Raw genomic sequence first — 113,128 nt, forward strand, 5'->3', positions numbered from 1 at the left:
TTTCATAACCTCTGAGATGGTGATACAGAAGGCCACACTTCTGCAACAGCTTTCTGCTGCAGAACTCAGTACTGGTCATGTAATTCATTTCATTTTTCCTCATCAAGTCTTGGTAGCATCCAGAATGGATCATTTCCATCTTTGTTTTGAAGCAGACCTGAAGCAGGGCCTTGAGTGGCTGAGGTGACCAGACAGTACTGGGGCTAGGGCACAAACCTCTTGAGTACTGACCTCGTGAGGACATTTATGGAAAGCTTACAAGAAGGCCAGGCACTGCTAAGCTTTACATGCATTGACTCATTCAATCACAGCAATATCCCTATGGGAAACCTACCATTTTTCTTTTTTATGGATGAGGGGCCCCAAGTACAGAGAATGTAAGGACATACAGTTAGTTCCATTTTGTCCCTCCTTCGTATACATGGTGTCTTTCACATCGTTCAAATATGAATGAATAAGGCGTGATGTGCACGGTTGGACACTTGGAGGATAAAGTATTTTGAAGTCAGTTGACCCTTGTTTAAATCTTGACTCTAATGCTTCTCAGTTTCTTCATTTATAAAATGAGGCCCTCTATAGACTCAGGGTCTCTGCACTGGACAGTATGAAACAATAGAATACAATCTAAATGGGGGCACTTAGAACCACGTAATTTGATGTTCCTGTCAAGACTTCAGCAACTCCAAATTATTTATAAATTGTCTGCCTTTTTTCCTCCAGAGAGAGCACGATATCGGGAGGGTGGGGGAGGGAAGGGTGATGCACTTTGATTATTCTTAGGTTTGAGTCATGATTCATCCACATACTGGCTGTCTGACCTTGAGAAAGTCACAACCCCTTGAGTTTTCATATCACAGTCTGGAATTGGGAATAAACTTTTTCATCTGGAATAATTGTTATAAAGATTTTGTTACCTGGAAGTGGAGTACCATAACAGAAACCTAAACTGTGAGAAGAGCTTTGGAACAAAGCAGTGGGTGGAAACTGGAAAAGCTGTAAGTGTTCTGAGGAGGGTGTTTGTGAAACATTAAGGACCCTTGAATACACTGTTCACATAACTTTGGACTTTGAGGAAACTGCTAGGGGAAGACTTAAAGGACACTGAGGAAAAACTTACTGGAAACTAGATGAAAGGAGATCCTTGTTATGAAGTGGCAGAAGGTTTAGCAACACCATCACCTGCAGCTATAGGAGAAAGTAGAAAATAAATATATCCAATGAACTCGGTGATTCAGCTGATGATATTTCCAGCCAGAGTGTTCAAGTGGTACCTGCTTTCTTCTTGCTGTTTATAGGAAATAAGGCTATCACATGAAAAACTGTTGAATTGAACATGCCAGGAAACCATTAAAACCACTAAAAAACAGTGGTTTTGAACATTTTCAGCCCTTCCAAGTGACAAACAATGATTAATTTTAGAAAGGGCTTTCAAGCAGAGATCAAATACAGGACACTTCCAGGAAAACATTGTCCCTCAGAGTACTATTCATTTAGATTAAGGCCCCGTAAAGATTTTAGGAGTTTTACTCATGTTCGAACAGCGAGACTTTTAAGATGTTTAGGGACATTGTCACTTAGTAGAAGCTTAAGCCTTTAGGAGGGCCTCTCTCAGAGATTTACGGGTTTTTATCTAATGGAGTAAACCCCAAGAGGATTCACAGAAAGCCCATAAATTTTTTTTAAAGAATTATTTCAGCTTTGACTGAAAATTACAGAGCAAAGGATAAAATGAAAAGAGGCCATTGGGTCCCAAACACTCTACTGACATGAAGCAGGTTGAGAAAAATACTCAGCGGCAAACACATGCTAATTTTCATGAAAGAGTAAGGATGGCCCAGGGGACAGAAGCAGGAGTCCAGAAGACAGAACCGAGAGTGATGTAGAATAACTCCTAGTCAGGAGTGTGACCAAGTCCTAATCAAGGAGCTTCCATGTTGGCCCAACTGGGGTTCAGAACGGCTTAAGGATTCCTCTGTGCCTCTTAATTTCCCCATTTTTGAGCAGAAATTTCTATGGTGGTTATCCCACGCCTACCTAAACATTGCTTGTTGAGTGTGAGTGTCTTTTGGTCCACAGGTCTACAGAGGGAGAGGAGCCATACTCAAGGTAACTACACCTGACAAGCCTCATCTGCACCTAGACCTAATTCAGATGACAATATTCTAGACTTTGAGCTGATGGTCAAATGGGATGAGATCTGGGGGACTTTGAGAAAGGGATGAGTGTATTTTGCTTGTGGAAGGGAGATGAATCATTAGGACCCAGAGAATGGACTGCTGCAGCCAGCTTCCAAGATGGCACCCTATCATTCACACCCATGTATTACCCTTCTACATTGCACCAGGATTTTTCTGTGTAATAGAATATGGTAGAAGTGGTGTTGTATCACTTCTGAGATTCGTTTATAAAGGACACTGTGGCCTCTGTCTTGTCCTCTCTCTCTTGGATCCCTCACTCTGGGGAAAGCCAACTGCCCTGTTGTGGGCAGCTCTGTGGAGACGCCCACATGGTAAAAAACTGAAACCTCCAGCCAAGAGCCGTGAGAACGAGCTTGGGATTGGATTCTCTAGCCCAGTCAAGTTCTCAAAGACAACTAAAGCCCCAGCCAACATCATGATGGAAACCTCATGAGAAATTGTGAGCCAGAATTACCCAGCTTAGTTGCTCCTGGATTCCTGAACCTCAGAAAATGTGTGAATAATAATATTATTTTAAGCTGTTTTAGAGTAATTTGTTATGCAGCAATAGATAACAAATATAGATAGCTAACACAGAAAAACTTCTTTAAAGTGTTGCATTAATGTGGTTAAAAACAACAAAGGTCGGAAACAACCTAAAAATCCATCAACAGATGAATGGATACAGAAGATGTGGAATGGAATGGATGTACAATGGAATACTACTCAGCCATAAAAAAGAACAATGTAATGCCATCTGCAGCGACACAGATGGACCTAGAGATTATAATACTAAATGAAGTAAGTCAGACAGAGAAAGACAAATATTATATAATAGTGCTTACATGTGGAACCTGAAGTATGACACAAATGAACTTATCTACAAAACATAAACAGAAAACATAAACAGACTCACAGACATAGAGAACAGACTTATGGTTGCCAAGGGGAAGGGGGGTGGGGGAGGAATGGATTGGGAGTTTGGGATTAGCAGATGCAAACTATTATATACAGGATGGATAAACAACAAGGTCCTTAGCACAGGGAACTATTTCAGTAACCTGTGATAAACCATAATGGAAAAGAATATGAAAAAGAATATATATATATGTATAACTGAATCACTTTGCTGTACTGCAGAAATTAATGCAACATTGTAAGTTAACTATACCTCAATAAAATAATTTTTTTAAAAAATGTCTGTGTGGTTAAAAAGATTTATTACCTAAAGATGCATTTTACTAAAAGACATGGAATATAATCATTAAGACCCATTTGCTACATGTCACTCTGTGTATGTAAAGAACATGAACATAAAGAAATGCTTTCTGGAGTCAAGGTGTCATCTCTGGAGAAAGGAGCACAGACCTATAACCTATGAGTCTTCAGGTTGGTAAAAATCCTTGGCTTTTACCAATGTGCCAAGAATGTCTTCTGAATAAACTCCTATTGATATACTTTTGGCGCCAGAATGTCTCGATAATTGAAAAAAAAATGTTAGTGTTTACTAATTTGCGTGCTCCCCACCTGGGGGTATGAGGGGGACTGGATTTTAATCCACTTAAAAGGGCTCAAGAAGACATAGGCTTGGGTGTGAACAGGGGCTGGGCATTCTAATTACCACAGCACAAACTCTGGATCCCTACCCACTCTCAGGAAAGGGTTTTCAAATCCAGTGTGACAGACAGTCAGGGTGGAGCCTGCAAGGAGAGACATGGGGCTGGAAGAGCCTAAAAAGAGTAAATTCTGTGAACCAGAAGTTTCCATCCTATTGAGGATAACGGAGGCATCTCCCTAGCGCCTGACTGTGACACAACAAGCTGGAACTGGCTGTCACTAAATAAAGCAACAGGAAAGGGAGGACATTCTTGTCAGCCGTCCCCAGTTTCAGCGGGATGTTTTGACTACAGAGTAGCACTTGTCACAGCGAACTGACAGCAGCTAACCTTCTACATGTCAAAATACATCTCCTTGGGTTCTTTTCTTTCAGAAACCTCCATCTCCTGCCTTCTTCTGACCACATGAAAACCTGGGATCGTAGGACCAAATTTGTTTTTGAACCTATCCATGGAGCCCTTTAGATGCCTTTCTCTTTCATTACTCTCTTTCTCTCTTTCTTTTCCATGTGAGTTGAGTGCCAGTGAGAGAAACCAGATGGAAACTAAAGCTCTCTGTTGATGACTGAACAGGTACACCACAAACAGCAGTGTAAATGTTCCAGCCCGCCGTCTCCCACACACCCAGACTGCCCCAAACCCCACCTGGAAGGACCAGTTTCGAGCAGAGGGATGATGGTTCCATTTCTATGCTTATTGAGCCTGGTAATATTTGCTTAAGAACAACATTTGAATAGAGGCCCCTCAGAAAACTCACATTTCCACATTTACTGGGGGATTTTTGTTTATTACAAATGAGGTTCAGAAACCATTCTGTATACTTGCTAAGTGAAAATATGCAGCCTACAAAGGAGCAGGCCAGGAATCATAATATTAATAACCCTTCGTGAGCATTTACTATACATCAGGACCTGTGGCGGGCACATCAGGTCCGTATAGACGAATGTATGTGAGATGAGTTCAACATGCCCATTTCACAGATGAGAGACTGAGGTGCAAAAAAAGGCGAAGGAAGCGATCCGACTGAAGATGACTACCTCTGGGGAGGAGGGTAGAGGTGCGGTGGAAGAAATCTTGTACTCCTGTCTACTCTTAGAAATTATTTACCATTTTTTATCATTTGATGCATTTTAAGTGACAAGAAAATAATTTCATTTTTTTATAAAAAGCATTTGCTGAAACTCACAGAGCTGGTAAGCGACCCAGGAACTCCAGAGCCAGTTTATCAGCTCCCCAGCACACAGGTTCTTTATTGCTCTGCCATGTGACCCTACGGTTGCAAAAAGGAATCTGTAGACCACCGTATGCACGTTATTGCCCTCTGGGAGGGAGCCGTAGGACAGAGTGATCACATAAACTATTGTTCCAAAGAAATACTTGAGAGTGAAAGGAGGTGCTAGCAGGACTGGGTCTGTCCTGGGGGCACTGGTAGGTATGGTCTAACTGGGGGCGATTACAGTTTTCATTATGATCCACACGTACCAAACATTCTGTCTTGAGCCTGGATCATTTTAATAAGTAGAGGGAAAGTGTTGTGCACCAGTTTTCTAAACAAAGACACTTCTAGTTCTGACTCTTGTGGATATACATTTTTTTCTTTCAAAGCACAAAACTCACATAATTCAGATTATTCACCACCATAATCCCAGAGCAACGGGATCAGCTATCACAGCCATCAGTGTGGCAATCATTATGATTGAAAGGCTAATATTTAATGAAAGGGCTTGGGAACGTCTCCGGAAGGCAACCCTCACCAGCAACAGGGCAGCGACCCTGGGATAATGGCTTCCACAGTACAGGTGGCCAAGCCAGAGGTTCTGAAGCACCTCCCAGAGGTTGCCGTGCAAGTTAGTCAGCCCCTGCCCCACCCAGCACCGACTTCCGCTGTGCCTCTGAGCTGGAAGACAGTTTCCAGTTCTCTGCGGCTATTCATAACTTTCTCCAAAGAAATAAAAGCCAGCTTTGGAAGAACATATGTGTTACCTTGGCCACATCATGCACCAATACACAAACACCCTTTCCATCTAGCCAAGACTATCAGTAAATAATGTCATTTGACTCAAAACAGGGCATGAACGTTTCTCAGTAGGGGCAGCCTCGTCTGGACCAGTTCAGATGACTAAGGAACCTCAGGAAGTGGAACCATGAATCAGAAAGCGACCTCCTTTCCTCTGACTCAATGCTGAGCTCATGAGCCCAGGTGGTGCTGGCGGTACTGTGCTCCTGGAGGTGCTAACTCCTTGCAAACATCCGAAAACCAAGGAAAAACTTATGATCTTCACTGCTGCTCCCTAAACTAGGCTCTAAGATCACACTGTACTAAGTGCGGGACATGTATTATTTAATCTCATAACAGTATATGGTCCCTGTTATCTTCCCGTTTTAAAGATGAAGAAACAGTTTCCGAGAGCTTGCCAAAGGCTTCCAACCAAGTTCGTGCCTTACCAGTGGTCTTTCTGTTCTATGACACTGCCTCACGATAAGAAGCAAGAATTAAAATGGTGTAAAACATTCTGCGAGCCTCTTACTCGTAACTTTGACTGTGATCTTCGTCACTTCAATTTTGATAAGCTCTATCAGTAGTAACATAGTTTAAATACTTACGTCATTTCTTCCATTCTATTCACAAACTTGGGAAAGTACTACTTAACTTTGCGTGCGGTTATGATAATTAGAGCATTACCTATTTTTCTCTCATATACCAAGAGGTCTAACATGTATTAATAAATTCTTAAGAAGGAACTAAGCAGTGAACTTTTCCAGGAGGTATTAGCACCAGCCTCAAAGGCAGTGCATGAGTTGTCCACACCTTTGGGGGGTCCACTGAACCCCCCTAGGAATGACAGAGCCACAACTGACCTCACGTGGGCCCTGTGGTTACAGAGCCTGGGTTTTGTGTGGCTAACCCCTCAAAAGCAGTTTGAAGCCTCTCAACGTGTGCACAATGCTTGCAATTCAGATTTTTTCCCACTAGGTGGATGGTAGTGCTTTGTATACTTAATAATGGTTTTGCTGAATAACTAGTAAGCTTTCCCCAGGACCTGATAAACATTTAAGTTTATAAAATCAGTTATACCAGCTTTAATTAAGACAGTGAGCTCCACTGAAAAACAAGATTTTATCATTTAAAAGGGGCGAGAGAACAATAACACCATGTGGTATAAAAAAAACTCATCTATAATACCAAATCCCACTTAATTATGCTATTTTGTAAAAATAACCTTTTTTAAATAAGCATAAGAACTAATTAACCTGATTTGGGACAAAGAGAAGTCTTCACATTGCTATAATTTGGTGCTTATCTCACTAAAATTCAATTACTGCTAATTATTACTGAATCTAATTTTGGTTTTACTTTTTCTAATTTTTAAAATAAATTTATTTATTTTTATTTTTGGCTGCATTGGGTCTTTGTTGCTCCACGCAGGCTTTCTCTGGTTGCTGCGCGCGGGCTTCTCATTGTGGTGGCTTCTCTTGTTGCGGAGCACGGGCTCTAGGCGCGCGGGCTTCAGTAGTTGTGGCGAGTGGGCTCAGTAGTTGTGGCTCGCAGGCTCTAGAGTGCAGGCTCAGTAGTTGTGGTGCATGGGCTTAGTTGCTCTGCGGCATGTGGGATCTTCCCAGACCAGGGCTCGAATCTGTGTCCCCTGCATTGGCAGGCGGATTCTTAACCACTGTGCCACCAGAGAAGTCCTCTCTATTTTTTTTTTAAATGAATGCCTCACCACCACACCTTTTTTTTAAAAAATATTTATTTATTTATTTATATTTATTTGGCTGCACCCAGTCTTAGTTGCAGCACATGGGATCTTCATTGCCTAGTTCATGTGGGATCTAGTTCCCTGACCAGTGATCAAACCCAGGCCTCCTGCATTGGGAGCACAGAGTCTTAAATACTGGACCATCAGGGAAGTCTCTACTTTTTCTATTTTTAATAAGACAACTTTAACTTTTCTTCCCCCATATGTGGAACCTCAGTTGTCAGGAGAGTCTCAGGCTGCAAATACAACTGAGGTTAGAAGCTACTACAGCTTCTCGTGTTGCAGCTAATCCACATCGTAAAAACTCCTCGAAAGATTTTACTTCCCAGGCCCTCCTCAGTCTAGTTTTCACACAAGACTTAAGGAAGACGTAAGTGGCTCTTTGATTTGTTCCACTTCCTGGTGACTATCCCCATGACTGTCCTTTATAGGAAAGATTTAACTTCTCCAAGAAACTCCTTTCCATTTTAATTCCTAGATCTTTGAATCCTAGAGTCAGCATTAAACTATAATAGTGATACTAATAATAAATATAATAGTTAATGTTTAGGTTGTGCTTAAAATAGACCAGTCACTATATAAGCATTTTATACATTTTAACTCATTTTAAGCTATGACACATGAAATATTAAAGATTATCTATAAAACACTCCTAAAGAGCTCCATACCTCCTTTTTAAATGTTTATGCCAAATGTCTATTGAATTATGCCATTTTTAAACAGAGATAAACAGAGTTTATATGTTCATATAAATCTTATACCTTCATATACATAGATACATAATCACATATATGCACCTCTTCTCACCGCTTCCTGTAGCTTACTTTCCCAGGTGGTTTGTGGATCTCTGAAAGGTAATCTTCCCTTCTGACCCCACCTGTCATTCCTCCACTATACCTTTCTATTCAAGAGCATGGCTCTCTGATCAGCTACATCTACATTTACTAGGAGCTTGTGAGAAAAACAGAACCTCAGGCTCAATCTCAATTTACTGAATCAGAATGTGCATTTTTAAAAGCTTCCCAGGTGGACTGTAAAGCAGAATCTGCACTTTTTTTTTTTTTTTTTAGTTTTTATTTTATATTGGAGTACAGTTGTTGTGTGAGTTTCAGGTGCACAGCAAAGTGACTCCGCTATACATATATCTATTCTTTTTCAGGTTCTTTTCCCATATAGGTTATTACAGAATATTGAGTAGAGTTCCCTGTGCTGTACAGTAGGTCCTTACTGAGAATCTGCATTTTTTTTCTTTTTTTTTTTTGCGGTACGCGGGCCTCTCACTGTTGTGGCCTCTCCCGTTACGGAGCACAGGCTCCGGACGCGCAGGCTCAGCGGCCATGGCTCACGGGCCCAGCCGCTCCGCGGCATGTGGGATCTTCCCGGACCGGGGCACGAACCCGTGTCCCCTGCATCGGCAGGCAGACTCTCAACCACTGCGCCACCAGGGAAGCGCTCTGCATTTTCATAAGATGCCCAGGTGAACTGAAAACACATGGCCGTTCAGAAGCACTGCCCTTCACGATACATCTGAATAGGAAGATGATCACACAGTGAAGGAGTTATAAGCATTAGGAGGGACGGCAGGGACAAGGCCAGAAGTTAATAAGTGATGCAGGGGCTTCCCTGGTGGCGCAGTGGTTGAGAGTCCGCCTGCCGATGCAGGGGGACGCGGGTTCCTGCCCCGGTCCGGGAAGATCCCACATGCCGCGGAGCGGCTGGGCCCGTGAGCCATGGCCGCTGAGCCTGTGCGTCCGGAGCCTGTGCTCCGCAACGGGAGAGGCCACAGCAGTGTAGAGGCCCACGTACCGCAAAAAAATAAATTAAAAAAAAAAAAAAAGTGATGCAGGAGTACCAACTTAGCAGTCTAAAATGTTCCTAGTGCACTAAAAAGGAATCATACTTCACAGAGAATAGTAAATAGTGCAGGTAAGGCCTTTTTTTTTTTTTTTTTTTTTTTTTGGTCTTGGGGGTAAAGCAAATCTCCTTGTCCCAATGCAAATGAAAGCATAAAATTAATAGCCGAAAAACAAGTATTTTCCTCAAATATTTGATCCTATGGACAAAATATTACATGTTAGCAATTTACCTCTTTTCAAAGATGTCTAATCAAAGTTATTCAATCATCTCCCCTCTTCTGATCCATTCATAACTACATGAAGCAGGAACCATCCATAAGTAATCATGTCTCATGAGTGGCATTTGCTTCTGTGAAGGCCCCCATGGGCACCCTGTGCTTAAATCTGAAAATGTGGAACATGGGGCTGGGCACAGGAGAGGGTCACTCGGGTTTTGGGCTCTGTCTCATTGGCAACCTCAGCAAACTGCTTCAATATTTGAGAGTTAATTAAAACTGAGGAGCACGCAAAAGCATTCTTTAGATGCCGAGGAGTGATGAGTGTTTCTAGCAGCTGTGGAACTATGTGTTTGTGAAATTAAGACTTGGAAGAGGGGGTGAAGCGAAAGGGAATGTGCAGCTAGTTCCAGCCCCACCTTAGGTTAAGAATAGCAGCCCGCGGGTCTCCAATACTTTGTTGAGGGAATATGTCTCTGGAATTCCTGTTTGATGTTCTGTCTTAAAATAATTAAACATATATAAGAAAGTTAATGACAGGAATTAAATACATGTTTTTGATACTCTCAATTCTTGTTCAAGGAAGGAGAAGAAATTAAGTGGGTGAGAGACATCTGCAACAAATACCTTTGCCTTCTTGACTTTGTGTATGTGTGTGATTGGATTTTAAACAATAAGCTTGCATTGTTATTATTTTGAATTTTTTAAAGAATTTTTTTGGCGGCGTCGTGAGACAGGCTTTCACTCGGCAGTGAAAGCGCCGAGTCCTAACTGCTGAACCGCCAGGGAATTCCCTAAAGAATGTTTTTTTAAATCAAGTCCTTGAGGTTGCTACCAAGGACTCAACTTTTTTTTTTTTTTTTGCGATACGCGGGCCTCTCACTGTTGTGGCCTCTCCCGTTGCGGAGAACAGCCTCCGGACGCGCAGGCTCAGCGGCCATGGCTCACGGGCCCAGCCGCTCCGCGGCATGTGGGATCTTCCCGGACCGGGGCACGAACCGGTGTTCCCTGCATCAGCAGGCGGACTCTCAACCACTGCTCCACCAGGGAAGCCCAGGACTCAGCTTTTGAAGGAGCAAACTATCTTCCAAGCTATGATCCTTTGTCTCTTCTTCTTGGCCAGCTAACCTGCAGATCCACTGCCCCCAGTTCTCCAGAAATTGAGAGGTGTCCATACAACATGGTTAGTGCCGTCTGATATCCTAGTTCCACTGCTTTTTAACCACTGAGCACTGAGTAAACCAGAGTTCTCCCTGGGGTTAGAACTGCCCCCTGCGGGGCATTTTGGAAATTGGCATGGCATTTTGGTGGTTATATTTCCTACCTTTAGTGCACAGTATTTCCAGTGTTATATATTCTGCAATAAATGGAACAGTCCTATGCAATGAATTATCCAGCATTCCATGCAACGTTCGTGTGGCCCAAAGACATTCAGAAAATTCTGTTTATAATTTTTCTTACCTAGAACCCAAGTCCATTTTATATACAGGCATCAACTGTTTTTTTCCATAGTATGACTATATGCTGAATTTTCCAGAAATACAACTACTGTGTAAATCAAGAGCTGCTTGTCTTGATTTTTGAATTTTGCCAAGAGATGTTTACTATTGTGGAAATCCACATCACCCCTGGCAAGGCCACAGCAGGTACTTGAATCACTGGTACAGCACAGCTTTATCAGTCTGCATTTGTAGCCGTCACGCGCACAGTGATTCCTTGTAGGTACAAGTATCTGCGTACTTCATTGTCTCTTTTAGTATAACTGTGCCCAAACATGTACATATTGGTAAACATATTATCTATTTATAATTTTCCTTTTATTTCTCCTTTCACCATCAGAGCGTCATGTTGATTTGTAACAAAGTGTGTAGGGAGGCTACATTATTTATAAACTACATCTCAAAGTAGAAGAGGGAACATTATAAAATACAATAAAAAGAAAGTGTTGAGTCTAATAGGCTTGAGGCACTAGTATAAGCAATTTTCTTGGAACCTAAGGTCCAAAAGGAGGGCAAAAGACCAAAGAGATGTCCAGCAGAAATGCAAGGAGGACTTGAAAATTAGGAGGTGTTTCTGTTTTATGGACTGATGGCTCTTGACTTCTCAGATTCTCCTTCAGTGCCCTCTTCTCCTGCCTGCTTCTTGAACCTAGGTGTTCCCTCTGTTGCCCTGTTTTCTCACTCTGATCCTCATCCTTGGAACATGTGTCCACTCATAAAGCTTCAGTCACAGCTGATTCCAAATCTACACACCAGGTCAGCCAGATCTGAGCATCTAACACAGGCATCAATTTTGTTTTGGGATGAGACATATCCATGTTGTGTTATATCCCAAATTCATGTAGCAAATCACATGCATCATCTTTTCCCCAAAACTTAGTCTCCCACTGATGTTTCCACTATTGGCTCTAACAACATCCTTATTCTCCAAGTCACCCAGAGTTACAACTTTTGATAAGAAACTTCAGAAACATCTTTAACAATTTTTCAACCCCACACCTGCCTCAACCAATCATCAAGGCCTGTCATTTCTACCCAGATGTCTCTCTGAAATCTTTCTCAGTGCTGTGCTAGTAAAATGACATCAAAAAAAGTGAGGGAATTCTCTAGCGTTCCAGTGGTTAAGACCCAGCCCTTCCACTGCCATGGGCCCGGGTTCAACCCCTGGTTGGGGAACTAAGATCCTGCAAGCCTCATGGCGTGGCCAAAAAATAATAATAATAGAGGCTTCAGGGAAGACAGCGGAAGAGTAAGACGCGGAGATCACCTTCCTCCCCACAGATACACCAGAAATACATCTACACGTGGAACAACTCCTACAGAACACCTACTGAACGCTGGCAGAAGACCTCAGACCTCCCAAAAGGCAAGAAACTCCCCACGTACCTGGGTAGGGCAAAAGAAAAAACAGAGACAAAAGGGAGGGAGCTATGAAGAAGGAAAGGTTTCCACACACTAGGAAGCCCCTTCGTGGGCGGAGACTGCGGGTGGCGGAGGAGGAAAGCTTCGGAGCCACGGAGGAGGGCGCAGCAACAGGGGTGCGGAGGGCAAAGCGGAGAGATTCCCGCACAGAGGATCGGTGCCGACTGGCACTCACCAGCCCGAGAGGCTTGTCTGCTCACCAGCCGGGGCGGGCGGGGCTGGGAGCTGAGGCTCGGGCTTCGGTCGGAGCGCAGGGAGAGGACAGGGGTTGGCGGCGTGAACACAGCCTGAAGGGGGCTAGTGCGCCACAGCTATCCGGGAGGAAGTCCAGGGAAAAGTCTGGACCTGCCGAAGACGCAAGAGACTTTTTCTTACCTCTTTGTTTCCTGGTGCGCGAGGAGAGGGGATTAAGAGCGCTGCTTAAAGGAGCTCCGGAGACAGGCGCGAGCCGCGGATAAAAGCGCGGACCCCAGAGACGGGCATGAGACGCTAAGGCGGCTGCTGCAGCCACCAAGAAGCCTGTGTGCAAGCACAGGTCACTATCCACACCCCGCTTCCGGGGAGCCCGTGCAGCCCGCCACTGCCAGGTTCCCAGGATCCGGGGACAACTACCCCGGGAGAACACACGGCGCGCCTCAGGCTGTTTCAACATCACGTCGGCCTCTGCAGCCGCAGGCTCGCTCCGCACTCTGTGCCCCTCCCTCCCCCCGGCCTGAGTCAGCCAGAGCCCCCGAATCAGCAGCTCCTGGAACCCCGTCCTGTCTGAGCGAAGAACAGACGCCCTCCGGGGACCTACACACAGAGGCGGGGCCAAATCCAAAGCTGAGTCCCTGGGAGCTGTGAGAACACAGAAGAGAAAGGGAAATCTCTCCCAGCAGCCTCAGAAGCAGCGGATTAAAGCTCCACAATCAACTTGATGTACCTGTATCTGTGGAACACCTAAATAGACAACGAATCATCCCAAATTGAGGAGGTGGACTTTGAGAGCAAGATTTATAATTTTTTTCCCCTTTTCCTCTTTTGGTGAGTGTGTATGTGTATGCTTCTCTGTGAGATTTTGTCTGTATAGCTTTGTTTCCACTATTTGTCCTAGGGTTCTATCCGTCTGTTTTTGTTGTTGTTGTTTTTTTAATTTTTTTTCTTTTTTCTCTTAATAATTATTTTTTTATTTTAATAGCTTTATTATATTTTATCTTACTTTATTTTATTTTACTTTATCTCCTTTTTTCCTTCCTTCCCTCCTTCCTTCCTTCCTCCCTCCCTCCCTCCTTTCTTTCTTTCTTTCTTTCTTTCTTTCTTTCTTTCTTTCTTTCTTTCTTTCTCTCTTTCTACTTCTACTAATACTTTCTTTCTACTTTTTCTCCCTTTTATTCTGCACCGTGTGGCTGAAAGGCTCTTGGTGCAGCAGCCAGGAGTCAGTTCTGTGCCACTGAGGAGGCAGAGCCAACTTCAGGACACTGGTCCACAATAGACCTCCCAGCTCCACATAATATCAAACGGTGAAAATCTCCCAGAGACCTCCATCTCAACACCAGCACCCAGCTTCACTCAACGACCAGCAAGCTACAGTGCTGGACATCCTATGCCAAACAACTAGCAAGACAGGAACACAACCCCACCCATTAGCAGAGAGGCTGCCTAAAATCATAATAAGTCCACAGACACTCCAAAACACACCACCAGACGTGGACCAGCCCACCAGAAAGACAAGATCCAGCCTCATCCACCAGAACACAGGCACTAGTCCCCTCCATCATAAAGCCTACACAACCCACTGAACCAACCTTAGCCACTGGGGGCAGACACCAACAACGACGGGAACTATGAACCTGCAGCCTGCAAAAAGGAGACCCCAAACACAGTAAGAGAAGCAAAATGAGAAGACAGAAAAACACACAGCAGACGAAGGAGCAAGATAAAAACCCACCAGACCTAACAAATGAAGAGGAAATAGGCAGTCTACCTGAAAAAGAATTCAGAATATGATAGTAAAGATGATCCAAAACTTTGGAAACAGAATACACAAAATGCAAGAAACATTTAACAAGGACCTAGAAGAACTAAAGATGAAACAAACAACGATGAACAACACAATAAATGAAATTAAAAATACTCTAGATGAGATCAATAGCAGAATAACTAAGGCAGAAGAACGGATAGGTGACCTGGAAGATAAAATAGTGGAAATAACTACTGCAGAGCAGAATAAAGAAAAAGGAATGAAAAGAACTGAGGACAGTCTCAGAGACTTCTGGGACAACATCAAATGCACCAACATTCGAATTATAGGGGTTCCAGAAGAAGAAGAGAAAAAGAAAGGGACGGAGAAAATTTTTCAAGATCTTATAGTTGAAAACTTCCCTAATATGGGAAAGGAAATAGTTAATCAAGTCCAGGAAGCACAGAGAGTCCCATACAGGATAAATCCAAGGAGAAATACGCCTACGCCAAGACTCATATTAATCAAACTGTCAAAAATTAAATACAAAGAAAACATACTAAAAGCAGCAAGGGAAACACAACAAATAACACCCAAGGGAATCCCGATAAGGTTAACAGCTGATCTTTCAGCAGAAACTCTGCAAGCCAGAAGGGACTGGCAGGACATATTGAGAGTGATGAAGGAGAAAATCCTGCAACCAAGATTACTGTATCCAGCAAGGATTTCTTTCAGATTTTATGGAGAAATTAAAACCTTTACAGAAAAGCAAAAGCTGAAAGAGTTCAGCACCACCAAACCAGCTTTACAACTGCTAAAGGAACTTCTCTAGGAAAGAAACACAAGAGAAGGAAAAGACCTACAATAACGAACCCAAAACAATTAAGAAAATGGGAACAGGAACATACATATTGATAATTACCTTAAATGTAAATGGACTAAATGCTCCCACCAAAAGACACAGATTGGCTGAATGGATACAAAAACAAGACCCATATATTTGCTGTCTACAAGAGACCCACCTCAGACCTAGAGACACATACAGACTGACACTGAGGGTATGGAAAAAGATATTTCATGCAAATGGAAACCAAAAGAAAGCTGGAGTAGCAATTCTCATATCAGACAAAATAGACTTTAAAATAAAGACTATTAGAAGAGACAAAGAAGGACACTACATAATGATCAAGGGATCGATCCAAGAAGAAGATATAACAATTGTAAATATTTATGCACCCAACATAGGAGCACCTCAATACATAAGGCAAATACTAACAGCCATAAAAGGAGAAATCAACAGTAACACATTCATAGTAGGGGACTTTAACACCCCACTTTCACCAATGGACAGATCATCCAAAATGAAAATAAATAAGGAGACACAAGCTATAAATGATACCTTAAACAAGATGGAATTAATTGATATTTATAGGACATTCCATTGAAAAACAACAGAATACACATTCTTCTCAAGTGCTCATGGAAGATTCTCCAGGATAGATCATATCTTGGGTCACAAATCAAGCCTTGGTAAATTTAAGAAAATTGAAATTGTATCAAGTACCTTTTCCAACCACAATGCTATGAGACTAGATATCAATTACAGGAAAAGATCTGTAAAAAGTACAAACACATGGAGGCTAAACAATACACTACTTAATAACGAAGTGTTCACTGAAGAAATCAAAGAAGAAATTAAAAATACCTAGAAACAAATGACAATGGAGACACAACGACCCAAAATCTATGGGATGCAGCAAAAGCAGTTCTAAGAGGGAAGTTTATAGCAATTCAATCCTACCTTAAGAAACAGGAAACATCTCGAATAAACAACCTAACCTTGCACCTAATGCAATTAGAGAAAGAAGAACAAAAAAACCCCAAAGTTAGCAGAAGGAAAGAAATCATAAAAATCAGATCAGAAATAAATGAAAAAGAAATGAAGGAAACACTAGCAAAGATCAATAAAACTAAAAGCTGGTTCTTTGAGAAGATAAACAAAATTGATAAAACATTAGCCAGACTCATCAAGGAAAAAAGGGAGAAGAATCAAATCAATAGAATTAGAAATGAAAAAGGAGAAGTAACAACTGACACTGCAGAAGTATAAAAGATCATGAGAGATTACTACAAGCAACTCTATGCCAATAAAATTGACAACCTGGGAGAAATGGACAAATTCTTAGAAATGCACAACCTGCCAAGACTGAATCAGGAAGAAATAGAAAATACGAACAGACGAATCACAAGCACTGAAATTGAAACTGTGATTAAAACTCTTCCAACAAACAAAAGCCCAGGACCAGATGGCTTCACAGGCGAATTCTATCAAACATTTAGAGAAGAGCTAACACCTATCCTTCTCAAAATCTTCCAAAATATAGCACAGGGAGGAACACTCCCAAACTCATTCTATGAGGCCACCATCACCCTGATACCAAAACCAGACAAGGATGTCACAAAGAAAGAAAACTACAGGCCAATATCACTGATGAACATAGATGCAAAAATCCTCAACAAAATACTAGCAAACAGAATCCAACAGCACATTAAATGGATCATACACCATGATCAAGTGGGGTTTATTCCAGGAATGCAAGGATTCTTCAATATACGCCAATCAACCAACATGATACACCATATTAACAAATTGAAGGAGAAAAACCATATGATCATCTCAATAGATGCAGAAAAAGCTTTTGACAAAATTCAACACCCATTTATGATTAAAAACCCTGCAGAATGTAGGCATAGAGGGAACTTTCCTCAACATAATAAAGGCCATATATGACAAACCCACAGCCAACATCGTCCTCAATGGTGAATAACTGAAAGCATTTCCACTAAGATCAGGAACAAGACAAGGTTGCCCACTCTCACCACTCTTATTCAACATAGTTTTGGAAGTTTTAGCTACAGCAATCAGAGAAGAAAAGGAAATAAAAGGAGTCCAAATCGGAAAAGAAGATGTAAAGCTGTTACTGTTTGCAGATGACATGATACTATACATAGAGAATCCTAAAGATGCTACCAGAAAACTACTAGAGTTAATCAAAGAATTTGGTAAAGTAGCAGGATACAAAATTAATGCACAGAAATCTCCGGCTTTCCTATACACTAATGATGAAAAATTTGAAAGTGAAATCAAGAAAACACTCCCATTTACCATTGCAACAAAAAGAATAAAATATCTAGGGATGAACCTACCTAAGGAGACAAAAGATCTGTATTCAGAAAATTATAAGACACCGATGAAAGAAATTAAAGATGATACAAATAGATGGAGAGATATACCATGTTCTTGGATGGGAAGAATCAACATTGTGAAAATGGCTCTACTTCCCAAAGCAATCTACAGATTCAATGCAATCCCTATCAAACTACCACTGGCATTTTTCACAGAACTAGAACAAAAACGTTCACAATTTGTATGGAAACACAAAAGACCCCGAATACCAAAAGCAATCTTGCGAACGAAAAACAGAGCTGGAGGAATCAGGCTCCCTGACTTCAGACTATACTACAAAGCTACATTAATCAAGACAGTATGGTACTGGCACAAAAACAGAAAGATAGATCAATGGAACAGGATAGAAAGCCCAGAGATAAACCCAAGCACATATGGTCACCTTATCTTTGATAAAGGAGGCAGGAATGTACAGTGGAGAAAGGACAGCCTCTTCAATAAGTGGTGCTGGGAAAACTGGACAGGTACATGTAAAAGTATGAGATTAGATCACTCCCTAACACCATACACAAAAATAAGCTCAAAATGGATTAAAGACCTAAGTGTAAGGCCAGAAACTATCAGACTCTTAGAGGAAAACATAGGCAGAACACTCTATGACATAAATCACAGCAAGATCCTTTTTAACCCACCTCCTAGAGAAATGGAAATAAAAAAAAAATAAACAAATGGGACGTAATGAAACTTCAAAGCTTTTGCACAGCAAAGGAAACCATAAACAAGACCAAAAGACAACCCTCAGAATGGGGGAAAATATTTGTAAATGAAGCAACTGACAAAGGATTAATCTCCAAAATTTATAAGCAGCTCATGCAGCTCAGTAACAAAAAACCAAACAACCCAATCCAAAAATGGGCAGAAGACCTAAATAGACATTTCTCCAAAGAAGATATACAGACTGCCAACAAACACATGAAAGGATGCTCAACATCATTAATCATTAGAGAAATGCAAATCAAAACTACAATGAGATATCATCTCACACCAGTCAGAATGGCCATCATCAAAAAATCTAGAAACAATAAATGCTGGAGGGGGTGTGGAGGAAAGGGAACCCTCTTGCACTGCTGGTGGGAATGTAAATTGATACATTCCCTGTGGAGAACAATATGGAGGTTCCTTAAAAAACTACAAATAGAACTACCATATGACCCAGCAATCTCACTACTGGGCATATACCCTGAGGCAACCATAATTCCAAAAGAGTCATGTACCAAAATGTTCATTGCAGCTCTATTTACAATAGCCTGGAGATGGAAACAACCTAAGTGTCCATTATTGGATGAATGGATAAAGAAGACGTGTTACATATATACAATGGAATATTACTCAGCCATAAAAAGAAACGAAATTGAGCTCTTTGTAATGAGGTGGATAGACCTAGAGTCTGTCATACAGAGTGAAGTAAGTCAGAAAGAGAAAGGCAAATACCGTATGCTAACACATATATATGGAATTTTAGGGAAAAAAATGTCATGAAGAACCTAGGGGTAAGACAGGAATAAAGACACAGACCTACTAGAGAATGGACTTGAGGATATGGGGAGGGGGAAGGATAAGCTGTGACAAAGCAAGAGAGAGGCATGGACATATATACACTACCAAACGTAAGGTAGATAGCTAGTGGGAAGCAGCCGCATAGCACAGGGAGATCAGCTCCGTGCTTTGTGACTGCCTGGAGGCGTGGGATAGGGAGGGTGGGAGGGTGGGAGACGCAGGAGGGAAGAGATATGGGGACATATGTGTATGTATAACTGATTCACTCTGTTATAAAGCAGAAACTAACACACCATTGTAAAGCAATTATACTCCAATAAAGATGTAAAAATAAAAATAATAATAAAGTGAGATTTTTTTTAAAGCCCTAATTTGTAGTGTTTGCCAGTTTCTGTGGTGTGAATATAGCCACTATGACCAATATAAAATTACCAAAACTTTAACATCTGGCTCATAAAATTCCTGAAATTTACAGTTAAGTCTTGAGAGCTGGTGCTCTTTTCTATTTCTGCCACCCTGGTTCAGTTATGTGTTATTTATTTTCTGAACTGTTTAGAAGCTTATAAGTTAGTCTGCCTACCTCTCACTCCAATTACATGTGTGCATAAAGTACCTTTATATTTTTTCATTGCATATAAAATAAATGTCAAGAACCCTAGCCTTGTGTGCAAAGTCTTCCATAGTATGGCCCTAGTCTACCTTTTCCATTTCATTTCCACTAGTCCTCCCACCTACCATCACATCCTACATACTCACTCACATACACACACACACAGCTCTTATGTTCCAGTCCCATAGGGGCACTTAGTATTCTCTGAAAAACAAGGCACAGTGCAGTTCAGCTCATTAGACATTTACTAAATGTCTACTATGTGCCAAATACTGTGCTAAGCTGAATAAGACATGGTCTCTGACACTCCAGCAGCATAGAATCCTATGTATTTCAATTCTCTTGTGGTTATGCTTGTACTGTTGCTTTAGTCAGAAACTCTTATCTCTGTCTTTATTCAAAAAGCATTTACTGAGTACCTAATAAGTGCCAGACTGTGCTATCTTCTAGAAATATAAAAATGAAAAAGATGGAGTGCCTACCTTCTAAGTCAGATAAGCATAGTGTGATGTGCAGGTATAGGGGTGAGACATCAATTTTCTTGCCCTGTTGGGTTCAAGGAAGTCTTTGCTGAGAAGATAATGGTAGAACTGAGGATGAGCATAGGAAATATGGCTCAAGAAAGAGACAGAAGTCAGATTGCTAAGGGCTGGGTATGCCATGTTTCCTAGTTGGGACTCCTTATACGTGTCAGAATCTACCTTGCTCAAGCAAAGAAGAATTGATTCTGAGGATATAGATGTCTTTCATGGAATCCAATGAAAAACTGGACAGCCAGCCCTCAGAAAGGGCTGGAACTTAGACAGCTCCAAGACCTCAGCTGCAGAAGATGACAAACCCTTATTTCAAAGCTCTGAAATTGATGTGATTCAGCTCCCAACACCCTTTTCTTGTGTCTCTCAGTTTAAATGCTAAAGAAAATCTGACTGGCACAGTTTTGGTCAAGAGTTCACTCCATGTCCAACCAACTATGACCAGAGCCAAAGTCACAAACCAAAATTCTCAGTCAGAGAACAGAGATCTCAGCCTTCACGGATATCTTCAAAATTGCCTACTTTAGTCAAAAACATAATTACTTAGGGCTGAGGGCAGAAAAATCATGGCCAGTTGTATTAGTTAGGAATGCTGTGGGCTGCAAGTAACAAAAAACAGGGTACAGTGGCTTAAACAAATGAAAATGAATTATTCTGACATCCCAAGAAGTTCAGCTATAGGCATCACTAGCCTTAAGACTGGTACTCTATGATTCTTTTGGCCTCCCTTCGTGGCCCTGTGCTGTTGTAGTTCCAGTTATCATAGACTCATTTGAAAGTTAAAAGGAGAAAGAGTGGTACCATCTGTAACCGTTCCTGTTTATTAGGGGAGCCCAAAAGATTTCCCTGGACCTCCCAGGAGACAGTTGCTTAGTTGCCACTGCCACACCTGATGCATATGACTACTCTTCACAGGAAGAGAGGTCAGAAAATCAGGAAAGAGTATCACAGTTAGCTTAGATCAACTATGATCTAGAACTAGCCACACAGAGACCCCAAAACAAAATTGAGGTCAAGTATGAGAAACAGACTCCAGAGTGACCCCCACTTTCTGGTTTTCACACTCTTGTTCAATTCATTTTCCTTCAGTGTGGGAGGGACCTGTGACTTGCTTCTAGCCAACAGCATATGGCAAAAATGATGGAATGCCACTTCCATGATTATGTAATATTATATACAATGCTGTTTTGCTAAGACTCATTCTAGAGACTCTCTCTCCCTAGCTGGCTTTGAAGAAAGACATGGCCGTGTTGAGGGGCCCGCATGACAAGGAGCTGCAGATGGCCTCTAAGAGCTGAGCTAGCAAGAAGCCAGGAGTCTCAGTCCTATAACCATAAGGACATGAATTCTGCTATCAACTTGAGTGACCTTAGAAGTGGGTTCTTCCCCAGTCAAGTCTCCAGATAAGAATGCAGCTCAGATAACACTTTGACTGCAGCTTTGTGAGACCCTAAATGAAAGATTCAGCTAAGTCATACCCAGACTCCTGATCTACAAAAATTGTTGGATAATAAAAGTGTACTGCTTTAAGCTACAACGTTTATGGAAATTTGTTATACAGCAATAGATAACTAACATATCAAGGGAGAATTGGGAAATGTATATGGTGAGGTAACCAAGGGTTTCTCCCATATCAGTCAAGTTATGCTTGATTTCATTGTTTTTGTATATAAACCTTTTTTTTTTTTTGCCTTCTTCCATGTTTTATTATCATCCTTAGGTCTAATCTGTAGGCCTGAAACTTAAATCAACAGAGATCACAAATTCCATTTTCTTCGACACCACTCCCCTCAGAAATTCCTTTCTTGACCTTGATATTTCACTGTCTTTGTTTCTTTCAACTTCTCCTCTAACTGTGGGTGTCCCTGAGGTTCACCCCTTGACCTGAGGCTCTTCTCTCTAGCTACATTTACCCAGTTCTTTTTGATCTTCTGTAGTTACTCTAACTCAAAATGGCTGAAACCCACTATTCTTTCTCTCCCTGCCCCACAAACCAGCTTCCCTCCCAAGCCCTCTGTCTCTGTTAGTCGCACTAGAGTACTTTTAATCTTTCAGAATCAAAATCTTGAAATAGTTCCCCCTACTTTCACCCCTCACCAAATCCTGGAGATCTTCTCCCATATTGTCTCTAAAAAGCTTCCTTTTCCACTGCTACCAACCTGTTTCAGGACTTCAGAACCTCCTGTGTATTTTACCACAATTGCCTGCTAATTGTTCTTCCTGTCTCTACTTCCTTATACCTTAATCAATTACACATACCAGTACCTTGGGAAAATCAAAAATAATTGTATCATCTCCAAATAACATCTCCCTTCCTTAACTACTTCACACTAACTGCCGGTGTAGGGTAGTGGGCATTTGTAGTTATCACTCACATTCTAGTTCCTTTTCCTTCTCCCAAAAGCTCCTTGCTGTCCCAGTCCCCTAGCAACACACACACACACACACACACACACACACACACACACACACACACACAGATACATCTGTATATCCTTTCTCTCATGCGGGAATCCAAGAAAGCTGATTTCAGCTCTGGCCCCAGGGGGAGAGCAGTGACCTTTGCTATAGCAATCAGCTCATTCCATACTCCTCAATTCCCCCAAACACAATGTCAGTTCAGTGTTACCTAAGCCAGTTCAATCAGAATGAATCTCAGAACTAACACAGGAAATGCTGTAACAAAGATGATCTTTTCCTCACTGGATGTGCCATCTTGAAACCGCAAAAGCAGACAGCCTCGTGAGGACACTGAGGAAACCTCATACATGGTGATATAGTTAAACTGCTGGATCAAAACTTGACTAAAGTCTGTGCTATCCTTAGATTTCTCATTTATCTTCTATCTAATGATTTCCTTAATTGTTTAGGCCAGTTCATTTTGAGTTTTCTCTTACTCGCAGTCCAAAACATCCTGGTAAATTCAGCCAGCACCCAAGTAACATACTGTTCTAGGCTCTACTGCACTCATTTCTGGGTCAATGTATAATGTGACTATATGAACACCCTCTTTTCTCTAATTGCATTAATGTCCACATCTATCCCTGAACTAGACTTCAAGTTCCTGTTAGGACAAAGTTTTTATTTATTTTGTATTCCAATGGCAGCCATGCTAGTATTTGCTTAATAAATATCTGTTGATTAAGAATTTACCAAGTTCGGGCTTCCCTGGTGGCCCAGTGGTTAAAAATCCACCTGCTAATGCAGGGGACACGGGTTCGAGCCCTGGCCCGGGAAGATCCCACATGCCGCGGAGCAACTAAGCCCGTGCGCCACAACTACAGAGCCTGTGCTCTAGAGCCCACGAGCCACAACTACTGAGCCTGCATGCCTAGAGCCCATGCTCTGTAACAAGAGAAGCAACTGCAATGAGAACACCATGCACTGCAATGAAGAGTAGTCCCCGCTTGCCACAACTAGAGAAAGACTGAACGCAACAAAGACCCAACACAGCCAAAAATACATTTAAAAATAAAAGAATTTACCAAGTTCGACTTAGCACAAAATATGCTAGAATTTAGGACACTGACAGCTTTAAAACAATTAAGTGTCTAAGGGAAAAAGAGCCAATTTCTTCACCACACTGGCAGAATTCAGTTCCTTGTGGTTGTAGGACTGAGATTCTCATTTCCTCGTTGGGTGTTAGCAGGGGTTCACTTTCAGCTCCTAGAGGCTTCCTGCCTTCCTTACCACAGGGCTACCTGTATCTTCAAGCCAGCAATGGCACACTGAATCTTTCTCATGCTTCTAATCTCTAGCTTTCTCCATTTCTGACCTCTAGACTTGGATTTAAAGGGCTTTTGTGATTAGGTCAGGCATACACAGAAAATCTCCCTATCTTAAAAGTTAATTAATTTGGGACTTCCCTGGTGGCACAGTGGTTAAGAATCCGCTTCCCAATGCAGGGGACACAGGTTCGATCCCTGGTCAGGGAACTAGATCCCACATGCATGCTGCAACTAAGAGTTTGCATGCCACAATTAAGGAGCCCGTGAGCTGCAACTAAGGAGCACACATGCTGCAACTAAAGGAGCCCGCCTGCAGCAACTAAGACCTGGCGCAACCAAACTAAATAAATAAAATAAAATAAAAAGAAAGTCACCCATACCATTTTAAAAAAAGTTAATTTGGGATATAGCATAATCACAGGAGTGCTCTCTCTTCATATCTGCAAGTCCATATTCAAGGGGAGGAGATTATACAAGGGTAAAGAGCACAGGGATATCTTAGAGCTCTGTTTACCACAGACCCCTACCATTTAGCTTTACAGATGGATCCCCAAATACATACTACATCTCCCAGGCTCCCTTACAGTTAGGTACAGCCATGTCCCTAGTGCTGGCCAAAGAAATGTTGTATAGCAGCTTCCCAGGAACGTCCTTAAGATACTGCTGGTGCCAGTATTTGTCCCCTTGTTTTTGGATTCCCTCTTGCCACCTGGAATATGTAATTCAACGTCTGGAACTTTTTCAGCAATTGTGGACATGAATGACCATAAGAATGGGAATCACATACAAGGATGATGGAGCAGTAGGATAGAAAAAGCCTGGGTCCCTAATTCTGTAGAGAGTTATACCCAGAGGTGTGCTGTTAAATGTTAAACAACAGGCTCTTTGGAAGGCAAAACCCTGACTTGTAGCGTTTGCCAATTTCTGTGACATGACTACTCCACCATGGCCAATTTTGAGTTACCAATGTGACATCAGTGAACATAGAGTTGGGAAGAGATGTTAACAACTGGTTCTCACAAGCTGGAACAAGCCAGCCCAGCACACCATGGGCTGTACCAGCTCCACGCTGCCTGACTCCAGGCTTCTGTTCCATCAGAGAAAATTAACTTCTCTTGTATTTAAGGTATGTTACTTTAGGGTTTCCGTTCCATGCAAATACACCTAGTCCTACGGTAATTTTCTCTAGTTCTCTCTCAACATTGAAATTTTCTTCACTTGGAATTTTGTCTATATTGATGTGTCCAGCTCAAAGCAGGAGAGTGTATGGGCCCAGGGTTTACTCTACACAGCATTCACAGGAGCTGTCGTTTCATCCAGCCTCCTCCTAGTAAGATTGACCCCACTATTTACACAGTAGAGCTTGAATAACTACAAAGCTCAGAAGGAAACAGGAGGGTGATGATTGTGTCAGAGAGGCAATCATCATGCTTGACAGAGACCCCTGGGCAGGCACCATGATGGGAAACATTCTGAAGCCATGCAACAAGTCCACGAGTATGTGACATCGAAACGCCACTTTACAAAGCTGCCTTTGAAGATTGTGATTTTCAAGACCCACAACAGAGCAGAAAAGACTTCAGAACAAATAAACATCAGCACTACTAGAAAACACCTATTCACCTCTTGGAAAACAGAGCTGGGAAAAGACACAGACATGCCTTTTCTTTAGGTTTTAGTGGCACAGAATCACTGTGCATGAGTCTGCCCCAGCGCAGAGGCTGGCCATTTACCACCAGCCCAGAGGTGATAGCTAGCATCTCCTCTCCGCAACAGGAGTTTGTACCAGGGGTGCTGGCTACTCTGTTGCAGGACATCTTGGTGTCCCTAGCTGAACCCTCACTCAGCAATGGCACCAACAATCCCGGGAAACACAGGGTGGTCTCTTTTATTCCAGTTCCCTTCATTCCAGCACATCTTCCAAATAAGTGTGGATGTGGACTTCCTCCCCTACTTCTTTGGTATAAGCTGCTTTTGAGGAATGGATTTCCTTATTCAATTTCCACAATAATCCCATAGAGTGGATACTACTGTTACCCTTCTTTACAGATAAAGCAACTGAGGTCCAGGGAGATACAGTAAACTGACCAAGGCTATACAGCTAGAAAGTGGCAGGACTGGGAAGCAAACTCAGCCAGTCTTGCTCTGTAGCCCATGCTTTTAACCCTCCTGCTTGCAGCCAGGCAGCCACAGAGGGTCACATAACGTGTGCCTTGCAGAACTGCAAGAGCCACCTTTGCCTTGCAAAAGTGCATGAACAAAACAGTCAGACTGGGTTCTCGGAGGAGGCAAAGAAATAAGGTGGGAATTGTATCCCCAAACCCCTCCTGCCACATAGAGGCAACCATTTCCACTAAAGCAGCATTCCCTGGGATGTAGTCTGGAAGGGCAGAACCCTACTGCCTCAGGTTGTCCCAAAGCTGAGGAAGAGATTGGAGCCATCAAGCTGAGGGTGAAGGGTGGTGACAGAAATCACAAAGGTGGGCTCCAAGTTCAAGGAGCTGGGCTCCATTAGATCTGGGCCACTGGCCCACAGAGTTGCCAGAGATCAGATGTACCAGCATCTAACTGGGTTTTTAAAGGGTTTCGTTGCCAAGGAAATGTTTATGGCCTGCAGACAGGGGCCTGGGATTCCACAGTGCCTATAGAGGGTCTCAGGCTTCCTCGCCACAGCTCCCATAACCCTGCCAACAGGAACGTGGCCGCCACCTGGGCACACCCATTCACGCACGGCCATGGAACACCCTGCTGCAGAGCAGAATCACGGGCTTCCAGATTGCCCAGAAACCCACTCCACCACCAGGGCCCTTGCCAGCCGCTACCTGCAGGAAGATGTATGCCATCTGGACAAGTGACTGTTGCAGGCCATTTCCCTTCTGCCTTTTCCCAAATGGCAACTTGTGACCTGCAGTGCCTCCGTTTCCTCAGCTGTAAAGGGGGGTAATATTCATATTTACCACATGGGATTGCTGTGAGGATTAAATAAGTTAAATAGAAAAGTGCCTAGATTTCCTGTCACAGAGTAAGTGCTCCGTTAGCGTGGGGTGTGTCCGAAATAGTTAACTTCTTCAGTAGTTTATAGACTGCCAGAAATGGGTGGTCACCCATGGGCTTCGGAGGGATGGATAATCCCTGACAACCCTGGACTTGGGACTCAGTGAGCTGTGAGGTCACCTTTGGATACAGTAGCTGGATCTGATTTTTGATTGTTTCCCTTGGGGAAAAGATGAGTGTGTCTTTGATTTTTAATGGGGTAGTAGTAGTAGTTTAAGTTGGGTCATTCTTAAAATTGTATGTATAAGAAGGGCATGTGCATGCACACGTGTTCCCACAGGCGGGGCAATCAAAGGATAGAAGATGGGCATCAGCGACTTCCCTGGCGGTCCAGTGGTTAGCACTCTGCGTTTCCACTACAGGGGTCCTGGGTTCAATCCCTGGTCAGGGAACTAAGATACTGCTAGCCGTGGGGAGCGGCCAAAAAAAAAAAAAAAAAAGAAGATGGACATCCGTAGGCCATCATCTAGTAACTGAACCCCATTTTGTTTTCTGTTTTGCTTTGTTTTTATAAATTTACGTATTTATTTATTATATATTGGATGCGTTGGGTCTTTGTTGCTGCACGTGGGCTTTCTCTAGTTGTGGTGAGCGGGGGCTACTCTTGGTTGTGGTGCGCGGGCTTCTCATTGCGGTGGCTTCTCTTGTTGTGGAGCATGGGCTCTAGGCGGGCGGGCTTCAGTAGTTGCGGCACGTGGGCTCAGTAGTTGTGGCGCACGGGCTTCGTTGCTCTGCGGCATGTGGGATCTTCCCGGACTGAGGCTCGAACCCGTGTCCCCTGCCTTGGCAGGTGGATTCTTAACCACTGTGCCACCAGGGAAGCCCCTGAACCCCATTTTGTGACACTGACCCCCAGCTTCTCTCAGCCTCGCAGACAGCACCATAACTAACACAATAGAAAAGGAGTTGTGTGTTGCAGTTTTCCTGGAGGGGTGCTTACAACAGTGGGAAGTGGTAGAAAACATAGATTGTGGAGGGACACAGCTGCTAAACGGTGAGATTTAGACTTTGTTCTTTTATTCAGAATTATAAGGACTCAGAGACCCTCCTCCCCGATCCGTCTTCTCCCAACACTAGCAGCTCTCGTGACACGCCCCACGTGACTCCTCCTCCAGCCAAATGCCACCTCTCTAACTGGTTCACGTGTTCGTCTGGCCTTCCAGGCAGTCAGGAGCTCCCACCGCATGGGCCTGTCTCACGCATTGTCTGCCTCCTCCCAGCCCTGAGTCCACAGCTCATACTTCAAGGACAACATACACTGATTCAGGACTATTTTATTTGAAGAGATTTTCTTCTGTAGTTCTAAACACAAAGGAATGCTCTTTGAATAAGTGCTTCATAGGCGTCATTGTACTGAAATGAATCATGTGATGTGTTTACATTTTAAGCCACACTTTAAATTGAAGACTCAATACAACCTCTTAAACAAAGAATTAGTCATAACAAAACATAACTATTCATTCTATGGATTATCATTTTGCCTAAAATGACCACTAGATATGAAAACCTTGCAGAGACATCTAAAGAGCCCCCATTAAGTATTTTTTTAGAAAAATGACACAAGAATGCAAATGACATTATCTTTCTCTTTACTAGTAAGAGACTGTGACATCCATTTGACAGAGCACCAGCCAACTCTATCAAGGTCATTACAGCACCCTTTGCAACTCAGAATTGACCGTCTTTTACATTTAATCTGTCTCCTACAGGAATGGATAAAAATGGTTACTTCAAGGGCAGAAGTCAGCCTGTGTCAACCGGTGTGTATTTTGTATCGTGTTCCTAAATTAACACCAGAAAATGAAAAATAAATACTCTCATGTGAATGAAACATACCCTTTGACAGTTATCACAAAGGCAAAAACTCAACTGACTTTCAGTCAGGACTAGTGTCTCAATGTCCATTTCTTTATTAATACTTTTTATGGAAGTGTGTTAAAGGCATAGGTACAAACGCACATGTGAATAGCTTGCTTCTCTCCCAATACCTGCTTCCCTGGCTTTGCTCCTCCTTTTCATGGGATCAAGCTGCTGAGCTCTCAGCTCCATAAGCTGTGGAGCCTGGTAAGTATTTTAAATAAAGCAGATCTCATATCATTCTTTTCTGAAAAATGAAGTACAGAGAAGACTACGGAAAGTAGTGAGAAAAGAGCATACTGTGAAAAACAGAAACCATAGGATGCAATGTTCAAATCTAGAGAAAAGCTGGTTCATGATGATTGCTAGTCAACCATAAAGTAGGGGACAGACTGGAACCAGGACTGAAGAGGCAGGAAGGCCAGGGAGCCCCAGTGTGTCTGACAAAAGTGGGCATCTTCCAGACGAACAGTCTAGTTACGACCATCACGACAAACATTTTCACAAGGCTGTAAGCTCTTCAAGGCCGGGGATGGTGGCTTACTTATGTCTGTATCCCCACTTCTTAGCACTTTCTCTCACATGATAGATATTTAATACATATTTCTGGGAACCAGGGAACTGAGCTGAATCAGCTCACTGCTTTCAAAGCCATTTTGGGTGGTGTCTACTCACGTAATTCATTCACTCCTCTGCCTAAGGCAGGGATGACAAATAGACTTCATCTCACTCTGATGCACTGGTAGTGGATGCCTGGAAGCATCAATGACACAGATTTTAAGACCAATTCCTGTCTGGGAGGAGAGGAGTGCCGCTCATTCACAATGCCTCCTTGAAAGAATGGTGGCACAGATGTTCTGTATTCCCACCCCTGGTGCAGGAGAAAGGCATCTAACAACTCACCCATATTCCCTTTCTGTTGCTATGCTGTCTCTCGAGTGCTCTGCACTAAGCCACTGCTTATTAAATGCTGGTCGACCAGGAAGGCCAAAGCCTTTCCACTTGATTTACCTGTGCAGCCAAACAGGTAGAGTCATGAATTTACCTGGAAATCTGAAAACACGGCATCCACACTGCTCAGTAATGGTTTATTGAAAGAGAACAGGCATTTACTTGATTACTCTCTCTGTAGAGAAAGAGCTTTGTCCATCTCAGTACAACTTTAATTGATATCTAAGGCATTTGGAACGACTTGGGATTTTGGTTCAAAAAAAATGGCAGAGTGAAATTCTCTTTGGTATTCATGCTTAATCTACATCTACTTGCTTCCTACTAGTATCCATAACCTTCTCAGTACTTCTTTGTTAAGATTTAACACATACGGTTGAAATAGTCAACTCCTACACATTCATCAGAAAAACAAAGGGAGAGGCCTCTGAAACTAAGGGTGCAGAAGAGAAAGCCAGAAAGTATGACAGGAAGAATCAACAACCTTCCTCTAACAATTCACACTCAGGACTCATTCTGCCATTCAGACCCTTCTCAGTGAAATAGGCCGCCTCTGGCAGGGTGGCCACCACTGGGGTCCTCCCAGTAACTCCCCTCCCTACAGAGAAGTCAGCACCCCTCAGAAGCATCTCTGAAAAGAAGGAGAACGTGTATAGAGAAAGAGAGGAAACAAAGGGAGACTTTCAAAGCAACATTGCCTTCATCACAGGTACAGCCTTTAGTGTAACATTGGCACCAGTGAGAGAACAGGGCTAAATTAAAATTACCCTCAAAATGCCAACACAGCTGATGTGTACAGCAGGAAGGATAATGTCCTAAATCCACAGATCTGTCCTACTGCACTTTCCACTTTGCCTACGTACCACTGGCAGCCCCAAGAAACAGTCTTGTTAGGAGTCTGCGTATCTTAGAGAGAGCTTAATATGCCAGATGTGTGCACACACACACAGAGATGCACATACACACACATCAAACCTGGTTTATAAAAAGAGCTTTTTGGATCAGAGTATGCCTTCACTTGGTCCAAGCATCTAGTTGTCAGCATTCGGAAAATGGACCCAAAGAATGTAATGAGGAAGAGAACTGGTTGGCAGGAATAATACTGTATTTTTTACAATGTGGGTATTTACGAGCTAATCTCCAATTGTTTGTCCAGAATTAATTCAACTGGCTAGAATCTTATGAATATATAAGGATAAGCCTTAAAGATGTTAAGATCTATAGTACCAAAAGTTAATGCTATCTAAAATAAATTAGATTTTTAAATATATGTAATGAAATTCTTGGTCACTGGAAATTCATTTCTATAATGAATATAAATTAATATAACTCTATTATTAAGTACCATTTCCAGGAAGATTTCAGTTCAGAGTTGTTGTTTTTTTAAAAAAAGAAAAAAAAGGCTAAGTATTTGAGAACAAATGGATCTGGCTTAGAAACCCTTAAATAGCGTTGAAAGGAGAGTGCTGATAAGATTTGGTGACAAGATGCAAAGATCTGTCTCCAGGTCCGCAATAAAGGCACCTCATTTTACCTAACGGAAGTATTCCTGAAAAGTTATGCAACTAGAATTTTTACAAGTAGACCCTAATTTTAAATATACCATAATATATGTACAGGACGCCACCGCTGCCCGGAAACCCTGGGGTGACTCCTTGGGTAAAGTGAAGGCTGTCAAGGTTACCGCCTCCTCTGTGACAGCTGCATGGTGAATGCATACTAGAGGCACTCAGCACATGTGCTGAGTACATGAATTTGCTGCAACAGTTTTTCTTTTTCTACGGGAGTTTCTTAAAGCGGGGCATGCTGAAACTGGAATGTTAGGACAGAAAGATAGGGTCCAGCTCACAGTTGAAACTTACTCCATCACAGAAAATCAGGGAATCTCAGAAAGTGTTTCTCAATGAAAATAAAATTTCTTTACGTGCGTGTATACAGGTATATCTTGTTTCATTGTGCTTCACTTGATTGCACTTCGAAGATAACGCGTTTTTGATAAATTGAAGATCTGTGGCAACCCCAGCTTGTCAGGTATAAGGGTTGGCATTTTTTAGCAATAGAGCATTTTTAAAGTAAGGTATGTACATTGTTTTTCTAGACATAGTACTATTGCACACTTAACAGACTACAGTATAGTGTATATATAACCGTTATACATGCTGGGAAACCCAAAAATTCTTGCAACTTGCTTTATTTGCTTTATTGCAGTGGTCTGGAACTGAACTATCTCTGCGATACGCCTGTATATTTTTAAAGAAATGCTGATCTGTAACTGGCAGAAGATTGTATTCATTTGTTAACTGACTTACTGTAAACAACTGCTTGAGCTGGGTTCCACCTGATTTACCAACCAAGGCAAGCAGAGCACCTTACCAGATTCCAGAAATCCTACCAGATCCATTCCATCTCTGTAGGGGCTTCTTCCCCTCTCTCCAGCACAAACGTTTCAAAGCTACCCTCACTTTACCCCACAAAAGCAAAGCATGAGTTAAAAAGCCGAGATTAAATTACAAAGGTGCCTGACCGAAATATAAAGTTACTGTTTCAAACTTTAAAAAAAGAACTAGGGCTTCCCTGGTGGCGCAGTGGTTGAAGAGTCCGCCTGCCGATGCAGGGGACGCGGGTTCGTGCCCCGGTCTGGGAGGATCCCGCGTGCCGCGGAGCGGCTGGGCCCGTGAGCCATGGCCGCTGAGCCTGCGCGTCCGGAGCCTGTCCTCCGCAACGGGAGAGGCCACAGCGGTGAGAGGCCCGCGTAACGCATAAAAAAAAAAGAACTAAGTCAAATACAGTCAATAAGATAACTCTCAAAGGCATTTTTTTCCCGTTATTTGGTGCTTCCTTTCCTTCCCACTTAAATTTAAGACTCGATTTTAAAAACACAGAGATCTGTCCTTTTAAAAGAACAGAATGAAACAATATATCCTCTCTTTTAAGAAATACAGGACGCCTAGCAATACAACCCATCTGACCACATAAATCTGCAATCTGCTACATAAATGAAATAAGAGGTTATACCTTCCTATTTACTCAGCATTCATAACTGTAAAAAAAAGACTGGAAAAATAGCTGAGAATGTTTTTATGCAGGTTTTGGGGAGGACTGGGTACTGGTTCCACTGGTGTAAGTTTCCTGGGAAGTCGTGTGCAGATAAAATATACGAACATAGAACCTATTTTAAATACACTGCAATACATGCGGGTGTGACCGGGGGAGAAAGACAGTGTTAATATGTTTGTCAAGTAAATTAAAAACCAAAAAAATAATCTCTCACTTAAGGTATCAATGATATTTTAAGTGACCTAAATAAAACTGATTTTAAAATCATCTTTACCATTCATGCCAATTATTGACTTTGGCCCTTTACCAAACAGGCACAATGAATCTTCTTTTTGAGGATCAGTTTCAGTCACCGGCCGAAGGGTATCACATTTGTATGAAAACATTATCATGGATTTGCTCCCATAATTTAAAAATCAATAATTAAAAAAATAATAAAGTTGGTCTCTTTTTTCCACAAGTTTTCAAGTAATTAGTTCAAGTAGGCGTATTTACAGCTTTTGTATAAACGACCTAAAACCCACATTTTCCCTTTAAAAATCAGTCTCTCTCGAAATTGGACACGGTTCTTTTGGTTTTTTGGTCTTGAACCAGGTTTCTTTTAAATACTAAGTCGATTCAGTCATGTCTCTGCTTTATTGGGCAGATAAAGTGAAGAGACCAGCAAGTTGTGTCCAAAGGCTGGGAAACGCCTGAAGGCTTCCCAGCTATCCGAAAAGATGTTGTACTTGAGGAAGACTCGGTGTTCCAAGCTGGTGGACAGGGTCACGTCCCTGCTCATGATGTAGATGCCATCATTGTGAAGCGCGCACGTCAGGTTGAGGCCCGACTTGGACGTGTTCTCCTTGAGGTAGAGCCACTGGCGGGTGACAGTGTTGTAGGACTGCACGGTGAGCATGTCCTCGCTCTGGCTGCCCCTCCGGGTGGGCCCCAGCTCGTGGAGACAGCCCCCCACGATGTAGATGGTCTCCTCCACGGACACCATCTGCTGCTTGCGGATGTGGACGTCGCACGTTTCAAAGAGCGTCCAGGTGTCAGCGGAGGGGCAGTACTGCAAGATGTTCAGGTTCCGGTCTGAAAGGCAGGAAGAAGCCGCATGATGACACAGCGACCGGGAGCAAGGACGGCTGCCTGGGCTGGACACACACGCCTACCTCCACCTGAGTGATTGGCTAACACAGAGGCAAAACTATTTCAGGAAAGCCGAGGTTGGGGAAATAGTTTTCGAAATGGCTGGGAGGAGATCCGTGCAGAATCATCCCCACTGGCCTGCCGGGTACGTCCCCTGCCTGGGAGGCTGTCAGAGTGGATCAGGCCAGGCCAGGCAGATGAGCCGCTGTGACAGAGCACCCCCTCCTCCCTGGGACCCTTGCAACTTTGAGAACCACCAGGCCAACGTACAAAGAATCCGAGCCTCAGAACCCTCGTCAGTATCTACTGAATGACTGACTGCTTAACGCAGACGACTGGTGGAGCCCCGAGAGGATCTATCCTTGGCAACAGATCCTACAAAACAAGCCAAGCGAGCCGAGCAGGATCTCTGGAGCTGTCTAAAGGAAAGGACGCAGAGCTGCATGGCAGGAGAGATGCAAGCAAATCTCACCTCTGACCTTCAAGCCACAGAATCATTGGCAATTCTGTTTCCCAACTGTAGCACCAGAGACACACTGGCAAAGGCCATTCCCCCTTCCCCACCCCTGTTTCACAAGAGATGGTTAATTATTGTGTGGATAAAATCGGATGGTAGATGAAAGACTACCGTGACATCATTTTGAAGAGCTTTTTCAAGGAAAATTATTGCCTACTCTCTTTTTGAAAAATGCTTGTGAAATTTAAAATATCTAGTTTCGTTTTTCTTTTTTTTTTATCGTTCTTTTTTTATTCTCCTTTTCTCCTCAAGGAAAGAATAAATGGAATATTTTAGACTGAGAAAAAAAAAAAACTAAAAATGCTCTGAATTAGCCAAAATAATGAACTTTCTGTTTGTTGTTGTTTTTTAAACAACAAAATCAGTGTAAGAGACAGTCCAGCTTGGGAACTGATGTCCAAGTAAAGCGCACAGCCTTTTGATGGCTGCAGAAGCTGGGAGGAGTACTTGATCCTGAGACAGAAGGACCCACTCACAGTGGGCAGTAATTAGAGCTCCACTGTGCTCTCTGCTACTAAGTCAAGTGTCTCCTAAGAGGGCACAGAGGGAAGGGAAAGGAGTCCAGATCCTGTGTGTGCACCCGTCCGGAGCCTGCAGAAATGTCAAAATTGTTACAACTTCTGTTTTCCACCAAGACTATGACCTCCCCTCTTTCTTTTCTTTGTAGCGATTGTGATACAGCTCATCCTAGGAGTCAGCCCTTCGGAGTTTGGTTACTAATCTATCCAACTATTGCCCCTTAGTAACCCCTCCCCACCCCACGAATAAAAGGCTTATTCTAGCAAAGCTTCAATGTATTTATTTCTCAGGTCCAGGTCTGAAGGTCCTTCCAGGTCTTCTGTAAATGTTTTCTCTCCTCACCCAACAAGGGCTCAGACCATGATGAGGTCGTTTGAGTTGGCGGACGTAAAATGTAAAACTTTCTGCCTTTACATTTAGAGTTGATTCTGACATTTAACAAATCACCTTTCTTCCCTTTAGTGGTTACTACTACTTTCTATCGAATTTCATTTCTTCAGTGCCGGCCAAAGAATTAAAACAATCAAAGATTTATCATAAAAATCACAAACTCTTCCTTACTAAAATTTAAAAGTCTCACCTAACGTAAGAAGTCGGCAGGCTACGAAGCCAACCTTAAGTCCTGATTTTTTTTTTTTTCATGACAATTATGACTTCTTGTTTTCAAAACAAGGAACTATTAGGAAGTGCTGGGAAGAGCCCAAGCAGAGGACGAGGGGGGCTTCAGAGGACGAGGAACTGTCCTGCCCTCCCATCGTAAAAAACTCGTTTTCAGTCCTTACACAAACAGTCATCCGTCCACGTCACCTAACCATCCCATCGTGGGGATTTGGCTCGGGGAAGCCGGGACAGGAATCACAGTGGGTGGCCCAAGTCAAGAAGGCACTTTAGTAGCGTCTTGTGAAACTAGAAAACACACAAGCAAGGGTTTTCCAGGTCAACTCTAAAGAACATTTGCTCAGCCAGGGTCATGGAAAAACTAGGAAATCTACCAGGGGCATAGCCTTCAGGCTACAGTGCTTCCCGTCAGCGCTTCCCAGCTCCTGGTTAGAAGAGAAGCCAAGGGATATGTGTGCATTGGGTCAGCTCACAGGGCGCATTCTGTGTCACAAAATCTAGGGAGGAACCAGAATTCTTAGAAATGTGCAAAAGTAAATAACTGTACTTACTTTCCTAGGAGAGAAGACACACAGATACACATAGAGGTACATATGCGTGCACAGGAATTCACCCGGGTCTGTGGTTTAGTCAAGTCTATAAAGTTGACCACTGTAACCTGAACACCAACGTTGACGGTGAAAGAAATGACTGCTAGGTCTCATTTTCTTTCAAGTATCCGTAAAGGAAAAACTGGCAATTATCTTATCACCAGTGGAGAGTCACTAGGGACAAGTAATGAAAACTTGGAGTGAAAAAGACTGTTCTCCTCTTCCCATGTCACCACTGCAACTTCTTAAACGCATAAATAAACACACCACCTGCAGAAAGCTGAATGGTGACCCCTTGAAACATATGTTCATCTTCTAACCCCCAGAACCTTTGAATGTGACTTTTTATTGGAAAAAGGGTCTTTGCAGATGTAATTTAGTTAAGAATCTCAAGACGAGGTCATCCTGGATTACCCAGCTGGGCTCTAAATCCAATGAGATGCGTGTCTTTATAAGAGACAGAAGAGGAAGACATGGATACACACAGAGGAGACAGAGGCAGGGATTGGAATCATGCAGCCTTTAGCCAAGGAACACCTGGCGCCACCAGAGCCGGGAAGAGGCAAGGAAGGTTTCTGCCCTAGAGCCTTCAGGGGGAGCAGATGTAATCCTCCTGACACCTTGTCTTCAGACTCCTGGTCTCCAGAACTGTGAGAGAATACATTTCTGTTGCTTTAGGCCACCAAGTTTGTGGTCATTTGTTAAGTCAGCCACAGGAAACTAAAACATCGCCTACCACCCTCCCCACCAATCAACTGTTTAGAGGTACTCTAAGAAGTGTTCATCAAAATCTTTTGCTGTCACCAAAAAAAAAAAAAAAAAAGTAAATCAGATGCTCATAAAATACCTTACATTTAACTTCTTCCTCAAACATATATCCCCAAAACAAGACACATCTGGTTATGTTGAAAGAATTTTTGCCACCTACTTCATATTATTATTATGTGGATTTCTGTTCTTTGCAAAGTTATAAATGGTCACATGCAGCTTCCTGGGGCCATCAGCACACGCCTGTTATCAGCCAGGGCTGGAGAGCTCTGTCCTGCCCATATCACACCATACAGGGGTGATAGGTTATTTCACTACGTCAAATATGATGGTAACTCTACTACTTCAATGTGGCTAAGAGTCCAGTTATGCCTTTTCTAAAAGTTCTGGGCATTATACAGCCAGACAGACCAAAAGAAGAAATAAACTGCCTTGGCCATGAGATAACTTGGAAACAACTGCTTTACAGGAAGGAAAGAGATAACGGGAAAGACACACCTCTTCCTGGTGGTCCACCATTGCCTTTCTTACTGTTAATAATAGAAAACCAAGTAACAGAAAACCAAGCTGTGAGATGCTTCCTACCAAGACCAGCAGTATAAAACCTCTGGAAAACTTTTTATTTCCACAACATTAACTACAAAATGCCCACCCACAAAAGTGAAGAACACATATGTACGGTTTAATAAACAGCACAACCCCTTCCCAACACTGGTCAGGAAAGAATTCTCTTCATGTACTCGCTCCTTCTATGATATGGGAAAACCGCCTGCAGCTGAATTTCTGGAACCTGTATCTGATATGCTTGTGCCCAAACACAAGGGAGAAAGTGAAAACAAAGATCTGCGAGAATGCTGTGGCACTAAATTCCATAGTGTTGGACGGGGCGGATTCAGTGTGCATTTGGGAGAAGGATGGGAGTTACCCAGCCAAGTCACAGGATGGCTGACCACAAGGTGGGGTTTCCAAAGCAGGAAGAAAATACATTTTGTTCACAGCTCCCCCTCCCCCTTTCAATTTTCATGCTCACACAAAGGCATCAAAGGCCCCTCCTCCCAAACTGCCCGTCATACAGGATGCTCTTTTTTCCAGATATGTAAATATATACTATGTAATACATAAGATCACACTAGAGGGTTTCCTCCAGCCCCTGCTGCCCTTTCCCAGGCTGCCAAAGCTCACGTGTAGGAGGACCACTTACTAGGCCCCTTTACTTACCTCTCGTAGTATATCCTCCAATGACATAAACTTTCCCCTTACACTCACACGCAGAAAACTCAGCCAGAGGGTTTGGTAAGGGTGCCACGAAATTCCAGGCATCCTGCTCAGGGCTGTAACATTCAACGTTAGAAACGGCCTGCCCACCAATGGCATAGAGTTTTGAATTAACAGCCACGAGTTTGAAGTTAGACCTGAAAGAGAGACACAAAGGCCCACAAAGTCAGTTCTTTTGATCATTCAGAAGACAGGGACTTCCCTGGTGGTCCAGTGGTAAAGAATCCACTTTACAATGCGGGGGATGCAGGTTCGATCCCTGGTCAGGGAACTAAGATCCCACATGCCTCGGGGCAACTAAGCCCACGCGCCACAACTACTGAGTTCACACGCCTCAACGAGAGAGCCCACATGCCGCAAACTACAGAGCCCATGCGCCCTGGAACCCGCGCGCCACAACTAGAGAGAGGAAACCCACACGCCATGACTAGAGAGAAGCCCACGCACCACAACGAAGAGTCCGCGTGCCGCAACTAAGACCCGACGCAGCCAAAAACGTAAAATAAATAAATAAATGATAATTTAAAAAAAGAAGAAGTAAGACAAAACGGACTTTCCCGGTCCAGTGGTTAAGACTCCGCACTTCCAATGGAGTGGGCACGGGTTTGATCCCTGATTGGGGAACTAAGATCCCGCAGCTCCCGCAAGCTGCACGGCGCAGCCAAAAATAAAATGTACAGCTTTTGAAAGCAAAAAATTAAGACCGTATAAACAAGAAAAAAGAAGTAAGACAATGGCATGATCTGCTAAAGCAGCGTGAGAAATCTGCTGGATATTTGAAGGAAATGAGCTCTCCAATTTGGGTGCTATTCTGCCTGGGGACAAAGGAATGACTGAACGGCATCTCAAATTTCACTCTTGTCCCCAAGAATCCACAAGTTTGGTGCATTCTCCAAACTTTTGCTATTGAAGATAAGCAATTTTCAATATAACAAGGACTAATCTTGCTTTGCTTAAACCAAGAACCACTTTGTATATGCTAAACTCAATACCTCTATACTTCAAGAAAAATAAATGTAAAAATATACTTCAATAAAAAATAGAAAAAACCCACATTGTAAATCAACTATACTTCAAAAATAAATAAATAAAATAAACTCAATACCTCTTCCAAGAGTGGGAGCAAGTACCCACCCCATTCCCTTGCCTCTCTCTATTCCCAGTGGGTAGGCTCCATCCTAGGTACACACCAGTGCTTGCCTACACAGACAAGCACATGCAAAGGTTGTTTGCTACAGGGCGGTCCAGACACCCCTTTACCATGAGTTCACCTAAGCAGATCACTCACCCATCCTCCTCGATATGAGGGCGTCTTCTATACTGCTTCACAACATATAAGGTAGGGGGAGGTAAGCAGTGAACTAATTAAAACGATTTTGATCTGACATTCTTAGGGTATTCACACATGTTAACAAATACCTCTATCAACAAATGATCACCTATAACAAGAGTAAATAATTTTTGGAAGAGAAATGCATTGGTTTTAAGGCCCATATTCAGTAATACAACTAAACTCTGCTTATCGGCTTCAGATACTAAATAAAAGCCTCATGACGTTTGAATTGAAAAGAAAAAAATTAATTTCTGTCAGTGTAGTACATAAAGATTAATGGACTCTTTGAAGGCCAGGAAGGATATAAGCATTTGCAAGTGCTGGGTCAGCCGACTGTGATACGTGGAACCATCTCAAGTTTACAGTAATACGAGCAGCTTCGTATTACTGTAGGAGCAGGAGACCTGCTTCTAGACCCGCTCTGCTGATAACCAGCTATCTGACCTTTGTCTCTAGCGTGGGGACCATACCCATCACAGGGTGGTCGAGACAATTACACCACACAGCTTATCAGAAAGTACTACACAGAGAAAAGATACCATCGCTAAAATTTCTCAGTTTTCTAGTGTTTGAAATAAAGAAGCTAGACCCGGTGAATTTAGAGGCCTCATCTAATGCCAACACAATGAGCTCTTCAAAAGTAACAACATCCTAAGAAAGAATGGGGGGTAGAGGCTCCAAATGGAAAAAGCATGTAAGAGGGTAGATTAAAAAGCAGCAGTGAACAAGTAGCCATGCCTGATCTCCTGACAGATGTTTAATAAACAATGGTGCATTATGATCTAGAGCATATGTTAGTAATAGTCACCTATTAAAAAATTAAGATTTTTTTCAAAGGTCCCTGTAATGTTTACATTACATTAAAAATGAGTTTTAGCTTAGTTTTGTTTTTCAAATCAGAGAGTAAATAGGGTACTCTTCATCAAGAACCTCACATTGTCCACTAAACTCAGCCAGCCACGCGGTTTTTCACGCCAATAGACTTCACCGGGGTGGCAGTTATTGGGGGGTCCTTGGTTCATTTTGCTTACCTTTCCTGCTGCCAATGGTCCTTAAAATCTGACCATGATGCCCTCTCTGTGTGTGCAAATTTGGGGATCCGAAGGAAATAAAGCTTAAAATTTTACCAGTCCACAATCTGTGTTTGCTTCCCAAAGGTACACAGATAGTAAATTTTGTAAGATCAAAACAGTTTTTGATATTCCTCCAGCATAATCATTTGTCCTAAGCAATATGTAAGGGGCTTCTTTCTGAGGCTGAACGAATAGGCAGTTAAAAGTAAACAACTCTGTCTCTCCAGACCCCAACATGCTCAAATTCACTTGAAAAGAGAAACACTTTTCCAATATTGAATTTGTTTTATGATGCAATTGCCTCCCCAAAACAGGCCACTTGATGAGGAGGCAGACTGCCAAGGATTATGAACCCAGGCTTGCACAGGGAAGTCTCAGCTCCCCTACTCAACAGCTCTGTGAGCTTGAACAAGTCATTAAATCTCAGTTGATCTGAGTCTCAGTAGGGAAAAGAAAAGCACGTCGTAAGAGTTGAAAAGGGTAACTTGCAGAAAGGGGTCACTAGAGGGAATGCTTGCCTGCATGTCACTGCCTATGTTTCTTAACCTCAGGAGGATGGGTTTCTCATTTGTCAACTGCAATAGTCACTGGCTATAATGGACAAAGTGCTGGACTTCTGTACAAAGTGCTTTCGTTTCCATAAATTCTTGCCTTTTCCCATTTTCTGAAAATAACTTTTCTACTCTTCGCATTCTGAAGGGTAAAGGTGTGAATCCAAGCTATCACTTATTTTTAAAAAGTATCACCTCTACAGTGTTTTCTTTCTTTTTTTTTTTTTTTATAAATTTATTTATTTATTTTTGGCTGCGTTGGGTCTTCGTTACTACACGTGGGCTTTCTCTAGTTGCGGTGAGCGGGGGCTACTCTTCTCATTGCAGTGGCTTCTCTAGCTGTGGAGCACAGGCTCTAGGCGCACGGGCTTCAGCAGTTGTGGCACACAGGCTCAGTAGTTGTGGCTCATGATCTCTAGAGTGCAGCCTCAGTAGTTGTGGCACACAGGCTTAGTTGCTCCACGGCATGTGGGATCTTCCCGGACCAGGGCTCGAACCCATGTCCCCTGCATTGGCAGGCGGATTCCTAACCACTGCGCCACCAGGGAACTCCCTACAGTGTTTTCTTAATATTGATCCCTGACATACTCCATTCAGGAGGCAAAAAGAATTTTAAATCAAATAACAATTTGTTGTAGCTACAAACTTGACTTACAGTAAATAGAAATGAAAGCGAGAAAACTGAGATGACGATCTAATTTCTACTTCACTTAGAAGAAATAAAAAGCTTTGAAATCCTTAAAAGCTGAGTAACACGAACCAAGCCAACCACCAGCACACAGGTATCAAAGACTAACAAGAGCTATTGTAACCATCGGAAGGGCAGGATGATTCGAGGTCTGAGTGGCTTAGAGTGCGGGCCCCGTGATATGCGCAAGTTAATGAAACTCACTGAGCCTCAGTCTCCCCTTTGGGAAAATGGGGCCAATAATAATGCCCGTCTCAGAGAGCAGGACATGGGGAGGACATCTAAAGTAGTGACCACGACATGCAGCCCTGAGTGACAGCTCAAGACATGTAAACCACTGTTAGGATTTGTTGCTTAGAAAAGTTGTTACCATTAGGGTAAGACTTAGAATAAAAGACAAGCTCCTTTCCCTAGCCCTTTCTCCGGCTCTCCGGGGAGGACTGTGCAGCCTGTGGACCATCAGGGCCTTTTGTCTCCTCTTTCCCCTCTGCCACTTCCCCCAAGCATTACCCTCCCCTAGGGACCAGGGAGGGGAGAAGGGAAGGTTAGGAGACAGAAAAAGTCATGGTTGGGCTTCCCTGGTGGCGCAGTGGTTGAGAGTCCGCCTGCCGATGAAGGGGACACGGGTTCATGCCCCGGTCCGGGAAGATTCCCACATGCCACGGAGCGGCTGGGGCCGTGAGCCACGGCCGCTGAGCCTGCGCGTCCCGAGCCTGTGCTCCGCAACGGGAGAGGCCGCGACAGTGAGAGGCCCGCGTCCCGCAACAAAAAAAGTCATGGTTGCTCCCAACTACCTACCACCTCTGAGCAAACCTAATGCACAAAGCAGTTTAAACTGCTGGCCAAAATTATACTGGGGGGAGGTGAACAGACATATAGTTTACTTCATACTATCCTTGTGCTCCACTGCAATTAACCACAGAGGACAAAATCTCTCGAAGGTTTCATGCCTCTAGAAATGCTCTAAAATACTAAACTTTGGCTCAGAGGAAAGGGGACAGTCAAAGCTGACAACTGTAATTCCTTCTCTGCCGGGAGACTTGTTTGTTAGGTTTCTCTCCCAACGTTGCTGTGTTCACACACAGAACAGGATGGCACAACACGACTCCGATTTCAGAGCAAGGGTGCAAGGCAACAGAAGATACTAGAGATAACTCTAGAAATACAGAAAATAATGAACTGATGGCTGCAACAGTGCCAGTTCCTGCAAGTTATTGCTAAGTAAAGTGAGGAAGGGAAGCAAGCAACTCCACGGGCACACAAGCCTTTACACGTAAAAAGTTATGTCCTGACAACGCCTGAGATCAAATTCACGTTCAGACCACCGGGCAGTGTTGTGTACTTGGACTTCAAAGCAGCCTCTCCAACAGTGCTGTGTACTCACACTGCTGTTTTCAAGTAGTGAGCACAGCACTAAACGTTTCTTTGTGTTTTTTGTTTGTTTTTGCACCATTTTCTCCAGGGTGCAAAGGGCTTTATAAAATCTCCCAGTCCCAGAGTTCCCGCCTATCTCTTGTTATTTAAGATTCTGGGATCACTGCACTGTTCAGTCCCTGGGGAAAGCGGGTTGCTCTGCCTTTGACCCCTTTGTCAACCATTCGAATACATCGCAAAGGCAGTGAATCCATCGCAAAGGCAGTGAATCGAGGTAGATGTGAAATGCTGTGTAACCAGAGGCCTAAAGGTGCCCTTTGTACTCAAGGTTCTAAGTTTCCTCCACTGTTTTCGGAACCTGTGTTGAACGCATTATCCAGGCATAATCCCACTCTAGATTTCATTTTTATTTGTCTCATCATCCAAACTCAACTATAAACTCCTTCTGGGCAGGAGCCATATCATCTTTGTTGTTTATTCAACAGTGACTAGAATAATGCTGGCACAGAGGCTGAGGTGAGGCTGAGGCACACATAATGAAATTCTGAAAAGCAATGCAGTAGCATGAAATATCTGTGCTCCACTCCTTGGAAGAGAATCATTTTTAAAAGGAAAAGTTAAAGGTCTGCATGAAGATGGTCACTGTCAGTCATTAAGCCAAAACTTATAAACTCTCTAAACGATTATATCTAGTCAACGGATATTTACATTTCGGTTACTCTACTTTTTACACACCTTGAACAATTTACTTTCTGTGCCTCGGTCTCTGCCTCTGTAAAATGGGAACCTGCCTAATATAATCCTTGTGAAGAATAAGTGAGAGGATACATGCAAAGCAGTAGGAACAGTACCTAGTACAGAGTAAATGCTTAATTAAATGTTACTATTATTTTTCAGCTATTCTAAATAACTATAATGACTGTTACAAGATAAAAATATTCACTGTATTGTTACATTTTAAAAGAACAAAACGTATATATATATATATATATATATATACGTGTTCACTTTTATTACAATAATGTAAAATATATTCCACGATTCAAAAAAGCCAAGTATTTTTAAGCATCCATTATTTATTGGACACCATGTTAGCAGTATGAATATACATAAGCATTGAATAAACAATAGGCCCCAGTTGGAAGGGAGAGAAACAAACATAAACAGAAGATTTCAATTCAAGGTGAGGAGTGTGCTAGAAAAGCATGAAGTTTGATCCTTTAGCCCAACTGAGGGTTCAGGAAGGGACTCCTGGTTGAGACCATGTCAGATCTGAGTCAAAGTATGAAGGAGATAAAGAGGGTACAAATTCCGATATGGAACCCAATTTAAAAAAATATAATGAAAAAAAAGTGGAAGGATAAAAAAAGAACAATAACTAGAAAACAGCTAAGAATAATTCTAACAAAAAGTACACAGACCATGCAAAGGTAATAAAAGAAACCTTTTCTGAAGGACCAAAAGACCCAAATAAATACATGGAAAAACAAGCCATTTTTCCAGCTACAAAGTATCAGAAATCTGTGAATCCTCCTCCAGATTAACCTATGATACAATGTAATTCCAGTCAAAATTCCACCAGGACTTGACAAGGCGATTCTAAAGTATATCTGAAGGAGAAAATGTATGAAGAATAACCAAGAGAATTAAGATAAAACAGAACAGAACAAATGGGTGTCTGTTCTACCAGACAAGATTCCCAAGCTATAAAAATTTTTAAATGTGTCATAGGTAGAGGAATGGCCAATCTACCAGTTTGAAAACAGGAAAATTAGCACAGGATAATTGATTTGGCAAATCACAGTGAAGAATTAAGGCTATTGGGACATTCAGAGAACATGTTATAACCTTATAGTATGCCTTATATGGAAATAAATCCCAAGCAGATTCAGATGTCAAGGTAAAGTAGCAAAACTATAAAAGTAATAGAGCACGAGACAGATGAGTATTTAGTGTTGGCTTGTAGAAGCCTTTCGTATGCAAGATAAAAAGCTCACAGGACCCACGTGACCAATCTGACTACAAAATATTTAACATCTCTTCCTATTAGAATACCCTATAAACCTGAAGTCCAAAACTGGACGCTCACAAGGCCAGTTGTGGCCTACACTTTGTTTTGTCTACAAGGTTTGTGTTGTTGTTGACTTGTTTGCTTTTTAAATGGAGTAAGTTGCCAACATTTAAAAATCAGGATATCCAGGGGTTTCCCTGGTGGCGCAGTGGTTGAGAATCTGCCTGCTAATGCAGGGGACACGGGTTCGAGCCCTGGTCTGGGAGGATCCCACATGCTGCGGAGCAACTAGGCCCGTGAGCCACAACTACTGAGCCTGCGCGTCTGGAGCCTGTGCGTCTGGAGCCTGTGCTCCGCAATAAGAGAGGCCGCAATAGTGAGAGGCCCGCGCACCGCGATGAAGAGTGGCCCCCGCTTGCCACAACTAGAGAAAACCCTCGCACAGAAACGAAGACGCAACACAGCAAAATTAAATAAATTAATTAATAAACTCCTACCCCCAACATCTAAAAAAAAAAAAAAAATCAGGATATCTGGATGTCTGGCAGCACCATTCCTCACGCCTTTGCGGCAGTAACCAGCTGTGGCCAAGAGGTGGAGCCCTCTTGTGGTGAGTCAGTAGCTCTCTGGTTCATCATAACTGTCACCCACCCCTCTACTCACTGACTTTACCTGCCTGGTCACTTAAGGCATTTCACTTTTGAGCCTTCTGATAAAGTAACAGCAGGGGAAAAACATGTGCAACATTACCTAAGAGGCGAGAGACTAATATCTATATATGTGAAGAGAACTTCTAAAATGAATACGAAAAAGATAAGCCAATTTTTTAAAAACTGGCAAAGGCCATTTATAAAAGATATACAAATGGCAAATAAACATATGAAACAAACAATCTCTCTTCCAAGCAGAGACATTCACACCAGTGTTTTTGCCTACTAGATTGGTAAAAATTTTTAAATGATGATAATGTCTTATCTTGGCAAGAGTATAGGGAACTGGCAAGCTCAAACACTGCTGACAGGAGAGGAAACTAGAACAATTCTTTGATGGACGATTTGGCAGGAGCTACCAAAATTTTAAATGCATGTAAGCTTTGCCCCACCTATCCAGGGATTCTAGGCATTTGCCATATAGAACTAACTCACATATGCCTACTAAGCTAGGCACACGTATACCAAGATGTTCAACATGGAACTGTTTATTAATGGCAAATGGAAACGACCTAAATGCTCATGAATAAGGGAAGAACTAACTACAGTTCTGTGCATCCATAGGCTGGAACACTGCACAGCCATTAACAAGAGTGAGGTGGATCTACATTTGCTGATATAGACAAGACTCTCAGAGTGGAAATATCAAGGGCCATAATAATCAGCATAAGCTAATCAATTTTAGAGTAAAAATATGTATAAGATGCACAGACACCCCAACATGTATATACATATATGTATACATTTTTCCCTGTTAACCACTATCACCATATTTATAAATATACCTTTATAATGTATAAATATAAATGTTTATATACTTACATAACTATAACATGTCTACAGATACACATATTTTTTTACTCCGTGTTTTTTCATGTCATTTACAATTTTTCTAAGCATGTATTCATGCATTACTCAAATACTTTTTTTTTCCCCCTGAAGAGGACAGTAAGGGCATTCCTGGGGGCGGGGGGAAAGGACTACCAAGGATTTGTGGAGAAAAGAGAATCCCATGAGGTGCCGTATTAGAGTTCTGGAGCTAGGGGTGGCGTGTTGAGCACCAAATGTACAGCAGGAGACACATGTGTAGAGGTGACAACCTGCTGGGCCTTGTACCCCTAATCTGAGCACCGCCCATCACCACTGCATGTTCCTTTGTTGCTTCAACTAAAGCTCTTAGAATCTGTTTAAAAATAACACTCTGATATCAAATTTTGAATACGTCATCACAATGGTGTAAATAATGCACTAAAGGGCTGGAAGAGGCTTCCCTGGTGATGCAGTGGTTGAGAGTCCGCCTGCCGATGCAGGGAACGCGGGTTCGTGCCCCGGTCCGGGAAGATCCCACATGCCGCAGAGCGGCTGGGCCCGTGAGCCATGGCCGTTGAGCCTGCGCGTCCGGAGCCTGTGCTCCGCAACGGGAGAGGCCACAACAGTGACAGGCTCGCGTACCGCAAAAAAAAAAAAAAAAAAAAGAAGGGCTGGAAGAAAATACGCCAACCTGTAGATGGTTATCAGAGGGAGTGGGAGTGATAGTCTTTTTGCTTCTTCGACATTTTCCCAGTTTTCTAGCATAACTATGTATTTTTTATCATCAGAAAAAAAACTTTCCAAATTGAATTTTATATTATAGTAGAAATAACACCAGTGGACCCCTCCCCCCCTTAGGCTGGTGGCGGGGAACCTTGAGTCAAGTAAATATGTGTAATGACCTTCCCATTCCTGTTAAGAGTTTTTTGGGTTTGTTTTTTTTGCCTGGCTGTGAGTCCCCCAACTCCTCGTTCCACACTTCAGAGGAGGAACCATGGCGGGGCTTGAGATGGGTACAAGTGGACAAGAAGAAAAGGTATTCCTGTCCTTTCTTGGGTTACATTGATTCTTCTTCCCACTTCTGAATGGCTCTGGGCCATCTTGGGCCCTACCATCTTTTTTTCCCCTACCACTTCTTCCTATAATGCTCTTTGCTCTTATTTTCCAGTACGTTTCCTGGCTCTGTTCCCTCCTCCTCCCCGCAATCTCCTCCTTTTCTCTGCCTTTCTTCAAGTCACCCAAGTGCATGTTGGGAGGGATTTGCAGAATGGGAAGGGAGAAGGCTGGCGTGGATGGTAATGTTCTAATTCTGCAGGTGACCAATGCCAGGCTCAAGTCTTGGGTCCATAATGAAGACTGTCTGGGAAGAAAAGTGATATGCAAAAGAGAGGACAAAAAGTAAGAAAGGTAATCCTGTATAGCTAATATTAACACAAGTCCAATGATTATTTTCCGATCATAGCCTGGTGCCTCAGCGCGGAAAGCTTCTAAGTCATTAACAACAAGATCCTCCAAAGTCAGTGTTACAGGTTACTGCCCGTGTGTCATTATAATCACGATTAGTTCCTAAAAAACAAAAAAAGGTAAAAATACAAGCAAAATTAAAGAGAGCTTTCTTTGAAAGTATCCTTCTAGGAAACCACAGACATCTTTTTTTTTCACTGAGACGCCAAAAAGAGGCAATTTGTCTAACGGCGCAATACCTGCAAGGAAACTACTCAGCTAGTTGACCTCACTAGGGCCTCTGCTTCCTATCAAGTTCTTAGTCCATCGGGAACTTTGCCAGAGTCAAGGCCAGCAACACTCCCGAGGATGTCATTCCCACCCCAGCACAACCTCCTGTGACTGCCCAGTAAACACGCGGGAACGGAGTCCCGAACAGGTGGATGCATGGGAAAGCAGCAGAGCGGCTGGGTGCTTACCTCTTCTGGTTCATGGAGGCCACCTGGAGCCACTCGTTGGTGCTGGGGTTATAGGAATGCGCCGCGGAGATCTCCTGGCTGGTGATCCTGTAGCCGCCCACGATAAAGAGGTAGTTGTCCAGGATGGCGGACCCGTAGCCCCTGACATTCACCAGGTCAGGAGGAAGGTTGTTGGCCAGCGGGAACCAGCGCTCAGTCATCTCCTCGTACCTGAGCATGGACGGGGGCTCCCCTTGGTAGGGGTGAGGGGCCAGGGGTCCTCCCAGGAAATCCCCCAACGCCACGAGGACAGCAGTCCCTGTCATCCGGGCCTCTCTCAGCCTCTGCTTCAGGCTGACATCCCCGGGGGCTTGAGGAGAAGAGCCCAGGAGGTGGAACTGGGGCTTGCACAGCACTTCGTGAAAGTGGACGGCCATGAAGCGCAGGCAGGCCTCCTGCAGGTCGGGCAGCCCGTACACCTGCGCCAGGCGGTACAGCTCCAGGCAGTTGGTGAGCCGCACCTGGGACAGCAGCAGCTGCAGCAGGGACGTGACCTGCAGGAACGAGGCGGCCTCCACCAGCTCGGACAGCAGGCTCACCTCGTCCATGTCCTCCTCCTCCTCTCCGACACCGCCCGGCTCCCCGCGCCGGCCCAGGAGCCAGCCTTCGCGGGCGCCGCCGGCGTTGATAAAGTCCAGCACCAGGCGCAGGCCTGGGGCGCTGAGGCCGCGCAGCTGCTGCACCTCGGGGCCGCCGGCCTCCGGCCTCCGGGCCTCGCGCATGCCGGAGCGGTAGAGGGCGCGGAAGTAGTCGCTCTGCTCGATGAGCTTCCTCTTGCTCACCGGGTAGCAGCGGTCCTCCAGGCGGATCTGCACCATCTCCTCCGCCGACATGGCCGGGGGCCCGGGGGCGGCCGGGGCTCCAGCCAGCTCTGAGCGCCCGCCTCCCGCCCCCGCTCGCTCGCCGGGTTCCGGGGCGGCCGCCGAGCGCGGGCGCCGGGAGGAGGCGGCAGAGGCGGAGGCGGCTGCGGCGCAGGGCCGCCCGCGCCCGCCCGCGCCCGCCCAGCCTCTCCGGGCCGAGGCGGCCCCTCCTCCCGGTCCCGGGGGCGGTGGCTCGGCCTCGCCCCCCGGGACCGGCGGCCCAGCCCCTCTGGCCTCCGTCCGCGCCAAAAAAGGCCCGGGCGGCGATAGCTCCCCGCTCGGGTCGTCCCGGGCCGTCGGCCGGGAGGGGATCCCAGCCCCCCAGCAGGCAGCCTCCTCCCACGCCTGCCTTCTCACTTCCGCCCGCAAGACCCCCGCCGCCCGGCTCTGGCTTTCGCGGAGGGTAGCAGGTGGCAGGCCTCGGCGGCGGGCCTCGGGAAGGCGCGTCCCCGCGGCCGCCCCCGCGCGCCGGGCGCCGATACCCTACCGCCCGCCGGATCTGCGGCTAGGCTCCGGGCGCGCGGGAGGCGGGATGAAGCCGGTTGCCTTTTCTTCCAAGGCGCCTTACCAGCGGGAAGGGATAAGGAAAAGAAACGGGCGTGGAAGGAAGGGGATGAAATAAGTCGGGGTCCGGGAGTCAAAAAGACATCATATCGGGGATCGCCAGTCCTGTCGAGTCCGGCATCGTGTCCCGGGGGGGCAGAGGCACACGGGCCGTCTCTGAGCGTGTAGGTGGCACCTCGAGCTGATTCTTCGGAATGGTCATCGCGTAGGAGCCATCTTGCAGGAAGAAGGGCCAGCCAGATGGTAGCAGGTTCTGCAGGTCTCGGCGCACGGGGTGGCCCCGATAGAAAGGGCTGGGAAGCAGAGGAGCTTGTATTTGCCGCTGGGGCCTGTTCTCTTTATGCTATTAAAAGAAAGAAGTACAACTCTAACTAAATAAAGTTAGATCATGTGCCTTTTAAATATTTTCTAACAGCCATTGCATTCCCAATTTCAGTTTGGTTGGACTAGCCATCACGGAATGTTACCTCTGAGCAAAAGGTCTGGCCGCTTTTACGCATATTTGCCTGCAGAGGTGGCTTTTCTCGCCACCCTCTTACCCCTCCCTTACCCCTGCCCCTGCAGTCTGAGGACTTCATAAGGAAGGATACTTCTTCCCCATCTTCTTACACCGAACACTGCAAATAGAAACCTCACCCCAAATAATAAGGATCTTGTGCTGCTCATGAGCTATGAATTAATCCTCAAAAGGGAGAGTAGGCGGTAATAGGTTACCTTTGAGTAGAAGAAGGATAGTATTGGGAGGGAGCACTGTGTGTGTGTGTTCACACTTATCTTAACCAAAAGCCGCTTGGAAACTTTCTCAGACCAGAGACTGAGAACCAAATAGTGATCCTCTACTTGGGGAGAGAATATGTATTGGGACTTTTTTTTTTTTTTTTAACAAGTTTTAGCTTTCTTCATGAATGACAAGTTGTTAAATAGTAACTTCTTCATTAAGTACATTGCCCGGTATTTCAAACAAAAGATATCTCCTACAAAGCTAATTAACATTTTATGTTAGGAAGGGGAAGGGTTAAAAAACAGAGAAGAAAGTCATGTCGTAAAACATGAAATTCTTTCAACACATTGTTCGGTTACATTTGCACTTCTTTCTGTGTAACTAACAGCTTCACAGTGAGGTGTTGTCATCCCTTATTTTCTTTATAATACACCATGAACAAGTAACTAAAAATTTGAAGACACAGAAAAAAATTCTAGTAGATTCTGGCCTCCCTGGGAAAAGTGAAGGAAACAAAGATGGACCTATGACTTGCCTCTTTCAAGATATTTTCTTGGATCCTGGGAAAAACGTCTAGCTTTCACCTTGTTTCACCTGGCCTTTAAATCCTTACTGATAAAATTCAGTTCTCACCTGGCCCTTTCACACTTTTGTTCTCAATGAGCATGTAGTGGAGACATCTAAGGTTCTTTGGGGGTAGGTGGTCATGAATTTAGCATCCTCTAATGTTCCATGTCCAGCATTAGGCATTTAGCTGGGGAAATTTTGCTGGAAGTTGCCCCCTGTGTCAGAGTCTTGGACCTGGGATTTATTTGTCTCTCCATCAGCAACAGTGCCAGATTCAGTGGGGCAGCGAAGAACAGGCTCTTAGTCTCTCCTCGGTCTCTTTAGAATCTTTCACCAGTGGATGCTTTTGTTTCCCAGCCATCATAGATATGCCTCAGACTGGTATTTTCTTGCTATTTAAAAACAGACCAAAAAAAAAAAAAAAATCATGTGCATTAGAAAGGCAATTCACGGACAGTAATATTATCGGAGCAGATCTTGGGCAGGTAATCTGGGGTGTCAGCTTGACAGTACCGGGCGCTGATCCTGTAAGCTTTTTGGCCCCTGACATAAGGTCATTTAGAATTGAAAGCCTCTTAAAGATCAAGTCATTTTAATAACTCACAAAGTAAGTTTTCTGTTAAGCTAGAAATGCAACGTCAAAGCAAGATAAACTTTATTTACAAAAGACCTAAAATTATTTTTAAGCTGCATGAAAATGTTGCTTGTCTATAGCTGGAGGTATACTTTTATAGTTATCCACTGATTAATGAATAATAAAGAGTGGCCTTTGTGGCACCATGATTCACTTCAAACACATCATGATCTGTTTTACAAAAGCCTAAAGTAATGGTCAAACACAGAGTTAGGCTATTTCTGCAAGAATTTTTATGGAAGGTATACCTTTTGACCTAGAATGGAAAAAAATCAAAGTACAAGATGTTTGTCACAGTGTTGCTTTGAATAATAAAAAAATTGAAAAACAATGTATAACGTTAGGAGTGGCTAATGTTTATTGAAAGTTTATTACATGTTGTAAATGCTCTCCGTAGATTATAATCTGTTTTAATACTCTTTTACAGCTAAGGCTCAGAGTAAATTTTGGTACATGGGTAGAATGAAATACCATAGAGCTATTACAATTTTAGATGTAGAGCTTTCTTGAGAGACACTGAACATGTAATTTTACACTGAATTTTTAAAAAACAGTTTCTGAAACAGTGTGAATCCATTTTTGTAAAATTGTATATAAGTATCTATTTTTTGAAGGGAGATGTCTGGAAGGATGTTTACCAAAATGTTAACACTGTAAGATCTTGGATGGTATTATATCTTATTGTACCGTTCGGTATGGTTTGGGTTTTTTAAGTGAATGCATGTCAATTTAATAATTAATGATATATTCCAATTTCTCAGGCCCCATTTTACAAAATGATTTCCACCAATTTTATGAACTGATGACATGAAAATGTTAAGTAAATACTACAATTAGCATCTTTAAAACAAGGATGACATATTGACTTTTTTTTAATCTTTTGAATTTAGGAAACCTATGCTATTACTTCACTACCACTTAAAAATTGTTTATCTCTATTTTTTAGTACCTCCAATACTTCTAAATCAACTTTGTTTCTTTTTTGTTTTTTTAATAAGCAAAACTGAAATATCTTGCTTTCATTAAAGCATAGGGGGCAGTTTAAATGAGTTTAAAGTAGCACAGTTCTTAAAATGATTCTCTTTAATTCAGGCTGAGCATTTCACGTAGGCAAAACTTTCACTTATTTCAGTCACCTATTTCAGTGTTTTCCAAACATCTTAGGAAATCACCTGAGACACTTTTCATAAAAATAAGAATTCTGGTTCCCACACCAGAGCTACTGAATCAGGCTCATGCGGGGATGTTTCTGCTCCACATCTCAGTTGGTTGAAGTTTCCTCCCTCTGTCCCTGCTGTTCAGTTTTTAATCTCTCCTTTTCAAAATACCCAGCTCCAAGAAGTCACCTGTTTCCAGACTCAATGTTTATCAATCACCCCAAAATTTATTTAAAAAATTTTAGAGCCTGCTTTTACATTGGAACTTGTAGATTCTTTAAAATGCAACTTTGGTCTCCCCTTGAACATCATCTGACAGCAAAAGGATTAAACAACTGTGGATTGTTCCATTATCCCTGCAGGGAACATGAGAACTTCAAGGAATTATATATCACAGGAAAGAAACCACATTTAATGCGACTGAAAGATGTGGAGGTTAGAAGGTTAGAAAGTTGACTTTCCGGTTTATGTCCCCAGGGCATGAACTAATCAAAATAGCTATGGAACCTCACGGTAAAACAGGGAGTACTCTTTTGTTCCTCATCTGTCTCCTGTTTTGCCTTTAGGAAACCTCTCTTCCCTCTTTCCTCCGAACAGATGAAACAGTCAGATTGCTTGCAGGTAAGCAACTGAAACTTGCTTTCTAAGAGAAGTTCATTAGAATAAAATATTTTTAATTTTTAGTACATTTTATGTGGCTTATGGAAGGTTAGGTGTTAGTCCATGATACAATTTTTGCTCAAAAGAAAGTGAAATTTTTTTAAAGTTATTCTGTCTTTTGACTGTCATCCTCTTTATTATCAATTAATACTATGCTTCTAAAAATCAAAAGATATGATTATTAAACTTATTAGTAGACAGGTGAAGAGATGAAAGTTCAAAGAATGTTAACATTATTGTGTCAAGTGAGTGTGCAAAAAAGTATAAGAGAAACAGATCACAAGAGAGAAAAAGTTTCTTTTTTTTTTTTTAAAAGAGCAGTATGGTACCTTATGCCCCAAACTAATTACCACTAATGCTTTGTATAAAAATGGATACAAAAAAGCAACAGTTCCATGCTTTGAACTAATTTCATCTTGGAATGTATGGGATATGGAACACACAGTCTTCACAAAGGAAGCCATTTTCTTTAATATTTTTTTCAAATGTTTTGGCATTGCAGTGGAAGTAACTTTATTAATATGTAGAAATTTTAAACTATTTCCCTAATGCACATTTCTTGTAACTACATCTGCTTCAGAGATGCCTTTATGTTTGTGCTTCCCAAAGACTTCTTTGTAACTTGAAAACATAAATATCAGAAAACAGATTAGGCAACCCCCAGTTTGAACTGCATCACAATTTTCAATTATGCTTTTTAATCTTGATTGAACAAAATACACTTTAATGGGTGTTGTGCTCCATCTACATTATAAGGATATTCTTTTGGCTGGATCTTTAATCTTCTTTTTAAAAAGCTTGCGGCTGGCCTTTGCAAAAAAATGCCTGGCACCAAGAAGTGACCAGGATTCATATTCAGTGTTTTCAAAATCACTGCAAAATTTAAATTTTTAATTTCATTTTCAGTTTTCATTTACTTTTGATTTTTTTTTTTTTTTTTTTTTTTTGGTGAAAACAAAGAATTTAAACCCATGCTCAAACTAGTTTTCTAGTGAACCTGAATTAGAACTTCAAATCAAAGAAAATAAGATAATTGAAAAAAAAAACCCTGCAGTCACAAGTTTCTTAAAAAACTTTATAGAAGTGTCCTGACAAAATGATGTCTTGTTTCTGGTGAAATGGATCCTTCCTTTATCTGACATCAAGTGACTAAACTATTGTTTTCCTCAGAAACACTCTTGGCTAGGACTTCAACTTGCCTTTATATTTACTTAGTAAAAGGTGTCTGTGACTTCACTTTCACAGAAAGAATAAAAGCAGAGGAAAGAATCTACGTCTTCCAAAGGCTAAAGGACAGAGTATTGAAATGGCCTGGAAAGTGTTCAGCATTAACAGCAGCAAGTCAAATGTTCACCTGGGGTGCAACTGGGAAGAAACAAAAGAAAAATCAACGTGCAGTCAAAGAGCCGCTTCATTTTTCTAGAAAGTGACCCTTCACAGAGTTCCAAGGGAGCCTTCTCCCTTAACAACAGCCCTGAAGTTCCAGAAACCATTCTAAACCCTGATGGTCAGCTTCAGTGTCTGTCTGGTCATCAGACATTGCCGAGTCTTCATCCCAGGGAAATGCATGTGGTGGTCGTGGCAGCAGGCGTGATTTTGCTCTTAAGCATGGGGTGGACCTCAGACTCTCTCTGCTCACCCACTGTGTTTTACAGAGACTGCTGGATCCGACGCTTCCCAGGTCTCCTAATTGACCTGGAGGAGTCTCAGAAGCTGGGGGCCCAGTTCTTGAAGTATTATTCCGAAAGCACTGGTCAGAAGTGCAGTCGGAGCTGCTGTCTTAGGAAGGATGGTAAGTGTCGATGATAGACCTGAGCAAAAATCAGGGGAAACATCCAAAATGAGGACCTAAGAAAGGACCCTTAGGCAGAGGGTGCAGTGAACAGTTGATGGGGACTAGAGAAGATGCCCTGGGATGAGGCAGTGGGCAGAGGGGGAGAGACACTGAGACTGATTTTGTAGCTGGGGCCAGTGCAGGCTCCATTTACAAATCTAGTAATGACCCGGGAGGCTATGAACCTACAGGTAACAGAGAACCTCTTCTCTTCACTAAAGTGCTCAATGAAAATATTGCCTTGAGGGCTGGCTAACAATATTTCTATGGCCCAGAACATAGCATATATGATTTCAAAAATATTTCCTTTTCAAGGTTCTTTTGGTGATATTGGTATCGTATCACACTTTTGAAATGTGCTTGCTTGGGTTGACCAAGTGTGGGGATGTATTGAACAGGAATTTAGATTGTGATTCATGTTTTGAAAGAAACAGGGAAATATATGTCAACTAGAAAAAGAGGAAAGGAGGGAGAGAGAGAGAGAGCGCGAAAGAGAGAGAGAGAATGAGAGAGAGAGAAAGTTAGTTTTCAAAATATCCTAACAGAATTTTTTTTTTTTTGGTCTGAAATCTGGATTCAGGGTTAAATATCATTCATATAATATAATCAAGGCCTATAACTAGGAAAACATTTCATTGTTGCAGAATTTCAAGTTACATTTGATTAAAGACTTCATTTATTTTTCATTTCTCCAAGATTTGAAAGCGACTTGGAAAGAAACAACAAAAGCAACACAGCACTTTAAAATAATTCTCTTGTTGTTCCACATTTTCTTCCCGTGATTTCTTACCGACATTAATTGCCAATGCCTCCTATCCAATTATCCATGTAAGATTTCTGGGATGCAAATTGGAGCTCCTTGGAGAGTCTAAACCGACTGTCAAGAGACCACAGTGTGAGAAGTTGTCACAGGCTTAGCCCTCAAAAGTTAATCAGGCACAGAAGAGAGCAATTAATTTATTAAAGGGAAATTTTGGAAAAGGTAGCAAATCTAGATATTCTGCTTTCAGATGCTTATAACCCCAGAAGCCTTCACTGAGAGGAGATGAGGGAGGGGTGATACCTTTTCAGCATTTTCCCGTGGCATGAATTTTCCTGACTCTCCACACCAGGGAAGCTGTGGCCTCTGGACTTCCGGGGATACTAAAAGCATCCAGTAGAATTCCAGGATTTTAGAGCCTCTGTGGCTTCCAAGTTGTGGCTTTCTTTCTCCAGAAGAAGAAAAGGCATGAACACACATCCCAGTTTTTACCTAGAAGCCAGAGCTTTAAAATGCACAATCCTGCAATAGCTAACCTACTCAGAACTGGGACTCTGAAATATGCATGAAGAATGTAAAAGATCTTGAAAAATTGCTCCCTACAGCATCCACTACTTTATCAGAAATTTAGATGTCTAAATTTGAATATTCTTCCTTCCTTTTCCTTAAACTTTACAGCACAGTCCTCAGGGAATGTGTTTGTGATCTATAATGTATTAGCAATGTATTATTAGTTGACTTTTGTCCTATTCTGTCTCCTTCTGGAAAAATAGAGTGTAGAAACACGGGGTGTCCCAGAAGTAATAGGGGAGACGTAACCCCCGCAGTTAACCTTACACAGAAGCAGAGCAGGTTCTGCCAGCAATTCCACAGCAGCTGTAGGCACACTCAGAGGTCTGGTAATCGTACACTCTCCCTCCGTAATCTCATTTTATTAAAGAAGCTGATACCTTTGGGCCAATGAATATTTCCTATCACATGGTTCCTACTACACTACAGCAGGAGGAAAATCTGTGCTGCACTTAAGGGAGGACAGACTGAAGATTTGCATTCAACAAATCTGACCTTCCAGAAATAACACGGTATCTTTTATGGAGCAAATCTACTTAGAAAAGGGGAGCCGGCAAGAGCAAGTGATGAGCCCCTCCCCACTAGAATCCCAAATGCTAACCACCTTGTCTGTCTACTCCCTTCCTCTCTGAATGACACCGATCAGCTTTTCACTGGACGTGGCTTTGCAGCATGGGGCTAGCACACACCTGCAGTCGGGGTCGAGGTAATGTTCACCCAGCCTGCTGCCTTTATGCCACCTGGGCCTCTCCCAACAACACGGGTCATTACTGTTTTTGCCCTTCCTATCACTCCCCCTTCTGTTACAGGCTTTGTCTATTTTTTTCCCTCTTTCTCTCTCTCTGTTGAACTTCAGTGCCTTAGTATTCTGAGAGGGTATTGCATCTAGAAATCTGATCTATGTAAATCCCCAGAGGTTTTTGTAGCCAATTGGATTTTCCTGAACATAAAATACTGGGAAATGATTCCAGGTAATCTGTGTAGCATGGGATGTGTGAAAGATTACTGAGAATATTGGTAGCTATTTTTTTTTTTTTTACATCTTTACTAGAGTATAATTGCTTTACAATGGTGTGTTAGTTTCTGCTTTATAACAAAGTGAATCAGTTATACATATACATATGTTACCATATCTCTTCCCTCTAGCAGCTATTTTTTTGAAGAGGCATTTTCCCATATTCACAGAAGCATTTGCGATAGTTCATAATGTTCTGTAAGATGTCTGAACATAGCCCTGCCACGTACTGTTAATCCAGTGCTCTTGAAAGAAATGTAAGCTACTCAGAGCTCATCAAGCTGCAGAAATCAAGACCATCTGCAGATGTACTTTGCCTGCTTCCTTTTCAGTTTCCTGTAACTTGGCTGTCTTCTTCCACGACCCTATTCATGGCGATGTCAACTGCCTCCATATTCACTGCCCAACCCTGGAGAGCTGCATATTGGAGCCCGGAACCAGCGCCATTTTATACAACATAACAGACGGTAATGATTTATGTCCTTTGTATGTATTTTGAAGAATGTCAGTAATATTTTAGTAGAGGCATATAACCTAGAGATTGGTTGGCAGTAGCCATGTATGAATCTAAATCATTATTTCCCAGTGAAGTCTGTCTGGAAAAGTTTGGGGCTTCCAGGGCAGAAAATTAAAAGGAAATTCCCATTCATTTGGCATGTTCGGCAAGGATGAGTTCATCCCAGATAACAGAGCATATGTGACTGAACAAGAGCATTGTATTTCATTTATTCCAAGAGCCTTCAGCAAGAACCAAAATAGGTATTTCTACTGTAGTGGTTAAGGATACCACTAGGAAATAAAGAAAATGCTAAATGTCAGTTTTGAGGTTCGCTGATGCTGTATACAAGAATTCTACAAAGATGGATGTCAGGGATGGGGAAATGCACTTAGAGCCACACATTAGCATAGCATTGGTCCCAAGATAACAACTGCATTTTTCCTTTAGAAAAATACATATTTAAGTGTCCTTTCCCATGTATATAATCTCAGGGTACAAATCAGTAAACATCAAAGAATAGATTTTTGCCAACACGATACAAAGGAGGTGAATTTCTTGATCAGTCTGACTTATTGAACACATAATGCTCCATGCTGTGCTCCACACTGCAGGAGATTACAGCCATATCTCTGCCCTCGAGCTCCTTCTAATCTAGTTGATGCAACAAGTCTTACAATTAGTGTAAGACATAAAATTAAATACAAAAATGTGTGATACTGCCTCAAGTACAAAGGCTCAAAAGAAGGGGAGACTAAAGAAAGCTCAATTATTCAGAGGAGGCTTCATGGAAGACGCCAGGTAGAGGCAAGAAAAGGAGCTCCATATCACACCCCAGGAAAGCACAAACACTGGTGTGGCTCCAATAGGGGCACATTTGGGGCTGCAATGGAAATATGGGTAGGATAGGGTAGGCCAGGTAACAAAAGGACAGAGGAGAGTTTTGGTTTGACTTTGTCAGAAATATGGAACCAGCAAAGGTATTTCATGAGAAAGCACTATCATTAAAGTGATGTCTGGTTATCTTAGCCCAGGAAAATTATATGTAGGATGCAGATTAGAAAATGCAGTCAGGGTAATGTTATATCTGGACAAGGTGACTGTAGTTGCAACGAAGAGGAGGGATGGTTGCTAGCATATTGGGAAGGGCTTGGATAGCACTTAGTTGCTTTTTGGATAAAGAAGAAGAGAACTGAAGATTCAAAAATCCTGTTGCAGTGCAGAGTCCAGCATGGGTGACAGAAGAATGATGATGCTGCTGAAAAAGACAAAGAGGCAGACCAGATGATGGTTTTGAGAATGCCAGCGGTGATGTGAGATGTTTAGGTGGGAACCTCCAGTAGAGCACAGGAGAACTGAGATCAGAGCTCAAGAAAGAGGAAAAAGTTGGGGATGTGGATTTCAGGGCCATCAATGTAGTGGTGACAGTTGATGAGGATAATCTTTTGGTGACCGGGGGGTGAGAGGGTGGTTGGTATGGGATGACGAGAAATACAGCAGAAAACCAAGGACTAAAGACTAAAGATTATTGGACAATCAGTGAGGACCAAGGAGAGAACCAGCACAAAGGAAGGGAAAAGCGAGAGGCAGGCAGTCTGAGATAAAGTGCCAAAGGAATTTGGGGTCCAGGGAGTCACGGGAGAAGAATGCAAGGAGAGGTGGCCATCAGTATCAAGAACAAGAGAGAAGCCAAAGCAATGAGATACAGTGATAAGGAAACAGGGAAAGTACTGATCACCCCAGAAGCAGAATTGGTAGAATAGTGAGGGTGGAAACAAAATGTCAGAAGGCACAAAACAAAGTCAGAAAGGAAAGGAAGGGAGTAGGTGGTGGTGTGTTGAGAGTGAGAGCACACTCAAGAGAGACTGAAAGGGAAACAGTGTGACAACTGTAAAGCTGTTGAGAGTTTTTGAAGCCAGAGGGAAAGGAGTTTTACAAGAAGAGAGAGAACCCTGAAGGCCCTCAGGCACTGGACCCTCAGGCACTGGGAAGGGATGAGATTTAGGGCTCTGCTAATAATTCTGCATAGTTACACTTCTCAGGCCCCATTTTGTTTGACTTTAATTGTCATACATATCAAATGGTTACTGTTTCTGCAGCTCTTGCCCAATACTGCTATTGTTGCGCAAAAGCCCTGGTAGTTTTCTCCGCAAAAGCCCTGGTAGTTTTCTCCACGATGTGATGTAGCCAAGTTCGTTTGCAACAGAAAGTGTCTTAGAAAGTTAAGAAAAATTCAAACATGGCTAGTATGTTTCTAAGCCTTTCAGAAGTAGGCTGAAACTTGAAATTAGGTGGAACTTGAAATTAGTTTAGTTCAATAACTTATAGTGGCAAAATCCAAGACTTCTCCAAACTGTACTTTAAGGTCCTGTCTTCTAAATTAAAAATAAAATTTAAGTGATGCCTTATTTATATTTCAGGTGTAGATCCAGATTTGCTGGTTTTTGAACAATCACTGCCCACATATCTAAACACCCGTTATTCATCTAATATACGGGAGAGACTAAGGATTCTAAAAGCTATGTATTTAGATAAACAACAAACGACCATGATAAACCAAATGCTACCATCAGTAGAGGCTCCATCTTCAACCACATATCAAGATTTGTTTGCAACCACAAATACTACTAGGTACTCCAAGGAATTAACCACAGACTCTTGGGCAAGATTCATTTCTCTGAATGACTCCATTACCACAAACGTAAATATGGCGTCAGCCAGTACCAAGTTCATCAGCAATCCAGATAACAAGACTATTTCTCCTTTCTTTGTGCCGATAGACACAAAACTTTCTCATGTGCCTTTTCCATCCCAACTCAACAGTAGCAAACAAGTACTGAACAAAACCAAAGGGTACAACAGCAGAAACCGTACATCTGAGAATGAAGACACAACACCTGATGGGGCACCTGTGACTTCCAAGACGTGGTTGGTTCCTTTGGTCCTCTGCACCTCTGTCACCTTCCTCTGCTGTTGTGTAGTCATCCTGGCATCTGGATGCTGTCGAAAGCACCAGGGCCAGTATAAACTAGGACAGAGAAAGTCAGGATCCAAGCAAATTAAAAAATGTACCATTCTGAAGGAGCGCTCTTAATGGTAAAAGATGTGAGCATTGTAAGCTTTTAAGAGTATCATTTGTAGTTTTCTGTAAGACGAGGGCAGTTTGGTTAAAAAAAATAAAAAGCACAGATACCCATTCTTACCAGTCTCTAAAGAATGCCAATGTTTGATAAACATAATTGTCTTTTTGATTATTTCCATTTTTTGAATAGTGTATTGTACCTTTTGAAGTTCGAAAATTCTAATCTCTGCAGTTATTCAGCACCATGTAAGAGATAGTTTTAAGTGCTGTACATGTATTAACTTGTTGATTCCTTGAACTCTGTGAGATAAGTATACTACTGTTAACTATTAGACTGTTCTTATCACATTTTACAGATGAGGAAACTGAGGAAAGAGAGGCTAAGTATCTTGCCTAAAGTCACACAGCTAGTATGTAGCAAAGCCTGACTTAATAGGCAACATGGTTCAAAAGTCCATGTTCAAAATCACTGTTGGACTACAAGCCTCCATTTTCTCAATGAGTATGGAAAAAAGATACAGGGAGGAAAACACCATAACGTCATATTTGGTTCCTGTCAAGGTCATATTATTGTCACATATTTTAATGAAATCTTTTAGTGGCTTGAGCAGAAAAGCACTATAAACGATTACAGTTACTAACCCATGAGCAAAAGTTTCCTGATTTTTATATAATTTTTTATGTTCAATTGATTAATCTTTCTCAATCTTAATCAATCAGCTTCTTTTTCAAAAACTGACATGCCTCTCAATAATTATGGCACTAAGATCTTTGAGTTTTCTGTTGACTTCTGTTGAATAAATCTTGGGAGTTGTTTAGTTTATGTCCCTCAGTTGTATAAGTTGTTTTCCCAGGTGCAAATATTAGCTCTAGGTATTTCAAGCTCTGTCCACTTACACCAGATTCACCCCTAAATCTTATACTCTGACTCTTAAGTGTAGAAAACTGTAATTCAAGTCTCTAATGATCTTAAACTTTAGGCCCTTAATCTCATCTCTGAAAATATTTTTTAATGTGAGGACATTAAAAGACAGCCATTTAAGCATAATGAACAAAGAGGAAATCCTATTATAAGATTAATAAAATAGCACTCTTCCCTCAGAATATTAACCACAAATAAGTCTGAATTTTTAAAATATAATCGATTTACATTAATTTGCTATTCATATTACATATCATAAATGTTATCAATTTCTTAATACATTAGGAAAAAAACTCAGGCAATTTGGGGGGGGATATCAAGATTTAAATTACCTTAAAATATTTAAGTTATTCAGGAAGCTGTCTTTAAAAATTATTTGTATATACATTCTTTTAAAAGGTTATTTAATTTTCTTTCAAATATAAAACTGTTGGAAGGTTTTCCAACTAGGGCTACCAAAAAAAGAAGTTTTTTCTTCCTTGAGATTTCTCAGAATTTTATTTGTTCCCTAAAATTGATAACTGTTTTATAGAAATGACCATAATTTGGGAAAAACATATTTACATTTGTAAGAAAACAAACACACTCCTTCTCTTCTTCAGCCCCTACCTTTGACCATCAGATAAACTGAGTAAACTTAGACTGTAGAGGCGACCTGAACAGTCAGCCAAGACAAAAACGACTGGGCCTAGAAACCATGTCCTTATTGGAAGCCAAAGGGACCAAAGAGAACTTCTGAATAGAATTTAAAACATTAAGAAACAAAGATCACAGGGCCTAGTCAACAACTAAGGCTAAGGTTGTTACCACCATTTAGGAAATAACCATGATATCGAAATTTTTCCAGCACTGAAACAGCCAGACCTTTGGGGAAAAAAATCTGTAATAGTCCAGTATTATGACACATTTACCAATTTTGGAAAGAAAATATGCAAAGAAAAAAACTAAAGCTCCCTACAATTAAGAAAACAGGTTTGTTCTATTTCTTAGTTGCCTATGTGTTTAAGCACATTCTGAGCTATGAAATTTAAGAGTTTGAAGTCAGAAGTGATTGCATATCATCAGTACAGCAAAAAGTGTCCCCTAGAATCCTCGTTGTAAGGATGAGTATGATGTTCGTTGTATACATTAGATCAGTTAGAGCTTAAGGACAAGAGTCTAAATAATGACAAAAAATGCTGTTCAATTATTGCTAACATTACAATGACAGCAACGGTTACCCTTTTGAGGCAGTTTTGTATTAATCTTACAGCTCTAAGATTTTGCCATTAGGTGTCAATGCCACAGCCTTAGAGTCTTAGGTCTTTGCTCAGAGTTAGCCAAACTGCAAAGGTTAAAAGGGCACAGTCTTCTACAAGACCACCTTTACTTGTGACACCAACTATAAGTTCGGGGGATGGGGAGTCCCCAAACCACTCTCAGGTTCAATAATTCAGTAGAGGAATTCACAGAACCCAATGAAAGCTATTATACTCACAGTTACGGTTTATTACAGGGAAAGGATATAGATTAAAATCAGCCAAGGGAAGAAGCACCAAGGATGAAGTTCAGGAGTGATCCAAACTCACAGGTTTTGGTGTCCTCTCCCCGTGGAAGCAGGATGCATTACTCTCCCAGTACCAATGTGTGACAGTATGTCTAGAGTATCGCCAACCAGGGAAACCTACCAGAGCCTCAGTGTTCTAAATCTTTATTGAGGCTCCATTACATAGGTATGACTGATCAATTACCTGGGCAGTTGATCTCAGCTGCTGGGTGGACTTACCAAGAAACTCAAAGCTCCCCAACCCTAAACACACGGTTGGTTTTCCTGGCATGCCTAGGACTATCAGGTATAGCGAGCCCCACCTAAAATCCATTGTGACTGACTCCTGCCCTAACCAAAGACACTTCTATGAGGTATGACAGATTACCTCCCAGAAGCTGACAGGAGAGGCCAGATTCTCTTTGAGCAAGGTCAAATTCTTTATTACGTATCATTACTCCATCTGCTTCCATCTTCACTGTATTATTACTACAGGACTGAGGACCCTAATCTACCACCTCTTTACATGTTCCCAAATGACCACCTCTCCTCAGCTTCTACTGTTTTCAAATGTGTCCTTCTTCAATCCTGTTTCCACACCTGAGTTTTCCTCAACTCTGACTCTCTAAGAAATGTAACACTTCAATACACTTATGTATGCTTTAAACCTGATCTAGAAATTCAGTTGTATCTACTTTTTTATTTGCTATTTCCATCCAGTGGAATGGATGGAACTCAAGGCCCTATTGTTGTCCTTTATAACCTACGGACTCTTGGCCTTGCTAATACTAAATCATATCTTCAATTTATATAAATCTTTTGAGCAATTGTTCTGAAATTCATTTTGGCATTTTATGTTCTCAAATTCTGTCAAGCAAAATAAGTTTTAGGCAAATAACAGCCTCCATAATTCCTTTATTTCAATTTTAAATTAATCACTTGTCGACAACTTTAAGTGGTAAGAAATGACTTACAGATATACTTAAAAGTACTGAATTGACAGCTAAATTGAATGAAATGTTTCCTAGGGCAGTTATTTTGTCATTTACTCCAATTAAATTCAAGATCTTTATACCTCATCTCTTTCCTGAGCTGTGGAAGTTCTAGCTGGGGCATCCAGAGAGATGAATACCAGCTAATCTCCATTTCCAGTTTTCTGCAAGCTTAGGCTTGGAGAAATGAGCCAAAGAAAATGGAAAGCAGGATGCTAAACAGAATTGAATCAACATAAAGTGACCCCCAAATAGAGGAATGGAACAAACTTTTAGGTTAGAAAATACTGCTAAGGACCTGCTTCTAATCAGAATCAGCATGTGCAAAAACTCACTAGGCAGATAGCAGTCATGCAGACAACACACTGGACTTCAGTCAGAGGACTGGGTTCTGGGCCTAGCTTCCCAAATAACCAAAATCATTATTCAAAAGCAACCAAAAAGTACTAATCTGTAGGGAAAGAAATGGAGCAGGTGACAAAACAACAACATTGTATATATATGAATACTAAAGTTGTTATGGTAGAAATAAAATCCAAACACTTTAGAACCAGAAGAAATCACAGAGATCGAATTGGTCTGATTGCCCCAGTGCATAAGTAAGAAAACTTCTGAATAATCACTGCCTTTGTACATTAGGATAAAAGGAATAATTTTAACTCTGATGTAATAAAACAATGGTTTTTTAACATCTTCAACTGTATATCAAATTAGATAATGATTACATATATATCATAAAATTAATAAATCAAGGCAATTTTTCTATATAATTCATGTCAAATTTAATAGTCTCTTCACTGATTCTTTGTACTGAGAAAGGGTATTTTCATTGTCCCCCTCATTCTTAAGACTAACAACAGACTTTCTGTACTCTTCAACTTCTTCAGTACCAAGGAGCTCTTCTTTACTTAATTCCAGATTTTTCTCAGCAGCTTTAATTTGGAGAAGGGTTTCCAGGATGTTTTTTTCTGAGGAGCTATCTTTCCATACATACTCTTCCATGTCTGCTTCAGTCTTCGTTTTCTCCCATTCTTCAGTTTTCTGAAAGGAAAAAACAAGTTCTGAGTTCTGAAAATTATGACTCGAAGTCTGGTCCACACTCTGTGTGTACACCTTGCCTGACCTCCCTTATCCAGCACTGCTGTCCACCTGCACCAGCAGCTTTGGGCTGCACACTCTGTCACATGAGCACCTCGTTACCACTCACTAATTCTACCCACATAATTTACACTTTATCTGCCCTGCAAATTGCACTTACAAAGCAATACTGCTTCCCAAAAGATGTAGAAAACTCACTCCCTGCCACTTTCCAGTCCCTAAACTCTAACTCATCAAACATTTCAAATTTCTGAGGTTCCAAATATGAGAGTTGAAAGGAGACTGTATTTACCTCTGAAACATGCCTCTGGGAATGACAGGGAAGACCAATTATTACAATAAATTTAAAATATAAAGTTCATGTGAGTTTTAGTCATAATGACTTGATAAATTCTGGAATTTTGTCTTATTATCTTTATTTTCTGTTCCTATAATGGAAACAATTTTCATTACTACTTACTTTTTCTTACAAAAATTATTACCATGTTATTTTAGGGAACACTGGTAGGTTTTAGATTAATATAATTCAGATTTATGATTTAAATGAAGATGTAACGCTCTGTGAAAAAAATCAAGCAACACAGCTAATATGTAATCTGCCCTGGTTCAGAGAAGTGCTGAATAGCAGCCACATTCTTTCCAAATTAACACATAACAATATTCTGAGCCACAGGCTCTTATGGAATGATCCACTAGTCTTACAACTTTTGAAGGTGGTAAACCCTTCTAAATTATAAAGTTTTTCAAGTATTAAAAGTGAGGCAGATTTGTAAGGTTGTCAGAAATAATATTTTAACTCTGAAAACTCCTCTTGAATCAGACCACAGCTTGAGCAGACAGAGCTCCAAGGCTCCTCAGAGCCAAGTGAGCACCAGGAAGGAGGCAAACAGTCTCCAGCCATGCCACCCTCCCATCCCCACTCCGGCTCCAAAAGCCCACGAAAATAGAAAAGCACTAGAAATTTGTCCCTCAAAGGATAAAGAGGATCCCCACCAAAGGCAAACAAGCCACTGCGGAGGCCACCGACTCAGCAAACCCCATTCGGATCACTGAAGCCCAGGAAAGGAGCTCCTCCACCACAGAGACCCACAAGAAGAAGAAACCCTCCTTTAATCCTTTAAACTGTGTACCCTTTCCTTTAAGAGAAACAAACAGATGTAGGGTGTTTCCTCAGATCCCAGATTCCTGAGCCCAAGTGGGGTCTCTGTACTCGCAGCTCCCCTACGTCTGCCCCACCTCCCTATACTGAATTTATGGCGGAGGACAATGTTCCAACTTACATTCTAGAAACATCGTATCTGGTTGAGAATCTGCTCTGCACCCTCTTTTTAGCCGGTAGGGAGGCTTTCGCTTGGCAGGGGGTCAGGGATAATATGAAATAACTTCCTGTTATGCCCCACCCCCAGAGCCCTGTTGCAAATAACTCCTAACAGCCAAACTCTGAATTTGTACATTTAAAAAAAATAACTGACAAAATTACCCCACCATACCTAATTCTTACTGTAATATATGAGGAAGGAATAAATGTCAGCCCCTTAAAAAAAAATGTCCGAAATTAAATATATCACCGGCCTATCTACTCCTGCCAATGCTTTAAATGTTCAAGACAATGTCATAGTTTCTTCATAATTCTAACTTACAAGTGAAATAAACTTAAGAGGTCAACACATTTTATAAAGCATTAAGTAAAACAGTCCCTCCATCTCATTCTGAACTGTTAGAAGACAAGAATTAAGAGACCTAACTGTTTTAAAAATTATGTTTCACCTAGGTGTTTCTAGATTTTAACTGACTTGAAATAGATGCTTAATCAGAGGAGATAACCAAAGTAAATCCACTAACAATTTTCAACATTTTTTATCTTCCCCTTATATTTGACATATACAATTCTACATTGGTTTGCCAAGGTGTGTTCATAGGTATGCCATGATATTGATTCCCTGAGCACCCAGGTGCCACGTGAGCCTGGTGCAGCAGGGGCAGCCACAAGCATCCTCCCTCCTTTATTTATCTCAGCAGAGAATTTTTGTGTGTGCAGTGACATGAAAAAGGTTAGGAAATCCTAAACTACAGGATAATGCACATTTATACTTCCTGCTGTTCTAAATAGTCTTTGGTAAGGGAAAGTCACTTATATTCTGTGAAGGGCATGGCTTCCTACTAATCCTGTACAGATTCAATGCAGTGCTGGGCTTCAGCAACAAGCTAAACAAAACTCTAGTTTTCTACATACTCTAGCTTTAGGATCCAAACTCTGCACAACTAAATATAAACTCCAAGATAATAATAGTAACAATCTCCCAAACTGAATATTTACTATATACCAGGTACTTTAATACTTACACGTATATATTAATTATTTAATATAATTCATATTAAGACATACTGGGTTAGATCTTGACATCTCTACAGATAAGAAAACTAAGTATTACAGAAGTTAAATAAAGGGGCACAGTCACCTGGGAATGTTTCAGATTTCAGAATTTTTGTATTTTAACTTGTAAAGTTAATGCAGCACGCACACAGTAAATTTTGTAACATCTCCAGAGGAGGTCTACGGCAGCACCCCCTAATCAAATATATTACTACTTTTCTAGCAACATGTATGAATAGTCACACTAAATGGGATTAACAAAGGCTATAAATAGCTTCTCATCCATTCAAAGTTCATTTTGCCACCAAATAAGTTATGAAAAGACTAGCAATTTCCAAAGCTTTTTCATTTCAGAATTACAGGTAGAGGGCTTTATATCTGTGATTCCCTCAAGGTCACACAGGGAGGGGTACAGCACAGTATTTACCATGGGCTTTGGGGTTTTACAGAACTGAGTTTAAATCCTACCTTCATCACTTACTACTGTGATAGGCTTACATTTCTATAAGAACTGACTCCCCAGAACTGTTCTGAGGATTAAAAGGAAGAGCTACATACTTAGAGTACCTGGCTCATAATAAACACTAAATAACCATCTACTACTAATATCACAACTTATTAAGAAGAAGAATAAATAAGAGTAGGATTCAAACCCTTGCTGGCACACCTCCAAAATCTACGTTCCCATGTCAAGGGCGCCACTACCACCATCAAGCAATAAAGCGAAACTTTAAAGGGAAATATAAACACAAGAAGTGTCCAAATGTTTTGCCATCATTATTCCCACTCACAAAATCATGACTGATATTTATCAAATGTAGATTAAAAAAATACAGAAACAAAAGGTCTTTATTTATCACTGATAGAAAGGTAATATTTTTCATGCTTATTACTTCTTGATAAATGTTATCACTGATTAGATTTAATTTTCTCAGTTAATAGCGTGTTCTTAAAAATAACTGAATTATCTCCAGTTTTCCAGCAGTCTCCTTTGGATGAAGGCTTTTTATGTCTAAGCAAATGTAGACAAAACACACACACACAGAATTTACCTCTTATAAAGACCTGTCTCAAGAAAAAGAAAGCTACTTTTTTGAAGTCCTATGTTACATGTATCAATAAAAAAGATCTTTAGAATTTCTGTTTTTCAAGCAGGAAAAATAAAGATTAATTGTTAGCACTATATTTACCTTCTGAGGGAAATCTTTTATAGTCATTAATACATAAGTTTTCACAGATGGCTGCCATCCAAATGGGGCTTATCATTGAAGAAAGAACAGAGCTAAATGGAAGAGCTGTTGGTTTAAATGATATATTAAGAAGCAATCCCAATGGACCTTTCATAGGGACCCCTTGAATTCTGGCTCCTGGTTCGGTTTGGCTAATGGGAGGCACCAGCAAGACACCTAGAGAATGATGGAGAGTGAGGTCAGGGTTGTCCTTCCCAACTCTCTCCCTGTTGGGGGGGATGCCCCACAGTTCTTGTCAGGTGGCCCATCCATACAACTCTCTCTCCAGTTCTGCAGCTCCTCCCTCCCCTGCCCCTTCAGATATGTGGTGTGATGGCACCCCACTCTCACCACCCCTGAGAACTGCACCCTCACTTGTTTCTGCTACTGAACCTTTGTAAAATGTCTCCTTAATAAAATATCTTGAAAATGAAGAAAAACCAAAAAGCAATTCCAAAATCATCTTCTAGTAATGATAAAAAGGTAATAACATTGTATATAATGCTTGTCACTTGAGAATATTTTTCATATAAGAGGTATAAATATAAAATCCTTGAGGGAAAAAAAACTCCAAATTTCTTTCTTTTAATTTTACATTAAGATTTCCACTTTCAAATAGGATGTAACAGGTCACAGGATGCCTCTGCTTTGGCTACAACTGGAAAAAAGCCAGGTAATCAATATACCAGAGAGTTTTATTTTTTTAATTTTTAAAACATTTTATTTTATTTTATTTATTTATTATTTATTTTTGGTTGTGTTGGGTCTTCGTTGCTGTGCGGGGGCTTTCTCTAGTTGTGAGTAGGGGCTACTCTTCGTTGCAGTGCACAGGCTTCTCATTGTGGTGGCTTCTCTTGTTGTGGAGCATGGGCTCTAGGCACCCGGGTTTCAGTAGTTGTGGCACGCAGGCTTAGTAGTTGTGACGCACGGGCTTAGCTGCTCCACAGCATGTGGGATCTTCCCGGACCAGGGCTCGAACCCATGTCCCCTGCATTGGCAGGTGGATTCTTAACCACTGCACCACCAGAAAAGTCCCACCAGAGAGTTTTAGAATCAATTTGGACTAGATCAATGTGAATTCCAGGCTGCAAGCATATGGGGAGCCTCCTTCTGAAAATCCCTAGCCATTTTCTTCCCTGAGTCCATTTTCCAATTCTGTATCAGACTGGCCCTTGGCCCACACAGAAGAACTCTACTCGGGAAAAGAGAAATGAGCAAGGTTTGAGCTGTTACCCAGGGCTTGTATGACAGATTGGAATTGACTGGTTTTAGCTCTGGGGCTACTTATGGGAAGCTGGGGAGGCTGAATCAAGCTTCTGAAGAGCAAATCTCCTATAATCTCATAGTGTTTAGGAGACAAGGTCCTACTAGAGGGAGGAAGTCCTGTTTCACACAACCAATCTCCCTCTCAAGACATCTTCCAGATTCTGCTGAAGGGCTAGAAGTTAACAAGTTAAGCTCAAAACTTCTGAAGAGCACAAGTGACTCTTAAGCAGACTTTGAGATGTGGAAGCGGACTCACCAAGTTCCCAATCAAAATGCCTGAGAAGAGACAAAGGTGAACTAACTCTTAAAAAACTGTAACCCAGCCCTGCTCCAGCTCAATTCTGATTGCACTGAAAAGATAAGCCCCTGACCCTCTCTGCCCAAGAGAAAAAAGAGGAAATTCTTTCTGATGGATGACATCAATTGGAGCTTCTATGGGTCTTTTACATACAATGTCTGGCATGCAATAAACAATTACCAGACACTTGAGACATTTGAAGAAAATAAAATTAATCAATACTTGTGATATTTGCTGCGTGTCCTTCTAAATTCATTTTTTTAAAAAGCACGGCTATGATTACATTTCATTTATAATTTCGTACCCTGACTTGTAATTCACTGCCAAATTTTTATAGCTTCTGAAATTACACCCAGGATTGAAGTGGGCAATTGTTTAAGAGTTTCTTTTTTTGTACTGTAGTTGACATGTATTAATTTTAAAGCATAAACAATAACATATTCAAATTACTGGGGGGGCAATTAAAAATACCAATGTAAGCTCAAATTGATCACCATTCAGGCAGTTTGATTAGTTTGTAGACTTCAATTTTAATAACTTAACTATTAAACATTTACAATTTCACCGTTTAACTTATGTATGTACACAATAAATATACATATATACAGTCTCTTTTCTTCCCTGCCTACCATGAGAGAACCTGCTCTGACTACAGCCCTAGAGGAAGGAGCCTTCCATTCCACATGATCCTGTTCTCTTTTCTCCGCAGCTGGCTCAATTATTTACTCACTCATTCGTTCACTCAGTACATATTTGTTACACAACTACTGTCCCAGGCACTGTCTTGCCCTAGAACTGCCAATCTAGTAGGAAACCTAGAGTTGAGGAGAAATCGGGCAGATGAAGACTGATCCCAGTAGAGGAAGAGCATCCATAAAGGCTGGAGGCAGGAACGAGCTTAGGACATTCAGGCCTGAATGAAGGCCAAGGTGAGGAAAGTGGCATGGGATAAGTAAGCACCTTACATATATTAATTCATTTAACTTTCGTAACAACCCTATGAGGCAGTACTATTACTACCTGTTTTCAAATCAGGAAATTGAAGCCCAGAGCAATTAAATAATCTGCCCCAAATCATACTGCTTCTTAGTGGTAGAATGTGTTCCAAAGAACACAGAAACAGAGAAAAAAGAACAAAAGAATAACTTAATTTGACCCTATCATCTTTTTTCTCCTTGTAAGCATGAATTCAATACAAAGAAAAACACAATAGCTACTTCATGCAATGGTCAGTGAACTCCAATCTAATAGAAAGCAAAGAAGTATCTGTTCCACTAAATACACAAATGTGTCACCTTCTACCATCTTATTTATAACTCCCTTTGCCTAGAACATGAATCACAGTAATATTCCACTTCTCATGATTACAAGTAAGGCATTGTGCTAGATGAGGAAAAAGTTTTACTAATTAAAAAAATTCAAGTTACTTGAAAATCATAAAAAATAGGAAAAAGTATATCCATAATGGATTAAAAAGCTACTGCCAATACTTTTAGTTATCAAAGCTGAATTTTTAACTGGGCATGTCAAGGAATTCAATTCAAATCAGATCAATTTTTCAAAAATTTACTGAATGCTGATATGCCAGACATTGTACTAGATGCTGGGAATATAAAGATGAATGAAATACACAGTCCTGTCCTCAGTGACCTCACAGTCTAATGAAGCTGGGCAGACATGTATACAGGCAACTACCATAAAAGCAATAAAAGGAATGCTAACTGACAGAGGGAGAAGGGAAAAAGGATGGGAAGAAACATCTGAGAAAGGTTACATCTGAGGTGTATTAAAGGATTCCTATGAATTTGCAAGTCTGATCAATTTGAAAAGGGATATAAGCAAAGAAAAGAGCATATGCAAAGTTATGAAAGAACACATTATGTTCATTATGGTACAGGATACATAACCTACAGTTCATGAGTAGCTGGTAATGAGGTGGTAAATTGCTGTGAATAGACATACTAAGTAGTTTAGATTTTATGCTAGTTAATGGGGAACCACTGAAGGATTTTATAAAGGGATATTTTATAAAGGGATATGATATCTTGCTAGGAGTAGCCAATATTATCCTACAGATTCCATTAACATATTAACATTGTCAAATATAAATTAGCATCATGAATTAAACTCATAGAAGCAAATGTTTGTAGAGAACTTCCAAAATAATATAGCATTAGAATACTTTTCCTTTAAATATTTGAAAAAACACATAATCCAATGAAAAGCCTGACCTACATATAGCCCAAAATCATACATCCATGAAAATTAAGTATCTCAAACTGCTGCTAAGATATTTCTTAAAATTTGGGCATAATTATTGATTATTAATAATTTTATTAATAGATCATTAAAAAGCTATACCAGTAAGCTAATTATTGCTAACATCTAACAAGTATGCTACATTTTAAATTACTGAAAAGGGAGTTTCTTTGTTACTCTGTAACTTTACTTTTTAAGTTGGAAACCTACTTCAAAAGTCCATTTTTGAATCTCCAAAAGAATAGACAATGTTTCAATAGCTGTTATTAAACATTTAGTTTAATATTATTAAATGTTATTAAATATGTAGTTACCTAGCACTGACCCAGATAGTCTGAAGAACAAAATACAGTAAGATCAGATGCATGTTAATGAGAGTCTTACAAGATTAGTTAAAAGGACAAAACATACAGGGAAAACAACCCATGGAACATGGACTAAGGCAACTTTTGTAGTCAAGAAAATAAGACAGTATAATTTGCCATCTATGCAAAGTAGGAGTCAAAGAATAAGAGGCTCAAATATATCTGATAAAAGATTAATATCCAAAATATATAAAGAACTCATACAACCCAATAGCAAAAAAAAAAAAAAAAACCACCTGATTAAAAAATGGGCAGAGGACCTGAATAGACATTTTTCCAAGAAAGACATTCAGATGGCCAAAAGGCACCTGAAAAGGTGCTTACCATCACTAATCATCAGGCAAATGCAAATCAAAACCACAATGATACCGCCTCACACTCATTAGAATGCCTATTACCAAAAAGACAAGAAATAACAAGTGTTGGTGAGGATGTGGAAAGAGAACCTTTGTGCACTGTTGGTGGGAATGTGAAGTGGTGCAGCCACTATGGAAAACAGTATGGAGGTTCCTCAAAAAAATAAAAATAGAGCTACCATATGATCTAGCAATTCCACTTCTGGGTATTTACTGAAGGAAATGAAAACTCTGGCCTGAAAAGATATCTACACCCCCATGTTCACAGAAGCATTATTTATAATAGCCAAGACATGGAAACAACCTAAGTGTCCATGAATGGATGAATGGATAAAGAGTAAGTGGTGCATATATATGCAGTAGAATATCATCCAGCCATAAAAAAAGAAGGAAATTCTGCCATTTGCGACAACAGGGATGAACTCTGAGGGCATTATGCTAAGTGAAATAAGTCAGACAGAGAGAGACAAACAGTTATGATCTCACTTATGTGTGGAATCTAAAAGAACAGAAAAGAAACAAAAAAACCCTGAACTCATAGAAGCAGAGAACAATTGGTGGTTGCCAGAGGCTGGGGGTGGGAGGTGGGTAAAATGGGTGAAGGTGATCAAAAGGTACAAACTTCCAGTTATAAAACAAGTAAGTCATGGGGATATAATGTACAGCCTGGTGACTACAGTCAAGAATGCTGTATTGTATACTTGAAAGTTGCTAAGAGAGTAAATCTTAAAAGTTGTCATCACAGGAAAAAATTTTTTATTAACTTTGTGTGGTAATGGATGTTAAGCTGACATACTGTGGTGATCATTTTGTGTTTTATATATATACACACACACACATACACACAAAATTATGTTGTATACCTGAAAATAAGATATTACATGTCAATAATATCTCAGTTAAAAAAGAGAGGTTCGAGTGGGTATCAAAGCCTTGAAGGATATACAAGAAATAAATAAGTAGAGAAAAATAAAAAATTAAATAGTAAATTATATAACCTTTATAACATTTTTTATAATATTTATTACTAAACCAACTTGCTTCTACTAGTGTTCCTCAACAGAAGAGACAGTGTTTTCTCCTTAGGTATTAATCTCCATATCCAACAACACCAAGCAAATAAGAGACAACCAGTAAACATTTGCTCATCAATCAATGAACAGTTCATTTTAATGAAAGCACACTTAATATTTGCCATGAGGATGGTTTACTCTTTCATAAACACTAAAACACTGAAAGAGGTGCCTTTTCACACACCTAGTAAAATGCTACTACATCAGTTCAATATGTTCACAGCCTGGCTCTGAATTATTTTTCAGTCTCATATCCTACCTCTGCCCTGTTGGTCGTGTACCCTGGCCACACCAACTTCTGCCTGCTCTCTAAACCCACCAGGCCTAGAGTCCTTCACCTACTGCACACTCCTACTCATCTTCCAAAACCAGTCACCACTTCCATGATGCTTCAAGGGAGAATTAATCCTTGTATGCACCTCTCACAGCACTATGTTCCAACCTCCCTTACCTAGCGAAACAGACTATATTATAACCACCAAATCCCTCTAGGAATAAAGGTACCTAAAACAGAGGCTCATTCATTTTGATAATCCGAACGATACCTATCACTGTACCTTGTAAACAAGAACAAAATCATTGATGAATGCTAAGAAGAGAAAACAATAAATGTCATTCAAGCATTCTCTGATAACCTGGAAATCTATGTTTATGTGAGCACACACAAAAGATCACTATGAACTCATAACCACTAGACTAAATGGCAATTATGGCTCTGCAAAAGGATTCATCATTTTTATCAGAAATACTTGCAATAAGGTCCCCTTTAAAAATAAACTCTGAGTATAAAATTATCCATTTTGTTACATGACTTTTCAGAACCACTTTAATACAAACCTAGATATATTTCTGACTGGCAACAAGACTATCATGAAGTCCAAATTAGACAGCCAAAAATTCAAATTTTAAAAAGCAGCCATTAGTAATTAAATATCACAATCACCCAAGAACCCTCTGAATCTGATTTCAGATCTCTACATTTTCTAAAGCAAGTGTTTATTTTCTTTCCTCCACCACTGTCTGTGTTTTAGTCTATCTTTTGTGCAAGTCACTTTGTAAAATGCTTCATTCAATCATCTCTTAACCAAATCACTTGTGGAAGGTTTAAAGAACAACATGCAACAAAGTTAACATTTATTATCAGTTGTGCCAGAATGTGAGTCAGATACATGTTGTAAAAATTCAAATACAACAGGGCACAGAGCTGACTTGATCTGCATAAAGTCTTTGTCAAGTTAACTGTGAGGTATACACAGAAACTGGAAATAAATGAATTTGAAATTCTAAGATAAATCTTTCTTCATTTTAGTAGTTAACAATGTTAATAGCCACCATTTAATGAGCACCCACTATTCACCAGACATTTCACATAAATTCTCCCTGATCTATCCAAAAGCCCTTAGAAGAAATCTGAGCCTGACGTTAAAAGGATGGCCAAGGTTACACAGGTAACAAGTAGTGGGATTCAAATCCAAATGTGAATGGTTCCAAAGATTAAAACCTAATTCACTTCTATGCCAACATTGTGTAATACTGAAATATTAAACCCAATTTCTACATGTCTCTTTGCTTCTTTGAACAGCTGAAGAATAAATGGTTTAATGTATATCTGTTTCTCAGTACCTTCTTAGCACTGCAATAATCATTCTGTGAAGCATTACTAAGACTCTATGCTTGAAGTCTATGCTTTGTGAAGTCTATGCCTTTTGAATATGTAAATTAATAAAGAAAACCTCAATTAAAGTTAGAGTTGGCAATGGCCTGTAGAGGAAGGTCTCATGCATTCTCACACTCCATTATTTGCATGCACTGACCTTCACTTTCATGCCCCACTGGAAGAAGCACACACTGCACTCTCAAACAGAAAGTGCAACTACTTTACAATCCCAAAGGAAGAGTTTCTCCTTGCTCAGCAACAGCCCAGGCAATGAGAAACATCTCAGCTCCGCAAATGAAGTCATCACCACCCTAAGCTCCTACTTTCCTCCCTTGAACTTTCATTTAGAACAGCCCCTCCCAACTCCCTCCTTTTCCCTATAAAAACAGGCTCCCTTTTCTTTGTTCTCTGGACTTACCTACAGTTCACCATAAACTGCATGTCCCAAATAGCAATTCTTTGCTGTTCCCGAATAAACCCATTTTATTGTTTTAGAAGTCAACAACTTCTACTTTAATAATTTTATATAGTTAAACTGTTTTGAATAGCACACTACAGTAACTTTCTTATACTGGTCTAAACGCATACCTTTTCAGAGAAGTTTCAGCATTATGTTACCTAAAACTACCAACTACTTTCTCTCAATGCTACTTAGAGGTAACCTCCACAGAGCTTAGCTTTTAGGTATTAAATGCTCTGAAACTAGCCTTAAAAATAAAGGAATGAATTAAAAGGGGCTCTTTAAATATTTGATTAAATACCAGGTGGTAACATCAATTTCAAGTATGAATTCCATGCTGGTGAAGGAAAAAAGAGTTTCAATTCAATAAAAATTCTGTTCCACCAGCTCTGCAAAATTTCATGGCTCATCTGCATTCTCTTAAAGCTTCTTCACTGATGGTACTTGTTTAGAAAGGATCAAGAGCCAAGTTTAATATAGGAATTATTTAATTATGTTTAAGACAGTTGTATGTGGCTACTTACTCTGGCATCAAAGTAATTAGCATTAAGATCAAAGGCTTCTTGCATGAATCCAGAATACAAACTTGTTTGGATTTTATGTCATGGAACCATAGAAAGAGTCCAGTAAGTCAACTTTCACTGAATTTATTTATGCCTGTCATTTCCTTTGGGGCAAATTCATTTTACAGGCTGCTGGCAAAATAAGAGACTCAAAACTGGTTGGCTTTTATTGTTTGGTATTAACTCTTTAAGCAGCAGCCATAGAGCTGAAGCTAATTCAGCCATGTTGCTGGTTCAAAAGGGAACTTAATGACCTCAAGCGAAAAGCATTTATAAAATCAGTTGACAGGAAAGAGATTAACTGCTATTATGATGTTGCTCCTGAAGCTAGGAACTAGAAAACCGCAATGAATTATGATAATTAGAATACCTCAAAAGCAGAGAAGAGCTACCAGCTACTTTCTGTTCTTTACTAACCTCGCAACAAAGTTTTATTTTTTCTTTAAATTTTCCACTCATCCCCTTGTGCTACAACTGTTTTATTATTAACATCAATGAAATCTGTAAGAACAGCTGTACGTGTTCACAGAATTTCTTAGGGATGAAAGGAGATTCCAAAGATCATCTAATGCAACTAACTAACATCCAAAGAGTACGTTCCTTTTGTCATATCCCCACTAAGTAGCCAATGGATGGAACATCTTCTACCTATTAAAGCAGCCCACTCCATCTTTAGATGAGTCTTGTAGAGAGATTTTATTCAGTAAATAAATCTGTCTCACTATTGCTTCTACTTTGTTGTACCCTTAAAAGTCATGAAAAACAAATCTAACTCTTCTTTCATATGAAGTCCTTTGAGCATCTAAACAGAGTGACTCTTTCTCCAGCTACCCCCATTCCTTCAAATGTTCCCAACATGAAATGCTATTAAGTTCCATGTCTATGTTGGGCAAGCTTCAAAAATTTTAATATGTGTGCATATCTAAAATTATTTTAATTTTTAAAAATATTATATAAAACTGTGAGTTACCAAAACATATTAGTTATCAACTTTAAATGAGTTGATGCTCATTCACAGCAAAATCTTCCTCATAAATGTGTATATTTATACTAACACTCAATAAATTTAGTCAGACACAAGACTGTTTTTATACTATTTAAATAATTAATTGCCCTTAATTGTCTCTAATGTATACCAGTGAAATGTTCACATGAAAGGCTATTTGATAACTAAGATTTTAATAAACATTTAAAGTAACTTTCTACAAAGTTTGGGAGCTTTGTTCTATAGTTTATTTGAGTAACAGGATGAATTGTATAGTTCAAGTAATATAGATGATGATCTCCCTTCCATAACATTGACAACTTTCACCTAAAGTCATACAAACAAACAAACAAAAAGTAAAAAATTCTGAATTTTTTAGCCTAAGTCAGAAACTCTGAACTTTAAAGGCATTTTAGTCATCTAATTTCTGAAGGTCCTCAGATGGACTGAATTATCTGTTTCAAGATCCTCACTTTCAATGTCAGTAGGAGTTATCTATAACATTTCACATGTCCTTAGCTTAAATAGTGGTTCATTAAACACTCATCTGAGTGCTGGCTACACAGACTGTTTTGAAAGGTTAACATATCCAAAGTACAATGACAAAGTTATTAAAAACACAATCACTTACCCAAGACTCATGGTATAAAACTGTTAGTAGATACATTGCATAATCATAATTCTGTCTCTTTAAGGGGCACCTTTAAAAGATAGAGAGAGGGAGGAAGTCAAAATTCTAAAAATTCAGTACATGGAAAAATTTGCAAAGTATACAAATACAAAGGATAACTCATATTCAGGAATTCCGTATCTGACTTAGGAAAATTCCGTTATTGGAAAAAAAATGATCTATGTAGTTTATGACTTGAGGATATTGAACACTGATGTTATTTTTACTTTTATTTAGAGGATATCTTTGCTCTCATCACTAACAAAGTTATTTATATCTGATAATAGCTTTACAACTATTTTTAATATGAATGTGTCCAATCCAAGTGTCCTTCACGATCTCAGGGCTAAGTGTCTGCGATGGTGTGAACATACCTGCTGAGTTCACTTAAAGAATACAGAGAGACTGATGCTAATCTAAATGTTCACCCTGATTTCCCCAGAGCTGATTCTTTTAAAAATGAGCTACACTACACAATGCTATAATTTTTTGCTATCATATTTAAAATGAAACTAATGACCTAATATTAGATAAAATTTCTACATAAATAAGAGCTGGCATTAACTTTTAGGCTAATAAAATAATATAGAAAAGGAAATAATTACTTCTAATTTCTTTAAATATAAAATTATCATATGAAAATTGACTTTAACTGGACTCTGTTTATTCTGTACTTAGGTTTAATAGTCCTCTATTCTATTAAGTTGTTACCATAAAACATACACACACACACACACACACACACACACACACACACACTGACACTTATAAACTTAGCAAAAAAAAATTATCAGAAACTTACAGAATTTCTAACAATAACATTTTAAGTATTTTTAAAAATTGCACAAACTAAAAACACAGCATTATTTCACATTCTCTAAAGCTAAAGCTAGCAAAAAGATACTATTCATAAATTTCAAATTTATTTCTCCTATATGGTAATAATCTAAAATCACGGTTCCCAAGCTTTTCCCACCTCCACACTGTTGCCCACCTCCACACTGTTGCCATCTCTGTATGCCATCTCTGTATGTTGCTACTTCTTTATACCACTAAGAAGCAGAACATAAAACCTGATTGATACTGACACCTCCAAATGCTTTGAAATTAAGATAAGTAGGGAGAGAGGATATCTGCCCACTTATTTTTCTTTATATTTTGACATAATTTTGAAACAACCAAAGAATAATTCTAGAAATAAAATAACCATTTAGCAAAAACATACCAATAGCCTTTCTTTACCTCAAATGACCTAATTTATAAATTCATATACAATAAATTTAATACTGCTTTTACAAACTTCTACGCTAGCACTGAAATTCTGCTTATTTACAAAAATGCCTTGATAAATTAATTTCCATATTTAATAATTTTGATTTTGAAATATAAGATTTCTATACTTTGACTTTGCAGAAACCTGTTTAAGTATTACTCACTGGCAAGTCATTCTTTCGTTTCCGTCTAACATCTTCCCTGAGTTTTACATACACAAATATATTAAAAATAACAATTTAACTCAGCTAGGCAAGCCTCTCCATGCACATAAAGATCATAGCAACAGGAGGCTAGTGTGAGAATATTAAAAATATGAATTAGACAACTTCTCTGACCTAACAGGTTAATACAAGGACTGCCAGGGGACTGGAGGACAATAAAGCAACACATGTGACAGATCTGCTGAACTTTTTCTTCCTTTACCTATCTGTCTTGATGGTAAGCACATCTGTGCTCTTGCAGTATCGATCTCCTACAAGTTTAATAAGTTTCTTCTTTGCGTGATCATCTAAATTCAAACTGGAAAGTTTAACCTTAAAAATACAAGAAAAAAAAATTTTTTAATTACTTTATAAACTTTGTATAATGAGAAAACAGTGGGAAAATTACTTATACTAACATTAAAAAAGAAACCAAAAGAAACTTTATCAAACTCCTTCCTTTACAGAATTAGTAATTCACAAGTATCATAAAGCCTGATCTTACTCATGGAAAAAAAAAAGCGGGAGCAAAGTGTTTGGAGTTCTTTGAAGGTTCTGGGCATTAGTACCTTTCCTAAAAGAACCAATGACATGTCTCTTAAACAAATGAAATGACAGTGCTTATGAGTATTACTAACTAGTAGAATTCAACTCAATTAGTGTCAGTAAAGCTGTTTATAAAAATAAATGGATGGGGCTTCCTTGGTGGCACAGTGGTTGAGAGTCCGCCTGCTGATGCAGGGGACACAAGTTCGTGCCCTGGTCCAGGAAGATCCCACATGCCGCAGAGTGGCTGGGCCCGTGAGCCATGGCCGCTGAGCCTGCGCATCCGGAGCCTGTGCTCCGTAACGGGAGAGGCCACAACAGTGAGAGGCCCGCGTACCGCAAAAATAAAATAAAATAAATGGATGAAACACAGGGGCTTTAAGAATTTCTACCATGCAATTATGAGACCCATATCACTGCAACAGTTTAGGGGCTTTTATTTTATTTATTTATTTTTATTCTTGGCTGCACTGGGTCTTCGTTGCTGCGTGCAGGCTTTCTCTAGTGGCAGCGAGCGGGAGCTACTCTTCGTTGCAGTGCGCAGGCTTCGCGTTGTGGTGGCTTCTCTTGCTGTGGAGCACAGGCTCTCGGTGAGCGCACTTCAGAAGTTGTGGCATGCAGGCTCAGCAGTTGTGGCATGCGGGCTCAGTAGTTGTGGCTCACAGGCTATAGAGCACAGGCTCAGTAGTTGTGGCACATGGGCTTAGCTGCTCCGCGCATATGGGATCTTCCCCATCCAGGGATCAAACCCATGTCCCCTGCATTGGCAGGCAGATTCTTAACCACTGTGCCACCAGGAAAGTCCCGGGGCAATTATTTTAAAAGCTACAGATGTCTCGTGGAAGCTAGAATACAACATCCATGAAGGGTCAAAACATTTGAAATAATTCAGCTCAACATTTCTCAAAATGTTAATACTAGTCCCACAGGCTGCTAAAAAGAATGATTTCTTTAAAAAGGCTGTTTCTATTGAGTCCATTTAGGAAATGTTGAGTTAAACTGGGTTCTTCACAGCAGGATTTCTTAGAGGAGGCAACATGTTAAAGAGCATGCTGAATTTCAAGATGCAGCATTGTTATGTAATAATTCCAAAATTTATTTAACCTCAGATTCCACTTTTCAAGGGACAATTCATGAAAGTAGTCTTCCTTAAAACCTATTTTGGAAAATGCTGGAATAAATGAACATACTTTTTAATTGGCAGAGAATTATGGCTTGGGCTGAAAAGTATTATCTAGAGATGAATAGGACTGATCCAGGAAAACAGGTTAGAGACTACAATACAGGTAAATAAGGTAAACAACAGACTAGTTTTCCATGGAGAGCATTAAGAATAAGCAAAAATCAGAACTGTATGAAAAAGTTAAATAAGATTTTGAAATCCCACCTATTTCTGCCCTCTAGCTTCAATAACCCTGCATTTCACTCAAGACAACCATAGCATAAGAGCTTATTTATTTTCCCACTAGACTGCAAACCCTTGAGAGTAAGAACAATAACTGTCTTGTTCCTGGCAATGACCTAGCACCTAAAAAGCATGCAACATATTGGCTGAATGAATACATAAATTTAAAAAAGGGAGGATATGTTGTTTCCTTTTTAAGCACAGTGAATTTTTTTATTTGGATAGAAAAAATAGGAAATAAAAAAATAAATATAAATGCACTCAAAGAACATTAGTAAGAACACTGATATTAAATATCAATCCCACAGGTAGGCATGTGAAATTACCACAGTTCCCTGAAAAGAATTTATGTCAACAACCAGGTTATTAGCTTGATGGATAAAATAAGCAGTTTTATGATGACTCTGATTGTTAGCAATATGGAGAATTACCTATAAGAAAATCATAAAACGTACCTACGTTATGATTATAATTATGAAAATGTATGTATATCTGCATGCATACAGATACAGTACAGAGAAAGAAATAGATTTTACATTCAGATACTGAACAGGTAGTGATTTTCCCTTTTAAAACTCTTTCAATAAAATCATGATGTTTAACAATACATTTAAAAATTTACCATTTAAAAAATTTGTGTTCTAGTTTTTTATGTAAGAAGCAGTCAAAAACATGTGGCAGCAATGCTGATCATTACTGTGGCAACTGTTTTAAAACTCATTCTTCACATTAATATTTTAATGGTCAAAAATTATATAGTTTTATGCCAGAAGCTCATAAATATTGCAGAAACAGCTGTGCAGCGCACTCACGCCACCTGCTAGCACTCAAAGGCACTGCAAAATTGTAGTCTTTAACCTGGACTAGTATTCTTACATTTAAGTTGAGTGACATTTATTTGTCATTCTTTTTCCAAAATTCAAAAGAATCCTTAGGGTGTCCCTGGTGGCGCAGTGGTTGAGAGTCCGCCTGCCGATGCAGGGGACACGGGTTTGTGCCCGGGTCCGGGAAGATCCCACATGCCGCGGAGCGGCTAAGCCCGTGAGCCATGGCCACTGAGCCTGCATGTCCGGAGCCTGTGCTCCGCAACAGGAGAGGCCACAACAGTGAAAGGCCGGCGTACCACACAAAAAAAAAAAGAATCCTTAGACTTTACTTTTTTCAAGTTACTGTATTTTAAAGAGTCAACACTGTACTATTAACATTATCCCCAAAACAACGTTCACATTTCAAATCATAGTTATAGGTGTATCTTCAAATGTCTCATTTAAAAGAAGTACATAAATTGAAAAATGTCTAAATGTGTAAAATATTTTCTTCATTTACAAGAATATGCAGTTAATTAAAGAACTATGGTATTACACATAAGACAAGAATTGGGTTTGATGTCTAGATTTGCTACCTATCAGATAAGTGACCTTAAACAAATCATGTGATCTTCCTGTCTGTTTCCTCATTTATAAAATAGAAAGGATTCACAGAATTTTTGTCAGGAATAAATGAGATTAAATAGAAGAAAGCACTTTTTCTTTTTGTATTTTCTCATCTTTTTTTAAAATTTTCTTTTATTTTTTTTTTATTTTTTAAATTTTCTTTTATTTTTAACATCTTCATTGGAGTATAATTGCTTTACAATGGCGTGTTAGTTTCTGCTTTATAACTAAGTGAATCAGCTATATATATATATATATACATATATCCCCATATCCCCTCCCTCTTGCATCTCCCTCCCACGCTCCCTATTCCACCCCTCTTAAAATCCTATACAAATATGTTATTTTTAATTCTGAACTACTTTTATGACTATCAAAAAAATATACCAACTTTCCTTCTCTGAATTTAAAATTCTGAGCATCTCTGAATATAATTTTATAATATTTGATTACCTTCACAGTACTGCATTAACTCATGCTGGACTACACATGGTTTAGTCTTACTGTTTTACCTACTTTTACCCTTGAACCACATGACACCAGTCTGGACACCACCCCTGAACCTCAACCGTCAGCAGGTAGAGTGAAGAGTCCAGAAGGGCCGAAAGGAGTCAGGCAGAAGGGATACAAGGGGTCGAGGAAGGTATGGCATGGTGGCATGATACAAAAAGGAGACAAGCAGGGATGGCAGCATGATATAATAAGTGGTAACTGGTGGCATACTTTAAATAAAGTGTGAGATTATAGTACTGAAGACAAAGGCCCACAAAAATTAAGACCAAAAACATGAATTAGAATCTAGGATTCCTAGGAATTCCCTGGTGGTCCAGTGGTTAGGACTCGGCGCTTTCACTGCCTTGGGCCTGGGTTCAATCCCTGGTCGGGAACTAAGATCCCGCAAGCTGCACAGCACAGTCAAAAAAAAAAAAAAAAAACTAGGTTTTCTAACTCTGAGTTCAGAGATTTTTTTTTTTTGGTCATAAAACAGAGCTCAACTGTTTGCTGTTGCTACCAGTATTATTAAAAAGAGGTAACATTTATTACGTTCTTAAAATGTATCAGGTATTATTATTTTATAATAGGGATACTCTATTAACCTGTGGAGTGATATCAGCAAAGTGAATTTTAAGTTCTTTTTCTGTTTTCCTTTTGTTGATCTATATTTTATGAAATGTATACAGTAAATCTGTATTATCTTTTGTGATTTTAAAATATTTTCAATGTCTCTAAATACATAAATATATTGCTATGATATTTAAACTGTCCTATGGAATTGAAAATACACTGGAAAGCTTCATAAATTCATTTCATAAAGATGGTACAACCCTGATACCAAAACCCAAAGAAAGAAAATTACAAATCAATTATGGCTATATTACTGAAAATATTTCTAAAGCTTAAAGTTTGTCTATTTGTTAGCATATATTGCAAAGATGGTTGCAGAGATTTTCAACATATTTTTGCAGCACACTTGGAATGTTCCAATTTAAAATACAGATTACATGGAATGGAGTATGAAAATGAACTTTTTGTACTGGAAGGCCCCTCAGAAAGGTGGGCAGTCATCCTCCAGGATAGGTGAATCAGAAGTACATTAGTCAGGGCTCCCTGGAGAAATGGCTGATTCTGGGAATGGTACAAGGAATATATAAAATGAGCTAGGAGCATTCTGTGGTGCCAAAAAAATAAGGAAGTGTTTAAAAAACAAATGATGGGGCATGACAAAGGAGCAGAGGGGCCAGCTGAAAGAGTGCCCAACTACCAAAGATGAAACAATCTGAGCAACAAAATAAAGTATTATTGGACCATAATCCAAAGGATAAAGTAAAAATCCATGAATCCACACTGATACAAGTAAGTGACTGAGTAAATAAATGAATGGAGGAGAACAGACAAATACTGCACATAAAAGAATTCCAAATAATCTATATTTCTCCCTCGAGGCGGTGGAGCATAACTTCCATAAGTGTGGGCTGTGTACAGTGACTTCCTTCTAAAGAGTACACTATGGAAAGGAAGAAAAAAAAGAGTAATTTTATAGTGGAGAAAACTGGCCAACACTATCTCAGCCAGGTGATCTAAGCTGCATCATCAGTGGTAAGTCATGTGAGGAGCCTATACCCTTGCTATGATGTGATGAGAACGGCACTTAACTTCTGAGGTTTTCCTCCCCAAAACACCTAACAATCTAACCATGAGAAAAACATCAAACAAATCGAAACTGAAGGACATTCTGCAAAATACGTAACGTACTTCTCGAAACTGTCAAAGTCATCGAAAACAAGGAAATTCTGAGAAACAATCACAGCCAAGAAGAGCCTAAAGAGACACAATGACTAAGTGTAATGCAGTACCCTGGATGGGATTCTGAACAAAAAAAGGACATTAGGTAAAAACTAAGGAAATCTGAATAAAGTATGAACTTTAATTAATAATGTATCAATATTGATTCATTCATTAGTTATAACAAATGTACCACAGTACCATAAGATGTTAACAGGAGAAATTTGGTATGAATATGGCAAACTCTGTACTATCCTTGAAGCTTCTCTGTAAATCTAAAACTATTTTAAAAGTAAAAGTTTAATTTAAAAAAAGGCTCATCGGGTAAAACTGCACATAACTGCTGTGTGAAAAAAGACACGTGATGTGCATCACTACTCCGTTAACAAAGGTTTCCAATACTAACTTAGGAGTTAGTTACTAGGGCATATGTGCAATGGCATGTGGCATGTTCCTGGTAAGTGAGAGGAGGGATTTGATATTTCTCCAAAGCAACATGAGATTAGGACAAATAATCCTAAATAAAACATTATCACAGCAAATCAGTCAGTGGTAAAGTAAAAGAATAATGTACCATAAACTGATCAGGGCTCAGAAATGGTTCAGTAATTGAAAATTAATTAATATAATTCATTTCTTTAAAAATTCAAAGGAGATCATTTCAAAAATGCTAGTAAACTAGGAACAGTATACATCGTTAACACAGTAGGGATTATTATCTCTAAACTGAAATCCAATCTCAGAGGCTAAATACTAGAGGCATACCCATTAAAGTAGAGAACAGCACAAGGGACTACATAAACATTTTAGAAACTCTGTCTAACGCAAAAGACAAAAAGAAAAAACAAGCTATAGATATTTTAAAAGGAGAACTAAAACTACCATTAATTATCATTTATTTCTTAAGAAATCACCCAAAGAATCAACCAAAAAGTCCTAGCACCCCAATTTTGGTCTCCAAACATCAATGTTCACTAAAAGGTATCAGAGCTCCTGGAGAAATAGCTAATTCCAGGTCTGGGATAAGGAATATTCTATATAGTAAGCCTGGTCCACCTTGTGCCAGAAGGCAAGGAAATTTTCCAATGCTAATGGGCTTGTAATAAAAGGACATAGGAATCAGTTTAGAAGAGATCCTACTGGCCAAAGTTAGGACATACTTTGAACATCAAAAAGAATATGACTTTACTTGATCAAAATTTGCTGAATATACCCATCTACACATTACCTGTTCAAGGGAAAAGCAAAAAATGACAACCCATAACCTCACAATGGAAAGATTTGGGTTGTCAGCCTCTTAACCAAGTGATCAATCTCAGTATACTAAGAATGAGGCAACCAGACTTTACGTGCCCTCTCATGTAATGCAATATAAAATACATAGCAACATCTATCAAGTATTCTTGTCAAAATAGTTTACTATAATCTAATCAGTCCCTTAAATCTAACTTCCACTTTATAGGAAACACAGGAGATAGAGACATAAGGTAAATGACACCAGGATGCATGGAGACAAATTCAGAAGGTAGGAAGCGCTGCAAGGATAAAATTTCTGTCTCTTTACCATGTCTGTGTCATGATGGGGGTTGCAGCTTGGGGGAGCAGGAAGAGGAGGGGTGAGGTCCTTTGCTGTTCTAGATTTTAAAAGATCTAAGTGACATTTTAAGCAAATGTAACAGTGCTTGACTGGATCCTGGTTTAAACAAAAAAGCTATTTAAACATTTTGGTGAGACAACTGGGGAAATCTGAGCGTGGAGTACACACTTTAGATGGTATTAAAAAATTACTGAAAATTTTATTAGCTGTATTAATTATACTGGAATTATATAGGACATTTTCATTAATTTTTAGAGATAACACACTAACATATTTTAGTATGAAAAGTCAGATATTAGTAATTTTAAAGTAAACACTTAAACCAAAAACACACAAATAAATACACAGGAGTATCTATATAAGTGTATCAAGCACTCAATATTTTAAATTCATCAAAATATTAATTATTATTGATACAGCCATGTGCCATGTGTATGGGTATTTATTATACTACTCTCTATATACATTTGGAATTTTTGATAAGAAAGGTTAAAAAACAGAATTTGGTAAAGTAGCCAAGTAAAAAATTAACTACACCATTTTTGACAAGGGTGTCAAAACAATTCAATGGGGGGAAAATAGTCTTTTCAACAAATAGTGCTGAGACAGATGAATATCCACATGCAAAATAAAGTTGGTTCCCTACCTTACACCATATATAAAAATTAACTGAAAATGAATCACAGACCTAAATGTAAGAGACAAAACTCTCAGAAGAAAACATAGGAATAAATCTTCATGACCTCGAATTAGACAATGTTTTCTTACATATGGCACCAAAAGCACAAGAAACAAAGAAAAAAATGCATAAATCGGACTTCACCAAAATTAAAATTTTTGTGCTTAAAAGAACACCATCAAGGAAGTGAGATGATCAATGCATGGAATGGGAGAAAATATTTGCAAGTCATATATCTGATAAGCAACTGGTATGAAGAATAAATAAAAAACACAACTGAAAACAAAAAGTCAAATTACTCAAAAGATGGGCAAAGAATTTAAAGACATTTCCCCAAATAAGATATACAAATGGTCAATAAGCACATGAAAAATTGCTCAACATCATTAGTCATCAGGGAAATGTAAACCAAAACCATAAAGAGATACTTCACACCCATTAGAATGGTGAAAACTATAAAGACCAACAACAATCATTAGGGAGGATGTGGAGAAATTGAAACCCTCAAACACTGCTTATGAAACAGTGCAGTCACTTTGTAAAACAGCTTGGTAGCTCCTCAAAATGTTACACATGGAGTTACCATACAACCCAACAATTCTACTTCTAGGTATATAGCCAACAGAACTAAAAACCTATGTCCACACAAAAACCCGTACACAAAGGTTCACAGCAGCATTATTCATAACAACCAAAAAGTGGAAACAACTCAGATGTCTACTGACTGATAAGTGGATAAATAAAACATGGTATATCCATAAAATCAAACATTATCTGGCAATAAAAAAAATGAAGAACTGATACATGCTATAACAGATGAAACTCTGAAAGCATTATACTAAGCCAAAGTATACATACTGTATGATTCATTTATAGGAAATATCAATAGGCAAAGCAGATTAGTTGTTGACAGGAGCTTGGGGGTAGTGAAGAGCAGGGTAGAATGGGGATTGACTGATAATGGGTATGGGATCTCTTTTTATGGTGATGAAAATTTCTGGAGTCAGGCAGTGGTGATGGTTGCACAACTCTGATATACTAAAAACAACTGAGTTGTAAACTTTAAAAGGATGAATTCTACAGTATGTGAATTATATCTCAATAAAGCTGTTATTAAAAAGGAAAAAGAAGTATATAAGAAATCAATATACCATCAAAATGGGCAAAGGAGAAAAAAATAAGCACTTTACAAAGGAATACATTCTCACCTTCATTTGAATTCAAAGGCATACATATTTTAAACATAAGATATATTTTACCTATCAAGCTGAGAGGTAATAATAATAGCTAGGCTGGTGAGAGTACAGGAAAACACACTTTCTCACAATCTGCTGGTGTTTTATCTGTTACATTGCCTGCAGGAATTTTATAATATATAATCAAAAACCTTTCACAATATATATCAAAAATCTACAAAAGATCTATATCCTTTGACCTAACTTCTCATTTTAGTAAGTTATCCTAGGAACATAATCAGGATATATACAAATATTAATCTCAAGAATATTATATTTTTCTAATAAAGAAAACTGTTAGAAAGCCTAAATGTCCCATGATATGGGTAATTTAAATAAATTATGGTAGAGCTACGCTACAGAATTACTTGTCTCTCCCACTTCAGTCTCAGAAAAGGACTATGTCTGAATTGATCAGTGCTGCACCCCTAGCCTCAAACATTGTCCTGGCAAATTAACAGACCCTCATTTACACACTATTCATTAAATAGTGTTTAATAACACTATTAACATTAAACAGTGTTTAATAACATTGAAAATTTTAAATCCACATTGTTAAACAAAATTTGAGCAACTAATCAAATATAGTATCATCCCATTAATATACACAAAGGCTGACTGTCTATATACTAAAATGAGCTCCTGTAGTCAACAGTGGTTATTTGAGTGATGGAATTACAGGCAATTTTATTTATTTATTTATTAGCTGTTGGGGGTAGGAGTTTATTCATTAGTTTATTGATTTTTGGCTGTGTTGGGTCTTCGTTTCTGTGTGAGGGCTTTCTCTAGTTGCGGCAAGCGGGGGCCACTCTTCATCGCGGTGTGCGGGCCTCTCACTATCACGGCCTCTCTTGTTGCGGAGCACAGGCTCCAGACACGGAGGCTCAGTAGTTGTGGCTCACAGGCCTAGTTGCCCCGCGGCATGTGGGATCCTCCCAGACCAGGGCTCAAACCCGTGTCCCCTGAATTAGCAGGCAGATTCTCAATGACTGTGCCACCAGGGAAGCCCCAATTTTATTTTATACTTAAAATAACTTTTATATTCTCCAAATTTCTATGATAAATATATGTCAGTTTTATAATCACGCATACAAAATATTATTATAAAATAATATGTTCCAATAATTCTTATTTTAAAAAAATTAACTCTTACCCTTAATGTCACTACTCGTGCTTTGGGGTTTCGAATAGATGGTCCTGCTGATACATAACCAGCTGTGTCAATTTCAATTGGAAAATGCTTCCTGCACTTCTCATCACTGTCTAATGCAGCTGGCCACTCGGTGCAAAAATCTGAGAATTAAAAAAAATTATCTCATTTATAGTTTTGTAAGTAAATTCTCCTTATAATGTATGCTAACCGACAAAATCAAATTATTGAGGGAGATCACCTTTCAAGATACATGAAATGAAACATGAAATGAAAGAACAGATTCTCTTCTGCACTTATATATACATCATCATCCTGCATGTGTCCCTTTTCTTCCTAAGTGAATCCTATTTAGGGAATTAAGGGAATGATTTGGATAGTTCAGGTTTGGTGGGGAGCAGTTAAAAGGGAGCTATAGACTTGATGGAAGTTTATTATAGCTTTGCACATATCTGTTATGAGACAGTTTATTTCCTCGCCAACTAAAAGCAAGCAGTTCATAGTGCCCTGAGAATTACTGTTTTTGAAAAGGCAATAGATAGTATTAGTTCACACCCAAATGAAGGTTACTAAAAATCAGCTGAAGGGAAGTGAAAGAACCTCTGAAAAAACTCTAAGAGGGAACTGCCTGGAGGTCCAGTGGTTAGGACTCGGCGTTTTCCCTGCTGTGGCCTGGGTTCAATCCCTGGTCAGGGAACTAAGATCCAGCAAGCCTCACGGCACAGCCAAAAACAAAAAAAAAAGCTCTACTGAGATGTGGTCAACCTTCTTTCAGAAACTGAGTTCAATAGGGCCTCTAACTATAACAGGTACAAAAGCCTCGATCACCTTTAAATGATCCTTCCAGTAATTCATGTTTCTTCAATGTGACTTCTGAGCCACTGGGGCTCAGTGGAAAAAGGAACAGACTTGTCCTCACCTTCAGGCAAGACAGATAGCCTAGAGAGGAGTGGGTCTGGGTCTGAGACCTGGGCTACAACCGAAGTTCCAAGCACTGAGAACACTGCTCACAGCACAGAGGTGTAAACTCAGGCCTCAAATGAAAAAAAAAAATCTTTAAAGGAAAAGAGAGAGCTCCCAGCCTCCCGCAGCTATCAGTACTACTAGTATTGAGGGACTTCATAGGTGGGCAACTGATTTTATTTTGCCCTATTCCTATCAAGTTAGTGTGGTACAGGGCTCTCAGCTTGGGATGAAAACTTCTGGCATTATCAGGTTCCCCTCAAGAGAAACCTCATTTCCTAAATAGCCTCATTCTAAGAAAAAGTAATTGGTTTCTGAGGTCAAACACATTAGACCCCATGGATCTGTGCTTTCTCCAATAACATTTTCCCTCAGCTAACAACTTTCTTATAATAAGCACTATATTTAGCTCCCATTTAGGCTTTAATATCAGTCAGCAAAATGTCACTCTGGATTATAGAGACTTTCCAAGATCTGGGACTAAATATATGTTAGCAAATTAAGTATAGCTCACACTATTCCCTAAAAACTGTGTTTAAGAGATCAATACTCACACACTTTGAGGGGAAAGAAATATCTTTGCCATTAAGAACATTTTGACATTTAAATAAAATGAACAGAGCAAAATTACTGGGGTTAAATTTCATTCCCATTATGAACTAATTCCAGTTTCCTGTACTATAAGACGCAACACTGCCAGGCACTTTATAAGACAGACTAGTTTGGGGAATTTTATGAGTTACTGGATTTGTACCGACTTTCTTTTTTTTTTTTTTTAAACTTTGGGTAAGTCATTTCAATCACCAGATGATAATTACAGCTTTTAAATTAAATTACCTGATTATATGTTCAAGAAAACACAGCCAACTGAAAAGTACATAATAGACCCCTATTAGCCTTTTATTCATCTGATAGGTAGAGCAACAGACTAGACTTTAGAAGACCTTGGTTTTTTTTTTTTTTTTTTTTTGCGGTACGCGGGCCTCTCACTGTTGTGGCCTCTCCCGTTGCGGAGCACAGGCTCCGGACGCGCAGGCTCAGCGGCCATGGCTCACGGGCCCAGCCGCTCCGCGGGCATGTGGGATCTTCCCGGACTGGGGCACGAACCCGTGTCGCCTGCATCGGAAGGCGGACTCTCAACCACTGCGCCACCAGGGAAGCCCGAAGACCTTGGTTTTTACTTAACTTCTGCCACGATTATTAAAGTTTTGGTAAATTACCTAACTCTCCTGTGCTTCAAATTTTCCATTTGCAAGTTAGATACAAAATCTGAACTGACCTACTTGAAAGAAAACTCAGAAGAAATATGTGAAAAGCCTTTGAGTTATTTGGAAGATACAATCTAAATCTAGAAGCTGGCCAAAGTGTAAAGGCAAAATTAAGGAAAGATTAAAACATTCACTTAAATACTGTAAGATATAATGCTACTCTTCTAAATATGCTGTATGAAAGCCTTTCATTTGAAAATTATTAAGTATTTTAGAACTACCTCATTACAATGACCAGTTTCTAAATTATAAATGCACATTTTCAAATATTGTTTAAAAAGGAAAAATACTGGGGCTTCCCTGGTGGTGCAGTGTTTGGGAGTCTGCCTGCCGATGCAGGGGACGCGGGTTCGTGCCCCGGTCCGGGAGGATCCCACATGCCGCGGGGCGGCTGGGCCCGTGAGCCATGGCCGCTGAGCCTGCGCGTCCGGAGCCTGTGCTCCGCAACAGAAGAGGCCACAACAGTGAGAGGCCCGCGTACCGCAAAAAAAAAAAAAAAAAAAAAAAAAAGGAAAAATACTGAATTTATCACAGGGTAATGCATTTGTTAACTGGCTTTACAAAGGACCAAAAAATGATATATGATTTGTGTCATATGGGGCACAAATGTGCAACGGTGATCTGTGTCAGTCCAATATCAGGCTAATATCAACAAATATAGAAACATACAAAGGGACAGAAATGCATCATAATGTCCCAAAACAAAAGACCACATAAATGAATGAAAATAGTAAGAGATTTTTCTTCCCTCATATCAAGAGTAAGGTTATTATTCCTACTTTTTAGCCCTCTTTTTAAAACCTCTTTATTTTCTCTTCTTCCTTATAATTTTCAGTGGAAGGCCCTCCCAGAAGCTCAAATTTCATCATAATCATGTTCACTAACTTATTTCTCCTTTTAGCATAATCAGGCTACCTGTGAAGTTTCTAGGTTTCATTTTCTTTCCTGAAAAGACTTAACAAGTATACTGAGCATGTATATACATCACCTTTAAATCAGCATAAATTTAAGACTTCAAAGGTACTAACTCTTGCATTAAACTACATAATCAATAAGTAATAGCTACAAACCTAAAACAACTCAAATTTGCTTACCTATATATAGTCCAATACAACTAGAACAGAAATTGAATTGGAATATTGTATATATTATGAACCATGAACAAAAAGTGCTCTTTGCCTTTACCTCCATTTATGTGGGAAGAAGAAAGATGGTATAGTATAGGTGAGTAAAATCGCTATTTACAACTAGCAATCAACAGATATTGTTGAAATTTAACAAGTCTAGAAATGGAGGTATAATCATATTCAGGTGATTAGTTCCATTTTATATATATCAAACTATACATATAATTTACATTTACATATACTATGTATAGAGTATATATAATATATATTCTTTATGTGTTTAAAGAATATATAAAATTATACGTGCACACACACACACACACACACACACACACACACACACACAAATAATAAGACCTTAATAATGACTAAAAGAGAACACGTCTGGAATGAGGGGCCAGGGAGGGAAAGAAGAAGCAAGAGACTGCTACTTTTCATCATCAGCTCTTGTACTATTTAATTTTACCATAGGTATGTATCACTTCTAATTCCTTTAAAATTTTGAACAATTTCTTCAGGATAACCCTTTTCTGCAAAGTATCCCATTACTGGCCCCACTGACTATTCAGCTACTCAGCATCCTTCTACACTATCTTCAGTTTGGGCCATATTGATTTGCATCTGTTGTTAACACTCTACAATATTTTCTTCAGCCTTTTTATGTATATGCTTTTTATAATTCAACAATAAGTCCCTAACCTACTTGAGCAAGGATTATGGTTTCTGATCCCCAGAACTTATTCAGCAGATAACTGCAAGTTTGTACTCTTTGAAGATCTCCCTTTTTCCTCCACTCCTCAGTCCCTGGTAACCACCACCCTACCCTGTTTCTATGACCTCAGATTTTTCAGATTTCAAATATGTGATAATTATATAGTATTTGTCATGCTGTCTGACATATTCCACTTAGCATAATGCCCTCAAGGTCCCTCCACATTGTCACAAATGGCAGGATGTTCTTCTTTCTTGTGACTGAATAATATTCCACTGTTCGTGCGTGCGTGTGTGTGCACGTGTGTGTATACACCACATCTTCTTTATCCATTCATCCATCCACCGATGAACACTTAGGTTGTTTCCATATCTTACACAGGCCTCTCACTGTTGTGGCCTCTCCTGTTGCAGAGCATAGGCTCCGGAAGCGCAGGCTCAGTGGCCATGGCTCATGGGCCCAGCCACTCCACGGCACGTGGGATCTTCCCGGACCAGGGCATGAACCCTTGTCCCCTGCATCGGCAGGCAGACTCTCAGCCACTGTGCCACCAGGGAAGCCCTGTTTCCATATCTTGACTGTTGTGAATAATGCTGCAGTGAACATGGGAGTTGAGATATCTCCTCAATATTGTCTTCACTTCCTTTGGATACATACCAAGAAGTGGGATTGTTGGATCATACAGCAGCTCTATTTTTAATTTTTTGAGGACCCTTCATACTGTTCTCCACAGCGGCTGCACCAATTTGCATTCCTACCAACAGTGCACAAAGGTTCCCTTTTCTCCATGTCCCCATCAACATTTGTTATCTCATCTTCCTGAAGAGTCATTTTAACAGGTACTGTGGTTTTGATTTTTTTTTTTTTTTTTGATTTTGATTTCCCTGATGATTAGTGAAGTTGAGAATCTTTTCATGTACTCACCGGCCATTTGTATGTCTTCTTTGGAAAAATGTCTATTTGATTCTTCTGCCCATTTTAAAATCAGATTGTTTTTTTACTATTGAGTTATATGAGTTCTTCATGTATTTTGGATATTAACCCTTATCAGATATATGATTTGCAAATATTTTCTGCCATTCCACAGATTGCCTTTTCATTTCACTGATGGCTTCCTTTGCTGTGCAGAAGGTTTTTAGTTTGAGGTAGTCCCACTTGCTAGCTATTTTTGTTTTTGTTGCCTTTGCTTTAGGTGTCAAATTCCAAAAAATCATTGCCGAGACAAATGTCAAGGAGCTTACACCCAATGTTTTCCTCTAGGAGTTTTATAGTTTCAGGTCTTATGTTCAAGTTTTTAATTCATGTCAAGTTGATTTTTGTGTATAGTGTTAAAAATATGGTCCAGTTTCATTCTTCTACATGTGTCTGTCCAGTTTTCCCAACATTTATTGAAGAAACTATGCTTTCCTGCTTAAATATTTTTGGCTCTTTTGTCATAAATTAATTAACCAAATATACATGAGTTTATTTTGAAGCTCTCTGTTCTGTTCCATTGATCTATGCCTCTGTTTTCATGACAATAACATACTGCTTTGATTACTACTATCGCTTCGTAATACAGTTTGAAATCAGGATGTGTGATGCCTCCAGCTTTGTTCTTTTTTCTCAATATTGTTTTGGCTATTTGAGGTCTTTTGTGGTTCTGTACAAATTTAAGGAGTTTGTTCCATTTGTGTGAAAAACACCACTAGAATTTTGACAGGGATTACACTGAATCTGTAGATTGCTTTGGGTTTTATAGACATTTTAACAATATTAATTCTTCCAATCCATATCTTATACTTACTTGTGTCTTCTTCAATTCCTTTCATCAATATTTTACAGTTTTCAGTGTATAGATCTTTCACCCCTTGATTAAAAGTATTCTCTTATTTTATTTTGCGTTCATGTATTTTGTTTTTCTTCCAGTTTTACTGAGATATAATCGGCATGCAGCACTGTATAAGTTTAAGGTCTAGGGCTTCCCTGGTGGCACAGTGGTTAAAAGTCCGCCTGCCGACGCAGGGGACGCAGGTTCGTGCCCCGGTCCGGGAAGATCCCACATGCCGCGGAACGGCTGGGCCCGTGAGCCACGGCCGCTGAGCCTGCGCGTCCGGAGCCTGTGCTCCGCAACGGGAGAGGCCACAACAGTGAGAGGCCCGCGTACCGCAAAAAAAAAAAAAAGTTTAAGGTCTACAGCATAATGATCTGACTTGCATACATCATGAAACGATCATCACAAGAAAGTCAGTGAATATCCATCATCTCATACAAATACAATATTAAATAAATTTAAAAAAATTTGTTTTCCTTGTTATAAGTACTCTTAGTATTTATTCTCTTAACTTTCATACAGAACATATAGCAGTGTTAATTATATTTATTATGTTGTACCTTATATCCCTAGTATTTAGTTACCTTATAACTGGAAGTCTGTACCTTTTGACTGCCTTCATTCAATTCCCCCTCCCCTGACCCAGTATTTTATTCTTTTTGATGCTATTGTAAATAAAAGTATTCTCTTAATTTCTCTTTTAAGAAAAAGAGAAATTTAATTTACAAATTTAAAAATTACATTAAAAGTTAAAATTAAATTACATTTAAATTTTAAAAATTAAATTTTAAATTAAATTACAAATTAAAAAAATCTCTTTCTGAACTCCCATGTTCACTGCAGAAAATGCAACTGATTTTTGATACCGACTTTGTATCCTGCAACTTTACTGAATTCGTTTATTAATTTTAATAGATTTTTGGACCTTTCAGATTTTCTATGTATAAGATAATGTCCTCAGCAAGTAAAGACAATTTTACTTCTTCCTTTCCAACGTGAATGCCTTTTATTTCTTTTTCTTGCCTAACTGCTCTGGCTAGAACTTCCAGTACTATGTTGAATAAAAGTGGTGACAGCGGGCATCCCTGTCTTGTCCTGATCTTAGAGGAAAAGCCTTTAGCTTTTCATGGTTGTAATACGATATTAGTTGTGGACTTGTTATATGTGGCCTTTATTATGTTGAAGTTTGTTCCCTCTATATCCACTGCGTTGAGAGTTTTCTCATGAAAGGATGATAAATTCTATCAAATGCTTTTTCTGCATCTACTGAGATGATCATATGATTTTCATCCTTCATTTTGTTAATGTGATGTGTCATGTTGATTTACTTGCAGGTGTAGAACTACCTTGCATCCCTGGAATAAATCCTTCTTGATCATGGTGTATGATCCTTTTAATGTACTACTGAATTTGGTTTGCTAGTATTTTGTTGAGGATTTTTGATCTATGCTCATCAGGGATATTGGCCTGTAATTTGTCCTTATCTGGCTTTGGTATCAGGGTAATGCTAGATTTATAAAATGAGTGTGGGTGTTCCCTCCTCTTCTACTGTTTAAAAGAGTTTGAGAACGACTGGTAATTCTTTATATGTTTAGTAGAATTCACCAGTGAATTAGGAGTTTGAGATTAATATATATGCATGAATATATATAAAACAGATAACCAATAAGAACCTACTGTATAGCACAGGGTCCAATACTCAATATTTTGTAATAACCTATAAGGGAAAAGAATCTGAAAAAGAATATGTATATATTCTTAATATATAATAAATGTATAAATGTATAACTGAATAACTTTGCTATATACCTGAAACTAACAAAGCACTGTAAATCAACTATGATTCAATTAAAAAAAAAAAAAAAAAAGAATTCACCAGTGAAGCCATCTGGTCCTGGACTTTCCCTGGTGGGAGGTTTTTGATCAGTGATTCAATCTCCTTACTAGTAACTGGTCTGGTTCAGATTTTCTATTTCTTCATGATTCAGTCTTGGTATATTACATGTTTCTAGGAATGTATCCATTTCTTCTAGGTTGCCCAATTTGTTGGCATAAAAATGTTCACAGTAGTCTCTTAGATCCTTTGTACCAATATTTCTGTGATACCAGTTGTAATGTCTCCTATTTCATTTATAATTTTGAGGCCTCTCTTTTTCTTGGTGAGTCTAGTTAAAGGTTTGTCTACGTTGTTTACATTTTCAAAAAACAAGCTCTCAGTTTCACTGATCTTTTCTATTGTCCTTTTAGTCTCAATTTATTTCCACTCCAACCATTATTTCCTTCCTTCTACTAACTTTGGGCTAAGTTTGTTCTTCTTTTTCTAGTTCCTTGGGATCTAAAGTTATGTGGTTTATTTAACATTTTTCTTTATTCTTAAGGTAGGCATTTATTGCTATAAACTTCCCTCTTGGAACTGCTTTGGGGATATTCCATATCTCAAGATATTTTTTTGATTTCTCTTTGATTGCTTCTTTAAATCAATATGCGTTTAGGGGCATGCTATTTGATCTCCACGTATCTGTTAATCTTCTAGTTTTCTTCTTGTAATAAGATTTCTAGTTTCGTATCATTGTGGTTGGAAAAAATGCTTGATATGATTTCAATCTTCTTAAGTTTATTAAGACTTATTTTGTGGCCTAACATATAATCTATCCTGAAAAATGTTTCATGTGTACTTGAGAAGAATGTGTATACTGCTGCTGTTGGATGGAATGTTCTGTAAATGTCTGTTAAATTCACTTGATCTAACATGTAAGTTTAAATCCAATGTTTCCTTACTGACTTTCTGTCTGGATGATCTACCCATTGTTGAAAGTGGAGTACTGAAGCTCCCTACTATTACTGTATTGCTATCTCTTCCTTCAATTCTGTAAATATTTTCTGTATATTAAGTGCTCCTACTCTGGGCACACAAATATTCACAAATATTATATCCTCTTGATAAACTGACCCCTTTATCATTAGAAATGAGATTCCTATGAAACTAATAAAATATTAAGTTCATATTACAAAACAACCACATACCTTTAAGAGCTTCACAGTGCTTTTTAATTGCTACAGGAGTCAAATGCAGAAAATTGGGAATCTAAAATAGAGAATTTTAAAGGATAAATTAGCTAAGTGTCTTTGTGTGTGTGCGTGTCTGGGGGGCTATGCCACACAGCTTGCAGAATCTTAGTTCCCCAACCAGGGATTGAACCTGGGCTCCAGCGGTGAAAGTGCCGAGTCCTAACCACTGGACAGCCAGGGAATTCCTGCCTAAGTGTCTTAAAAACATGAAACAGACAATTTTCTCATAAAACTAAATCATAAGGCCCACAAACCTTGTAATAAATAAAATCTGGTTTTCTTTTAAACAATACTGATTCCATGTCACAGGTGTTGTAAATTCAAGAAATGAATTTCCTAAAATAAAGATTCAGTACCAAGTATCTTATGAGAATGATGGTGGAGAAGAAACATTATTTTTATAGTATTATTCTTGCCACAAATCTACAGGAGTATATACTTCCCTTATAAAACTGAAAGCACTTTAGGACACAGACCATTGTTTAATAATCCTAATTCCCCTGGAATACATATCACTGAGATACATTTTCTACTTTATACTTAATAGACATTTTATGAATTGAATGGATGAATAAATGAAGCGAGCAGATCTTAAATGAACAGTTTAATGAAGTTGGGAATATCTTTATGATACACTGAGAGGTTCTCTAAACATTTATAGGGCCAATGGAAATTTAGGTAAGGTCAGAGATTTGATTCCTTCAAATAATTAACATTTCCTAGTATATTTCTTAAATAATATTAAGCATCTAAAGAGAAAATTTAGTTTAAAGAAACTCACTTGGAAAGAAACTTTGAACAAACAGAAAGTTACTCTAAACATTATATCTGGAATCTTAAGTGCTAATCAGAAAATGATTATTTTAATCAAGAGAAAACAGGCAACAAATATTGGGATTATGAGGTGGGTGACTTCATTTTCTATACTTTTATTTTACTTGTTTATTTATTCTATACTTTTATTTTTGAAACATGATTCAAAATCGTAAAAGGAAAAAAATAATAGCTGATGCTTACACAGCATTTACACTGGCACTGTTCTATGAACACCATACATATTACCTCAGTTTACAAGCTTATTCAATGGCACTTACTAGGAACAGATCGTATCACCGGACTAAGCATTAAGGTGATTCTTAAAAGGGATGGCATGCATTAAATGTTTGGATTTTTATGTTTATTAAAATTCCATTCACAACCATCATTACAAATATATTGCTATTCTCTTTCACCAAGTGATATTTTCCACAGACCTTTTCTTTAAACTAAGTTCAATTCTTCTCTTCATTGAAGAAAACATTAGTTTTATAGGCGTTTGTTTTCTTGTCTCTTGAAATGTTCCCATTTCCAAATTTCATCTGCCTATCTCCAGCAGCAAACAAACCCCTCTTCATATTACGATCTCATTTTTTACCAGCAACTTTTAGCAAATTTTTGTTTTTCACGAAGACTCTTATTTAGCAGAAAATACAATTCCTTGATGATAATTTCACTGTATATAAAAGGAAACCATCTAAGATATGCATTCCCAGGCTATGCATATTTGTATTTTCTTTAAGAAGTCTGTTTTTCAGAAATCATTATAGATGCTATCAACTCATTACAGATGCTATCAACTGAAGCATTTAACATGACCTATTTTTCTTGAAGAAACAAAGAAGTTTAAGGACTATAACAATACTATTAAATAATTTTCTGTAGAAGTTTTAGATCGTTTTTCAAAAGTAAAAACTTCTCCCAGTTCTCAAACTCAAATTAGGTTATTTCACTTTTCTTAGTTCTGCTTAAAAGACACAATATAGAAAAGATATAATAGAAACGAAAAAGCCAAAAGGAGGCCATAGGACCAATCAATTACATTCTTAAATGCCTAGGGTTCTTTGAGCCTTCTTTGCTGAGGATAACCAAAACATAATATCCATTATTATCTGGAAAAAGATTGAATTAAAATACAGTAAGCTGCTATGCACTGAACCTTGAAGTGTTGGGGGAGAGGGTAGGTGCCAGAGGGAGATCAGCATTTATTTAGATATAAGTTTTAGTCAATGAACCAGAAACTTATCTTACCTTTAAAAGTTCCAGATTTCCCTCCTTAGCCATGGGCACCCCTCTTTTTACTGGATAACCCATTCGAACAGGAAGAGGTACTGCTGAGGGTTTAAATGGCGCTGCAACAGGGTAAACACTAGGCCAGTCCTGGTCAACAGCCATTTTCTCTGTCCTAGGAGGTAGTGCCTGAGGAATGTAGAATAGTTTAATATTTTAAATATAAACATATTCTTTAATTTTAAAGCAAAAAAGCTGCAATTAAGAGAAACATAAGAGGACTTACAACCTACATAAAATCTGACCTCCCACAGCTAATGTCGCTGAAATGAAAAAACACTAAACGTACCTAAACATCTCTGGCACAGTTTCCTTAAACCCAGTAGCAAGGATCCCCTTTAACAGCACATTTCCTTCACAAAAAAATTTCTCTATCTTATTTATTTACTTAGACTTTTAGCAAACTTTCTACATATTGTTTATGAAGGGGTAAGTAAGATATATTTTGAATAAGTTTTAAAACTTTGATGAAAGTCAGTACATGAGGTGACAGTGATACAAACTTGGAAATAAAGGAAATAAGAAAAAGGAACATAAAGAATAAGAATTCAGAAATAAATAAATTAGGATTAAACTAAATGAACAGATACATAATGAGAAATAATATGTTTCCTAGGCCCAGAGAATAACTACATGATATTTTAGTCAATCACATTAACATATTTATTTTTTAAACTGTATCTGATAGACAGAGATGCCCAGCATTCCCTTTAAACCCAAAACGAAGGTTTGAAGAGGCAAAACTAGGCAACACCCATCTAAGTAATATACATGTAGTATATGTCCTGGAAGCAGTTGATATTCCTGTGAAAATGACTACTCTATACAATTATAATTGGTGCCATTTAACTTCCAACTACTGTGCCTTTGTTCTGACTCCATGCTTCCTAAGTGACCGTATAATTTGGATTCCTCCATAGAGATACCTACAGGGTGAGACCAAACCGGTTAGATTAATGCATACATCCCAGGCTGCATGACTGTTCAAGGCATCATCAAAAATAATTCTTTATTCTGGTTTATATACCTATTTCCTGGGAGTATGTGAGTGAGTCCACCTCTCAAAGATGATCCAATCTCAGGGAACTGACAAAAAGCAGTGGAAGACTAGAGCCAGGGCTGTGGTCGTCACCCAGTCAACAGCCCCTTGAGAAGAAGCCTTCTCGTGCAGTGCCCTTCTGCCTCATAAAGAGTATCTGCCTCACTTCAGAATTTCAGAAACCAGTAAGACAGTCTATACCAGAGTACATTAGCTGCTTACCTTTCTTCTTAGTGGCCTTCCATATCTGGATGTTCTTTCTGTTGTAGCTAAAAGACAACGCGACAGTTACAGAGAATTTTATAACACAGAGCTGTTCAACATTGTTCATGATCCCACAATTCTCACATAATTTAAAGTATTCAGTAATATAAAAATGAAACAATAATCCATTTTCTGTAAGTTCAGGGACTAAATCATTTTAATGAAAATGAAAATTCAGAAATAGGTAAGAAAATCCAAGAGCTACTTGAATATAAAATATATTGTGATTGACGATATGGTGAACTCATCAACTAGAGCAATATCTTCAGTAACTTTTAAGGTTCATCATCAAATAAGCTTACTTTCCCAAGATAAAATATCTAATTAGAAATAAGTATTTTACATCTTTAAAAGTAACTGGCTTGAAATATTCTAATATATACTTGCTCATATTTGGAATTATTCTGTTCTTTACACACACACAGACACAAAACAACCTTCAGTTTTCCTTCTCTACTGTTTATTAGCACTGCCAATGCTACAATAATGCCAATAATAACAAAACTCATAGTTATTCCTAATAAATCACATAACTGTACAAGAGGGTAAGTTACTTACATACAGTATCTACCTTTTAAAATATTAACTTATGTCTCTCTAAATTAATGTTTTGCTCTACTAAAATAATATATAATAACTGTATTTATTCAGCACTTTCACATGTCCAGACACTGCTAAATGCTTTTCATTATCTCATTTAATCTTATTCTTCACAATAACTGTAAGTACTATTATTATCCTTATTTAGAGGTCTTTTAGCCAAGAAAACTAAAGACCAAGTAGTCAGGGTGATGACAGCATAGCACAGAAGACCTCACATTCTGAACCACTAACTCAAGCTTCACAAGCTCCATAACTACACCGAACTTCCAGCACCAGGTCCCTGAGTTTTTCTCTGAACTTTCTGTTCTGTCTGTCTACAATGTGCCTCCCTTTCATCTGCCTGCCTTCTATCTCCTACTCCCTCTCCACTTCATCTCTTCATCTGACAAATTCTTATTCATCCCTCAATAGTAATTCATTGATTTATTCAAAAACTGTTTGAGTGATATTGTGTACCAGCAACTCAGAAGGCAGCAATGAACAACAGAGACACAGTCCTTGCTCTCACTGAATGCAGAGTCTGTCAAATAAGATAACTATTTAGCAAGTAATTTCAATAAACAGTTATTAATGAAGCACACAGCAGGGGACCCAACCTAGTCAATTAGTTGGGGAAAATATCCCTGAAGAAGTGGACTTCAAGCGAAAACCTTAAACATGAACAGGAAGTAGCCATGGGAACAGGCAAGCAGAAAACGTGTTCTAGAGTGAGAGAGAAGACAGAAAATCAAAGTAAACAAGTTCAATATGGCTGAAACTTAAGAGTAGGGCATAAGGAGCGCTAAGAAAAGTGATATTTAATAGGTCAGATATATATATATATATATTTTTTTTTTTTTTCCGGTACGCGGGTCTTTCACTGTTGTGGCCTCTGCCGCTGTGGAGCACAGGCTCCGGACGCGCAGGCCCAGTGGGCATGGCTCACGGGCCCAGCCACTCCGTGGCATGTGGGATCTTCCCGGACCGGGGCACGAACCCGTGTCCCCTGCATTGGCAGGCGGACTCTCAACCACTGCGCCACCAGGGAAGCCCTAATAGGTCAGAGATATATTTAATAGGCGTCTCAACTAAAACACATCATAGGCAGAGCTCTTGATTTCCTTCTTCCAGTCTTCCCAGTCCCTCTAAATGGTATCACCATTCATCCAAGTTCTCATGATAAAAATCTAACATGCTTCCTTGAGACTCTTCCTCAAGCTCCATATCAAATCCATCAGTAAGTCCTGTTAGCAGTACTTTCAGAATATATACCAAATCCAACCACACCAGCTCCACTATTACTTCAATCCAAGCCACTATCATCTCATTTGGAGTACTACATCAGCTCCCAACTGGTCTCCTGGCTTCCCCTCTTACCCCTGGCTCTCTACACGGCAGCCAGTGATCTTTTAAAAGTATACATCATATTATATCACTCCCTGTTCCAAACCTACCAATGTGATCCCAAACTTATAACAAAATCCAAGCCAAATGCCCATAAGCCTTTACCAGATGAGGTCATTATGGATTTTTCTGATATCTTATACTTCCACTCTTCTCTTTACTCACTTAGCTCCAGCCACGCTGGCCTTTTTTCTGTTCCTTGGTCACACCCCTAAGCTTGTTCTCACTTTTGAGCTTTTGCACTTGTAATTCCCTATGCCAACAATGCTCTTCCCGCAGATCTGCTCAAAGGTCACTCCCCCAGGAGTTCTTTCCTGACTACCCTAATCTTATCCTACAGCCACTATTCCCCCAATCCATCATTCTCAAGACCCTGCTTTATTTTTCTTCATAGCACCTAACATCGTACTGACACTGTTTCCCTGTTTATGATTTCCCCCCAAGAATGTAAGCTTCATGAGATGAAGGGCCCTGCTGTATCCCAGTATCTAGAACACCACCTAGTACACAGTAGGAGTTAAGTATTTGTAAAATGAATAGATGAATGAAAAATTATAAAGAGCGTTAAGACTAGAAAGAGCTACTATGATGCATTAAGGAATTTATCTCAAAGCAATGAAAAACCATTTGTAGATTTTGAACATGGGAGTGGCAAGTTAACATTTGCTTTTTGCACACCTCACTCTGGCTGTTGTGAGAATTCAAGGTAGGAGAACAAGAGCAGAAAGAGAGACCAGTGAAGAAACTATCGTAGAAGTGAGAGTTAGTGGCTTAAACTGGACAGTTGGTAGTATGAACATTAGACATATTACAGAAAATATCACCAGGACAGGACCTGGTGAATAACGGCACGCGACCCCTCGACTGAGCTTTTCCTAACTCTTGCGGGCTGCTCCTCGGTGCCCCCCGCCCCCTTATTGTATTCACGCTTCTATTACAGCACCTCACACTGCACAGCACTTCTAGTCTATGCATAACTAGACTTTTCCACTAGATTCCTCCAGGGCAAGAACGGTATCGGGCATCCCTAAAATCTCTCTTGAATGGAGGTCACCTCAATAATGCCTAGTGAATAAAGGTCAAACCCATTTGGTGGCATAACTAGCCCTGGAATTCAGAGCTGTAGTTTATTCTAGGACACTTGTACGCTTCTCTTAAATTTCGGAAAAATCCATGGCTCAACACTGCCCAACAAACACTACGAGCACCAGCAACCAGAGAGAGACCTGTGCCGGTGGCCCCAGGAGGGAGCATCTGAAAGCGCAGGTCACGCAGAAGGGAGGGAGAAAGCTCGCGGCGCCCAAAGGACCTGCAAACAGAAATTGGCTGCCAAGAACCAGGAGACACTCCGCACAGCGGGCAGACCCACATCCGCGGCTTTCCTACTAGGCGGGCCAGCGACAGACCGGCAGAGGACGTACCGGCCTCCCTGAGGTAGCTCTGGCTCCGCCACCGCGGCGGCCATCATGGGCCTGTATTCCGCCCCCTCATTTCCCCAAAAGCCCGGAAGCGACGGGGCAGACACTCACACGGGCTTGGTCTCGGAGAGCGAGTGGCCGGAGACACAGAGGTGGAAAAGGCTCGAAGGGTTCTGGCCCGCGGCTGCAGGACCAGGGATGCAGGGAGCCGAGCGGCCGCCATGGCTGCGAAGACGGCAAGCGGGAGAGGACAAGCGCGCTACCGGGTCAAGGGGCGGGTCTGAGGCCCTTTTGCGCAGGCTCGCCGCGTCTTGCCCCGCCCTTGGGAGGGAGAAACAGAAAACACGTGGGCCTGCGAATTCAGAGCCCGAGTGAAACGTGCAAGAAAATACCTCCCCGCATAGAGAAAGTAATGAAAAGAAAGTAAAAAGATTTTTTTTAAAAACTCGAAGCAGTCAGTCCAAAGACAATTGTAAATAAGGGACCATTGGGATGGGGAAATGTGGCTTACAGAGGGCAGGTGAGGGCAGAACCTCAGATGGCCCAAGAGTCAGGTAGTCTACCCTAAGCCCCTGCTTCTTCGCAATTGCTGCTTTTCTGCACTTTCTTGAATTAAAGGAAGTCTTCAGCTAGTGCAAGTGATATGCTTTGAGGAGAGAGGCAGTATCCAATAGTAATAAAAGGATGGCCTCTTGAGCCAGACTAGTACTTGAGTTTAAAACTTGACTTCACCATCTTTAGGATGTGTGGTCCTAATCAATCAAACGTCTGGGTACAACACTAGAATACACTCAGCGCCCCGTGTGCATAGGCTGCAACTGCTATCAATGATTTGGTTAGCTTGTTTGCAGATCAGGTTAGAATTACAAAAAGGCAGGACCTAGAAAATAATGGTTATCCTTTAATGAGCGCTCTTATTTTCTACCATAGAATGGATTAACATACAACTCTTAATAAAATTATCCTCTCTTCTTTTCAATCAGTATGTATAATACTCAAAGCACAAAAGTATGATAACAAACAACTGGGAACAAACACAACTGTCTCTGGTAAGCATACCAAGTAGAGCAGAGCTGTGCCGGTATCCCAGGGTATTCTACCTGTGAACATCCGCTGTGCCATGGGCATCAAGCAGTATGTGGCATGATAAGGACAAATACTTGTAATAATCACCATCCTCATCTTTTCTGACCTCTTATTATCCTATTATTGCTTCGAAGCAGAAGTATGGTGTATTAGGTGTGATTTGTTTGCTAGGGCTGCTGTAACAAGTACCAGAAACCGGCTAACTTAAAAAAATAATTTTGGGCTTCCCTGGTGGCGCAGTGGTTGAGAGTCCGCCTGCCGATGCGGGGGACATGGGTTCGTTGCCCTGGTCCGCGAGGATCCCACCATGCCGCGGAGCGGCTGGGCCCGTGAGCCATGGCCGCTGAGCCTGCGCGTCCCGAGCCCTGTGCTCCGCGACGACGGGAGAGGCCACAACAGTGAGAGGCCCGCGTACCGCAAAAGAAAAAATAAAAAAGCATAATTTCATTTTCTTACAGTTCTAGAAGCTAGAAGTCCAAAATCCAGGTGTTGGCAAGGGATGGTTCATTCCGGATGTTTTGAGGGAGAATCTGTTTGTGCCTCTCTCCTGGTTTCTGATGGTTGCTGGCCGTTTTTGTCTTTCTTTGGCTTGTAGACACATCACTCCAATCTCTACCTCCATCTTCACGTGGTATTATCCCCTTTCCTCCATTTTTAAGATTAAAAGCATGGCCTTTAAATCAGATGGATGTGGGATTTGAATCCAGGCTCTGTTTCTTTGTGATCTTGGGCAAGTCCACCTAACCTCTCTGAACTTCGGTTTCAGAGAAAATGGGAACAATATTATCTTCCTGAGGACCACAGTGATTAGGTGAGTAATGTTTCAGAAGGCATAATATAAAGGTGGCCATTAGAATTAAGCTCAGGGTCAACGCAGCAGCCACTTTTTCTCTCAATTTTGTATATTTTAGTAGGATAAAGTACAAGGCCTATCCCATAGAAATTTAAGGACAAACGAGTATGAATCCTTATAGAATTAGTTCATATCCAGAGACTTCTCAATTTCTGAGCAAGATGTTAAGAGACTTAGTTCCTTGTTCAAACTGCTTATGCTTTCGTTTTACTCTCTCCCTAAGAGTAAAGTAGATCGATATGACTGGAATTAGAAGAGCCAGAAAAATACTTATTGTTTTCCCTGATATCAAGTACTATGAAGTTCGTTCTATACTGAAAGTTAAAAACTCACCTGTAATGCTATCAACGGGCAATAATGCTATCTGTTTCATGCAGTGTATAGAGTAAAGCATGTACTGTCATGTAAATAGGAGTTAGTAAGAATAACATACTCTTTCAGTTAGAAAAGATCTTAGAGGTGCAATCACTCAATCATGATAGAAATCTTTTCATTAGCCTTAGGGACCAAATAACCCAGTATACTGTAGAAGCTAGGCTGGTTTCATGGGCTTGTGACATATACTTAGAGGAGCCCTGTGCTTGGCTTAATGCTCTGCTGTCCCTGTCTTGACATTTTTAATAGTTTTTAAACAAAGGGCTCCATATTTTCAGTTTGCACTGGGCCCCACAAATTATGTAGTCAGTTCTGTGTAGATCAATTTTAAATATTAAGATTTTTAATAATTGGTATTTGAAAACTGCATTAATCCAATGACTTTGTCAGAGAGCTGTTTTTAATCAAAACTAACTTTATAAAAAGTGAGTGAACCAAACTTCCAGTTATAAGATAAATAAGTACTTAATGATGTGATGTACAGCATGATGACTGTAGTTAACACTGCTGGATTATATTCGGAAGCTGCTAAAACATGGATCCTAAAGGTTCTCATCACATGGAACACTTTTTTTTTCTTTTTTTTTGCATCTATATGAGATGATGGATGTTGACTAAACTTACTGTGGTTTGCATTTCATAATATATGTAAGTCAAATCATTACGCTGTATAAACTAATAAGTGCTGCACGTCAGTTATATCTCAATAAAACTGGAAAACACCAACTCAAAAGTAAATAAATATGCACTTACAGAAAAAAGTGAGTGAACCAAGTATGTCTATTCACAAGCATGGTAAATGGACAATATGCAAATATCCAGGTATGCAACTCAAATATCCATCAAAACAGTATAGATTAAATACATTATGGTGTATACATACAACAGAGAATACTACTTAGACACATACATCTTAATCCCAGTTGAACATTAGAATTATCAATACTTTAGGAGGTTAAAAAAACCTGTCTAGGCCTGTCTCTGAGATGCTGGTCAATTGGTCTAGGTGTGTTTGCAAACTTGGTGGGGTTTTTTTGCTTTTGTTTTAAGTTTCCCAAGTCAATCTAATATGCAGGCAGGACTGAGAACCACTGATGTCAGCCTTATAAAGGATGAAGTGGATATAAATGTATTAGCATGGAAATTTTTCCACAATATATAGTTTTTAAAATGCAGGTTACAAGACACTTATAGATATAATTCCATTTGTGTAAAATACTTTCCATATGCACTACACATTCTTGAAGGGTAAACAGTAAACTGGTATGGGGTGTTGGTGAGACTCCTGAAGACTTAACTTTCTATACTTCTGTACTTAAATTTTTACATCAAAATGCAGATTTTAAAAAATGAGAATACAGTATTTTTAAAATCAGCCAATGCTTCACATCTTTATTTTCATTTAGAAAAACATGGTGAGTCTTTGACATATCTTCCAGCTATTTACTTTTTTAAATTTATCTTTAAAAATGTATTTATTTTTGGCTGCGTTGGGTCTTCGTTGCTGCGCGCGGGCTTTCTCTAGTTGCGGCGAGCAGGGGCTACTCTTCGTTGCGGTGCGTGGGCTTCTCATTGCGGTGGCTTCTCCTGTTGTGGAGCACGGACTCTAGGCGCCTGGGCTTCAGTAGTTGCGGCACGTGGGCTCAGTAGTTGTGGCTCACAGGCTCTACAGCACAGGCTCAGTAGTTGTGGCGCACGGGCTTAGTTGCTCCACGGCATGTGGGATCTTCCTGGACCAGGGCTCGAACCCGTGTCCCCTGCATTGGCAGGCGGATTCTTAACTACTGCACCACCAGGGAAGTCCCCCTTTCAGCTATTTATAACACGAATGTTTACAATTTGTATTAGACTTTTCAAAATTTTGGTAGACTTACACTTCAGTATAGAAAATGTTGTCACAGGCATTGTCTCCTTTGAATTAGTTGAAGTCATTCACATTTTACAGATAAGAGAACGAAGAGTTAAACCACTAGACTCTGCTCTTAAGAGAATTGGGACTCAAACCCACATCTGATTCCAGGTTGAAAACTCTTCTTACTCTGTGATACCACCTTCTGGATAGCTTACACTACACAGCTTTGCTGCAGACAGGGGTCACTATACACAAGGAAACGTAAGTTGACCGAGTATCATAACTTGCCAGGCGCATTCCAAGTAACAATAATTCTTGCTTGACAACTTGAAGAGATGTCTCTCGTACCTATTTGTCCCTGCTTATCGAAGACAGAGGGCTAAAATGCTTTCCTTGAACTTTTGGTTTCCTGGAATGAAGGAATGTCATATTTAAGAAGTCTGGAAATCAGCGTTCTAATTGTGATTATATTTCATCCAATCATCAGCCAATGACGTAAGCTTTACCGTCAACTCCTCCTAATCTGACCTCTTCACCCCTCCTCCTCTGCCACTTTGGTCCAGGCTACTCTTTTCTCTCCTCTGAATTATTATAACAGTTTCTTAGCTGCCCCCACCCCGGGATCTGCCACTCTTTTCTCCCGGCAATCTAGTCTCCACCCAGCAATCAAGTGAGGTTTTTAGTGTGTAAGTCAGATCAAGGCATGTCTGTCCCCATATCGCTCAGAGTAAAATCCAGAGTCCTTACAAATATGATCTGCTTCTCCTGTTTGCTGGCTTCTTCTCCGACCTCATCTCCTAACAATCTCCTTCCGGGTCACTCTGCTCCATCCACGCATCCTCTGTTGCTATGCCTCAAACACATCAACTCCACTCCCGTGTCTGGCCATTGGCACCTGCAGTTCCCTATGCCTAGAACACTCTTTCCCAGATACCTGCACTGATGCTCTCTCTCCACTCAGATCGCTGGTAAATTGCCCCCTTCTCTCTGAGGCTTCCCTTAACCATGTCATATAAAATAGCATCTCCTTCATTCTCTCTCCCCTTACCCATACTTAATTTTCCTTTATACCACCCCTGATATTTATTTAAATATGCATTTAAAATATATGTGCATGTATTTGTTTATTGTTTATCTTCCACCATTAAGAGGAAAACTCCCTGAGAGTGGGGACTTTGTTCTTCTTAATGCTGGACTGGCAGGGCATGGAACAGGGCCTACCAAGTAACAGGTATTTAATAATCATGTGGAATGAACTGATCTTCCATGTACACTTTTAAGCATTTTTTGTTTTTTTTTTTTTTTTTGCTTCTGTCCTCTAGAAGCATAGAGGGAAAATTATGTTTCCTTCCCTACAGTGCTGTTATAATCCCACCCAGGCTTTTAAGTAAAGATGTTTTTTTATACGTGAATACACTTTCCTTACTGCAAATGCTAAAC

The 113,128-nt window shown here is 40.1% G+C and overlaps 3 protein-coding genes across 6 annotated transcripts; 1 reads left to right on the top strand and 2 right to left on the bottom strand.

Annotated features, from left to right (window-relative positions):
* Positions 1 to 28,408: 28,408 nt before the first annotated feature.
* KLHL42 (kelch like family member 42) lies at positions 28,409 to 49,895 on the bottom strand. Its single transcript, XM_032646126.1, has 3 exons — positions 48,904 to 49,895; positions 38,375 to 38,568; positions 28,409 to 34,087 (listed from the first exon to the last, which is right to left on the bottom strand). Exons 1-3 carry the CDS (start codon positions 49,773 to 49,775, stop codon positions 33,636 to 33,638), a joined length of 1,518 nt encoding a protein of 505 aa, XP_032502017.1. The 5' UTR covers positions 49,776 to 49,895; the 3' UTR covers positions 28,409 to 33,635.
* A 147-nt stretch (positions 49,896 to 50,042) lies between these two features.
* Positions 50,043 to 65,757, top strand: MANSC4 (MANSC domain containing 4). Of its 4 annotated transcripts, none has more exons than XM_032646261.1 (5): positions 50,043 to 50,530; positions 54,012 to 54,066; positions 55,351 to 55,897; positions 58,617 to 58,751; positions 61,201 to 65,757. In XM_032646261.1, exons 3-5 carry the CDS (start codon positions 55,669 to 55,671, stop codon positions 61,872 to 61,874), a joined length of 1,038 nt encoding a protein of 345 aa, XP_032502152.1. In that variant the 5' UTR covers positions 50,043 to 50,530; positions 54,012 to 54,066; positions 55,351 to 55,668; the 3' UTR covers positions 61,875 to 65,757. The 4 variants fall into 4 exon arrangements, with proteins under 4 accessions (XP_032502152.1, XP_032502151.1, XP_032502150.1 ...); XM_032646260.1 differs by lacking the exon at positions 50,043 to 50,530 and adding an exon at positions 53,303 to 53,888; XM_032646259.1 differs by lacking the exon at positions 50,043 to 50,530 and having other exon boundaries at positions 53,303 to 54,066.
* On the bottom strand, positions 65,207 to 107,801 carry MRPS35 (mitochondrial ribosomal protein S35). Its single transcript, XM_032646264.1, has 8 exons — positions 107,634 to 107,801; positions 104,077 to 104,123; positions 102,777 to 102,944; positions 100,665 to 100,725; positions 91,761 to 91,900; positions 81,653 to 81,762; positions 79,916 to 79,985; positions 65,207 to 66,342 (listed from the first exon to the last, which is right to left on the bottom strand). Exons 1-8 carry the CDS (start codon positions 107,743 to 107,745, stop codon positions 66,073 to 66,075), a joined length of 978 nt encoding a protein of 325 aa, XP_032502155.1. The 5' UTR covers positions 107,746 to 107,801; the 3' UTR covers positions 65,207 to 66,072.
* Between the last annotated feature and the right edge of the window lie 5,327 nt (positions 107,802 to 113,128).

Source organism: Phocoena sinus, chromosome 10, assembly GCF_008692025.1.
Source record: "Phocoena sinus isolate mPhoSin1 chromosome 10, mPhoSin1.pri, whole genome shotgun sequence".
Classification (NCBI taxonomy): Eukaryota; Metazoa; Chordata; class Mammalia; order Artiodactyla; family Phocoenidae; genus Phocoena; species Phocoena sinus.

Bases quoted from the DNA above. Each gene is read 5' to 3' on its own strand.
- MRPS35 (XM_032646264.1), bottom strand. From the start codon at position 107,745: ATGGCGGCCGCTCGGCTCCCTGCATCCCTGGTCCTGCAGCCGCGGGCC. The intron at 100,726-102,776 runs GTAAGATAAGTT...TCTCTATTTTAG, and splicing joins GAAATCTGGAACTTTTAAAG to ATTCCCAATTTTCTGCATTT. The intron at 79,986-81,652 runs GTAAAGGAAGAA...TATCTTTTAAAG, and splicing joins CTTACCATCAAGACAGATAG to GTGCCCCTTAAAGAGACAGA.
- KLHL42 (XM_032646126.1), bottom strand. From the start codon at position 49,775: ATGTCGGCGGAGGAGATGGTGCAGATCCGCCTGGAGGACCGCTGCTAC. The intron at 38,569-48,903 runs GTAAGCACCCAG...TCTCTCTTTCAG, and splicing joins GCCTCCATGAACCAGAAGAG to GTCTAACTTCAAACTCGTGG. The intron at 34,088-38,374 runs GTAAGTAAAGGG...CCTGCCTTTCAG, and splicing joins TGGAGGATATACTACGAGAG to ACCGGAACCTGAACATCTTG.
- MANSC4 (XM_032646261.1), top strand. From the start codon at position 55,669: ATGCATGTGGTGGTCGTGGCAGCAGGCGTGATTTTGCTCTTAAGCATG. The intron at 55,898-58,616 runs GTAAGTGTCGAT...CTTCCTTTTCAG, and splicing joins CTGCTGTCTTAGGAAGGATG to TTTCCTGTAACTTGGCTGTC. The intron at 58,752-61,200 runs GTAATGATTTAT...TTTATATTTCAG, and splicing joins TTTATACAACATAACAGACG to GTGTAGATCCAGATTTGCTG.